At 41.8% G+C, this 144,179-nt stretch overlaps 1 protein-coding gene across 4 annotated transcripts; it reads left to right on the forward strand.

Annotated features, from left to right (window-relative positions):
- The first annotated feature begins 51,939 nt into the window (after positions 1-51,939).
- On the forward strand, positions 51,940-107,511 carry LOC148030284 (uncharacterized). Of its 4 annotated transcripts, XM_087686565.1 has the most exons (3): positions 103,935-104,229; positions 104,341-104,401; positions 104,971-107,510. In XM_087686565.1, exons 2-3 carry the CDS (start codon positions 104,345-104,347, stop codon positions 106,279-106,281), a joined length of 1,368 nt encoding a protein of 455 aa, XP_087542691.1. In that variant the 5' UTR covers positions 103,935-104,229; positions 104,341-104,344; the 3' UTR covers positions 106,282-107,510. The 4 variants fall into 4 exon arrangements, with proteins under 4 accessions (XP_087542693.1, XP_087542690.1, XP_087542691.1 ...); XM_087686567.1 differs by lacking the exons at positions 103,935-104,229; positions 104,341-104,401 and adding an exon at positions 51,940-52,084 and having other exon boundaries at positions 104,971-107,509; XM_087686564.1 differs by lacking the exons at positions 103,935-104,229; positions 104,341-104,401 and adding an exon at positions 52,156-52,470 and having other exon boundaries at positions 104,971-107,511.
- Positions 107,512-144,179: the final 36,668 nt, after the last annotated feature.

Below are 144,179 nucleotides of genomic sequence, written 5' to 3' on the forward strand. Positions count from 1 at the left end.
CTATAATCCTCCCGGATTCTGAACCTATCCCTAAAGATCATGACTCCCCTCCTCCTCTGGTCATTTAGACCAAGCATTTAAAGTGAGTAGTAGGCACAACTCATGCTTTTGTTCCTCTAGTACTACCGATCCCTGCTACATCAAGTAGTACCCTTCCTCCATGCCTCACAGCTCTAAATTTATTTTGGGCACACAGAGAGATGGTATTTTGGACATACCAATTCCCTCTCTACATTGTCTAGTTTCAGGAGATGTTATTCCTTTCCTTTGTAAGACATTCAAATTTCTATAAATATCACAATTATTACAGCTTGTGTTCAGCAACAACTGTATTCTTCTTTTCATGAGGAGATGCAACACTCCAAGGAGGAGTTACATAAGGTTACCACCCTAAGCTTGCCTCAGCTAATGATACTCTTTCCGATCTTTTCAAGTAGATGGAGTCCTAGATTAAGTTGATAAAAGCCCAAAAAATATAAATTTCCTCTTTGGAAGCTCACTTGATTGAAGCAAAGGCTCAAGTAGCTACCACTAATGAGGATAAGAACCATCTTTTTCAGGAGACCCAAGAGCTTAAAGCCTATCATTGGAAAGCGCTTGAAAAATGGAATCTATTGAGCTATAGAGCACTCAATTTGGAGTTATAATGTTCAAGTTATGACAAATCCAAAGATTTGACCACGTGTCCCAAACTTAAGGAAAATTCCCATATTCCCCAATATGGTATTTTATTGCTTTAAGTGTTTCAAGCCAAGAGCTATGGCTACCTCTCATATAGCCATGTGCACTCTCCTACACACAAGTGTAGTGAGCTTACCTTTGAACCTGACGAACTTGCCTCCTCCCATGAATCCACTGATAGGTCCACGATCCAAGATGCGCTTTCAAGCAAGTTTCATCTCCAAAATCCAAGCTTCAAACTCCATAGCCATACACGCAAGAAAGAATAAGAGAAGGAGATAAAGATAAAGATGAAGTGAGGTGAGCCGCCCTAAAGTGGAAGAACGAGCAAGAGCAAGAGCTACGATGGAAGTAGCACAAGCAAGAGAGAGAGAGACTCCAAATGTGGGAAATCCAACAGTCACAATGTGTGATCGGTCTTCCCTCAACCCAAAACTGTTGTGGTAAGCTATCTGGCTAAGCATACTTTTTGGACCCTCTCCTGGATAGTCATATTCATGTGTTCAGCTGACATATCATTCTGGGGAGGGGTGTAAGGGGCAATCAATTGACGCTTAATACCCCACTCATCACAAAACTGCTCAAAGACACATGAGACTACTCACCCCCATTATCTGTCCTTAGGCATTTTAGCCTATGCCTAGATTGATTCTTTGCAAGAGCAAGCTAACACTGAAAGACAAACAAGACATCAAATTTCTCCTTTATGGGATAAGTCCAAACCCTACATGAATAATCATCAATAAATGTGACAAGTACTTCGCACCCCCTAATGACTCACAAGGCATGGGTCCACATATGTCTGAATGCAAAAGGTCCAAAGGTTCACCCATGCATGGAGGGAATACCATACTTTTTATGCAAATTTCTAGTCTATCTACCATATCAACAGTGATCACATGACTCAAATGTGAGTAGTCAAAAGGCAAAAGATACTGCAAAGCACTAAGCATTTTCATTCCCTTAAGTGACATATACCCAAGATGAGTATGCCCCAAAGAGATACATGTGGGATAGAACCCACTGACAAAAAAAAGTATCAGATATAACCAAGTGGTAGAGGCTGCCAAACTTGGCACCTTTTACAAGAACAAGCCTGCCACGAGTTACCTTCCATGCAAAATCGCCAAAGCATATATAATAACCTGCATCATCAAGCTACCCAACAGACATAAGGCTTTAAGTCAGTGTAGGTACATGATGTACATTATGCATAACAAAAGAGCTATCGGAGGAAAAATGTAGAGTGACATCACCAATGCCAACAATAGCAAGAGATCGATCGTCACCTAAGCACAAAACCAAATACACTACAATAGGTATGAAACCACTTACAGTAGGGGGTCACATGAAAAGACACACCTAAATCCAAGAGCCAACACTGTGCATGCATAGACTGAGCCTCTGTAATATTTCCACGCTAATATTTCCACGCAATAAAAGTTAGTTGGTTAGTTCGAAAGTTAGTTAGTCAATTAATAAGTTAGTAAGATTACTAACTAAAGACTAACTAAGGTAAAAACTAACTAATATTAATAATTAATAATTTGTATTTAATTAAAATATATTTTAAAATAAATCGAGAGTCGTAATCCAACATTTTTCTCGGATTGACAAGGACCGTAGCCACCCTTCACGGAAGTTACAATGTGAACGAAACTTATGAGCTATGTTAATTACTAGTATTAATGTGTATAGTTTGGATGGTCAAAAAAAATATTAGATTTTGGGAAAAACTAGCATATTCTAGATATTTTAGATATTATCCTAAAAAGATAGAACTGAAAGTTATTTAAAAGAAAAGACAAGTGATGTTTTAGTTAGTTTTGGAGATTTTATAAAAATAAAAATAAAAAAAAGTGACTGGCAAAATCGTTCACACCGCGATCGCAGTCTACAAGCAATAGACAGCACTTCGAACAGAGAAAAGAATGAGTGAACTGAGAGCTTTCTAACCAAGTGTGTGTCTTGGGGGTTTTACCCCTTGTTTGAAGCCAATGCAACCATCAGATTTATGATCTGAGCATCAGATCACTGAGTCTTCCAATAGCCCCTCCACTCTTGTTCTCAACCTTATCCCCCCTTCTCTCTAATTCATTATAAATATGAGGCATGGGGAGGCACAAGGAGCATAAGGAGACCCCGAAAGGCTGCGAGAGAGAGGTAGAGAGGAGGATACCCCTTCAAGAGATTGTGTGTGTGTGTGAGAGAGAGAGAGAGAGGGAGGGAGAGAAGAGTTACCCCGAGAGGCTACAAGGGAGAGAGAGTTAGATCAATTCCCCTCTATCTCGATCCTCGACTTAGCCATCTTCTCTTACCCTCTCCCATCTCGAATCTATTCTACCTTCTTAATCTCTTGAGCCTACTTGTGGAGGATGGGCTCCAAGCAAAGAATGTCGCATGCAGATGGCAATCCTACAACCACTAACGAAGCTTCGGCCGAAGGCATCACTATCAATCCAACTGCGGTTCGAATCGTAAGTAATGTATTTCTAAATTGATATATGCTTGCTTTGATTCTCGCATGAGATACATTAGGCTCCATGCTATGATGTACGAGAATAGATCATGGGAAGGGATGAGCCTTTTCTCACATATTTGAAAGATGGAGTTTGCAAAGTGCATGTATTAAGGAAAGTTAATTGCACTTAGTTACATATGGCTTATCCATTTTGATAGAGCAATCGATCAGGGGTTATGAATCGCATAACCGTAAAAAGAATGACATTAAGAATTGTGCATATAAGTATTAGGAAAACTTTGCATAGAATTGCTCTTTGATCCCAAGGGGGAGAGCGAATATACGATGGAATTATTATCGCGTCTATTCTTGTATCGTTTGGAAAAAATACAATTATTTTTGTTGGTTGATTGAACAACACCCTAAATGTTTTTCTTTCAGTCAAGTGATTGTTGCATTGTGATTTGGATAAATATTCCAAGGCTTGTGTTGATGGAAAATGCATGGCAGGGGTCTGTAATGACAAGTTTCCATGGGAATAAAGGAATGTTTTCCTAGAAGATGACATTAGGGCTGATTGCCTTGATTATGCTTGATTCTTAATTTGGTTAATTAAGGAAGGATATTTGCACTGATGGATCATCTCCAAGATCGCACTACAGATTACCCCAAGAGGGCACTGCTTGATTCACATCTCGATTTTCAATGGTGAAAAGGCCAACCACGGAAAGTGTGTCTCACTCCTAGGTCGCTTGGGGTTAGTGGACCTCTGGACACCCCTTGCCGAGTCCGAAACGGAGTTATAGACTACCGTGAGCCCAATGTCTAGAGGCGTTGGAAGATCCTATTCTAGATAAAGGATGGAAATTTTGGTGCCATGTGATTTGCACCAGGTACTTCTATTGGACAGAAGGGATCTAATTCTCCTGTACGGGCAGAAGACAAAGATTAACTTGAAGATAAGTTAAGGAACTTGTTTTCAAAAGGACTACTTGTTTTTTTTTTCGTGTCTGTGTTGTAAATTATGCAAATGAACCCTGTGCCCTAAAAGGCTTAATTAATGAAGCTGATTTTTAAATGTCACACATAAATGTGGTAGGACCTAATTAGAAAACTAAAGCTATCAAGGGAAGCAGGTGGACGGAATCCCCGATGGGTCTATCCTACGGTAGGGTGGTCCCAGAGAAATGGGAGGCTTCTCACAAGGATTTATCGCCGGGTTGACTTTAGGTATTGTTAAGTTAGAACCTAATTCATGCAGTTTTAGGGGACCGGAATGGGACTATGCCCTATGGGAAGAGAGGTTGAGTGGCGCATCCCTCTCGTTTTCCATTCTCTTTAAACCAAGTGCAGTATGGATTTGCTTCGAATTGGGTATCTCTGTGTGAAGTAGGATGTCCAAAACCGAACACTAGAATGCTGTTAGAAGACCTTGACAACTAGGAACCCAGATTTCAGGTCGATCCTAGTGGTCGGTCGCAAACGTTCCATTGCGAGGCGGACTCGATAGACCCTAGGCAACAAACCCTGGAACATTCCATGGGAGTGCCGGACGGCGACGCTTAGATTCGTTTCTCGATGGACCACTAAAATTACTTGGATAGCCGATAGGTGGGCACATTATAGCCTCGGTCAGCTCTGCTAGGTACATTCTCCATTATCAAAATTTGGTAGTAGAACAGTAGTGATCAACCCTATTCAGGGTACCACAGGTGGTTAAAGGTTCCATTGGAACAACATTGGAAGAGGTGCAGGGCATCTCCTATTTTTAGGGTATGGACAGAGTTTTTACAAATCAAACAGTAGGTGTATACCAATCTACATGTTATCCTTGAGCCCTAGAGGTGCCCCAAAACCATCTTCTAGTTGCTACATTGGTTTACAAGGGTTTCTTCCACTCAAGCTATTCCTACACGATCAAACAAGGTACTTACAAGTGGTGGACAGGGTGCAAGAAATTATTGTTACCTAAAGATTTAATTACAAAAAAATCTATCATGATCCAAATTAGAAACTACAATGAAGGCATAATTCTAGATAAAGACCCGATACTATCCTGTTAAACCCCAAAAGCTACAAACTTCACGTGGTTGGAGGCGGCCAATCTTGTACATTCTTGACCTTGGCTACCACGAATCTACTGAAATTTCCTCTATTGAAACTATAAACTCTAAATACTCGATTTGCTTCTTGAAGAACGCACACTTCTTCTTCTTAGCATACAGCTTGTGAGCCCGCATTGTCTCAAGAACTATCCGTAATTGTGACTCGTGACTTCCTTCATCCTTGGAATATGTTAAGATACCATCAAAGAATACAAGGACGAAATCATCAAGATAAGGTTTGAATATATATTGCATTAATCTGTTGAAGGTAGCACGAGTGTTTGTTAATCCAAATGACATTATCATAAACTCGTAATGGCCGTACCTTGTGCTAAAAGCAATTTTCGGGATATCTTCTTGCTTGATTATGAAGAAAAATTACAATTTCACGTGCTACCTCATCCAACGTATCTGCACGTCACCAAGATCAAATCCACCAAGATCAAATCCACCTATAGCTAGCATTTTTAGGTGTCCCAAGTAGAACTTGGGCCAAGATCCAACGTATCTGCACGTCACCAAGATCAAATCCACCTATAGCTAGCATTTTTAGGTGTCCCAAGTAGAACTTGGGCCATACAGGGGACCAAGTAGTTCCTAGGTGCGTAAAGGATTTACTAGCCAGAGCCCCATGGTACCCTAACCACCTCCTACTTAATGCGATCCCTGTTGGGAGACCTCTTGCCATCAAAGCCTATGGCCATGCTTCCATGGCGGTAAAAGCATCCCCTCTTGTTATGGGGATTCAACACCTATCCTTGGGGGAGGTATAAGGCTCCTCAATTTTTATATGTTCCAATACTTAATTCAATCAGGATCTAATCTAGAAAATTGCAAACAAAATTGATGACTTCAAGCAGTTATGACTTCAATCAATCATGCAACTTTCAAGTGATGATTAATCTAGTGGCAATCGATACTTGAATTTCACATAATGAACTCTTCCCCATGGAATTTAACTCAAGGTATCTAGATTTTGGGGTCTCTAACTTCCCAGTTTAAGGTTTATTCTTGTAACCAAGTTTATTGGCCTTAAGTCAATTTCTTTAACTTAGAGATATTTCCGGTCTTAAAATCTTCTACCAAAGCTTCTAGATTAAAACTATATCCTTGGCTAGTTTCTTCAAGGTTTCGTTCTTAGTAAATTCATCTTGAATTCACTAGTCTTCTTTTCTATGGGGTTAACATTAAAATTCCTCATGATTTCTCTTGAGTTCTAGGTTTTCATAGTTCCCCTAACCGTTTCTAGCCCCTGTAAGATGTTCTAATAATTTCCCAAGTGAATACTCTAAGATTGCAGTATTTCTCAAAGACTTATCTTATTTCTATTGAATTTCGATAGAAATTTTTAGAAAAACCTTTGGTAAAGGGTTGTTATTGTTGAGAAATGTGCAATCACATCCACCATAGTCTCTTTTGTTTTGAACAAACAAGGCAAAGAAACATACTACAAATAAAGCATTAGACTAGGTCATGTATGCATGGTTTATTAAAACCACAGTTGGTGAATACTATGGTCACTTTCCACCTTTCTCCACCTACCAATACCGCCTACTATAAGCCTATAAAAGGCACTCAGTCCCACACTCATTCAATTAGTCATTATCAGTCAGTTGTACTTGCATTATGCTTGGATAATATTAGTTGTTCTTCTTTGTCAATGCCTTTTCCTCATTATGATTGTCTATTTTCTCATCAGTGATCCTCCATAGCATGCATTCTCAATATTTTAACATGGTATCAGAGCGGATTTCAAGTTAGTGAGTCACTAGGCCACTAATTGAGTCATTCCAATTTGAATTTCTGGTTCCCTCCATTTTTCCATGAATCTCTCACCTACCTCCATAGCTACCCACCTTCAGTGGAGGATCTGAATCTTTCTTGCTGGGTCATTTCAATTCGTACTTTCTTTTGAAGCACTCTTCCCTTGCTCTAGGCGCTCCTCCCCATCACTTCAAAGTCCAACATTACTGAGTCTATGCTCCAGCATTGTGCCTCTAACAGCTTGCAAGCCAGTTTGCACCATCTGTGATTCGTACCATTGATTCTGCCTGCATGCACAATGATGCCGCCCACGACCATAGGGCTATTGAAGCTACACAACCAAGCTATCTCTAGCTCAGAGGGTTTGTAAAATGGTTATGTCTACGTGCTACAATAAGGAAAAAACCAGTCGCTTGTCAAAACCCTAAAGAGGGCAGCCAAGCTATCAAGATTCAAGCTCATCCTTCACTTCCTTCTCTCATTCCTATGGCTCAAATCAAGTCAGTGACTCTCTAACCTGCTCTAGCACTTAGTCTTCAACAAATATTCAAGTTATTTACCAGCAAGGAGGGGAAATCTTAATAAGATTTGCAAGCATTTCAAGAAGATACAAGCACAGTGTCCATTGACACTCGTCTAATGTTTTAGCACTTATGGTATCTAACACAATCAACCTTTGCCCATGATCAAATATGAGTTTTTTTGTGCTACTCCAACATCAAATCAAGGAGGGGAAGACTCGTACTTGCAAGACCTTGAAGATCCCAAGTTCAAAGAGTGTACTAGTCACCAAATCACCTAGTATCTCTTGATACTAATCACCGAGTGCTTCTTGACACTTGTGCTCAACTGAAATTTGAATTTTTTGGAGCTGATTTGCTGTTGACCTTGTAATCTCAACGTGGGCAAGGACTCACTAACATCCCGATTCAATGGTGTTGGATTCCATACATGGCAAACTAGGATCAAACTGATCCTAATGAAGAAAGGTTTGTGGTCAATCACAAGTGGTCAAGAGAAGAAACGAAGGGAAGCTGCATTTTCAATCATATGGGATAAAAATGATGATAAGGCTCAAGCTATTATCAAGCTCAAACTTGATGACAATTATATTCATCATGTTGATGATTGTGAAACCTCTTACGCGACATGGGATCAATTAGAAACCCTGTTTGGAGCTCATTCAAAATCCTCCAAATATGGCTTACTAATTGGATTTTTTAGACTTGACATGCAAAGTAATACCTCACTTGCAACTCATTTGAATTATATGGAAAGCTTGTTGACACAACTTGTAGGAATCAACATGAAGAACGATAAAGACATTTGCATTGGAGTGCTTCTCAAGAGTCTTCCACCTGAGTTTGATAATGTGTCTACCACATTAATCAACATGCCAAAGCCGAAACTTGTGGACATCAAAGCCTCTCTCCTAGAAGAGGAAAATAAGATCAAGAACAAGGGAGAAACAAGCATCCCAAGAGGAGACCAACAACTCCTCTATGTGAAAGGAAAGAAGAGCGTAGTCTGTGACTTTTGTAAGAAAACTAGGCATATTGAGAAATTTTGCTATGCTAAGAAAAGGTCTCAAAGAGCATATTTTGCTACAGTCAAAGAAGATGAAGACAACATTGAAGAAGAAGGAGAAGAAGAACCCCAAGAAAAAAAGGATAGGACTCACTAGTCCCTCTTTTGTAGCTCATATTCTCATAGACTTTTTTAAGTTTAAAATGTAGACTTGCCTAACGTTCCCACCATAAGCTCCTATACTCCTCATGTAATCTCTACACAATACAGCCTCTACACACTTAGTGAGGTCTTCTAACAGCCTTTAGCTTTGTATGGTTGGTTTTTTCCATGTCTACACTTAGCAAGGTTCTACTCACGATAGCCTCTGAATATTTAGTGTCTTTTCTGGTTGTGATTGAGGAGGGGTGTTGAGAAATGTGCAATCACATCCACCATAGCGTCTTTGTTTGGAACAAACAAGGCAAAGAAATAGACTACAAATAATCCTTAGACTAGGTCATGTATGCATGGTTTATTAAAACCACAATTGATGAATACCATGGTCATTTTCCACATTTCTCCACCTACTAATACCACCTACTGTAAGCCTATAAAAGGCACTCATCCCCACACTCATTCAATTAGTCACTTTCATTTAGTTGTACTTGCATTATGCTTGGATAATATTAGTTGTACTTCTTTGTCAATGCCTTTGCCTCATTATGATTGTCTATTTGCTCATCAGTGATCTTCCATAGCATGCATTCTCAATATTTTAACAGTTATCCGTGCCCGTGACTTTGTTAGCGACTCCCGTGCTTGCAACTCCAATTGTTGCTTCCATATTAGTAGGGTTAGTCATGATTTTTTCTTTTGAATTCTTTTTATTTGGGGCCATGACGAAAATATGATTCGTAGTAGAAGAAGAACATGGCAGTAATACTGGTTGGCAAGGGTGTAAGACTCTTGATGATGATGATGATGATGATGATGATGATGATGATGATGATGGTTATTGCAGGATTCAATGATGTTGGCCTCGTGGATGGTTCTTCTTGCCTTGTGGAGAGCAATAATTCTCTCTCTCTAGTAGACGGAATAGGGATGAGAGTAGAGGTATGACTTCTAACTGGATTGATAGAATAGGATAAAGTTCTTCAATGTCTTCTCTTCTCGAATTAGAGTAGAAGAGGATGAGAGACCTTCTGCGTATCCCCTTCCTTGGGTTAAAAATGGAATGATGTCTCTTCGTCTTGCATAATAGAGTCTCCTCCTTCTCGATCAACGTCTTTTCCTTGTCAAGATTGCTCTTGTTCCCCTTTCCTAGTCATCCCCAAGCTCTCAATTTATAGTTTTGCAGGGGGGGAGTAAAAGAGAGGACGCTTACTTTTTAGTGTTTTTTTATGACATCATTGATGACAAAGAGAAAACGCTTTTCTTTTAGCACTTTTGATGGCATCATTGATAACATCAGAGAGGGAGCTCCATTTTTGTAGCACGAAGATAAAAATTTATGAATCTATGGGTGAGCACCATGTGGCGCATCGTCAGGCGACCGTCACTCCAAGGCTTATGACCAAGGTGGTGACCAAGGCATTGACCTTGGCATCTTGGCCTTGGCATACTTGGCAATGAGCTATGAAGGCTTTGTTGGCAGTGTTGGCTATGTGGGAGAAGCTCCCACTAGCTTGTAGGAAAAACTTCATGGGAGGTCACCCATCCTGGCATTGTCGTCACCCAAGTGCACTTAACTGCCAAGTGACTATCCATTAGGCTAGTTCTTTTTGTTGGTCTATACTACAAATATAGTTTTAATAAGCTAGTCTTGGGACTCTTCCAAGTCTTTCTTCCATGAATTGGTATATAATACGTCATTAATAATTATTATTATCTTCATAATGAGAGTCAACCATTTCATAATTAGAGCTTTTTTTTTTATTTGGAATGTATACGCACATTAAAATAAACTGTGATGGGGACATTACAGTAGACATCAAAGATAAGTGTTGCCCTATTTTATGATAGTCTGTGGACTTTATAACAGTCCAAATTTGAAGCTTAACACTCAAATCAAATGCCAAGAGTAAAAGGATCAATGTCAAGCATCAAAACCAAGTGTATAAGTGCTTGTATAGTTGCCCAATGGAGAAGATATGCTATAGGAGATGAAAAACGTGAGCTGCTACCTAAAAAATGGCATGTTCCATGAACGTGATGCTGCACCAATAGGGTGAGGGCTATGGGGAGATACTCCAAGACTTGCTCAAGAAGGATCAAAGAGTGTCTAAGAAGAATGCAATCAATAGTAGGAAGCTCAAACAGAGTGTCCAAGAAGAATGCAATCAATAGTAGGAAGCTCAAACAGAGTGGCTATGGTTGCCAACAAAGAGATGATTGTTGTAGGTATTCGAATGGAAGCTTGACCTGTTTGTGAGCTTACCAAGGCTCCATTGAGTATACTTGAGTGGCTGATGAGAATTATAAAGCTCAGATTTGTTGTAAACATATCCTGTCAGGCTGCGTGAACTGCGCCTGCATCAACAGACTTCTGCCCTGCTACAAATCTTGACTGGGTCATAAACTGCTTGCTCATAGACACTGGATGGTACTTGAAGGTTGTACTATGCTATTGATTTTGTTAGAGCTCATCTATGAGCTATAATAGTGAACTGCATACTTGAAATTAAGTCTAAACTATTGTACACTTGAATGGACAGCATGTACTTTGTCATGATTGACACACATGAACTCTCTAACATGCTTAGAAAGCATCATTGAAGCATAGGTATATGCAAGGACATATGCACTTGTTCTTGAGTCTTGGGGCTGAAATTTGGAGGTCAAAACATTCAAATCTGGGAGCCTTTTACAACCTAAAAACTATCACAAGTCTGCGCGAGCAGCAAGCATTGTCTTTGCCTGAAGCACCACATGACATTGATTGGTCCTTATCAAATGTATGGAAATGTTTGGAGCATTAAAACAAGCATTAAATACTACTAAAAACTAAATTTTGGAGCTAGAAATCAATGTAGTTACATTGTCTTGGCTAGGTACAAACTGTAAATGCAATCTATGACTTGGCTTCTTGAAGACAGAGTGTCTATGGTTGTATATATGGTCATGTATTGACCCCAACACACTAAAGAAAATGTATGAAATGATTTGAAGACATTTTGGAGCTAGATAAAAAAAAATTTACTGAGTATTTGCTAACTGCAACTTGTAGGAAAGATATTTGACACTTGTACTTGATGTGTATGCACTGATCTATGCCCGAATGATCATGTATGGAACCCTATGTGCACTAGCAGATATCTTGGGGGTTTTTGAGCATGTATGAAATGTATACATCTCAGTTTTGGATGTGAATTAGTTGTCGATCACTAATAGTTTACAAATTTTAGGCTGCATGTATGTACCCTGGCAGTAAGGTTACACAACACAATGTTACAACAACTACATGGTATATGTATTGACTGATGTACTTACAGGTTATGCCACATATTGGTGGGTGTTTTTGACATGCTGATGGGCTGAAATACCTTGGCTTTAATAGCAAATTGTTGCAGAAAACTGTCATAAATAGTCAAAGACTGCAGTTGGTCAATGATACTTGTTGGCTTGCAGGTAGTCAACATAGTATGTTACAACATGGCAAATGCACAAGAGGGCAATGACAACATTACCCAGATTGTTGGTGAGAAGTTGGATAACAAGAATTTTACTTTGTGGAAATTTAGAATGAAGAATTTTTTGGTTGGCAGAGGATATTGGGACCTATGTACAGGTGATGAGGTTGTGAACCTAAAGTGTCTGAGAAGAATCCAACTAATGAACAGAAAAGGGCTCATAAACAATGGACAGAGAGAGCACGCAAAGTGCTGCATTGGTTTTCCTTATGTATATTTGATGCTATGGAAATACAAATCACCGGATGTGATTCCTCAAAGGATGCTTGGGACATACTCATGAAGAACTATGGAAATGTTGTTGAGAATCAGCAATCACACTCAAACAGCCTCTTTGTATGGAGTCTCAGGGTCAAGGACATACAGGCTAACTTATCCCATATGCACAATGGTGCCTACTGCAGTTTCCTACTTTCCTATAAAGCATTGTACTTGCTTCCTTTCTTAATGCAATGATAGTACTCTTTTCATTTCAGTAAAGTGTCAATGTCATTGTCCACATACACAAGATTGTGTTTATGAGTCCAAGTCTCAATCTTGGAACCTAATTCACTTGTGTAACAAACAGTGTCCATTCCATCATGAGTCTACACTTCTCTTTCCATCCTCCATAGCTTCCGGTTATGCCATGCTCTAGATCCCGCATTTTTCACATGGTATCAGAGCACAGACGGGCATGGCACTGCTCCTCCAACTCCAGTTTACTCTCATCTAGCTCAGTTTGAGCTCAGTCCAGCTCAGGCCAAGTCTAGGACCTCATCTCCTACTCTTTCTTCTCACTGCCATGCTTGGCAGCCATAGCTACACAGCACATACCCTGCTTTGAACACTTATATCTCCTCATAGAGACCATATCTCTTCACGATTCCTTCTGGGGGAATCTTCCCCAACATAAAGACCTCCTCCTTGGCACCTCACACCTAAGCATTATACACCTTGGAGTTCAGCATTGTCAATCTTCTCTGCTTCTGCTGTGGGTGTCCTCCATAGCCAACAGGACCCAGCTCACTTGGAGCTTCTTGATCTCCCTCCACAGGCAGAATTTCAACACGATTTCTTCTGGAGAAATGTTCCTTGGCTCAAGGCGCAGCTTCTTGTCACTTTAAACACCAACATTGGTGATCTACAGCTCCAGCATTGCAGAAATTCGTTGTCTCTCAGTTAGTGCTTTTTAGCACTTGTGTCTCTCAATCAATTCTTCTGTTGCTCAAATCTAATAAAGTCTGAAGTTGATTTGCTACTGTTCCCGTAAATCTAACATGGGCAAAGACTCTCCAAATGCTCGATTCAAAGGAGTCGGATTCCACACTTGGCAAACCCGCATCAAGCTCATCCTGATGAAGAAGGGTCTCTGGGCCATCACAAATGGCAAAGAGAAGAAACCTCGGGACGCGGACCTTGCAACTACTTGGCAAAAGAATGATGACAGAGCTCAGGCCATTATTAAACTGGAGCTAGACGACAGTTATATTCATCATGTGGATAACTGTGAGACCTCACAGGATACATGGAAAAGACTTGACACCCTGTTTGGTGCACAATCTAAATCATCAAAGTATGGTCTCCTGATTGAGTTCTTCAGGCTTGAAATGAAGTCCAGCACATCACTTGCCACACATCTTAATTACATGGAAGGACTCCTAACCCAACTTGCAGGAATCAACATTAAAATGGATGAAGATGTTTGCATCGGTGTTCTACTTAAGAGCTTGCCTCCTGAATATAATAATGTATCAACAACTTTAATCAACATGCCAAATCCTGAACTTGTTGATATCCAGGCATCACTGTTAGAAGAAGAAAAGAAGCTAAAAACCAAAGAAGAACCAAGTACCTCTAGAGATGAGCATGCATTATATGTTGGCAACAGGTACAAAGGCAAGAAGGATCAGCTCTTCTGTGACTTCTGCAAAAGGACCGGACACACCGAGAAGTTCTGCCACACAAGAAAGAGATCCCAAAAGGCCTATCTAGTCGCAGTCAAAGAAGAAGAAGAAAATGGAGCAAAGGAAGAAGAAGATGAAGATGAAGACCACCAGGATCGGAAGGACAAGACTCATCAGTCCTTGTACTCTCATAATTCTGATAGACTGTTTTAATAGCCTTGTATTTTCCTTGCCCTAATGCTTCCTGCCATAAGCTTTGTAAACTCCTTATGTAACTTGGCATTACAGTCCCTGTACACTTTGTGAGGCTCCTGTTATAGCCTTTGGATGTCCACCATGTTTATGGTACCCACACTTAGCTTTTTCTGCGATAGCCTCTGGTGTTTTGCCATGTCTGTGGTATGCCCACACTTTGCAGGTGGTTCTCATTACAGCCTCTACACACTTTGTGCCTTTCCTAGTTGTGATTGAGGAGGGGTGTTGAGAATCAGCAATCACACTCAAACAGCCTCTTTGTATGGAGTCTCAGGGTCAAGGACATACAGGCTAACTTATCCCATATGCACAATGGTGCCTACTGCAGTTTCCTACTTTCCTATAAAACATTGTACTTGCTTCCTTTCTTAATGCAATGATAGTACTCTTTCATTTCAGTAAAGTGTCAATGTCATTGTCCACATACACAAGATTGTGTTTATGAGTCCAAGTCTCAATCTTGGAACCTAATTCACTTGTGTAACAAACAGTGTCCATTCCATCATGAGTCTACACTTCTCTTTCCATCCTCCATAGCTTCCGGTTATGCCATGCTCTAGATCCCGCATTTTTCACAAATGTAACACATGCACATAAGATTTAACTAATGCAACAATTCAAAAACATGTCTAGGAATGGTAGAAGCATCCAAGCTTATACGATAGAGATAAAGAACATAGCAGACCAATTTGCAAGTATCTGAAGATGATATGATTGTTGTCATTTATGAACTTGGCAAGGAATATAAAGCATTTGATACATCTACTTCTATTAGATCTAAACCCCTTGACTGGGATGAGTTGCTTGCCTTATTGTTGCATGAGGAAGTAAAGCTTGGATTGAACACAGGTTCTAGTATGTCTCAAAGCATAGACACTGTCCTTTATTCTAGCTAGTGTGGTAGAGGTGCCAAAGGCCGTGGCTCTTTTTGAGGTCGTGGAGATACTCAAAACACCTATGGACAACAGCAACAAAGTAATTGGCATGGCACAAATACACAAGGACAACGTCGATCTGGTGGCTTTAGAGGTAGGGGGAGATCACCCCGAGGTAGAGGTGGTGGATCCCGGCAATCAAATCAGTCCAACAAGGACAAGGACTATCATTATTGTGGCAAATATGGGCACATTGCAAAGGATTGTCATAAGAAGCAGACATATATGAAGGCTAAGGGCAGACAACATGGGAATTATGCATCTTCTAGCGGTGCTCATTTTGAGCAGGGTGACAAGTTGTTTGCCATGCAGCATGTGTCCAAGAATGCATCTCGACAAAACAAAGATGAGAGATGGTACATTGACTCTGGGGCTTCTAATCATATGACACCCCATGGAGAGTGGTTTGATGAGTTGGTTGCAGGTTCACATGGTTATGTTTGTACTAGGGATGACACCCAGCATGACATTCAACACACAGGAGTTGTTCCCTTGATGATGCATAATGGAAAGAAAAAGAGTCTACATGATGTATTGCATGTACCCTCAGTAACTAAGAATCTCTTGTCAATGGGACACATGGCCGAACAAAATTTGCAAGTTAGATTCAATAAAGATGGTTGCTTTATTGAAGAATACGGTAATGGCTACAAATTAATTGCTCGAGGAAGAAGGGATGGCTAGATGTTTACATTGGATACGACCATTCCAGAACTTAATCCAGCTATGTTTGCACATGCTGAGATTTGGCATAAGAGGACTCACCATGTTAATGTACAAAAGCTAAAATCTATGCAGCAAAAGGAAGTGGTACTTGGATTGCCCAAATTCAAGTATAATTACTTTAGTCATGTATGTCCTGCATGTCAATTTGGAAAGCGGGCACAATTTCCATTTATGAGACATGTGAAGAATAGCTCAAGACCCTTGCAGTTGATACACTCTGATGTCTGGGGTCCGTCTCATAATGCTTCATTTGGAGATGCTCGTTACTATCTTTATGCTTCATTGATGATTTCAATAGGTACACTTGGCTGTACATATTAAAACATAAAGATGAAGTGTTTGATACATTCAGAGATTTCAAGAAGCGTGATAAAAATGAGTTGGGCTGCTATATCTCTTGTCTTAGGTCAGATGGAGGTGGAGAATATGTCTCTAAAGAGTTTGGTAGATATCTTGCAAAGTACGAGATCACAAGACAACTTACTTGCAGCTATACACCATAGCAAAATGGTGTAGCAAAGAGGAAAAATAGAGTATTGATGGAGTTAGCTAGAGCTATGCTGAATGAAAAGTTTTTGCCTAATGCTTACTGGGCTGAAGTAAAGGTGACTATTGTATATGTGTTGAATAGAACCCCTATAGTAGGGATTCATGATGTAACACCTTATGAGAGGTTGTATGGTCATAAGCCTGACATTAGGCACTTAAAGGTATTTGGCGACATTTCATACATGCATATTCCTAATGAAAAGAGGAATAAATTGGATCCTAAGGTTGTCAAGAGCACGTTTTTGGATTATGCATAGGATAGAAAGGCCTATAAATGCTATGTATCATCTACTCATGAGACGTTGATAAGCAAAGATGTTGTCTTTGACAAGCTAGTCTCTTGGTATGTGAATCTAGTTATAGTGGCTACTAATGGATCAGCCAATACAAGTAATGTTGAAAATACCCCTATAGTTAGTACATCTATGAGTGGTCCGACAGGTGATGTGTTATCTACAATAAGTCCTTGGTCAAGACGGTTGCGGAATCGCACTCCTACATCCACTGACACGGACATGTCAGTGAGGGGGAGATTGGATAAGGGAAAAGAAAAAATGTTTGAGGATGTAACAAGTCCACTTACTGCAAGCTATGAGTTGTCCAGCAATGATAGTTTGGACAGTGAGTTGGGAATTCCTTCTGTTATGATGCCTGGTGCAAGGTAGAATCAATATGTACTGCTTTATCAGAGGCAAGCTCGGAGTGTGACACTATTGAGGAGGTCAAAAAGGGTCAAAAGACCATTTGACAGGTACACATACACTAGATATTCAGCCTATCATTACGCCTATATGACTAAGTTGGCAGGTTTCAAGGAACCCACTAAGTTTGATGAGGCAGTTGCAAACGAGAACTGGTGTGCTACCATGGACGAAGAGTATTCAACCTTGGCTGAAAATGGAACACAGGATTTGGTTGAGTTTCCTGAAGGCAAAGTCCCCATTGGTTGCAAATGGGTGTACAAGGTTAAATGCAAGTCGAATGGGTCATTGGAATGCTATAAGGCCAAGCTGGTCATAAAAGGGTATGCACAGCAGTATGGCCTTGACTATGAGGAGACTTTCAGCCCTATAGCTAAAATGGCAACAATCAAAACATTCATTGCATTGGCAGTAGCTAAAGGCTAGAAGTTATGGCAAATGGATGTAAAAAATGTCTTTCTGAATGGTGACTTACATGAAGAAGTTTATATGGAGTAGCCTAAAGGCTATGTGCATCCGAATTTTCTGACACATGTATGCAAGCTAAAAAAGGCATTATATGGGCTGAAATACGCACCTAGAGCTTGGAATGCTTGAATTAGTAGTTATTTACAGCATCATGGATTTAGATTGGGTGATGCAAATCACAATTTATTTGTGAAGAAGATAGATCATGGTTATGTGTTTCTGGTTGTCTATGTCGATGATTTAATCGTTATTGTGATTGTCCTGAAAAAGAACAAAAAAATCTAAGTGTTCGTAAACTACAAAAATGTTAATATCCATTGCCCTACTACATGGAGCACATGCTCGAGAGAGTAGCAGAAAAAGAAGCCTACAGTTTCCTGGGACCACTTCTTGGGCTATAACCAGGTTCAAATGCACCCTAACAATAGATATAAGATGACATTCGCCAACACAAATGGGGTGTATTTGCTTACATAGTCATGCGATTTGGGGGCTGACTAACACACTTGCCACCTTTCAGCATCTAATGTGTGCCATCTTCAAGGACATTCTTAGGCGAGAACTGGAGGTATTCATTGATGACCTATGCATATACTCTAGTTGGGCAAAACACCTAGATAAGCTTTGCATGGTCTTTGAATGGTGTAAATTGTATAGTCTCTCTTTAAACCCCTTAAAGTGTGAGTTTTGGGTAAAACATGGATGTATCCTAGGGCATGTGGTGTCTAAGAATGGCATTGCCACTGACTTCTCCAAAACCAGGTTTATTATCAACTTGCCACCACCAACAAACTATAAGGGAGTTCAATGCTTCCTAGGACACACACGGTACTATCAGTGCTTCGTCTTGAACAATGCATTGATTGCTAGACCACTTTACAAGTTGTTGATTATATTCGAGTGGACCAAGGAGTGCCAACGTGCTTATGAGGAATCAAAAAAGGCTCTCACTACCACACCAATTCTATGTGCCCTAGATTGGAGCATAGCATTCCACATGCACATTGATACATCAAAGTTTGTTATGGGAGCTATTTTGTGCTAGCCTAGTGAACACAATCTTAACTATCTAGTGAGCTTTGCTAGCTGACAACTCGCAGATATGGAGATGAACTACTCCCCATGATGGAGAGGGAGGCCTAGCCATGGGATTTGTTATAAAGAAGATTTGGCATTATCTTTTGGCTATGCCCTTCACCTTCTTTTGGACCATCAAGCTTTGCTTTATCTTATAAATAAACCTATGATATAGGACACATAGCTAGATGATTGCTTTTGCTTTTAGAGTTTGACTTCTCTATGGTTGTACACAAGGGAAAGCAACATTACATGGTCAATCACATGTCCCACATACCCATAGGAGAACTTGCTGGACAAGGGATTGTAGATGACCTACCCAATGCACACCTATTTAGCATGTCTAGCGAAAAATACTTGTTCAAGGTAGACTTAATGCCATATTGGGCAGATGACATAGTCCATATCTCAGAGCATGGATTACTTGAGAGACTTATCAAAAAGGCTAGGAAAAGTGTCTTATCCTTAAGATTCACCCATATCAGTTAATTACTGGCCAGCTCTATATTTTGGGACATGATGGCTTATTGTGAAGATGCATGTGTGAGCATGAAATGCATGATATGTTGATTGAAGTGCATGCTAGAATCACTAGAGGGCACTTTAGTGAGATACCATAGCCCGCAAGGTGCTACAATCTCAATTGTGGTGGCCCACCCTATTCCGCAATGCTACCAAATTTGTAAAGCATTGTGATAAGTCCCAAAGGACCAAGGTCCTTGTTCATAAAGATAAGATGGAGTTGACTCCAATCATAGCATGAAAAACCTTTGAAAAATGGAGAATTGACTTCATTGGGCTAATGAGTCCCATGGCACAGTACTTCCAGGCCAAGTATATCATAGTAGCCACCATTGACTATCTCACAAAACAAGCCAAAACTCCGAGTCACCGGGAAGAATGATGCTAGGACTATGGCTAAGTTCCTTTGGGAGTAGGTGATCTCATGATTCGGCTACCCCATCGAGCTAGTTAGCGATCAAGGTACACACTCCATTAATGAAGTGATTGCTCACTTGCTATCCACATTCCTGATCATCCATGGGAAATCATCACCTTACTAGCAAATGGTCAGGTGGAATCCACGAACAAAATCCTAGTGAATGTCCTAACTAAAGTGGTATTTGCCTCACGATGCAACGACTGGGATAACAAGCTTATGGTGGCAGTGCTATGGCCCTATAGGATAGCCTACAAGATGGCAGTGGGGTAAAAACCTTTCAAGCTGACCTACAGGACCAAAGTGATCTTGCTAGTAGAGTTTTTCATTCCAAGCTTGAGAGTAGCAGTACAAGAGAGATGGGATGGAAACATGGCATGGACGATCAGAATGCCTAATAGAGGTAGAATGGCTTTCTAAGACCCAGCTCTTAGCTACCAATGTGCTAATTTGTGAAAAAGCATGACACAAGAGTTGGTTTGACAAGCATGTCAAACAACGTGACTTCGAGCAAGGTGACCTTGTGTTGTTGTACACTGTGAAGGGCCATAAGCAAAAAATGAAGTTCAGAGGATTAGGGCCTTTCAAAGTCTGCAACATTAGTCCAATTAGCAATGTGGAGCTCGAGACCTTAGAGGGTGAGAGCATAGGCTTCTTCAATGGTAGTCACCTCAAGAAGTACTATCCTCCAACCCATCCATTGCATGAGTTGCCAATGCTGCAACTGCCTGTCAACATGGGAGTGGCCACTACCACAAAGATTGAGGATATAGATGAGGAAGTAATAGAACTTGCTTACTTGCAAATAACAGTCACTTCTTAAAAAATACACACCTTTGATGTGCTTATCAATGAGGGAGCTGACTATAACATTCTTACCCATGAGCATTGGACTCTCGTTTGTCAACCCCAATTGTATCTTACGAATGCTAAGCTCAACTTGTTTGGGGGGCAGTCCTACCCACTCTGCTGGGAAAGTGCAAAGTAGGCTATCGAGACTGAAAGCCTCCCTACAATCTTCTATGTGTTATCTAACACTAAGGCCACTGGTAGGGAAGCCATTACAATGTTGACTATGACTCACAACATATTCACCTTGTTATTGGTAGTGTTCGTATATAGTGACAGCTTTCAACAAGGGTAGCGTGGCTCCATCTAAGCCCACAGAGCCACCAGTAGGGGAACCTAGTGCAAATTCTAAGGAGGGGAATCGTGACTCATCCCATCCTACTAGGAAAAACCGACTGCAACCCAAAGAAGACATGGCCCAAACCACTAAGCCACAACTCAAATGGGTACCTAAATGACAATCACGGTCACCTAAAAGCCAACTTGTATGGACCCATAATTCCCGAACATCACACCCTAAGCCTAGGAGACAAAGTCGGTGGTATAGAACCAAACAAATGACCAAGTGCCGCGATGGTGGGTCCCTAAAGCCTTGTTGTGTGCTCAAGGCTATTATGTGTTGAGATGGCAAGCTCAACACGTGCGGACATTGATGATGGACCGCCTGGCTAGATGAGTCCACACATCTACACTTAGCATGTTGGTGGTCATTATGATACTCACATGGCCACGAACTTATTACTTATTATATTTAGTTTGTTACACCTACCAACAGCTGGCAAAGATATAGCACCAGTCGATTGGTGTAGTCTGTTATGCACTGTTTGACTTAGTAGGCCACTTTCCTTTATGTTGTATCTTATCTATACTTTGTCTACATTGTATAGTGTGTATGGAAGAAGAAGAAGAAATAAATAAGAAAACGTTTTGGCCTCCATCTCTCTTCTTGTGTTCTTGAGTGAGCTTCCTCTTGTGTACTTGTGTATACTGTGTGTGTTTGGCAAAGCAGCTCAAGCAAGCCCCCCCACCACACGATTCTTGACATGGTATCAGAGTCGCACCACTGAGAGAGGTTGATTTTGAAGGCTGAAGTGAAGGAGAAGAAGCAAGGTTCGAGAAGGCAAGCAATGAGTAAGAAGCTCTCCCATTCTTCCACTCTCTCACTTGGATAGTGCCTGCGAAGGCACCAGAAGCAAGGTAGACTGAAAATCTTAGATTTGGTGTGAGATTTGGTGTTCTTTTTGGCATCTGAGGCTGTTTCAAGCCCCATTTTAGAGCCACAAAGTTGTGGACAATAGTTTCAGGGTACACTATGATTTTGGCTGTATTGACCGAAAGTGGGTGCATAGGTTATAGATTTTGAATCTATAATTTTTGAGGAGTTTGCCAAGAAGCAAACATAAGGTTCATCTACAAATAGGTTGTAGACTACATGTACTATTGAGCAATCAGTGAAAAATGTTGCTCGGTGTATTGATGTGCACTTGTTGTGAAAGGTTGCATAAGACTAGCTTGTTGTGTTGTATCCTTTTTTGTGATAATGGCAGAGAAGAGTGAAAATCCCATTATTGAGAAGCTTGACAAGAAGAACTACCCTTCATGGAAGTTCCGTGTGATAAACTTCCTCATTAGAAAGGGCCTTTATGAGTTTGTTTCAGGTGAAGAAAAGGAGCCAGAGCTTGATATCCCTCCAACTGCAGATGATTTAAAACCATGGAAAGAATGGAATGCAAAAGACAAAAAGGTGATGTACTGGCTATCTACAGTAATTGATAATATGATGTTGGGACATATCAGGAATGCAGAAACTTCACATGCATCTTGGAAAATTTTTTAGAACATGTTTTCAGTAAATACAAAGGCACGGAAGATTCAACTCAAGTAAGAGTTGAATACCTTGAAGAAAGCAAAATGTCTCTCAATGAGTATGTTTTGAAGGTGAGAAGCATTGCAGATGTTGTAGCAGCAATTGATGCAATGCCTAATGATGATTTGGTTTCATCCACTTTGAGTGGCCTTAATAATGAGAAGCCATGGAAATCATTTGTTACTTCAATATACGTACGGAAGCCATTTCCAAATTTTGATGAGCTGATCTCTCTCATGATTATCGAACAGATCAATATGCAAGGTGACTCATCTGAAAAAAATGGTGAGCAAGTCCAAGCATTTTACTCAAGTTCTGCAAGGGGACATGGTAGATCCTCTTTGAGAGGTCATGGTATGGGACGTGCTAGCGATAATTAGCAAAATAGGTTCAATAAAAAATTTGGTGAAATGCAAGTTTCAGGAGGTCGAGGAAACTTTAGAGACAGGGGGAGCTCTAGAGGAAGAGGTGGATGGAAAAATAGAGGTTCTGGAAATTCTGCTATTGTTTGCCATTATTGTGGCAAGACAAGTCATATTGCAGCCCATTGTTATGCTAAGAAGGATGATATTCACAGTGGTAAATTGCAGCAAGGAAACTATGCATCCTCTTCACGACAGAATGAAGACAAAAATAAGCGTATGTTTGTTATGCAGCATATGATGAATGTAGTTACAGAAAAGGGGACATATGATGATGTATGGTATATAGATTTAGGTGGATCTAATCATGTTGCTAGTCATGTTGAATGGTTTGGAGAGATGCAGGACTTACAAAATCCAGGTTATGTGTAGAAGGGTGATGATTCATGCCACCCAATTTCACACATTGGAAAGGTTCCCTTGTCCTTATATGATGGCCAGACAAAGAGTCTAACAGATGTATTACATGTGCCATTAATCACAAAGAATCTAATGTCTGTTGGCCAAATGGTAGAGCAAGGGTTGCAGGTTCGATTCAATGCAAAAGGTTGTTTTGTAGAAGACTTTAATGATAAGTGTAGGTTGGTCGCAAAAGGAAGTAGAGTTGGCCACATGTTGACTTTAAATGTTGGAATTCCTGTAATGGATACTGCTATGTATGCTAAAGGAAAAGGAGTGGTTGCAGACATTGAAATATGGCATAAACGTATTGGACATGCAAATGTGCAAAGGTTGAAATTAATGCAGTCCAAAGGATTGGTTACAGGTTTGCCTTCTTTTAGAGTTGCAGAATTTCATAAAGTCTATGAAGCATGCCAGTTTGGTAAACAGGCGAGACAACCCTTCTCGCATGACAGAGAAGTGAGCAGAAATATACTTGATGTAGTGCATATAGATGTTTGGGAGCCTACACAGAATGTATCTCTTGGTGGTACAAATACATTGTTACACTTATTGATGACTATTCAAGGAGGCTATGGGTATATTTTATGAAGGAAAAGAGTGATGTATTTGAGAACTTCAAATCTTTCAAGGTAGCTATTGAAATAGAAACAGGCTTGAAAGTAAAGTGCTTGAGATCAGATGGAGGGGGAGAGTACCTCTCGAATGATTTTAGTGGCTTCTTGAGGACTCATGGGATAAAGAGGCAATTTACTTACAGGTATACTCCACAACAAAATGGGATTGTAGAAAGAAAAAATAGGCATATTGCAGAAGTTGCACGGGCATTAATGACTGTAAAGAATATGCCAAACATTTTTAGTCTGAAGTTGTCCATATTGTTGTCTATATTATGAATAGAATCCCCACAACTACAATTCATGGGATGACTCCTAAAGAATGCTTTACTAGCAAGAAGCTTGACGTATCACACTTGAAGGTATTTGGATGTGTTGCATATGTTCATGTGCTAGATGAGCTACAGAAGAAGCTTGATCCAAAGGCTGAAAAATGTATTTTTATTGGATACTCTTTAGAGAAAAAAGGGTATCATTGTTATAACCCTGTCATCACATGTGAGTTCAGAGTGAGTGGGGATGTTATTTTTTATGAGATGAACAGTTGGTATGCACCTGCTAGTGATGTATAAGATGATGATAATGATCATGATAACTATGTGCAGAAAGAAAGGCAAGAATCACAGAGTCTTAGTGGACCATAAACATCATCTGGTACCACACCTACAGTGAGCCCTTGGACTGGGAGACTAAGGCATAGCCCCACATCTTTAGGTGTATCTATAAGTGTTGCAGGCAAAGACAAAGGAAAGAAGAAAGTGCTGCATAGTAATGATGCATCTACTAGTCATTTGGGATTTGATGGAGATTCTAGTGGTTCAGAGAGTTTGGATTATGAGCTTCGTATTCCTTTAGTCAGGACACCAGGTGTACAGAGAGCTCATAGTAATGTAAAGGCTCCATTGAGTGATGCAGTGGTACGCAGGTCTAGCAGGGTCAGATACCTTGTTTAAAGATTTGGCTTTGAAGGTTATGCAGCTCACCATTATGTTTATATGGTGAAACTAGTTGAGGATGTTGAGCTCACTTCTTTTGAGGATGGTGTTGGTCATGCTCATTGGGATGCAGTAATGGATTAGAAGATGGCTGCACTAGAAGCCAATAAGACTTGGGATTTTGTACCATTGCCTAAGGGTAAGAAAACTATTGGCTATAAGTGGGTTTACAAAGTCAAGCATAATGCAAATGGTTCAGTTAGCAGGTATAAGGCTAGGCTGGTTGCAAAAGGCTATGCTTAAACATATGGCATAGATTGTGAAGAGACATTCAGTCTAGTTGCTAGGATGGCAACTGTTAGGTGTGTGATTGCCTTGGCAAAAGCCAAAGGTTGGAGTTTGCAGCAAATGGATGTTAAGAATTCCTTCTTGCATGGTGAATTGCAAGAAGAAGTGTATATGGAGCAGCCAATAGGTTATGAGGATTTAGAGCATCCCACATATGTGTGCAGGTTAAAGAAAGCACTCTATGGGCTGAAGTAAGCACCTAGAACATGGTCTGACAAGATTAGAGAGTATCTTGTCAATATTGACTTTTATATTTTTGATGTTGATCACTCACTTTATGTGAGAAGGGGAGATGCAGGTTTGGTCATCATAGTCATCTATGTGGTGGATGACTTGATTATTATAGGAGGTGATAGTGACAATGGGATTGTTGAAGTCAAGGATTTCTTGAAGAAGTTTGAGATGAAGGATTTGGGTGAGCTCAGATACTTTCTTGGTATTGAGGTGATTAGATGTGATGATGGTATATGACTATCCCAAAGGTAGTATGGCTTGGATATGTTATCCAAGTATAGTATGATAGCATGTAAGCCTCTTTCAGTACCATTGGAGTAAAATGTGAAGTTGAGTGCCGACGTTGGGGATGAGATAGAAGACCCTACTATGTTCAGGAGGATAGTAGGGATTCTGATTTACATGACTATCACAAGGCGAGACTTGAGCGATGCTATTGGCCTTGTTAGTAAGTTTATGCAGATGCCTAGAAAGCCTCATTTAGATGCAGTTAGACGTATATTGAGGTATGTGAAGTCCACTTTACATTATGGACTTTTTTATGAGGGAAGTCAGGATGTACAGGTCTTTGGATACACAGATGCAAATTGGGCTGGTAGCATGTCAGACATAAGATCTACTAGTGGATTCATGTTTTCCCTTGGTAGTGAAGTAGTTACATGGAGCAGTAAAAAGCAACCTACAGTTGCTTTATCGAGTACAGAGGCTGAGTATAGAGGTGCTGCTATGGCAGCATGTGAGGTGGTATGGCTACAAAAGTTATTAGGTGATTTGGATGTGCAGGGAGATGGTCCAGTTGTCCTTCATTGTGACAACATGAGCAGCATATAGCTAGCTAGGAATCTAGTGTTCCATGCTAGGACAAAGCACATTGAGGTGCACTACCATTTTGTGAGAGAGAATGTACTTGTAGGAGAGATTGACTTGGTATATGTTAGCACACAAGATTAGATAGCTGACATTTTCACAAAGGCATTGGGTGTAGAGAAGCTTCAAAAGTTCCGAAGCTTACTTGGAGTTGCAGAGATAGAGATTGACTTGGTATATGTCAGCACACAAGATCAGATAGCTGACATTTTCACAAAGGCATTGGGTGTAGAAAAGCTTCAAAAGTTCCGAAGCTTACTTGGAGTTGCAAAGATAGAGTTGAGCTTGAGGGGGAGTGTTGAGATGGCAAGCTCAACACGTGCAGACATTGATGATGAACCGCCTGGCTAGATGAGTCTGCACATCTACACTTAGCATGTTGGTGGTGATTATGATACTCACATAGCCACTGACTTATCACTTATTATGATACTCACATAGCCACTGACTTATCACTTATTATATTTAGTTTGTTACACTTACCTACAACTGGCAAAGATATAGCACCAGTCGATTGGTGTAGTCTGTTATGCATTGTTTGACTTAGTAGGCCACTTTCCTTTATGTTGTATCTTATCTATACTTTGTGTACATTGTATAGTGTATGTGGAAGAAGAAGAAGAAATCAACAAGAAAACGTTTTGACCTCCATCTCTCTTCTTGTGTTCTTGAGTGAGCCTCCTCTTGTGTATGCAGTGTGTGTTTGGTGCAGCATCTCAAGCAAGTTCCCCCACCACATGATTCTTAACATTATGAAGGCAACAATTGGATTTGGTTGCCTAAGATCATAATCAGTCCCATGCATGCCCCTCAGCCATGCCAATGCCAACTCCTAGCCCATCTCCAAAACCTTCTAAGCTACCTAGAACTGAGAAGCTACTTGAACTAAAATCCACCAAACCCATAGAGCCTCAATGAGTCTATTGACCAAAACTACAGCCTGCTACCCCCAAAACCGATGCAACTTGACACTCTTAGTATCCTTGCTATTCCACAAGTAGGAAGTAGTGCAACCTTGAAGCCCCAAGACAAGCCCCTCACACAGAAGTTGCCGATCAGTGTTCTACTGACCAATCCATGCACTAGGTATCAATTGCTGAGTTATCTAGCCCAATCAAACCCCAACCTCTTGTAGGCCTTAGACCCTCTTATGATGAGGGTCAATCTATTCTCACTTTGGCCTCAGATTTAGCCAAGAATATGGAGGATGACTTGGTCACTTGCATTAGACATTTGGATGACATCTTCACTATGCTTGCTAAAAGCTATGAGGAGCAGTTGGACATAGCTCTCCTAGAAGAGCCTTTAGCAATTGATGTACGCATGTTGCCATGCACTTGGGAAGAATCTAAATTCATGTTCATTAAAGTCTCTATGGTAGATGAGGAACTGATTGCCGATTAGATTTCTCAAGAGCAAGCTCATAAGGCTAATGACCTCTTATGGCAAGAGCAAAGTATCTGCCACAAGCCAAGAGCTAGAAGAACTTAAAAAGTTGGCCGACACTAACTCTTCCTTTCCATGTAAAGCATGTAAAGGGTATGATCTTTGTCTCCAATGGGAATAAGAGGGCTGCCCAATTATGACCAATGTCAAAAAGAGGCGTGCCATCAAAACCTCTGAGTATGACCCCACTTATGTAGCTCCTACCTCCTTGAGAATATTGGCCATCAAGATCGACTCTGGTGACTTCCTAACTGATGTCCTAATCTACATTACACATGTAGGCATTCAACCTCACAACATGGATCGACATGCTCACTTGGAGTATAGCCCACACTTCTACGCTTGGCTCATGCAAAAGTAAAGCACTGCAACATACGCTTAATGCCCTTAACCCTTCATCCTCCAATCTTAGGAAGGATTCACATCATTCCCAGGGGGGAGAGGGTAAGGTGGAAAAGAAGACATGTCTTAAAATCTCAACCAAATTTTAAAGGCTAAAAAGACAAATGAAGGTAAACTTATGGTCAATGCAAAATTCAAGAATTTTTGTTGGAATGTGTGGACTACTTGAAGCAAAAGTTTTCATTCTAGACTTAAGCATTTCACCTTTCCATAGCTTACATTCATTATCTACTTATCTTGTCGCAAAGAGTTGTCTCAAGAAAACTGATGGTGAGCTGTGATGTCATGACATGAATCTGCATGGCAGGTCAAGACAAAGGCATAAAGCTTTCATTCATGGAAGAAGAGCAGTCAAAGTAGGGCCTAACAATAGAAATAATGGCCTTTGTTGAGAATAGTGAATGATGCTTGCCCATAAAAGGCTTTATATGAGAGATAGACAAAGATGTATACTCTAGAAAGAGAGGTCCTAAATCCCATATGCACAATGAGGAAGAGGGGTACTATCCAAAAATCTATATAAGCATGTACTTGACACTCATTTCAATGCAATGGAACTATCAGTTTGAGTTACTCAAGATTGTGTTTATGAGTCCAAGCTGATCTATCTTGGAACCTAATTCACTTGAGTTACAATCTCTCATTCTAATAATGTATCGTGTGTTTGATTTGTGTCCACCATAGCTAACTAGCTCTAGATCCGTGTTTTTAAGCATGGTATTAGAGCCATGGCCGAGCTAGGTAGCTAGTGGGCATAGTCTTTCAACATTTCCTTCTCATTTTTTTCTCCCTGTACAAGCCATTCAAGATCCATTGCTATGTAGGAGGTGAAGAAGCTTAAGGAAGTGTTGCACTGCTGTTCAAGAAGATCTATTTGGAGTTCACATTGGAGGCATTGAGGTCCATTATCATTTCCAAATCCTCAAGTTGTCATTTGGGAGAAAAGAGAGAAAGGCTACAACCATTGAAGGCTAGCTTGTGTTCAAAAACAAGCAATAGCCACAAAGGAAGAAGCAACTGGATAGAGACAGAGAAAAGAAAGGAAGATTCAAAGGGTGCTGCTGGCCTTCAGTTCTCCGTGGGAAGGATTGCTCGCTACCTCTGCTGTAACAGGCCATGTTAGCTTTAGCAGTTGTGCAGTGCCTATTCGGATTCGAGTGGAGGATTAAAAATTGCTGAAACAATTGTTTTGAACCTGATCATGTTGTACATCAAGCTTTGTTTTGCCGAACAGGAGTACCTCAAGAACGACTGCTATGCTCAGCGTGTTGGCTTTGGTGCCCCTATCCACATCGCTACCAGAGCAACACAATGACATCAGATCTACCTCTTCCTTCCTTCTCTTCCATAGGCCGCCGAGGGAGAGATTGCAAGAGAAAGCAAAGTAGGGGCAGATTAGCGCGACAGTGCCGAGACAAGGGACTAATTTTTGAGATGTATCTGGAAATTTATGATCTGCAAAGATGGTGAAGTTTACAACTGAAGATCTCCGCAGGATCATGGACAAGAAACATAACATCCGAAATATGTATGTTATTGCACATGTGGATCATGGAAAATCTACCTTAACTGACTCCTTAGTGCCTATTGCTGGTATTATTGTGCAAGAGGTTGCTGGAGATGTCCGTTTGACTAACACTCGCCAAGATGAAGCAGAGCGTGGTATCACAATTAAGTCTACTGGGATCTCTCTGTATTATGAGATGTCTGACCAATCCCTAAAGGATTTCAAGGGAGAAAAGAATGAGAATGATTACTTGATCAATCTAATAGATTCTTCTGGGCACATTGATTTTTCCTCAGGTTACAGCGGCCCTTTGTATCATAAATAGTTTGCTTGCACTTTGCTCAAGAATACATTGTCAAGAGAAAATTCAATGCCATTCCTTTTAGTAAGTCAAAGCCAAAACTCAAAAAAAGTATAATAAAATCATGCATGTATCCCAAGATCTATGAATGTTAAGAAGGGTCTGACAAACCAAGGCAATGTACCCATTTGTATCCATCCCAAACTCACTGAACAAACGGAACCAAGAAGACTGGAGCACAAGAAAAAGCACTAAGCATAAATCAAAAGAACGAAGAACAAGAGCATGAAGAAAAAGAAGTCCAAGAAGACAAAGTAAACCAACTAAGAATGCAAGAATATCAAAGACACCCAAAAGATCGAGAAAAGCAAAGGATACAAAAGAAGCATGAAGAAGATACTTTCTGCTCTGCTACAAACAAAATGTTTTGCAAAAAATTTCCCATAGAGATCTCGAATTCCCTGAGTGAATCTGCTTCCCATAGTGGATGTAAAAACCCTACCAAGATGTAAAGTTTCAAGCCTTAACTTGACTAGGCTGCCAAAGAGCTAGTCTCCTGGTCCATGTTCACATGAAGGGGGGGCAAAAGCCAGCAAGGGTAGAGACTCATCATTTGAGGGGGGGTATTGAGAATAGCAAATGATGCTTGCCCATAAAAGGCTTTGTATGAGAGATAGACAAAGATGTATACGCTAGAAAGAGAGGTCCTAAATCCCATATGCACAATGAGGAAGAGAGGTGCTATCCAAAAAGCTATATAAGCATATACTTGACACTCATTTCAATGTAATGGAACTATCAATTTGAGTTACTCAAGATTGTGTTTATGAGTCCAAGATAATCTATCTTGGAACCTAATTCACTTGAGTTACAATCTCTCATTCTGATAATGTATCATGTGTTTGATTTGTGTCCACCATAGCTAACTAGCTCTAGATCCGTGTTTTTAAACAGCCTTCAACCAGTTTAAGTTTAGGAACATCCTAAACTTGGAAGATGTGGCCATGGAAGAATAGGCTGGAAGCATATTGTCGATCAATGCAACTTGAGCAAGTATGTAGAGAAGATCGGACAATAAGCTGTGGATTACAACAAGTGCATAGAATTCCTACAAACTTTTGATGCTAACAAGAACCACATCATTGTAGCAGTGAGATAAGGAGAAGAAACATGCATGGTCGACAAAGTTGAACTGGACCCAAAAATGGTGAAAAGAGCACTGGGCTTGGTCAACAAAGTTGAGAGGCGGCTTAAAAGAGATGTCTATAGCATGCTAGGAATGGACAAGGCCCTAGTCCACACACCAATGACGAAGTCAGCCTAGCTGATATTCCAGACCCTACTTTGTTCTCCAATCAGAGGTACAACACTTTAATGAGTAGGATTGGAGTGCCATTGCTAGAGAGCCTCACGGTCAAGTCCTTAGATGAAGTGAATTGGAATGACTGTGTGAAGAAAACCATTGAAGCTTCAACAAAAGGCACTAGCCACAGATGTAAGACTAGCAGGCAGGGAGTCCCTAGCTTCCACAGCAGGGAAGGCACAAAAGAAACCATTGGCCAAACCTCAAGCATAGGATTTGGAGGTGTGCTCAGTGCAGTTATCTAGGAGGCTGTTGGAGACTTGAAAAAAACTGAAGGAGTGGAAGAGACTCTAGAGCGCTCCCTTGCCCATGAATCACTAGCTCAATTACCACTATAGATGTAGACTCCAGTCTTCTTCTCCACAAGAAACCTAGGAGATGAAGAAGTAGCAAGGGTGCAAAGAGAAGAAGCTGAGCAAGCTGCAAGAAAGAGAGAAGCATTGCTCCAGACCCAACAACAACAAGAGGTCTCAAGTGAAAGGACTACCAGTAGCGGGCATGGAGAGGAGGGTTCAGCTCTATCAAGCCAAGGAAAAGAAAAGATAAATGTGGAGATTCTACGGAAGAAGGAGACAACAAGAACTAAAGACAAAGACTTAGAAGCTGCAAAGGAGGAGTCAAAGAAGCTGGAGAATGAGCAAAGGAAGCAAGAGGAAGAAAATGAGTGGCTGAAGAAGATTGAAGAACAATCTCGAAAAGCAGAGGAAAGAAAGAGGAAGCAACTAGAGGAGGATGAGAGGTTGAAAAGAGAAGATGATGAGTAGCTAGCCCTAGCCACGAGGATGTCAATTGAGGAGGCCTCTTGCCCTTGAGAGCTAACAAAGAGAAGCCCAAGGGAAGAATGAGGATCAAGCATCGTTGTAGAAGAGAGGGCCCAAGAACCCGTCATGATGGGCAAGGGAAAGGCCCCGTTGTGCTGGACCCACCATCTCCAGCCTTGATTGTCACACCTGCCGCCACTTAAGAGACCTCAGAAGCCAAAGTGGACCAAAGAAACATGGTGGTATGGGTGCAATACTTACTGAGCTCAAAGCAGCTAGGCCCAGTGCCTAGTGGTGGCGGAGCTCCTATGATAGGGACAAAGAGGCCGGCCGCAAGGGATACTGAATCTAGAAAGGACCCAAAGAAGCCCAAAGTAGAAATATCAACGACATCCATGCAACTAGCCTTGCCACCAGTGGTGGCTAATTGTGATGAATATGTACAGGAGCTCCAAGGATAGCTAGAAAATATAAAAGAGGAAAGAAAGGGTGTTATGGCATAGTTGGAGATTGAAAAATAGGCATTCTCTACCTGACACCTCGAGAAGATAAAGTAGATAACTATTTATGATAAGGAGACCTAACCGACCTCAGGTGCAATGAGTGCATTGTGGAGGGATTCACCTCCCACTAGTCGAGTGCATGGATCCTAAATCTAGACCTTGTGCCAACTATAGTAGATTTGGCCATGATGCCATGCATTGCCATTTACGGAGGAGATTACCATACCCACCAGCCATACTACTTAGAAAATAGGCTACCACAATTCAAAAGGGGAGCTTCTTCAACTCTTCCAGGATCTAATGATGCCAAGCCAACTATCCCTAGAATGGACATCAAACCTACGGGCATACCTAGACCACCTGGATCCTTTGTGACCTATCCACCGAGTGATGTTTCAGTACATTATGTCGAGGAGCCAAACAAGGAAGAGGCATACGTAAACCTTACATCTCCTACAATGAAGAGGGTAATTCCATTCTAATGGATTTTAGACCAGTACTAGTGATGGTGTTAGGCCAGGGAAGGGATAGAAGCCTAGGAGGTCAAAATTAAGTGCCAATTGCATGCTAGACTTGTGGCCACCTAGGACACATCTCATCTTACTCTAAGTATCAGTCATCCAATTCTCAAAATCAAACTCTCCAATTCTGGCTCTATCCGAGTGGTCAACTTGGATGGTCCGAGTCTCCGAGGGGTCAAGTCAGACTATCCAAGTCCAAGTGCCCAGTTTTGGGCACCCGAGTGTTTTGGGTTCGACTCGAATGGTTGTTCGAGTTGAACAACCATTCGAGTAGGATGGTTTGAACAGGGTGGACCAAGTCTGGAGACTCGGATGAATGAGGTGTGTGCAAGTTGACAAGTGGTCCGAGTGTCCAAGTCTGGTGACTCCGACAAGGGAAGGGTGTCCAAATGGACGAAAATTGGATGGTTCAATTAGGGTAATCAAACCCTGTGATGCGCGTCTGATTACAATGGTGGGTCATAGAATGAAAAATAAAAATAAAAAATCCTACACACGCCTTGCTAATGATTACAACCAAGTGCTGACACTGATTAACAAGCATCAAACAACATCTAGAACATACCTAGAGGGCCAAAACATGCTAGGGCAAAGATCATCAAGCAAAATCTTCCCTCTCTCTCTCTCTCTCTCTCTCTCTCTCTCTCTCTCTCTCTCTCTCTCTCAAATAAGCAAATGAGCTCTAACCTATTCCTGGCCTATTAAAGCCCTTCTCTACTCAGTTCTAATCTTCCCCCGTTTCTTGCTTTTTATGAATTACACATTAAAGCTCTTTTTCTCTCCCTTTTTCCCTATTTAGCCTATTTACAAGAGTAGAAACCATATTGGTTATAACCTTCTTTTTCTTTTTTTTCTTTATCCTAATTCTTTCGAATCACAACCAAATGCCTACACTAACCCAACCTACTCATCCAGATCCAAAAAATCAAAAAACTTACTTACTAATAAAGAGATCGAATACCTCTTCAAACTCCCTCGCTTCCTACCTATCTATCTCAAGTATCGGTTCAGGAAAACCCTACTTCAATGCTCGATTCAGAGCGCACAAGCACTCAAAGCTTGAATTTGTTGGCCTCGACAATGAAATAAAAATGTGGGAGCTCAAGCTTAAATGCCAAGACCCATTGATCGCTTATTGTTTCAAGCATTTCAAGTCGAATACCAATGGCTACCTCTCACCTAACTATGCACACTCTCAAGCCTATGGGTGTAGTGAGCTTACCTCCATGCTCAATCGAGCTACCTCCTCCCTGAAGTACTCCGATAGCTCCATGATCCAAGTACAAGCTTCAAGAGAGCTTGATCCTCAGGCTCCAAGCTCCATGCTCCATTGCCTCACATGCAAGACAAGAGAAGAGAAGAGAGGAGAAGATGGAGAGCTTCTCCACCACGGTCCCTCACCCTCACATACTCACTCCCTCACACTCTCACACTCCCTCTCTCAAGCACAAGCACAAGCAAGTAAGATCAAGAAGAAGAAGAAAAAGAGGAGAGCTACTTTTGGCCACACACAAGAATAAGCTTCTTCATTTACTTTTTGGCTTATATACTTACCCTTTGGGCACCCACCCATTTTTTTAAATGACTGGCCATTTTAGCCTAGGTCCTCTTTTCTTATTCCCTTCTATTTACATTGTGATTTTACCCATGCCCATCTACTCTTTACAAATTGCATAGGAGGGAGCATGGCGCTCTTTTACAAAGATTTCGGGGCGCCTTTGCATTTTAAAATGCACCTCTTTCATTTTTGCACTTGCCTTGGGTTTTTAAGGTGTCTTTGTGCTTTTGGACTTTTTTTCTCTTATTTCTATTGTCAAGATTCATTTTTCTTCTTTGCCCTGTGTTTTAAAATTTTATTTTGCTTTGTTTTTTTTTTCCTTTCTTGCTCTAGGGTTAAACAAATGGGCTAGTCCTAGTAATCTAAGTCTTTAATTCTATCCTCATTCTTGGGATGCCCATTCTTTTGCCTTCCCTTTCATCTACTCTAGTCCTTGGTTCTGATATTGGGATAGGCTATTGATTACCCACTCTTGCTCTCACCATAATGTATTTATATGCTCCTTCTCTCAGTCCCAATGCTCTATTTGTTTCCTTAAGATGGCCTACTCGTGGAGTGCTGCATAAAGTTGGTTATGTAGTTCCGCCATCTTTCTCCTTGCTTCTTGCTCACCTTGAGCCTTTGCCTCTTGTAACTCCTTAGATAGTTGTTCTCTTTGTTGCTTCAAGCTACTAACTTCTTCCTCAAGGTGTTGCATGTCTTGAGATACGAGAGTGTATTGTGCCTCTAGGGCAATGCGGCTCTTCCTTTCTTCATCATACAAATCTTTTAGACTTTCTTTGCCCTACCTTGTCTTTCAATCCTCTTTTAATGCCATCACCTCCCTAGTTATTATGGTTATCTGCCTTGTTTTTCCTAGCCGATATGTTGCAAAGGCATTCCTTTCTTTTTCCATCTCAGCGAGTGCGTCCTTTCATTCTTCATTCATCTTGTCATGTTGCCTCTAAAGTTCTTTTACTAGCTCATCATACTCTTTTGTGTTGCGCATTGCTAAGGGCACCAAATTAGTAGATACTTCAAGGTGAGATACCTTCAGCCCATGGCATGATTCCGCAACATCAGCTCTGCCTACTACTGGTCTTTTGGTTCTTGCGATGAGCAAGTGGAGCTCCTTCACTTGGTGCAGGTGCAAGCTCTTGCACTTTTCTTACAAGATATTGCACCCAAGCCATGATATTACTTTCATTGATTGTCCCTTCCATGGTTCCTTGCGTTGAAGTGGTTGTTGGGGCCATGACTAGTGGGATTGCATGTAGGAGAGTCTTTCTCCTACCTTCCACCATCGGTCTTTATTTGGCCTCTTCTATAGTATCACTTGTGCTAGACACGACCTCACGTGTGGGGCTCATCATGGCTAACTCCTGAGATTGAGAGGGTTGCTCCACCAATCTTCTAATGGCAAGAGCTATCTACTCTTCGTCCTCTTGTCTCAGTCTTCCTTCCTCTTCCTCTTGTCTCTTTTTGCACTCCTCTTCGAGTTTCTTGGACTCTTCTTCAACCTCAACAATTCGTTGTTTTCTTTGGTGGTGGACTTGGTTCTCTTGATAGGAATTTGTAGTGTGATTCTTCTTCTTTCTCCTTGGCTTGATGGCTCTAAGCCCCGTTGTTCACTAACCGTCCGTTCACTTGAGGTTTCTTGCTTCTACTGGTGAGTGGGGCAGTTGACTTCTCTCTTCTTAGTGGCTTGTTCTACCTCCTCCTCTGCTAAACTCTATTGAATTCTTCCTCCCCTAAATTTCTTGTCGAGAATGAAGTGGGAGGGCTCACTTGAGTGGGAGAGCAATGCTCTTATTGCAACTTTGTGGTACTCTCTAGTAGTGATCATGTGGTCAAGATGAAGACATGTTGCAAGTTTGTGTCTCCGATGATTGAAGATATGGATACACAAGGTGTACTAGGAGGCACAAAGAGCCAAAGGGAAGTGACCTTCACCAACAATTTGGCCATGGATCTAAGTTATGCTGGTACATTATTCTTATTTGCATGTTTCACATCTCAGGATTCTACATCAAATTCTACCACCATTGTAATTAACTTGGCATGTGTTAAAAGTAAATGCATTGTAATTACTTACAATGTTTTGCATACTTAGGCTTTGCAATGTATATTTTTCCTATCAAAGGACAATTGTGGATTCAAGTCCTCTATGTGCCCCATGTGTTAATTGGGGGGCGGGGGCAATGTGAATAGTCATGAATCATCGAGGATATGAAGAGTCATGCCAAAGGCTATATATTTGTATCAAAGGGATGCAATAATACTGATCAACCATGTCTCTTTCTTCTTCATTATTCTCTTTGTGTGTGTGCGTGTGCGTGCGCGTGCGCGTGCGTGTGTGTGTGTGCGTGTGTGTGTGTGTGTGTGTCATTGGGGGGTGAAAATCCCCCCCCAACATTGGCGATCCTACCATATCAATATCTATCCTTGGTTTCAATTCACAGCACTCTCCATGTCCTTTGTCTGTAGCATCTACGTGATTTCTCTTTCAAGACCATGGAGCAACACCCTAGCCTCAATATTTCTCTTTGCATGCAAATAACTGCCAAGGTGATGCTACCATGCGAATGTCCAACCATGTAGTACATAGAAATATACTGGTGATGTGTCAATCCACCAAGAGGTGCTCATGTTAGCCAGTGCTAACCACCTGACAGCATGGCACATGTTGTTTGTGGATGGTTATGACAACAACATGGTGCTTGGTACCACTTGGCTACTGCTCGAGCTCCAATTCTAAGTATGCTAGGTTCTATTTGTCGTTGGCTTGCCGATTGGTTGAGACCTTTTGTGGATGGTTCTGATCATTGCATACATGGCACTTGGTGCTACTTGCTGCTTTGCTGCTCGGGCTCCAAGTGATTAGCCAATTCAAGCTTCCTTGCCTGACCTCTTTAATAAACTTGCTGGTGTGGCAGTTTAGCTAGCTTGCAATTGGAGATGCTTATGGAACATTGTTGAGTTTTAAAGCAATAGAATGAGAAGTTGTAGGAGCATGTTTAGGTTCTAGAAGCTTATGCCCTCCAGTTCTTAGCTGATACAAGGGATAAAGTGAAGCATTTATTGAAGAGCATCATGATTGAGAAGCAATAATCCCTAGTCACCCGTATACAATATGTCATTTTTCCTTTTCTTGTTGCTTCTTCTAGCATAGCCCCAGTCCCACAAGGTCCATCTACTTGCTTGACAATGAAAGAAGGTTGGCAAACATTCTGGTGGTTTGGTTTAACATTATCAGCTAGATGTAAAGTAGTAGCAAATCTCTTAGTAGGATTCGTCGAAAGCACATCAATAGGGGATCTCTAAGCCCAAACAAGAGGAGCAATCTGCAAGGTGATGATTTTGGCCCTTCTTTAGTTGTTTGCAAGCATTCTTAACTGGTGCTTGGTGCGGGGGTGGCTTACTCAGTTTGAGGCTCTGTCATCAAAGTGGCTCCTCCCATGGATTTATGCTCTAGAGGATGAGCGGATGTGCTAGCTTCAAAGGGTGGATCATCTGGAGGAAAGTTAGGCATTACTATGTATTCAATGGAATGATCTACAATGTGACATTTGGCAAGATACTTAACACCTTAAAATCTAGGTAGTTGAATTCTTCTTCTTTAATGTTTTGCAACCTCCATTATGGAATCATATCCACTTATGGCTATAGCACCATCATATGCATTATCATCTGCTACCATCCTTACCTTATCCACCAAACTAGTCATCAAAGGATGGAGAATTGGTTTCCCCATCCATCACTTTCTCCAATTCTAATTCTTGGTCTGGTTCTTGCTATATGATTTCTCCTCTAGGTCTACATGTTTATGTTTCTATTCCCTTAGCAACATGTTAAGTATTATGGGAGCACTAGACCATGCTCAAGAGACTAGACTGGATGTAAGATTTGTTACAAGAATTTTGATTTCAAGAAAATCCCACGTAGGGGCACAAGGTACAATGATAAGGTAACAAGATACATAAATTCCCATAACCCGAGACTGTAGGTATAGACAACAAGACTCGATAGGATATGAAGGATCCAACAACCTAAGACTGTAGGAATAGATACAAGATATTAGAATTACAACATCTCCCTCAATGGGGATGAACAAGATATAAGACAGTACTAGACAAGATCTCATACTACGAGATTACAAGGTGACAAGACAACATGACTATAATGGAAGACAAGACAAGACTAGATACTATGACTAGACAAGAACTAGAACTAGAACTCGAAATTACTTACTTGGAGCTCTCCACTCCTTGAGCTCCCAAGACTGGCATTGGCAAGATTGAGGAGCTTTATGGCGAGCCAACTTTTTATAGGTGTTGGAGGACAACTAAAGCTCTTCTAGGATGTTCCATGATGACATCATCGATGATGCAAGTGACGACATGGGATATCTTTAGAAGGTTCTACGATGACATGGCAAGGGTGGGTTCGCATGCTTGGCTCGAGGATGTCTTGTTAAGGGTGCATTCACATGGGGTGTGGATTCATATGGCATGAGCAAGAATTAATTCGTACACTCGATCATGACATGTCCATGACATCACCCCCTCCTTTAGCAATGAGTTCCACAAGTAGCGGCTTGGTGGTTTGGTCCAAGTTCCATTGGATTCCTCTAGTGAAATCCTTTAACTTTGAGAGGTGCTCTTTGGAGACATTTTGTAGGTTTCCAAGTATGATCATTGATGTCATATCCTTTCCAATAAACATGGTAATCAATCGATCTTGAGAGATCCTCAAGTCTAAGGCATGCTTGACCTCAAATGCTTCATGATCTTCAATCTGGGTAGGTGGTGGGGGATTAGATCTCTCTCCCCTCAATGGTGAGCTATGGTATGGCTTGAGCAAGGAAACATGGAAGAGTGGGTGGATCTTCATGGTGCTAGGGAGTTGGAGTCAATAAGCAATTGGGTTGATCTGGGCTACAATAGTGAAGCACCCAAATCTATGGTAGTCTAGCTTGGTGGAGGGCCTTGTTGTCTGGAGGTTAGGCCTGAGTAACCCTACTTTATCACCAACTTTGTATGCTAGATGTTGGAGACGATGTTGGTCCACATAGTGCTTGTACTGATTCTAAGCCTTTTGGATGTGTTGCTTGAGTTCTTGGTGTATATCTGCTAGAGCGTTGAGCTTTATCAGGAGGTTGCAAATGCTCTTCCAACAACTAGATATGAATTGGGGACCCTAATCTAATAATGTTTTTTGGGAGTCCATGTAATCTCAAAATGTATCTGAGGAAGAGTTTAGTGATAACTGCACTTGTGATGGTCTTGGTTGCGGGGATGAAATGTGCCATTTTTGTGAACCTATCTACCACAATAAGAATAGAGTCATATTTTTTGGATTTGGGAAGAACTATTATGAAATCCATGGATAGAGAAGACCAAGGTTGCATTGGAATGGGCAAGGGTTGCAGGACACCATGAGGTTTTGTGACGAGGTACCTTGGACCTATTGCAACAGGTATCACATGATTTTATGTATTAACTTCTTTCCACATCTAGGGCCACCAAAAATATCTTGAAATAAGCTCTAAGGTCTTATTAACTCCAAAGTGTCTTGGTGCTAGGGTATCATGGCGTTGTTGAAGTACCTAGAGTCTCGACTTTCTTGGAGGGATGTAAAGAAGATCCTTATACTATAAAAACCCATTAGCTCCCTGAAACTCACAAACTTCATTTCCTTTTCCTCTTGATTTTTTCTCTTGACATTGTTGCCCAAATCATCATGCGGTAGGGCTTCCTGGATTAACTGGATCAAGGTAGGGTCATCTTGGTGACACAACTGGAGATGGTTGCTAGCTGGAGGTGCTCTGGCTTGAGTAGTATTGCTCATTGTTGATCAAAAGCTTCTTCTTCCTTCTTAGGATCTTTTGAGAATATTAAGATATCATCCAATTATATAACTATAAAATCATCTAGATGTTGTTGGAAAATATCATTCATCATATGTTGAAACAGTGCATGAGCATTGGTGAGAGTGAATGGCATAATAACATACTCAAAGTGACCATACCTTGTGTGGAAGGCTATCTTTCATTCATCTTCTTCTTTGAACCGTACAATATTGAAAGCCCCTCATAGATCAATTTTTGTGAAGATCTTGGTCTTTCCAAGGTGTTCCAAGAGCTCTAGTATCAATAGCAAAGGGTATCGATTCTTGATTGTTATCTTGTTAAGTCCTCAATAATCCACACACATTCGAAGTGACCCGTCTTTCTTCTTCACGAACAGAATTGGGGCTCCAACATGAGACTTTGAGTGCCTAATGAACCCCTTGACTAAGTTCTCATCAATGTTCTTGTGTAGTTCAGCTTGTTCATTTGGGGATAGCCTGTAAATAGATCCAAAAGGTGGTTGAGCCCCCTCATGGAGTTCTATAGCACTATCATATGGTTGGTGTTTGGGCAAGAGAACTGCATTATTTTTTTCAAAGTTATCTTGGAATTCTTGATACTGGCTTGGTAGCTTGACTAACTCGTCCTTACTAGATTCTTAAGCTAGTATATGATATATCACATAGGTCAGTTCCTGCCTTGCTGTGTTCATAAAGGCTTTGGCTAGTAGATATATCAAATTTCCTTGATTTTCACAATGTATAATATTTTTCTTAACCCAATCAATTTTTGGGTTATGTTTCTTTAGCCAAGGCATCCCAAGGATGATTGGATTTGTGGGACTGGATATGACATTAAAGCATACACGAGATTTGTGATCACCAAGAGTTACCATGAGTGGTTGGGTTTCCTTGGTAATATCTCCAGATGCTAGACGTCTTCCATCCACGACTTCACCTGGTGTAGGATTAGTCTTTTGGACTACTGGAATCTGATATCTATTCACAAAGCCATCATCAATGAAACATGCAGAGGCCTCGAAGTCAACCAAGCTTTGAGGAAAAGGGTCTTTCTTGGTAGGATCATCTAGATCATGACAAGGAAAGTTTCCATGGGTATAGCTGGGATCAAGAGACCCTTTCTTATATCAAGGTCCAGTTGTATGGTCTTATTTACAACTGAACATCATCGTTTTCTTACTCGAGGATGGCTATAGCAAATCTTGGGGTTCTTGCCCTCTTATTTGGGCAATTTAGGGTGATGTGTCCAAGGTTTCCACAATATAGGCATAGATGATTCTCTCTTCATCTTTGGTTTTCTTGTGGGGGGAAGAGCTGAAATTTGGTATTATCTATTTGCATCGGTTTTGGCTTGGTTTCTTCTCTAATTGGGGATGGGTTCGCTTTCTTGCTTCCTCTCAAACAATCTATTATCACACTAGGTGGCTTGCATGATATAATCATTGAGTCTTTTTGCCTCAGGAATAGTGAGCATGAGGTCATTAATGTCATCTCGAAGACCCCATTGAAATTGGTTGATAAAATACTCCTCATGCCAAGTGAGGTCAAATATTGATTGCCTAAATTCAAATGCATAAGTAGAGGCATGGCGGTTACCTTGTCGTAGCTTCTGAAGTTTTGTTTTTGCTACTCGACCAATGTCTACATCTCCAAATATTGAAGTGAGCTCACAAAGAAATACCTCATAGTTATGAATTATTGATATATTCTTTTGCAATATTGGGGCCAACCATGATAAAGCTTGACCACAAAGAAAAGTTCCAATGAATCCCACCTTGGAAGCATCATCTAGATACCTATCCGGTAGCATGCAAATATAGAGCTTTACTTGTTGCAGGCATCCCCTGAACTTCAAATGCGGTCTCCATTGAACTTTTTTGGTATACTAATCTTGGGTTCTATTTTTGGGGGTTGATAAACACGTGGAATCATCTAATCACTTCCTCTATGGCTCTCCAAGTCTTGGATCTAGTATTGCATCTCTTGAAGCATAAGGCCTAAATGCAAAGGGTGTTCTATTTGAAGTTGTGCTTGTTGTTCATTCAAGTCTTGAATTTGTTGTTGGAGGTTTTGAAGGGAGGCCACGATTCTTTCAAGGGTCACCTCCATGGCACTCAATAGGGCTGTCTTGCCAAACTGTTATGGAAGCACTAGATTGTGCTCGAGAGACTAGACTAGATGCAAGATTTGTTACAAGAATTCTCATTTGAAGATAATCCCACATAGGGGCACAAGGTACAAGAATAACTCAACAAGATATGAAAAATCTTATAACGCAGGACCATAGATATAAACAACAAGACTCGATAGGATATGAAGGATCCCACAATTTGGGACCGTAGGTATATATACAAGATATTAGAATTACAATATCTCCCAAGACGGGGATGAACACGATACAAGACTATTAGAATATCAAGCTCTCATTACTCTTCAGTCGGTCTATCTTTATGTGTGTGACCGATATTAGTTGGATATAGCTGTACAGGTGTGTGACATTCAATAAGTCGGTGTAGTCAGTGACTTAACCACAGTTAGTCTTGGTTAGTCATACCCATGTGTGTAAGTCTCTTTCAGTTAGTATTATGGAAGAATAATGGAAGAAGAACAATAATGAGCTTAGGCTTATCTTCCACTCCACTCTGTCTCTCTTCCTCTCTTCTAACATGGTATCAGAGCTTGAACACCTGAAGCTTGAAGGCTTGGCAATGGCCATTTGACATCAAGACATCAGATCTGAAGAAAATGTCATCAAAGGAGATTGTGCCTTTAGCCCGTTTTTTTGCAGAAGCTATATCTTGCTATAAAAATGGTTTTTGGAGAAACGGCCCACTACTCCTTGCCATTTCGATGTGGTCTACAACTTTGCAGAAGAAAGTTTTTTCAAATTCCTCACAGATTTTGAGATATTCAGCATCTGCACAGACCTGTGCAGATTGGATAGTAGGTGATTCCAGGGCACTGGTGGCTTTCATCCTAACAATGTATACGCACTTATTATCATGCATTTGAGCATGATATTGGAGTGTTAAATGCTCAATTTTGGAGCTTATTTGCAGGTTGGAAATAGTGAACTGGTTGCTGTCCTGCATTTGGAAACAATATACCTACAGGGTTGAAGTATCTGTGATGCTTATTTGCTACTAACAAATGCTTGGATCATACTACTTGAGTGGTAGATGCTTTTTGGGATGTTATGAGTGCTAAAGTTCCAAAGTTTGGACTAATTTATTGCTGGTTATACTGGGTATTGATTGGTTATTGTCTGCAAGAAGGATACCTATCATCTTCACTTGACATACATGCAATATATTCTGATCGGTTGGACATGTATCAACTCCTACATAGAGTGGCAAACTGTATGAGATGTTTTGGGGCTGTTTTGAGGTCTGAATACTCTTATTTTAACAGAGAAAGTACTATTGGTTATAGTAGCCGATTGGCTATATTTGGTACTGCTGCTTGCATACAGTACAAACATTGATACTTGTATGGACATAGTTTGTTGCTGGGATGTTTTGCCACTACCATAGAATGTTTTGAACTGATTTGATCTTGGTTTATGCTCAGTTGATTATGTTTTTTTCATTGTCGAAATATAGCTTATAGTAAGCAAGTTGTCAGGAAAATTGTCCTAAATTGCAGGAAACTGCCCTGAATAGCAAGAAACCGGTCCTAAACTGTAGGAAAAGGAGTCAGATACTTACATCTTGTATACATCACTGAATACCTAAGCTGCAACTATGGCAAATGCTCAAGGCACTGAAAATATCACTCAAATTGTGGGAGAAAGGCTAGACAACAAAAATTTTGCTTTATGGAAGTTCCATATGAAGAATTTTTTGGTTGGCAGAGGTTATTGGGACTTATGTACAGGTGATGAGGCTAAACCTGAAATGCATGAAAGGAATCTGACAAATGATTAGAAAAGGGCTCATAAGCTATGGACTGAGAGATCATACAAGGTGTTACATTGGTTTTCCTTATGTATATCAGATGCTATGGTTATACAGATTACTGATTGCAGTTCTCCAAAGGATGCATGGGACATAATTCATGTTATACAGACTACTAGATGCAGTTCTCCAAAGGATGCATGGGACATACTCACGAAGAATTATGGAAATGTAACACATGCAAGAAAGATTCAGCTAAAGCAACAATTCAATAACATGTCTAGGAATGGCAAAAGCATTCAGGCCTACACTACACAGATCAAGAACATAGTGGATCATCTTGCCACCATTGGATCTTCAATGTTTGAGGATGATATGATTGCAGTGACATTGAATGGACTTGGCAAAGAGTATAAAGCATTTGATACATCTATTTCTGTGAGAGCTAAATCCCCTGATTGGGATGAGCTGATTGCTTTGCTGCTGCATTGTCAAGATTGTGGGAGAGAAGGAAGGAGTCTCACTTGTAGCTTTCTTGCTTGCACAATGGGGGAATACACACAGAGGTGGAGGCTGAAAACAGTTTTCCTCTTCTTAGTTGTGTAAGCCAAAAGAACTCTAGTACAAAGAAATAGAAGAACCCTATAGATGGGTCTCAAACCAAACTCAACTAACTAAGGTGGCATACTAACTGAGCCACGAACTAGAGTAGATAAGGATAGCTATCATGTAGCTATTATTCATGGGCGGTGTACCAACCGCATCTGCAACTGACAAGTCGGTGACATAAATACACAACGGTCACCCTGGCGTATCACGAGTGGAGCTCGATATCTCAACATGCATGAGGAAGTTAAGCTTGGGCTAAATATAGGTTCTAGTATGTCTCAAAGCATAGACACTGTTCTTTACTCTAGCTAGCGTGGCAGAGGCGGCATAGGCCGTGGCTCTTTTCGAGGTCAAGGAGACACTCGAAACACTTATGGACAACATCAGCAGAATGCATGGCATGGTACAAATACACAGGGCCAACGTGGATCTGGTAGCTTTAGAGGCAGGGGGAGATCACCCCATGGTAGAGGTGGTGGATCTGGTTCATGGGAATCAAATGATCAGTCAAACAGAGATAAGGACTGTCATTACTGCAGCAGATATGGACACATTGCAAAGGATTGTTACAAGAAGCAGGGAGATATGAAGGCAAAGGGCAAACATTATGGGCACTATGCATCTTCTAGCGATGCTCATGATGAGCAGGTTGACAGGTTGTTTGCCATGCAACATGTGTCTAAGAATGCATCTAGGCAGAACAAAGATGAGAGATGGTACATTGATTTAGGGGCTTCAAATCATATGACACCCCATGGAGAATGGTTTGATGAGATGGTTGCAGGTTATGGCATGAGTGGATTGGCCATGTGAATGTACAAAAGCTGAAATCTATACAGCAAAAGGAGATTGTGCTTGGAATGCCTAAGTTCAAGTATCATGACTTTGGACATGTATGTGATGCATGTCAGTTTGGAAAGCAAGCACGCTTTTCATTTATGAGACATGTACGTAATAGCTCACCACCCTTGCAGTTGGTACATTCAGATGTATGGGGTCTATGTCATAATGCTTCATTTGGTGGTGCTCGTTACTATGTATCCTTCATTGATGATTTCAGCACTTGGCTTTACATATTAAAACATAAGGGTGTTGTGTTTGATGCATTCAAGGACTTCAAGAAGCATACTGAAAATGAGTTGAGCTATAAAATTTAATGTCTTAGATCAGATGGAGTGGAGAATATGTCTCTAATTACCTTGATAGGTACCTTGCTAAAGATGGGATCAGAAGACAGTTAACTTGCAGCTATATACACCGTAGCAAAATGGTGTAGCAGAAAGGAAAAATAGGGTACTGATGGAATCGGAAAGAGCTATGCTGAATGAGAAGAGTTTGACAAATGGTTACTGGGCTGAAGCAGTAGTGACTGTTGTCTATGTGCTGAATAGAACCCCTACAGCAGGGATTCATGATGCAACTCCATATGAGAGGTTGTATGGTCATAAGCCTGACATTTCACACTTGAAGGTATTTGGTAGCATTGCATATGTGCATGTTCCTAATGAAAAGAGGAGGAAATTGGATGCTAAAGCTGTTAAGAGTGTGTTCCTTGGTTATGCACAAGACCAGAAAGCTTACAAGTGTTATGTACCATCTACAGATGAGACATTGATGAGCTGAGATATTGTTTTTGATGAGCTGGGATCGTGGTATGGTAATCTTGTTGCAATGGCTACTGATGGATAAGCTAGCACTAGTAATGCTGAAAATACACCTACAATGAGTACATCTATGAGTGGTCCTATAGGTGATGGGTCACCTATAGTAAGTCCTTGGTCAGGATGCTTGTAGAGTCGTACTTTTACATCCACTGGCACGGATATGTCAGTAAGGGGGAGATTGGATAAGGGAAAAGAAAAGATGCTTGATGTGACACGTCCACTTACAGCAGGTTATGAGTCATCTAGCAGTGATAGCTTGGATAGTGAGTTAGGCATTCCATCTATTATGATGCCTGGAGCAAAGTAGAGTCGTTATGTATCGCCTCATAAGAGGCAAGCTCAGAATGAGCCATAAATACAGAGATCTGATAGAGTTAGAAAACCAATTGATAGGTTTACATACACTAGTTATTTAGCCCACCATTATGCATATATGGCTAGTGTGACAGGTTACAAAGAACCTATAAAGTTTGATGATGCAGTTACAGATGATAACTGGTGTGCTGCCATGGATGAGAAGTATGCAGCCCTGACTGAAAATGAGACATGGGAATTGGTTGAGTTACCTGAAGGAAAAGTCCCCATTGGCTGCAAATGGGTGTACAAGGTTAAGTGCAAGTCAGATGGTTTGTTAGAACGCTATAAGGCTAGGCTAGTTGCAAAAGGGTCTGCACAGCAATATGGCCTTGACTATGAGGAGACTTTCAGTCCAGTGGCTAAAATGGCAACAGTCAGAATTGTCATTGCTTTGGCAACATGCAAAGGTTGGAATTATGACAGATGGATGTCAAGAATGCTTTCTTGAACGGTGATTTGGTTGAGGAAGTATATATGGAGCAGCCTGAAGGCTATGTTCACCCATACTTTCCTACATATGTATGTAAGCTGAAAAAGGCTTTATATGGACTGAAACAGGCACCTAGAGCATGGAATGATCGGATCAGCAGTTATTTATAGCAACATGGATTTAGATTGGGTGATGTAGATCACAGTCTGTTCATGAAGAAGGCAGATCATGGATATGTGTTTCTAGTGGTTTATGTAGATAACCTTATCATAATTGGAGATAATGAAGAGGGCACTGCTGAAATTAAATCATGTTTACAGGCTGAATTCAGAGTCAAAGATGTTGGTGAGCTAAAGCATTTTCTTGGAATTGAGGTAGTCTCTACACCTCAAGGTATATGGCTGCTACAGAAGCAGTATGCTCATGACATGTTACAAAAGTATGGTATGGCTGAATGCAAGCCTATGGAGACACCTCTTGATTAGAATGCCAAGCTATAGATTGATGTTGGGAATGACATAGAGAATGTGACGATGTATCAACAGATGGTGGGCAGCTTAATATACTTGTTCTGACTTATATTATGTAGTGGGGCTGATTAGTCAGTTCATGTAGAAGCCTCACAAACCACGTTTAGATGCAGTCAGGAGGATCATGAGATATGTAAAGGGTACTACAGATTATGGGTTGTTTTATGCATATGGAAAATCTCTTGACTTGACAGGGTTTACTGATGCTGATTGCGCTAGTTGTGCCTATGACAGGAGGTCAACCAGTGGTTATGCATTTGGATTGGAAAATAGTATGATTAGTTGGTAGAGTAAGAAATAGCCTACTGTTGAATTGTCTAGTATAGAAGGGTACAGAGGAGCTGCCTTAGCGGCTTGCAAAGTAGTTTGGTTAATGAAACTGCTGAAAGACTGGGAATATTGCTGGAAAGTAGAGTTAGATTGCATTGTGATAACCTCAGCAGTGTTATGTTGGCTAGCAATCCTGTCTACCATGCTAGGTCCAAACATATTGAGGTTCACTACCATTTCATTAGAGAAATGGTTCTTACAGGGTAGATTGACTTGATTCATGTGAAGACTGAAGACCAAGTAGCAGACATATTTACCAAGTCTCTTGGTAAAGAAAAGTTCATATACTTCAGACAACTACTTGGAGTTTATTAGATGGTTTGAGCTTGAGGGGAAGTGTTAGAATATCAAGCTCTCATTACTCTTCAGTCAGTCTATCTTTATGTGTGTGACCGACATTAGTTGGATATAGTTGTACACGTGTGTGATATTCAATAAGTCGGTGTAGTTAGTGACTTAACCACTGTTAGTCTTGGTTAATCATACCTATGTCTATAAGTCTCTTTCAGTTAGTATGATGGAAGAATAATGGAAGAAGTACAACAATGAGCTCAGGCTCATCTTCTGCTCCACTCTGTCTCTCTCCCTCTCTTCCAACAAAGACAGTACTAGACAAGATCTCGTACTATGAGATTACAAGGTGACAAGACAACACGAGTATAATGGAAGACAAGACAAGACTAGATACCATGATGACTAGAGAACTGGAACTCGCAGTTACTTACTTGAAGGTCTCGACTCCTTGAGCTCCCAAGATTGCCATTGGCAAGATTGAGGAGCTCTATGGCAAACCCCTCCTTTTATAGGTGTTGGAGGGTGGCTAAAGATCTTGTAGAATGTTCCATTATGACATCATCGATGATGTAGTTGATGACATAGCACATCTTCTAGAAGATTTTATAATGACATAGCAAGGGTAGCTTCTCATGGTTAGCTCGAGGATGTCTTGTTAAGGGTGTGTTCTCATGGGGTGTGGATTCATATAGCATGAGCAAGAACTAATCCGTACATGATCGTGGCATGTCCGTGGCATCAAGGTTCCCTTAGGCTGGACAAAAATTAGCCTTTGAGTGTAGAATGAGCTTGCTATGGACAATCAAGGTGACATCGATGAGTGACTCTAGTTGGTGCTCGTTGTCAGTGGTGGTGATTACATCAAGTCATGGATGGAAACAAAAAACGGCTTGTAGAATCCTGTTTATGAGAAGCGTTGCTAAGTTTGAGTCTACCGATGTGCGCCATGTGTTGGGTGCTAGATAATAGATGGACCAAATGCTAAGAAGTCAAGAAGTGCATCTGGAAGAGTCAAGAGTCAAGTCTGGAGTTGTGTATTTTATCATCTACCGATTGAATAGAATATATTCATGTATTCTAATGTATTCTAATGTATCAATGACAATGATGATGTTATATTTTGAGATCAAGAATGAAATGCAATGAGTTTTGTGTTCTGAATAATGTCTTTGATTTACATGCTTTCTGTTTCTTTGTGTAATGAAGTAATGAATTGTCAGTATGCAATTCCTTGTCTCGAGTTCGAGTATTGTGGTGTTTTATCTTTGATAAGTGTATTCAAACCTGATTACAATCAACTCAATCTCATAAAGGTTGTGCACTCAAGCACAATACTTAGCCACCACTTGACCACTTTATGAGTTGTAGCAAAGAAAAAAATAACCTCACCACAAAGGGGAAATAGTTTGTGGTCTTGCTTATGAAGGTCACTTTTTGGGGAAATAATTACTTGTTTTGACCCATGTTGCATGTTTAGTAAAGGTTATGAATACAACCTACTCAATGGTGCTAGAACAATTATTCAAAGAAGTCTATGTGCTAAAAAAATTTGAATTAATGGAAATTCAAAACTAACAATTAGGTCAACATTATCTATGCATGCATAGTTTAAAATTTTAGAGTTGTAGATTCAAACCTCCTTTAAGTTTTATCTTTCTTATTCCTAAAAAGTTTCAATTTCCCCCTAAACTAACATTTTGGAAGGGGTTTGACTTCAATTTTTCACCACCTTTAGAAAAGAATAAAACAAGCTATCTAGAACAAATAAGATATACTATGAAAACAAATTGCTATTGATAAAATGTAAGATTTTGTCAATAAGAATTACAAAAAATTCAAGCAAACACTAGAACATTTACAATGGTTGCTATTTTAAGTTGTTTATTCTTGTATCTCCATATTTTTGGCCTTTGTTTCTATTTTTCTTATGTCATCCTAGTTTACTTCAACATCTAAGTTTACTAGGGTATCCTAGTTACTCATAGACATGTGGATGGTCAAGATCTTCTCAAAAGCAATGCCATGATTGATTCCCACACTCCCCAATCTTTAACACTCATACCATATAGTTGTGAGGATTGATTTATGTCAAATCACATGCCATAGCAGAGCATGAACCACGACCATATCCATCCATGCATCCCTTGAAGGATGACACATGTGAGATTCCTAGTCCACATGTTTGTGTGAGATTGGTTCCATCTCTCGCCCTTCCTCACCTAGTTGCCTAGCCCTTTGCTTTGAGTCTGCTTTGCCCCAGCAGTTTGTGTTAGTTGCTCCCATTACACCTCCATGCACTACTACTCCCACTTGCAAGGCATATCATTGGAGCGTAGGTATAGTGCTACGATGTCCTTAGCCTTCAAATGAGGAGCCCTAGCTACACACACACACACACACACACACACACACACACACACACACACACACACACACACACACACACACACACACACACACACACACACACACACACACACACACACACACACACACACACACACACACACACACACACACACACACACACACACACACACACACACACACACACACACACACACACACACACACACACACACACACAGAGAGAGAGAGAGAGAGAGAGAGAGAGAGAGAGAGAGAGAGAGAGAGAGAGAGAGAGAGAGAGAGAGAGAGAGAGAGAGAGAGAGAGAGAGAGAGAGAGAGAGAGAGAGAGAGAGAGAGAGGTTAACCATGTAATCAACGTTTAGATGGTTCTTCTAAACTCAATTATATATACGCATAGTTTATCCTTGAGTAATCCTCTAAGTTAACCCATGGGCTATTATCAATATCCAGGTACTAATATGCGTGACCATTGAATGGAGAAAATAATTATTCAAGTGAGAGTTAGGATGATTAAAATAACCAATGTTAAAACTTCATGGTAGTAGAAGAGAAAATGAGTAACAATCATCGACTGAAGAGCGGAGGGGAAGTCTATTCTCATGGTTGCATTCTTACAATATTAGAAGCTTGCACATGTGTGTCACTTTCTATGAATGTTTGATGCAAGGACACTAGCAATTGAGGCAAGAGATACCTTTTCTGCCAACGAATCAATGATGATAACATTGGTAGAATGCTCATAGCATCGCCTTATCTTCACCCCACTCCTCTCACTTGCTTGGGGTGCAGCACTATGCCAATAGGGACCCTGCACTCCATTTGTTTTAGGTGCGACCCATCCCTTAATATGTGTAGCACATAGGTTGGAATCATAGAAGAAAAGGAGGGTGGATGTGAAGGGCCCCTTGGGTACAAAGGGGTGGCAAGAAGGGACGGGCAACGAAGTGGGACAAAAAGGGAAACCCTACCTGTTGTCTCTCTCTCTCTTTCTTCCGCGCCCTCCTTCTCTCTCTTTTGTTCTGTCCGTCTTCGAGCGTTGCATCTGGGGAGTCCGGACACAACAGCGCCATCACAATTCCTCCTTTAAAATATAAAACAAGAGGTCAGGACCAGGTTTTTCTCTCCCTCCCTCTCTCTCTCTCTCTCTCTCTCCCTCTTCTCTCACACCCCCTCTCCGTCTCTGTCTCTCCTATCTCTGTGCTGCTTCTCTGCTATCCATCCCAATCTCTGCCTCTCTCTCTCTCTCTCTCTCTCTCTCTCTCTCTCTCTCATAGAAAGGATCTTCATGGCCCTTCCGCAAAGTGCTCTTTGCTGGATCCAGCCTCGATGTGATATACCCTGTTTTTTTTTTCTCCTTTCTGCACAGAGGCAATGTATAGAGTACGCGCATCAGTCGATCAAATTTTCATCGAATCTTTCTTAAGAACTGTTGTAAGGGGAATGTGTATATGTTCAGAACAAAATTTTCAGGGAAAACGCATATACACGGTAACTATCTTACCCGCAGAAGTCAGTTCAATGTGACAAGTCACACTGACCTTTGCATCACGACATTGCCTCAGCCATTCTAATACCTATCTGAGGAAGAGGAGATTTTATAACCCTGTCACCTCTCGCCAAGTTTGACGTTCAATCCAACCACTGTCGCCAAATATATTTAGTTTGATAAGTTCGTCGATCCATTTCATGTATGTATGTGTTTCAGTTGGGGCTCTCTGGATCGCTTACCGAGTGCATGGCTGTTATGAGTACATGGAGATGCCCCTTCGATTTTGATCCCTTCAGAAGATCATACTGAAAGACATAGACCTGTACATTAGCGTTTTCTCGTTGTTGATGTTTCAGGCTAGATCTGATCTATATATGCCGGATTGAATAATTGTATAATAATAGGACGGTGTCTTGCAAATACATGTATGCACACAGACGCCCACATGTGTATCTGCGTGTGGGCATGTGTACATACATGTGTGTATGTACACATGCCCACACGAGGATACACGTACATGTATGCACACTTATAAGTACACATGTTCACACGTGGATACTTGCAGATACGTACACACACATGAACCTAGATATATGGACACACACAGGTATGTCTGAACTCCTAGTGTACATGTCTCACACACATAGGTATGTGCCAAAGATGTGGACGTGCATATACATGGGATGCATACACATGGGTGTCTCATAGTAACTTAGGTTATATTTACAATGGCCTAGACAAGGAATACAATAATGTATGGCTTATATGGCACATGTGTGCTACATTTTATACTAATCAAGACTTTACACCTCGAGATCTCCAAGAAGGCACATGGGTTTATCTTAAAGTCCCAAAGGATTCCCATTCTGAAACTATTAGTAAATGCCATAAGTTATCTTCAAGATACTTTGACCCCTTGTAAATTACAAGAAGATAGGTAGTATGTCTTTGAATTTACCTCTAGATAGTTAATTTCACTTGGTGTTTCACATAAATTGTTTGAAAGAACAATTGGAATAAGGTAAATTGATTGTCTCGATTGAGGAAGTTACATGATTGGAAGATATTGGTCATTGCATTCCACTTGAACATGGAACAATTCTTGATTGTAGGACTAAATGATCTTGTTGGAGAAAAATTGATCGGAGATGGAAGTAAATGGATAGTTGATTCTAAGAGTCATTTTTGTATTTTTTGCCTAAGGATATTGTTGAGGACAACAATCATTAATAAGGGGGGAGGTCTTACATTTTTGGACGATTGGATAATGGTTATTAAAGTGATCTAATTGAAACCTCTTAGGGTTATTAAAGTGACCTAATCAAAACACACTCAGGATAGTTTAGGGTTGGGATAATTGGGTTGTATTTATAGGACTCAAGGCCATATAATGCATATCATTGTGAGTCCAATATATGCACACATTGGGATGGTGTGGGTTGGTGGTATGGCCATGTTTTTATTAATCCCAAGGCATCCCATCCCAAAGCAGGCAAAAGGTGCTTGTTCGTTGTCTAGTGACCTATTAAGACTATAAAGGTGATGGTCATTTTACCAAGGGAGCCCAAAGGGTCACCCTAGAGAGGCCAAGGTATTGGACAAAGAGTGCTTGTTGGGTGTCCCGTGGCCTACCAAGATGTGCAAAGGTGAATGAAACCACTTTGAACTTTTTTTTTTTGGAAGTAATTGGTGATGTCCTATTAAGTATCTGTGCCTTCGGGGAAAATGAGAAGGGATGGTTAGCTCCAATACACCATAAAACAAACAAGCTATCCCAACCACTTGGTAGGTCAGTGAAGAAAAAAAGTATAGGCAGATATGTAGGGAAGTTGCCAAAGAGATTGCCATGTGAACTGCTACAAATATGGTGGATCCAAAGTCGACCACTCTTTGATCAAGACTTTGACTAAAAAGTGATAAATGCACATAGATGTATATTTACAAGAATAGAATATCAATTCATGGGGTAATGCAAAGAGCAATGTAGTATATCGTACTTATGCAAAATGTGATGCAATGGTGCCATTGGACAGTGTCCTCATATAGGCATTGTTTGTTTGTGTGTCCTTTTACAATCATAATCATCTTGTTAGTACAGATAATGATATAATGTACGAAAATAATATGTTTGAAAAAATAATCAAAATCTTGGAAACACCAAGAGAAGACTACCACCCCCTCTCACCATTGGATGATGAAAGGAGAAGTAAGACACCCTCTCTTCCTAAGATATTGATGTTGATGGGGGAAAGGAGAAGCACCCAAAGAAGAAGCACCCATAGAAGAAGAGTGAATTGGATATCTAGGTGGAAACTTGTGATATGAAAGGAGAAGTAAGTACACCCTCTCTATCGAAGATGTTGATATTGATGGGGGAAAGAAGAAGCACCCAAAGAAGAAGAGTGAATTGCATGTCGAGGTGGAAACTTGTGAAATGAATGGCCTCTAAGGTCATCTCAAGGAAGGCAAGAACTTGGCCTCGGGAGAAGACTCCTAATTGGTCTAGAGTGTAAAACCCCATCAAGGAAGGGCAACCAAGGTGAGGAGTTCCAAATGATTCGAGTCTTCACTCCACTCAACAAGTATAAAACAAGCAGCTTGGGAGTGCAATGTGTTGGGTTTTGAGATGGTACCACTATCAAAATGTAGGCATACTAAAGATGTAGGGAAGTCAGAGTAGAAATGTGTAACCGAAGAGAGAAGCTAGACTAGACCATGGCTTGCAAAAATCAATTGATATGTAGGTGGTAGGTGTGTTAGTGCGGTCAATGTTGCGGACATTTTAGTCAATAGATTGCTCCATGGGAAATTGATGGGGACTCATCAGGTCTATCCTCAAGGAAGGCAAGGAGTACGTGAGGACTGAAGTCAATAGGAGTGGTAGTAGACTAATTAGATAACCCCTTGGGTGTAGTGGGGGCAAATGGTCCAACTGCCATGTGGAGCAGTGGGTCTACCTTGCTACGTTGGAGTGAAGGGTGCTCGCTTGATGTGCTGGAGGTCCTAAGTGGAGAAGAGAGTCAGATTTTGCCAGCCTGATTTTAATCTTGGAGGGGAGTTACTTGGCTCCTTACTATCCTACTCAGTCTTAGTATTGTTCTTTCATCCACCTTGCTTCACCTTCTAGGAAGTCAATGTTCCCTTTGAATATTGAGGTTTCTTATGAAATTGATCAAGCAACTGAGCATGACATAGTAGTTGACACTCAAACTCATAGATGGCGGGTAATTGGGGCTGGGAGATGATTTATTGGATAAAATTGAAATATCTCTGTAGCAATTTATTCATGAACAAAGTGACTTGATTATCAGTTGACTTGGGTAAGCCAATGGTGGCAAATTCAGTGAGCAATCAGTGATACTCAGTCAATTTGATAGTCAAATCATTGTTACACTTATTGTGTTTCTTTGAAGTTTTGGTGTGAATGCTCCCTTATCAACGGGCACTTTTTTACCTTCTAGTTAGAGAAAGGTTTTTCCCTTGTGTGAACCCCATCAATGGGTGTGGTACTTAGTACCTTAGGGATTGTACATTCATATCATTCTCACATAGTGGATGTAACCTTCTAGCACTCTCTTCCCTATCGTTGTTCACTTGTTCGTTGTGAGTGAGTTGAATCCTAACCTAACAGTGGTATTAGAGCTATATCTCTTCTCAGCCGTCGCCGCTGCCACCATTGCTGCCATTGCTGCCATTGAGCATCATGCTTGGCTCATATATTGGTTGCTGTTCCAGCTGTCTGTCTGCTCAGCCTGCATATAATTCAAACAGTTTGCCCTGTTCAAACAGATGTGTACAAGTCTCTAGCTCTCCCGACAGCCTGCCCCAGAAATCGCCAGGTCAGAACTGTTCGTTTCAGCCCTCGATAGGAAGTGCACGTCTTGGCTCTCCCATGCCTGCAGCCGACAGTCTTGCTTTGTGTGCTGATAGCCTGTGTTAATCACGTCAGGTCCAGCCTGCACTAACAGCCTCGAAATCTGCCCAAACAGCTTGTGCTTCCTAATCTCGCCTGTACCTACCATGTCACATTGTGCTTGATACCCCATTTCACAAGTTCTCTACCTGCAAATGCCTTGATAGCTTGCGCTAGCTGATTTCCCGTCCCTACCACGTCACACTTAGTTTGATAGTTCCTCCTCCAAGTAGATAGCCTACACACGTGTTCTGCCAAACAAATTCAGCCCGATAGGTCTCCAATTGACATTAATCTTTAAAAAACTAATTAACTTTTGATGTTATCAGGTCCTTGTTCCCACCAACACCAGACCAATTATACCTTTTTCATTGACATTTGAGGACATTGAAGCCTTTTTAGGTGCAAATTCTTCTTCGCCATCATCAATTTTGCGAATCAATTTTGCGAAAAATTGTAAGTTTTTTGGCCTTTTCCTTGCTTTATTTTTGTGCTGCCCTTGCATTTGTACTTTGGACAGCAGCTGGTCACAAATGCCAGCAATTTGCAGCAATGAGTGGTAGGGCAAAATGATTTGCTCAATATGTTTGGGGACTTCGATAAATCGGAAGGCACTAATTATCCCATGTGGGTATACATGGAGCATGTCTTAGTTGCCAAGCAGCTTTGGGGTTATGTATGTGGTTTAGAGGTTAGGCATGTAGGCTTGGCTACACAAAATGCTACAAGTTCACCTAGCTCATCCGTTGCCATTGTTGGATTCTCCACTCCAATCCATGTTGTACCTTCCACTATAGATCAATTGAGATGGGATGTGCATGATGCGCAAGTTGATACTTTGATTGCATTCTTGTGTAAAAGATGGGTCATCCCACAAATTCGGTTGTGCACAACGACCAAGGAGGCTCGAGATAGCTTGCTTCGTTGTATCGGGTGTGCAATGAGGCTCATGTAGCCTATTTGCACAAACAGCTTGAGATGGAGCACATGACAAAGGATCATTCAATGGATGCATACAATACACGTGTAAAGGACATAACAAATTAGCTTGCAAATACTAATGAAATAATTATTGATGCCTCTCAGTCTTGGTTGGCCTATGAAACCAACCTTCCTTCCATGGAGGGGTGGTAATGACTTGATTATAATTTAATTACAATGAGTAATAATTAATGAAATGTTGAAATACAAACATTTATCAATCAATTTGAGACATCAGACACCATGTTGGCCCCAAAATTGGTGCTCCTTTCAGTGTTTCTTTATTTTTAATTGTAACTGAATTCGAATACAATGGAAGACCTTTAATCCCCTTTGCAATCCAAAAGCCCCTTGTTGTCAACAATGAGTAGCGAGTCTTCAAATTGATTTGCCCCTTGATTTACTTGGTGATTGGCCTTCATCGCTCCTTGGGAAATGAAATTTGCTCCAGATTCGAATGTTGGCTAGTCCCTCCATTGAATCTTGCTGAGAATTAATTCTTGGCCCTAAAAATTCAAGTCTTGAGGCTTCAATCTCTTGGCACACTCCGTGAGGTTGTTGTCAAACCCTAAATTTTGTTGTAACTTAGGGGTTTACAGCTGAGAAAAATGCGATTTCTCAACCTTTAGGGAATAAAATGTTAAGATTTTTGGAGCAAGATTGGGAAATGGCTGGATAATGGGAGAGAATGCTGAATAGAGAGAAAATTCAGACTTTCATCGCAAGAAAATGAAAGAAATCAAATGTTGCCTTGTCTAGACAGCCATGAAAGCTCTCTCCATTGATGGAATATACCGAATATGATGTTTGTCTGGTTGAAATAGTCCTCAAACTGTTGTCACCTATTGTAGTAGTCTTTTCAAGTCATGTCACCAGCTCTCTGAGGGTCTCTTGCTAGTTGGAAATGACTTGTCAATTGTTGTAGTAGCTATGGCAACCTTCTCTTTGTCTCTCTCAACTTTTTTAAGGTTGAATTGACTCTCTCTCTCTTCCCAGCCTAAAAAATGTCTTTCTCGAATCCCACTTGCATCGCAAGTTTTGCTAAGTGGCAACCTTCCAAACTCAAAATTTCAGCATTATCTGCATAAAATTCTGAAAATTAATTTAATAATTAATTTAGTGTCCAAAAAACTAGTCTAACCAACCATTAGTTAAATTTGCTAGCCCAATTCATCTCTTAAGTGTTCGCAAGTTTTCTTTAGCCCTCGGATTGGCATTAAGTATCATTGTATGCCAAATCCCTAGTATCACCAACTGTCACTTGGCTAATAAAATATCTTAGGCCAATTTTTGGTACCAGATACCTCCTAATATCTATGCAACATTACATAAGATAACTTTTGCCTTTGACGTCCCACTGATTTTTTAGAGTCCTTGGCTCATAAATATGAAATAATCTTAGTTGCACTTTACATGTGCAATACGTACTTAAAACATTTGATTAAAAGTTAATTCAAATGTTAAGTAGAGTAAACAAAATTTCATATCCTTGTGAGAGCCTACATGATACATATTAGAGTTTTGCCACTAGACTTCACTTACTTGCAAAAGGAGATGTTGAGGTATAGACATTTGATGCGTTGGTGTAATTGTTATTGTGAGAAGAGCAATCATGGGTGAATCGCTCTAACATAAGTATGGAAAATCAAGCATTTGCAGCCAACCATAGGGACAAAGGGAAGTCATGGCAGCCCTTAAACTCAAAGGGTAAAGGCAAAACAACTTCTTCCATGATACAAGAAAAGAATGGCAATTCAAAAGAGGAATCAATCGGGCAAGAGTGCTGCTAAAAATTCAGCAAGTGCGAGGGATATAACAACACATCTAGCAAGTTCGGACATTTGTAAATCTTATGCTTTTGTTGTGCATTGCTCATATAATTCTTCCTCACATGCACATGGTTTATTAGTTGTTGGAAACAACACATGGTATATTGTTAGTGGAGCGTCCAAGCACATAAGATCCTTTTGTGACTTGTTTATATCATACACAAATATACAAAAGGAGGGATTAGTTGTATGTGCAAATAATGTTTCGTATGCAATTCAAGGCATTGGACAGATTCCCATTGGAGAGCATCAGAGGATGCATTATAGGTTGACACTACCATTGTGGATGACACTGAGTTATAGCATGCTTAGTTTGGTCATCTTAATTATGGCAATTATAGGTTGACACTACCATTGTGGATGACATTGAGTTATGGCATGCTTAGTTTGGTCATCTTAATTATGGTAATTTTCTTTGCTTGAGAAGCAAAAATATGGTGCTTGAACTCCCTCCATTGAAAGCACCTACTCATAATGTATGTGAGAGTTGTGTACTTAGCAAAATGCATTATGCTTCGTTTCCCAAGGGTGGATCTATGCATGCTGACTAGAAATTACTGCTTGTGCATAGTGATGTTTGTGGATCCATGTATATAAAATCCATTGAAGGATACTTGTACTTTGTTGCCTTCATTGATGACATGACTCGTCATTTTTAGATATGCTTTGAGGTACAAAGCAGAAGTTTTTGCATGCTTTAAAACCTTCTTGGCCTTGGTTGGAAATGGTAGTGGATGCAAGCTTATTACACCTTGTATAGATCGAGGGGGGGAATACATGTCATGAGAGTTTGACTTCTTTTTGGCTTAGAGGGGGATTACACACATCAATGTACTACACCTTACACACCTTATCAAAACAATGTGGTTGAAAGAAAGAATAGCAAATGGCACGTTGTATACTTTTCCACAATAAGCTATCCCCAAGTTTTGGCTTGATTCTATTATGTGTGCAATGTATGTATTGAATTGTAGCCTTGCTAAAGCATTGGCTGAATGTTGTCAGAAGTTGCGGATCTAGAGCATGGCAGATGCTATGGCGGGTGGAAGATGAAGACCAAGCTCATGATGACATAGACAAGCAGAGACAAGCTGTTACACAAGTGAATTAGGTTCCAAGATGGCAGCTTGGACTCATAAACACAATCTTGTGTAGGACTGACAAAGACAAGACACTTAATTGAAAGTACAAAGCATCATGACATTGTATTCATTTCATATGAAAGTGATAGCCAAGTACAATGCTTTATAGAAATTGGGTTGTTCCACTCTCCTCACTGTGCATATGGGATTCAAGACAACTCTTCCTGGAGCATACATCATTTGTCATTTCTCAACAAATGTATACCTTATGAGGCTTGGAATACCAGGAAACGAGTGGTGTCACATATTCATGTCGTGGTTGTTTGGCATATGCTTTGGTGCCACAACCACGAAGACATAAATTGCAAGACAAGGCTATCAAATGCATTTTTATTGGTACAGTGCAGATGCCAGAAAGTAAAGGGTTCAACTTGTACCAATCCTGTACGAATAATATTTTTGTTAGTAGAGATGTGCTATTCGTTGAACATCTTGGTCAACAATTCAAGGATTGTAAAACTCAGCCCAATGTGGGGTCTATGGACATGTTTGACAGTTTGTTGCTGCTGTTTCAGCAAAGTGCACCTGATTTTGGTCAATTTCAGCAACCTATTGAGGGTTTACTGCAGTAAATCCAGCAGCAAACGCATGCTAAACAATAGCTTGATTTTTAGCTCATTGATCAAGGCATAGCTGATGATGAAGTGATTTATGAGAGGGTTGCTATTTGAAAATAGTCCCTAGATGGCTATTAGATACATTACGGGATAGCAAAGAGTTCATTCCACTTCTCGATAGAACTAGAGCAGCCACTTGCCATGCATAGGGTAACTTGGTCGCGTAAACACTTGTATTAGTTACTACATGCAATGAGGAGCCTCTCTCTTTACATGATGTTTTAGAAGACGAACATTGGATGGTAGCTATGCAGCTAGAAATGTACTCTATTCATAAAAATGGCACATGGGAGTTATGTGACTTGCTTGTTGGCAAGCATACTATAGTCACAAAGTGGATTTACAAGTTAAAACATAGATTTGATGGTAGCATTGATCACTACAAGGTACGCCTTATTGCCAAAGGATGCCCAACAACATGGGATTGACTATGATGAGACGTTTGCACCCACTAAACATATGGCTACCATTTGCAATGTCATTGCTTTGGCTGCCATCTTGATTGGCATGTTCATTAGTTGGATGCGAAGATTGCTTTTTTGAATGGTGATCTTCATGAGGAGGTTTATGTCACACAACCTTTTGGATTTGTTAAAAAAGGCTCAGAAAGCAAAGTGTGCAAGTTGCATAAGGCTCTTGGCTTCAATAATTCACACATTGAAAGTACGCTTTATGTCTGCAAAGATGGGGATAACGTCTTGATTCTCATTCTTTATGTGGATGATATGCTATTGAATGGACCTCATGAGACACATATTTCAGCCTTGAAAGATGAATTGAAGCATGCTTTTGATGTGATAGATCTTGGCCACTCGCACTACTATCTTGGTATACAATTGATTGCAGTTGTGGGGGGAATTATTTTGTGACAGTCTAAGTATATTAGACAACTCCTTGAGTGTTTTTAAAAAGATTGTAAGCCTATCACTATCCAGCTGAGACAAGCCATAGGTTAATACTTGAGGATGTAGAAGATTCATTTGATGCTTCTCTTTATTAGCAGACTGTTGGCTATCTATTGTATTTGTATAATACATGGCCAGATATTCAATTTGGGGTTTCTTAGTTGGCTCACTTAATGCACAACCCTAGTACTACACATTGGCAAGTAGTTAAACACGTCTTTTGTTATCTCAAAGGCACTCAGACATTGAGCATTTTGTAAATTCTAAAGGCACTTTTCTTTGCTTGCATGCATTCACAAACAGTGATTGGGCTGGTTTTTTGACACATGGGTGTCCACTAGTGGTAATTGTTTTATGGTTGGTGATTTATGTCTTTCTTGGCTAAGCAAGAAGCAGTCTACAATAGCCACATCTAGTTGTGAGGCTGAATATAGGGTAGCATTTATAGCTACTTTGGAATGTATATGGCTCAATCGCCTTTTGGTTGATCTTAGTGTGGGACATCAGTCACCCAATCCTATCTATACTGTTAGCCTGAGTGTTATGGTAGTCGCGAGAAACCCAGTTTTCATGCTTGCACTAAGCAGATTGAGGTGCATTATCATTATGTTAGAGAGAGGCTCCATGTAGGAGAGATTGACTTGGTTTATGTCCCTACATAGGACAACTTGGTAGACATGTTTACAAAAGCTCTCTCTAGAGAGAAGCTTGTAGCCTTTCGCAAGGCTCTAGGCTTGATATCATTTGGGGATTGATATGTCTATCCCCTATATATGTTTATAGCATTCACTCGAGGGGATCTTGTTGCACTTCTCGTGTTTCTCTTAAGTTCTAGTGTGAACTCTCCCTTATTCACAGGCACTTTTTACCTTTAATTGAAGTAGGGTTTTTTTCTTGTCTAGAACACCTATCAGTGGGTGTGGTAGTTAGTACCTTAGGGATTATACTTTCATATCGTTCTCACATAGTGGATGTGACCTTTCAATACTCTCTTATCTCCTGTTGTTCACTTGTTCACTTGAGTGTGTGTTACTGAATCTTAACCTAGTAATCATCCCTCTCAATGATTTTGAACTCTTGGAGCTCATGGTTAAGGTTGATACATTAGGTACGATTGCAAGCTTCATAATGGTAAACTAGATATGCCCAATGGTTCTATGCAAAGTCGAAGTGTCAGAGTTGAGAGTGAAATTGAGGCATAAGACCTTAGATCATCTCGACTATAGATATGGTATTTTTGCGCTTCCAAGAGTGAACTATCTCATATGAGAATGAGTAGCGGGGGTTAGGCTTGGGTTTTTACCCTTGAACAAGTTTCCATAAGCCTTGGGAATCTATGAGGTTTCGTTTGTGCAAGTCCTGGGTGAAAAATCAAGGGCCAATTGGCTCGAATTGATTGCTGATTATTGCTATAGTAAAGAGGCTTTTTGAAATAGCAAAGGAGTCAATAATGGCATAGGCACATGGAAATAGATTTATTACATGGACATGGGAATAGACTTATTACATGGACATGCCTAACACCAATTGTTGTTTGAGGGCAAATGCAAGATCTCCCCATGGTTAAGATAAAATAGTTTAACTGAAGTTTGGCTGCCACATCAGAGAAGTGATTACCATGGTAAGCTTTTTAGGCCCATAGCAGGTCATGTACAAGGCCTATGATATACCTCGCCTATGAGGCTTTTAAGATCAACCATAGTAGAGGCAAAAAGTCTAATTGTAGTAAATAAATAGATAGAGTTTGTGCACGTGAATCTCAGCTTGTACTCATTCCATTAGCAATCAAGTCTAAGAAATACTGAAAGGGGTGCCGGTTTTAGGGCCAATAGGGGGTGTTCAATGTTTGAGATTATTAAGGTAATTTGTGCATTTCAAGTTATATTTATTTGCTGATTGCTGTAGTTAAGTGCTTAATTAGGGAATTGCTGCCCTTTCCGAGGTGGAAGGCTGGTTTCATGGTTCCATTCTTGGAATATCACTCAATCCCTTGATTTGGTGGGCTTGAGGCACCTGATTGTAGGCCAAAGCTTTGTGCTAGTGCTGGTTTTTGCTCTCAGCTGAGAAATTACAGCAATATGTCTTTATATAGTGAGATGCAATCAAGGCATTAGACCGAAGGATGTGTCTATTGTCATGCATGTTGGACTTATGAATGCTCCTGCCACTTTCAATCGGATGATGGATCGCATTTTTAGGCCATATAGAGAATTTGTAGGCACTTTCTTTGATGACATGATTGCCTATTCAAAGAACGAGGCAGAGCATAGAAGACACTTGGATATTGTGTTCAATGAACTATGTGAGTATAGACTGGTTATCAATGACAAGAAAAGTGAATTCTTTTTGCATGAAATCCACTTTTTGGGGCATTGTATGGACTGATGGTATTTGCATGGACCCTGCAAAGGTTGAGACAATATAATTATGGCCACCTTTGAGAAATGTGCATGAGATTGCAACTTCTTGGGTTTACATTCTTAGTACAGGAAGTATGTATGCGGATTTGCTGAAATTGCATGTCCATTGCATGCTTTGCAGAAGAAGGATGTGCCATTTAGATAGACGGTAGTCACGGCAGTGGAAATTTCAACATTTGAAAAGTTAAAGGAAAAGATGACTTCAAATCTTGTGCTTGTATTGCCCGATCTAAGGAAGTCATTTGTAGCTTAGTGTGATGCATGTGGTAAGAGCATTGGGACTGTTTTTATGCAGGATGACCAAGTTGTGGCTTATAAGAGCCAAATTCTCCACGATGCAGAAAAGAATTTGCAGGTTTATGAGAAAGAGCTCTTAGCTGTAATTCATGCACCGTCTACATGGAAACATTATTTGTTGGGGAATGATTTTACAGGGCAGATAGATCATCAGACTTTGAGGTACTTTTTGACGTAGACAAAGCTGTTTGAAAAGCATATGAGATGGGTAAATTTTCTCTCTATGTTTTATTTTCAGATTGTACATATTGATGATAAAAAGAATGTTGTGGCTGATGTATTGTCACATAAACCACAGATTTCAGCTATCAACATGGTTTATTATACTGAGTTGGATACCATGAAAGAACAATATGTTGTTGATTCAAACTTTATTGATCTTTATGATTAGCTTTGCAATGGCTAGAGGCATGGGCACTTTGTGCTAAGAGATGGATTTCTGATGGTGCATGGACGATTGTGTGCCATAAAGTAGTTAAGGCCCATAGTTATCACTGAAAGTCATGCTCCTCCATATGCTGGACATAGAGGTATTGATGCCACAGTCAAGGCAATTGAGCATTTCTTTTATTGGCCAGCTTTGAGGCATGATGTTGTTAGCAGTCATGTTTGTCATGCCTTGTCATCTCTTGCCTGTGAGCCTTAGTCTAACTCAGACGAGGACTTTAGGAGCTCTGACTTGTCTATCACTTGTTTTGACGGAGAAGATAGCTCATTTTAGAGCACTCAGTTTATTGCATTTCAGTGCATTTTCTCCTCCAGTTGGGATTTTATGTGCATTTCCCGGGGCAGTTTCTGCATTCTTCAGCCAGCCTCAGCTGCCGGACATTGTCCACCCTTTTCGGGATTTTTTTGAGCATTCATGGCATTTTTACCAGCATTAAATGCTGGTCAGATTAGCATTAAATGCTGGTCGGACATATTTATGGCCTCAAATTTCAGGTCGGCCAGTTTTTGGGTTTTTTGGCTATTTATAGCCATTTTCCACTTCGCAGTCATTTGTATTATCATCTTCCCTCCTTCTTTGGCAGGTGCACACTCCGACTCCGTCATCTTTCTCCGTCTTCGGTGCTGGCGTCATCATCAGCCTGATCTGGTGCCCTCACTGGCGGTTCGGGCTGCGTGCAGGGACTGATCAGTCCACAGTTTTGTATTCAGCATTCATTATAGTCAGTGCAGATTTTCTTCCTTCATTTTCTGCTTTCTCTCTCTCTCTCTCCCTCTGTGTTCGTTTTTCTTCTTCCGTTGCGCACTCTCACAGATGTAAAATAGTTTGTCAGGATATGCATCATATATCACAAGGTAAGGCATGATAGGCAAAAGATGCCAGGTTTATTACAGCCCTTGTCTATTCCAGATAGGCCTTGGCAGAGCATTGCAATGGACTTTATTTTGAAGTTTCCTAGGGCACCTATAGAGAATGATGGGATATGGACTATCATTTGCAGGTTTACCAAACAAGCCCATTTCATTGCGGTGAGGAAAAAAATAAAGGCTGATTATATGGCATGATTGTTTTTGCAGCACATCTTTAAGTATCATGTTATGCCAAAATTGATCATTAGTGATCAAGACCCTCGGATGACTAATTTATTTTGAAAGGGGTTGTTTGAGAATATGGGTACCATGCTAAAATTCTCTTCATTCTGTCATGTGCATATAGATTTTTAGTCTGAGGAAGCAAATTCTATAGTGTTAGAGCTTTTGAGGTGTCATATTTCTGACCACAAGACATAGTGGAACTAGTATTTGCCCTTGGTTGAGTTTGCTTACAACAACACAATACATAGTTTCATTAGCAAAGCTCCATTTGAGGTGGTTGAGGGTGGCAAGAAGATACCACCTATCTTGCAAACTAAGGATAAGATCTTTGAGACTGACCATCATGTGGAAAACTTGGATGCAGTCTATGCAAAGATAAAAGTATGCACTTCAGAGATCACAAGAAAAGCAAAAGAGGGCAGCTAATTGTCATAGACGTGCTTTGTAGTTTGCAGAGGGCGATTATATATTATTGCGCTTTGAAAAGACAAGGTTGAAAAAGATGAAAGGTAGAGAAAGATTACATCCGAAGACTAGAGTTGAGTATGAGATACTATGGGCCCTTTTAGCCATTTTAGGAGTCGAAGAGGATTAGTGATATGACATATTGGTTGAAATTACCTCCACATTGGTGGATATACAATGCCTTTCATGTCAGTTTGTTGAGGCCTGTTCATGGTGATGCGTCAAAGGATATGTTTGTTGAATTTCAGCATGAGGTTGAGGAGGTGGATGTTATGAGAGCACTTGATTATACTTGAGAGACTAAACTAGATGCAAGATTTGTTACAAGAATTTGATTACAAGATAATCTCACGTAGGGGCATAAGGTACAATGATAACTTAACAAGATATGGAAAATCCCACAACTTGGGACCGTAGGTATGGATAGAAGATATCAGAATTACAAGATCTCCCTTAATGGGGATAAACAAGATACAAGATAGTATTAGACAAGGTCTTGTACGGTGAGATTACAAGGTGATGAGACAATAGGAGTATAATGGAAGACGAGACAAGACTAGATACCATGACTAAACAAGAACTGGAACTGGAACTCGAAGTTACTTACTTGGAGGTCTCGACTCCTTGAGCTACCAAGACTGGCATTGGCAAGATTGAGGAGTTCTATGGCGAGTCTCTGCTTTTATAGGTATTGGAGGGCGGTTAAAGCTCTTCTAGAATGTGCAATGATGACATCATTGGTGATGCAGGCGACGACATGGCATATCTTTTAGAAGGTTCTATGATGACATGGCAAGGGTGGGTTCGCATGGGGTATGGATTCATATGGCACGAGCAAGAATAATCCATACACTTGATCATGACATGTTCGTGACATCACCCCCCTCCTCTAGCGACGAGTTCCACAAGGAACGGCTTGGTGGTTTGGTCCAAGTTTCGTTGGATTCCTCCTGTGAAACTCTTTAACTTCGAGAGGTGCTCTTTGGAGATATTATGCAGGTTCCCAAGTGCGATCATTGATGTCATATCCTTTCCAGTGAACAAGGTATTTCAATCGACCTCGGGAGATCCTCGAGTCTAAGACATGCTCAACCTCAAATTCTTCATGATTTTCAATCTGAACAAGTAGTGGGTGATTAGATCTCTCCCTCCTCAGTGGTGAGCTATGGTATGGCTCGAGCAAGGAAACATGGAAGACTAGGTGGATCTTCATGGTGCTAGGGAGTTGGAGTCGATAAGTAATTGGGTTGATTTGGGCTACGATAGTGAAGGGCCTAAATCTTTGGTGGTCTAGCTTGGTGAAGGGCCTTGTTGTCTTTGGAGGTTATGCCTGAGTAACCATATTTTACCACCGACTTTGTATGTAGGATGTTGGAGATGATGCTGGTCTGCATATTACTTGTATTGATTTTGAGCCTTTAGGACTTGTTACTCGAGTTCTTGGTGTATATCTGCTAGGTGTTGGGCTTTATCTCGCATGCCGGGTTCTTTACTTGATTGGAGAGATGTACATTCATCCTTGGATGTTGGCCATAGTTTGCAAAGAAAGGAGTTTACTTGGTAGATGCATAGATACTATTATTATAAGCAAACTTTGCAAAGGGAAAGAGCTCAAACTAATCATTCTGATGGTAGTTGAGGGTGCAGTGGAGATATTGTTCTAAGACTTGATTTATCCATTCTGTTTGACCATTAGTCTGTGGATGATTGGCTATGGATAACTTAACTTGGACTCCAAGGAGGTTGCAAAGGCTCTTTCAAAAACTAGATATGAATTGGGGACCCCGATCATTGATGATGTCATCTCGGAGTCCATGTATCTGGAAATGTATTTGAAGAAAAGTCTAGCGGTAATTGTGCCGGTGATGGTCTTGGTGGTAGGGATGAAATGTGCCATTTTTGTGAACCTATCTACCACAACAAGAATAGAGTCATATTTGTTTGATTTGGAAAGATTTGTTATGAAATCCATGGATAAAGAAGACTAGGATCTTGTTGGGAATAAAGTCCCTCGTGCCTTTTAATGTGCTTGGGTGTGAACACACCCTTAGCACTTGTACTTACACATATATATCTATCTAAAAACCTAAAGTGACACACTCGTCATTGTACCCAAAAATCGTTTTCACTCTCTCCACTACTCTGCTTTCTCTCACTCTCACTCTCTTTGTTGCTAACAGCCACTGAGTGTCTCGATCCTCGCGCTCCCCATCACTACAAACTGGTATTAGAGTGGGCAAGAGATAGCTCAGGTGTGCACGCGTCTCAAGAGAGTCGACAAGCGTGTGTAGGCTTAGCAGCAGGCGCACGTTAGAGTCAGTAGTCGAGTGCCTGATGGAGGCAATTGACCAGTGGGCAGGTACAGTGGTTGCGTGTAGGGAGCGACTAGGCTGCTGCACGAACAAAGATTGGTGACGAGCTGGTGACGAGCTAGCGACGGGGCAGGCGACGAATGGCAAGCGACCAAGGACCAAGGCGGTGGACGGGATGGGTTGCGACTAGCGATCCGATGGGATAGGCTGCAACGTGCTCGACAGGACAGGTCATCCACGACTAGAGGTGGGTCGTTGTCAATGTTTTGCCATCAACGTATTTTTTTCATTTTCTGAAAAAAAAAGGAGGGAGTTTTCTTCACTTTCCCTACCGAACGTTCGCGTGTATAAGCACAGAATAGAAATCTGTGTACATTTTCTCTTGGAAAATTGGGGCTTTTCTTGGATCTAGGGACCTTAACGTAGAACTGGACAATCTGACTCAAAAATTGCAATATCGGTGCACATTTGCACGGGAATTTCAGGTATTTTCATGTTTTAGTGAAATTTTTTCAATTTCACTAAAATTTGTGCACACTGGACCTGAGAAATTTGGGGATTTGTCCAGATTTAGTGCGAACAAGACACAACAGTGATATCTGTCTCAGAAATTGCAGGAATTTGTGACATTTTGCCTCTGACATTTGGGGCTTTTCATGTATACGCAAAAATTGGGTTGAAACTTACCCAATTTCTCGATATTGATGCACATTGGATCTCATGCAATTTGGGGCTTTTGCAGTTAGGGCAAAATTTATGTGCCATTTGGTCATTTTATGTACATGCGGGTTTAATTCCATACAATTTGGACACCTAGCACTTGAAAAATTTGGGGATTTTATTGAATTTGCTCTATTTTGGCAAACTTGGTATGTTCTATGCATGCCAAAGAGAGTGCAGATGGATGGTTAATGCTTTGAGCACAAAATTTTGGGGCTTTTGACCGTGCGTGTCAAATTTTATGCCCATGGGTACATGTACAACAGAAATTGCAGCTAAAATTTGGGATTTCTCATGTAATGTGATGCATTTGCCCTTGGAACAGCTGTAATCAGTTGTGGAATGCTGTAGCACATGGTCTGGTGCTTCTGAAAATTTACTTATAGATCTGAAATTTCTACTTCTTCGTGGTCATTTATTGCTGGTTGGTACTTGTTTGTACCTTGGTCACTTGTGTGACAGTTTGGGCCTGCATTTGCTGAAATTTTTGGTTACATTTGGGCTGAAAATCATGGCTGGTAGTGGTAATCTCATGCACATAAAGAAGCTTGAAGGACCACATAACTTTGCAGTTTGACAAAAATAGTGCTACAATATCCTGGTCCAAAAGAAGCATGCAAAGCCGATTAAGACAAAAGGGGCAAAACCTGCAGATATGGAATAGGATGATTGGGATGAGTTAAACGAGCTTGCACGCTCAACCATTGAGCTATTGATTTCTGATGCCTTGCTGTTTAACATTGAAGGTTTGGATTCTGCATATGCTATTTGGACTCGATTGGAAGAACTATATGCACAGAAGAGTGCCGCAAGCAAAGTGTATTGGCTGAAAAAGCTTATGGATTTGAGTATGAAAGAGGGTACAACAATGTCTACTCACTTGAGTGAGTTTAACTCCATTTTCTAGCCAGCTGGTTGCCTTGAAGTTCTTGATTGATGAAGAATTTAAAACTACGTTCTTGCTCTGCACTCTTTGAGAGAGTTGGGATACATTCAAGACTGCTACGAGCAATTCTTATGCGATTCTTTTGTATGATGATGTAGAGAATGCTCTATTCATGGAAGAAATGAATCGGCAGAACAATGCATCTAGTAAGTCTTCCAGTGCTTTGCATACTAGGGGTAGATCACAACAGAAAGGCAAATATGATAGCAAGGGACACAGTAAATCTCGTGGCAAAGATGTTGAATGCCATCATTGTGGCAAGAAGGGTCACTTTAAACGTGACTACTACAAATGAAAGAAAGAGAAAGGAAAGGGCAAGAAGACAGATGATAGCAAGGAAGAGAAGAAAGAGAGTCAACCTAAGAAGAGCAGTGCCAAAATTGAAGAGGTGAATGTAGTCACTCATGACAGTGACAGTGGAAATGACGTACTCTTTGTCTCTTCACACTTTAGTACACATGCTTTACTTGCAGATACAAATGATGACATGTATACTTGGATTCTCGATTCAGGTGCTTCCTTTCATGTCACCCCTCATCGTAAGTGGTTCTTTGACTATACAGGGGGTCGACATGGTGTTGTCTATCTTGGGGACAACTATGCATGTGACATTGCAGGTATTGGTAGTGTGCAGTTGCAGTTTCTGCATGGTTCTGTCTTCATACTTTAGCATGTACAGCATGTACCTCAGCTCAAGAAGAGCTTGATTAGCATAGGGTAACTAGATGATGATGGTTTTCATACCACCTTTGGTGATGGGAAATGGAAGATATGTAAGGAACCTAGGGTTATTGCCAGAGGTTGCAAGAGTGATACTTTGTATCCACTTCATGTATCTAGTGTGCGTGACCATGTTGTTGCCATGACCGAGCAGCCAAGTGTTTCTTTGTGGCATGGCCGGGTGGGATACATGAGTTAGACGGGAATGAAAGTGCTTTCTCGTTTGGGTTACTTGCCTTGTCTTTGTTATGCTGATTTTGAGCATTGTGATCATTGTTTATGGTAAACATGCACAAACGTCTCATAAAAAGTCTCTTTCGTTGAAATCTTCTCCTCTAGAGTTAGTACATTCTGATGTATGCCAGATGCTAGGGTTACCTTTAGGGGGAAATAAATATTTTGTCACCTTTGTCGATGATGCTACACGGAGGGTATGGGTTTACCCTATTCGTAGCAAGGATGAAGTGCTTGATAAGTTTAAAAAATTCTTGGCATTGGCTAAAAATTAGACAGACAAGACACTTAAGTGTCTTCGTTCTGACAATGGTGGGGAATATTTGTTCAAGGCTTTTCAGGCATTTTGTGATAGCAAAGGGATAAAGAGGGAGCTCATTGCCCCTCATAATCCACCCCAAAATGGAGTTGCAGAGCGTATGAATTGGACCATACAGGATAAGGCCCGTACGATGCTGTCTCGTGCTGCATTAGCCCATGGTTTTTGGGCAGAGGTTGTTATGACAGCCGTACACTTGATTAATCAGTCACCAAATAGGTCTTGGGGGGGGGGGCAAGCCACCTTCATATGCTCACCTGAAAGTGTTTGGCTGCGAGGCTTTTGTGCACATTCATAAAGAAAAACGCAGCAAACTTGAGCCAAAGTCTTGTAAATGCATTTTTCTGGGATATGGTGACGAGGGTGAAATGGGGTATAGATTATGGGATCTTGAGAAAAGGAAAATAGTACATAGTAATGATGTTATATTCTGGGAAGATCGCATGCATAAACAGTCCGAAAAGACTAAGGAGGTTCGTAGGGTTGTATTCCGGGAAGAAATACCTTTTGGACAGCAAAATGTGCAAACTGTACATCAGCAAATACATGTTGTAAACGAACTTGTAAATGCAGAAAATAATGCTGGAAATGATCAGCCAGCTATTGCCCATGATAATGAGCCACTACATGTGCAGGAACATCCAGCACAGTAAGATGTTAATGCTGATTTGCAAGCTGAAATGCCAGGACAGCATGCTGAAAATGGAAATTTGCAGGAACAGCGAGCAAACAATGATCATTGGGTTAGGAGATCGTCTAGGGCTACTAGAAGGGTCTATGGAAAAAGGGAAAGAGAAGATGGTATGTAAACTCAAAAGGAGTTTGTATGGGCTGAAACAAGCACCAAGAGAATGGTATCATAAGTTTGATGCATTCATGTAATCTCAAGGTTTCCATAGAAGTCAAGTGGATCACTGCTTGTACACTAAGAAGGCAGCAGATGGCAGCATGATTATCTTGGTTCTGTATGTTGATGACATGCTGATTGTTGGCAGGGATACTCATGCCTTGGACTCACTGAAGCAAAGTTTTCATGGCAGCTTTGACATGAAGGATCTTGGTGATGCAAATCACATTCTTGGCATGCGAATACTCAGAGATAGATTAAAAGGATTGCTCTATCTATCTCAAAAGGAGTATATCTCCAAGGTTTTGTAGCGTTTTAATATGGAGGGGGGGAAAACAATTTGCATTCCATTACCTCCATATGTGAAACTCAATGCAGAGGACAACCCTGCATCTGATGATGAGAAGGCTGAAATGGCCAAGATACCATATGCTTCAACTGTTGGCAGTTTGATGTATGCTATGGTTGCTACACGTCCCGACATTGCCTTTGCAGTGGAAGTAGTTAGCAGATACATGGCAAATCCTGGTAAAAAGCATTGGGAAACATTGAAAGGTATTATGAGATACCTCAAAGGTACAAAGGAGCTGTGCATCTGCTTTGGAAAGCAGAAGGTATCTATTGTTGGCTTTATGGATGCAGACTATGCTGGTCATGTAGATTGCAGAACGTCCACTTCTGGGTATGTGTTTACCTTCACAGGAGGAGCAGTCTCTTGGATCTCTAGGCTACAAAAGTGTATTGCATTGTCTACTATAGAGACAGAGTATGTGGCTGCCACTGAGGCATGCAAGGAGGCTTTATGGCTTTCACATCTAGTGGGAGAGCTTGGCATTATGGAGTTACCTGTTCTCCATTGTGATAGTCAAAGTGCTATCATGCTAGCACGGAATCTCGTCTTTCATGCGAAGACAAAGCACATATAGGTGAAGTACCATGTCGTTAGAGATGTACTTGATAGCAAGACCATTGAGCTTGTCAAAGTGCATATAGATGATAATTCTGCAGACCTTCTCACAAAGGGTCTTCCAGCAGAGCGGTTTGCTCATTGCTGACAGATGATGGGAGTGGATAGATATATGTATTTCAGCTTTGTACATACCTAGACTTAGTTGATTCTTTTCTCCTCTTAAGGCACATTGCCTTTAAGTAGGAGGTTGTTGGGAATAAAGGCCCTCGTGCCTTTTAATGTGCTCGGGTGTAAATACACCCTTAGTACTTGTACTTACACATATATATCTATCTAAAAACCTAAAGTAGTAAACTCTTCATTGTATCCAAAAATCATGTTCACTCTCCACTACTCTGCTCTCTCTCGCTCTCATTCTCTGTGGTGCTAACAACCACTGAGTGTCTCGATCCTCGCGCTCCCCGTCACTACAGGTCGTATTGGAATGGGTAAGGGTTGCAGGAGGCCATGTGATTTGTGACGAGGTACCTTGGATCTGTAGCAGGTATCACATGATTTTATACATTCCTTAACTTCTTTTCACATCTGGGGCTACCAAAATCTCTTGAAATAAGTTCTAGGGTCTTATTAACTCCAAAGTGTCTTGCTGCTGGGGTATCATGGTGTTATTATAGTACTTGGCGTTTCAAATTTCCTAGAGGGATGTAAAGTAGATCCTTATAGTATAACAATCCATTAGTTTCCTAAAACTCAGAAACTTCATTTCCTTTTCCCTTTTGCTTTTTCTCTTGACATTGTTTTTCAAATCGTCATGCAGCAGGGCTTCATGGATTAACTGGACCAAGGTAGGGTTGTCTTGGTGACAACTGGAGATGGTTGTTAGCTGGAGGTGCTCTGGCTTGAGTAGTATTGCTTGTTGTTGATCAAAAGCTTCTTCTCCCTTCTTAGGTGCCAGGTAAGATCTTCTTGATAAAGCATCTGATTGGCATTGTTGGCATCCTGGGGGATAGGTGACGACAAAGTCAAACCTAGATAAGAAGTTACTCTAGCAAGATTGTCTTGGATTGAGGATGCGGGTTGTCATAAAGTATTTTAGATTTTTGTGATTTGTATAGACGATAACTTTATGGGCTGTACTCTCTAGATGATGATTCCAGGTATCAAAGGCATCTACAATGGCCAGTTGTTTGTCTTGGATCTCATAGTTTATCTTTGGAGGGAGAACTTCCTTGAGTGGAATGCTACTCGATGCATATGACCATTATCTCCATGTACAAGATGGCTCCTAAGGCATAGTTTGATGCATGGGTCTCCAAGAAAAAGGGCTTGGTATGATCTGGGTTTACTAGGATTGGGGCAATGGTGAAAGCAATCTTTAGGGTCTGGAAGGCCTTTTCGGCTTCTGGGGTCCATGAGAACTTTGAGTTTCCTGTGAGTCTAGTGAGTAGTGTGACTATCTTTGAGCAATCCTTGATAAATATCCTATAGAAGTTGGCAAAGCCAAGAAAACATTGGACATCACGGATACTTGTGGGTGTCGGCCAGTCAAGAATAGTCTTGATCTTCTTGGGGTCTATGAAGATTCTTCTCTAGGAGACATTGTACCCCAATAATTCCACTTCTGTCTAATGGAAAAAACACTTCTCAAGTATTGGATATAGTCCTTTTTCTTTGAGCTTTTCCAAAACTAATTTTACATGGTGCTCATGCTCCTTTGGATCTTTTGAGAATATCAAGATATCATCCAAGTATATAAGTACAAAATCATCTAGATGCTCTTGGAAAATATCATTCATCATATGTTGAAACAATGCATGAGTATTGGCGAGACCGAATGGCATAACAACATACTTGAAGTGACCATACCTTGTGTAGACAGTTGTTTTCCATTCGTTTCCTTTTTTGATCGGTATAAGATTGTAAGTCCCTCGTAGATCAATCTTTGTGAAGATCTTGGCTTTTCCAAGGCGTTCCAAGAGCTTCGGTATCAATGGCAAAGGGTATCAATTCTTGACTGTTATCTTGTTGAGTCCTTGATAATCCACACACACTCGAAGTGATTTGTCTTTCTTCTTAATGAATAGAATTGGGGCTCTAGCAAGAGACTTCAAGTGACTAATGAACCCCTTGGCTAAGTTCTCATTGATGTTCTTATGTAGTGCAGCTAGTTCGTCAAGGGATAGCCTGTAGATGGGTCCAAAAGGTGGTTGAGCCTCCTCATGGAGTTCTATAGCATAATCATATGGTCTGTATTCGGGCAAGATATCTGCATTTTTTTTTCAAAGACATCTTGGAATTCTTGATATTGGCTTGTGGTAGCTTGATTGACTCATCCTTACTAGAATCTTGAGTTGGTATATGATATATCATGTAGGTTGATTTCTGCCTTGCAATGTGCATAAAGGCTTTGGCTCCTAGATATACCTACTTTTCTTGATTTTCATGATGTGTAATCTTTTACTTAACCCCATCAATTTCTGGATTGTGTTTCTTTAGCCAAGGCATCCCAAGGATGATTGGATTTGTGGGACTGGATATGACATTAAAGCATATACAAGATTTGTGATTGCGAAGAGTTACCATGAGTGGTTGGGTTTCCTTGGTAATATCTCCAGAAGTTAGGGTCTTCCATCCACGACTTCAACTGTTGTAGGATTGGTCATTTGGAGTACTGGAATGTAGTATCTATTCACAAAGCTATCATCAATGAAACATGCGGAGGTCCCGGAGTCGACTAGGGCTTTGAGGGAAAGGGTCTTTCTCGATAGGATCATCTAGACTGTGACAATGAAAGTTTCCATGGGTGTGGTTGGGATTAAGAGACCCTTTCTTATATCAAGGTCCGGTTGTATGGGCTCATTTATAACCGGACATTCTCGTTTTCTTGCTTGAGAATGGTTGTAATAACTCTTGGGGTTCTTGCTCTTTGATTTGGGCAATTTAGGGCGATGTGTTTAGGGTTTCCACAATATAGGCATAGATGATTTTCTCTTCGTCTTTGCTTTTCTTATGGGGTCAAGGACTAGAATTTGGTATTATCTATTTGCATCGGTTCGAGCTTCTTCTCTGATTGGGGCTAGGTTCCATTGGCGAGGCCTTAATTTTTATCGCTTTTCTTACTTCCTCTCAAACAATCTATTATCACATTGAATGGCTTGCATGATATAATCGTCGAGTGTTTTTGCCTCAAGCATAGTGAGCATGAGGTCCTTGATGTCATCTCGAAGATCCCATTTGAATTGGCTGATAAAATACTCCTAATGCCAAGTGAGGTCACAGATAAATTGCCTAAGTTCGGATGCATAAGTAGAGAGACAGGGCAATTACCTTGTCGTAGCTTCCCAAGTTTCGTTTTTGCTACTCGACTAGTGTTTGTATCTCTAAATGTTGAAGTGAGCTCGGAAAGAAATGCCTCATAGTTATGAAGTACTGGCATATTCATTCCCATGATTGGGGCCAAATATGATAAAGTTTGACCACAAAGCAAAGTTCCAATAAATCCCACCTTGGAAGTTTTGGATACCTATCCAGTTGCATGCGGATATAGAGCTTTACTTGTTGCAGGAATCCCCTGAACTTTGGATGGTCACCATTGAATTTCTCTAGCATGCTGATCTTGGGTTATCTTGTAGGGGGTTGATAAACATGTGGAATCATCTGATCACTTCCTTTGTTATTCAGTAAGTCTCGGATCTGGTCTTGCATCTCTTGAAGCGCAGGGCCTAGATGCATAGGGTGTTCTATTTGAAGTCTTGAATTTGTTGTTGGAGGTTTTGAAGGGAGGCCACGATTTCTTTTAAGGGTCGCCTCCATGGTGTTGAGTAGGACTAGAAAGTAGTCTTGCCAAACTGTTATGGGAGCACTAGATTGTGCTCAAGAGACTAGACTAGATGTAAGGTTTGTTACAAGAATTCTGATTACAAGATAATCCCACATAGAGACACGAGGTATAATGATAACAAGATACGGAAAATCCCACAATCCGGGACCGTAGGTATAGACAACATGACTCGATAGAATATGAAGGATTCTACAACCCGGGATTGTAGGTATGGATAACTTAACAAGATATGAAAAATTCCACAACCCGGGAGTGTAGGTTTAGATAACGGGACTTGATAGGATATGAAGGATCCCACAACCCGGGACCGTAGGTATGGATAACTTAACAAGATATGAAAAAGTCCACAACTTGGGACTGTAGGTATAGACAACAGGACTCGATAGGATATGAAGGATCCCATAACTTGGGACTGTAGGTATAGATACAAGATATCAGAATTAACCACAACTTGGGACTGTAGGTATGGATACAAGATATCAGAATTAAAATATCTCCCTTAACGAGGATGAACAAGATACAAGACAGTACTAGACAATGTCTTATACTACAAGATTACAAGGTGATGAGACAACATGAGTATAATGGAAGACAAGACAAGACTAGAACTAGAGCTGGAACTCGAGGTTGCTTACGTGGAGGTCATGACTCCTTGACTTCCCAAGACTGGCATAATTGGCAAGATTAAGGAGCTCTATGGCGAGCCCCTCCTTTTATAGGTGTTGGAGGTGTCAGAGTGCAGCGGTGCGGAAGCGTAGGACTGAGAGAGAGAGAACGCAGAGAGAGAAGGGAGAGAAAGAGACAGTGTACAATGAAGATCTGCTGTATAAAGAATGCTGAATACAAAGATATACACGGGCGCAGTGCGCTGGACTGCGTGTCTCCACCTCGACGATGCGACCTGCTGTCCACCTCGAAGTCTGCTGCAATCTGCACTGTCTGCTGTCTGAAATCTGTGAACAGAGACAGAAATCTGCACGGCACCGGTCTGTAATCTGCGACAGAGAAGAGTGGGTAGACTGCTGAAGTCGTCGACAATAAATAGGCGAAAAACCACCTAGAACGGGGCGCCAGAAATAGGGTGCAGCCTGGTAAAAACGGCTGCAGGCAGTCGGACTGCCACGTGGCAGTCCGACTGCACAGTCCGACTGCAGCTGCTGGTCCGACTGCTGCTGCTGACTGTGCAGCTGCCTAAACAGGCTATGATCTCTAACACCCCCTCTCAAAGCCTGGACAGGGCAGAAGCCTGAGGGATCGGGAATGTTGCCGAAGTAGAGCCTGAGGAAGCGCCTTCGTAAACAAATCCGCAAGATTATCCTCCGTCTTGCAATACTCCACAGTGATGGTCTCATCCAGAAGCTTTTCTCGGATGAAATGGTACTGAATCTCAATGTGCTTCGTCCGGGCATGAAAAATAGGGTTCCTCGCCAAGGCAATGCAACTCTCATTGTCACATCGCAGCAATGTAGGACGAGTCTGGGGGCACCCAAGCTCCTCCAACAATCTCCGAAGCCACACAACCTCGCATGTGGTGGAAGACGCGGCCCGATACTCCGCCTCAGTAGACGAAAGGGCTACCGTGGGCTGCTTTTTGCTACTCCATGAAATAACACCTGCACCCAAAGTAAAGCAGTAACCTGTTGTAGACCGCCTGTGGTCCACGTCACCGGCCCAATCCGAGTCGCTCCAACCTGCAAGTACAAGATCTGACCCATCTGTCCCTGCAGGGTAATGAATCCCCAAATCAGACGTCCCCCTCAGATACCGAAGTATCCTCTGAGCAGCCTGCCAATGCACCGTCTTAGGTTCACTCATGAACCCTGCCAAGAGCCCAACAGCAAAACATAGATCAACCCTCGTGTTGAGAAGCCAAATCAAAGACCCTATCAACTGTCGATAGCGGGAAGCATCCGCCAAAGGAGAAGCTGAGTGGGAAGTGGCCTTCCAGTTCGGATCCATAGGAGTAGAGAGGGCCCGACAATCTTCCATCTCAAAAGACACCAAGAGCTCCTGTACATATCTCTGTTGGGAGAGAAAAATCCCCCTCTGAGACTGATAAATCTCATGGCCTAAAAAGAAATGAAGTAGCCCCAAATCCGTCATCTCGAACGTCCGATGTAAAGCTGACTTTGTCTCCTGGACCTGCTGTGCATCATCACCTGTGACAATCAAATCATCAACATATAATACAAACAGCACACAACCATCCTCGGAAGTGTGAACATACAGCTGCGGATCGGCCTTGGACCGCCGATATCCCAACTGAGACTGGAGGAACGAATCAATCTTCTCGTTCCAAGCTCGCGGGGCCTGCTTGAGGCCATACAGGGCCTTCTTCAACCTGTAGACTTTCCCATCTGAAGAACCAAAGCCAGGAGGCTGCTCAACGTAGATCTCCTCCTTCAAATCACCATTCAGGAAGGCCGACTTCACATCCAGCTGATAAACAGGCCATCTCCTATGGCCAGCCAAAGCAAGAACAGCTCTAATGGTTGCCATACGAGCTGTAGGGGCAAAGGTGTCATGATAGTCAATCCCTGGGCGCTGGGCAAAACCCTTAGCAACAAGGCGAGCCTTGTGCTTATCCAAAGTACCATCACTGAGATATTTGGTCTTGAAGACCCACTTGACTCCAATCACCTTCTTCTTCGGGGGGCGTGGCACAAGTGACCAAGTGCCATTCCTCTCAATAGCCTCCAACTCAGCTTCCATAGCTTTCTTCCATGGGGCGGACTGTAAAGCCTCCTTCACGGAGGTGGGCTCTCGATCCTGCAGAACACGGGACATCAAACAATAATTGGAGCAAACAAGCTCCGAAGAATGCGCCTGGTGCCTCCGTGACCGCCGCGGACCATCCTGCGGTCCCCACTCCTCAGGAACCCCCTCGATCCCTGAATCACGGAGTGTGTCACGGGCCCAGCGAGGAGGAGGCCGAACCTCCCCTCGTCGTTCTCCATCAGTAGAAGACTCTGGAATGTCCACCGGGGGTAACTCCTCAGAAGGGTCCGGTGGAACAGTAGACTCTGTGTCAGAAACAGAATCATAACCAAACGGCATAGGCTCCAGTGGAACTGTAGAAGGAGCCAAACTCTCCCCTGGATCTCCAAGAACGGGGTGCTCCTCACCCGTTGAAGAAGCCGGAACCTCCACAAACCGCACATCACGGCTAGTATATACATCCCGCTTGACGGGATCATACAGTCGGTAGCCTTGGGACTGGGAGCTGTAGCCAACAAATACCTGTTTTCGGGAAGCCGCTTCAAATTTATCACGGTGAGCCTTGGGAATGTGAACATAGGCATCACACCCAAAAACCCGAAAGTAAGAAACATCTGGTTTCGTCCCAAAATAAGCCTCAAATGGAGTCATCCCTTCCACGGCCGAAGTAGGGGATCGATTAAGAATGTGGACTGCAGTAGCCACAGCCTCGGCCCACAGAACCTGGGGGGTTTGTCGGTGCTCCATCATGGTGCGCGCCATCTCGATCACACTGCGGTTCTTCCGTTCTAGAATACCATTTTCTTGAGGAGTATTGGTATTGGCAAACTCCTGGTGAATTCCTCTATCTGCACAAAACCGAGCAAATTCATTAGACACAAATTCACCTCCCTTGTCGGATCGCAAGGTCTTCAACTTCCGGCCTGATCGGTTCTCCTCAAAGAGAAGCCAATCCTTGAAGTGCGAGAAAGCTTCTGACTTTAGTGCCAAAAAGTAGGCCCATGTCATCCTGCTGTAGTCATCCACGATCAGCATGAAGTACTAGCTCCCACGCAGGGACTCATTCCTCATAGGGCCACATAGATCCGTAGATACTAACTCCATCGGTGAAGTAGACCGCCGCGAAGCGGTGTGGGGAATGGCATCCCTATGCTGCTTCCCCCGTATGCAAGATACACATGGCTGCTGGCTCACCACTATATCCGGCAACCCTCGAACAAGCTGTCCGCGTGACGCCCTCCGAAGATAGTCATAGTTCAGGTGACCAAACCTAGCATGCCATAATTCAGACTGTGACTGTGAGGTAAGAAGAAGAGTAGAGAGAGCAGTGGAAGACTTCAGTTTGTAAATGCCGTTCTCCTCATATCCAGATGATAGAACCTTCCTCGATTCACGATCAAGGACTCGCACTGTAGAACTATCAAACTCCACCAAAAGACCAAGGGAGCAAATCTTATGGACTGAAAGGAGATGGTACCCTAATCCTGGTACATGTAAAACCTCTGAGGTATGGGTGCCACCTCGTCCATCCGGAATAAGCTGCATCTTACCCCGACCTGCAATAGAAACTGAAGAGCTGTCTCCAATGAGAACCTCCCCACGCGAAGGTCGCAGCTGGGCAACACCATCTGATGAAGGAGTCATGTGCCATGAGGCACCACTATCAATAATCCACTCTCGAGATTGGGGAGCCGCCATCGCAGCATCAGAAGCATTCGGTGAAGCGTCCTCAATGACAACTAAATGTAGAAATGCAGCTGATGAGGGTGCAGCCACCACTCCAGAATCCTTGGTTTCCTTCTTCTTGGTGTCCTTCGAGTCTTTGTCAGGGCAATCCTTCTTCCAATGGCCAGTCTTTCCACAAATATGGCATGTGGAGTCTTTGTCCTTGTCCTTCTCCTTGTCCTTCTTGGACTTGTTATCCCCCTTCTTCTTCTTTTGGTCCTTCCCCTTCTTCTGAGAGGCTTGACCTGTCAATGCCTCCGACTTGGAAGCATTCTGTCCCTTCAACTGTTCCTCTTGGTCCAAGACCATAGGAACCAACTCTTCCCACGGAAGAGTAGACTCTCGCCCCAAAGCAATAAGGGCAGAGTAAAATGTACCAAATCGTGGCGGCAACTGGGACAAAAGTGTGATCGCCATGTCTTCGGAGGAAATCGGCTTCCCCGCATTCTGAACCTGCATCTGTAGCTGCCTTAGCTTGTTAATGTGTTCCCTTAGCGAAGAAGACTTATTGACGGACAAAGTCCGCATCTGGACCTCCAAAGAAACCCTCTTCATCAGGGTCATCCGATTGTACATTTGATTAAGCTCTAGCCATATCTCACGAGCCACCGTCAAGTGCTCGATGTGAGCGATCACGGCTGTAGTGCATGATAGAAAGAGAAAGGATCGAATCCGGGCATTCAGTTTGTCCCAATGAGACTGGGCCCTGGCCAACTCCGCACGAGCATCGGAAGAGAGTTTGGACTCATCTCTTACCAAAGGCCGGTCAATATCCTCCTGTACCAACTCCGCCAAATCATAGGACTCAAGGATGGCCAACATCATAACACGCCAAATGCGGTAGTTGTCGCCGTCAAGCTTCTGATCTGTAGGAAGAGCCATTTCATCATTAACAAAGAATGAGGATTTGGCATACCTGTTAGAGTATTTGAAGTAGTACCAATATCATCATCGTCTTCTATGAAATCGGGCATTTCTTCATGGTCTTCATCTTCAGTCGCTCCCAAGTAGTTGATGTGAACAATTGGCTTTTTGGATTTGACAATTCACCGCTAGATGTCTAGGTTGGTGGTACTTATAGTAGACTATGGATTTGGCTTTGGAAACATTATTGGTAATAGCTGGGAGTTTAGGAATGTTGGGATTTGGCTGGAAAGATGGCTTAGGATTTGGATTTATGTTTGATGGTAAAGCAGGGGGTCATATCCAAGATTTTCGGAAAGAAGATGGAACAAAGCGATTTTGATTAAATCTTCGAAACTTAGAATTGAATTGCTTCCCAAGTTACCATTAGTTGGGAATTGTTATGGTCGCTTCTCTCGTTCTCAAATTTTGTCTTCAGCATCATGGGCTAAAGAAATTGCATCCTCGAGGGTTGGCTTGAACATATTTACCTCCATATAGAAGTGACCAAGCAAAAGCAAAACCTGCACTTTTAGGTTGAAAACTCAAACTTTCTCCGCGTCAAACAGCAGTAAACAGCAGCAAATCCACCACCTGTACTCCTTTCCTGTGCGCCCACACTCGTTTCAGCCTTGTTCCAAGGCGCAGCCCTCCTGTCTGCCCTTAAACGCAAAAAACGCAAATTTGTGTCTCGATGGAAACTCCTCTTCAGGTTGATTCTGCGCTCAGTCAGCCCTCAAACACTGCTCTGATACCATGTCAGAGTGCAGCGGTGCGGAAGCGTAGGACTGAGAGAGAGAGAACGCAGAGAGAGAAGGGAGAGAAAGAGACAGTGTACAATGAAGATCTGCTGTATAAAGAATGCTGAATACAAAGATATACACGGGCGCAGTGCGCTGGACTGCGTGTCTCCACCTCGACGATGCGACCTGCTGTCCACCTCGAAGTCTGCTGCAGTCTGCACTGTCTGCTGTCTGAAATCTGTGAACAGAGACAAAAATCTGCACGGCACCGGTCTGTAATCTGCGACAGAGAAGAGTGGGTAGACTGCTGAAGTCGTCGACAATAAATAGGCGAAAAACCACCTAGAACGGGGCGCCAGAAATAGGGCGCAGCCTGGTAAAAACGGCTGCAGGCAGTCGGACTGCCACGTGGCAGTCCGACTGCACAGTCCGACTGCAGCTGCTGGTCCGACTGCTGCTGCTGACTGTGCAGCTGCCTAAACAGGCTATGATCTCTAACAGGAGGGTGGCTAAAAATCTTCTAGAATGTTCCATGATGACATCATGGATGATGCAGGCCATGACATGGCATACCTTCTAGAAGGTTCTATGATGACATGACAAGGATAGGTTCGCATGGTTGGCTCGAGGATTTCCTATTAAGGGTGCGTTTGCATGGGGTGTGGATTCATATGGCATGAGTAAGAATTAATCCTTACACTTGATCATGGCATGACCGTGACACTGGATGAGATTTTGGTACTTGAGCAGATTTTGACACATAAGGAAAGAAAGGTCAAAGGTAAAGTTTCTAGGAGATACTTGGTGAAATTTTCGAATTATTTACCAATGGATGCCAATTGGATGGAAGAGGATGACTTGGTAGACCATTCTCAGTTGTTACAGTGTTACCGAGATGCCTTTCAGTTAGAGCCGACTTTAGTTTCAGGCTCATTTAGGTTCAATAGAGCAGGAGTCTCAAGTATTGCCTGATGCTCAAGGGGGAGGTAGCACTTCCACTCCGCTAGTTATGGACAGCTCTCATATGTAGTGGATCTCAGATGTATTTAGCATGCATCCAAGGTATTGTGCTGACAGTATGTTTGCGATGAGGTTACTACTTAGTGTACTAGTCACTGTGAGATGTATGCAGATCAGTATGAGTTTGACTTGGACACTGGAACTATACTTTTGTATCAGCTTATGATCAATTTGAAATGAATTTTGCCTCAATTTTGAGACAAAAATTATGGTAAGTTTCAGCTTAGTTTTTGATCAATTTGGGAACCATTTATGGTTACTTTTGGGATCGATTTTTGCATTGATTACTAGTTAGTTTTTGCAATGAGTTTGTGATTGGTTTGGGGTCACATTTGCAGTAGTTTGTGATTAGTTCCCAGATCAGCAGTGATCATTTTATGATCAAACTATGCTTAGTTTTCAATGGTTTACAGTTGATTCCATGGACAACAATGTGTTAGTAAATGTCATTGATAGTTTCAACCATGCTTTATGTTGAACTAATGCTTTTCTATGGTCGATAGTCAAAACAATTGAGAAACATGAGTTATGGATGTATCCAATGAGTTTCTAGCAATAATTCTAGACTGATTTTCAATTTTATGTTATGTATATGTTGGTTGGAAATTTTCTACAGGTTTGGGGCATGTAGTATGGTTGGACAATAGTGACTAATGTTGTGACTATGATACCTTATGGAAATTTCAGTGTAGTATGATTTTCCTTTGACACAATGCAATGCAATCGAGAATGATTGTAGGGATTTCAAGGGAGAGGTTTATTACGAGGACATGAAATTTGGAGATGCTTTAATCTTGCTGATAACATTTGATAAAGCTGATAACATTTGATTAAGTTATTAATCAAATGTGCAAGGTTGTTTAGGACATGTGATACACATGGTAGTTATTTCATGGTAAGAAGCCAAGGACCCCGAGGATGCAATGGGTAAGGCAAAAGTTGTGATAAGTTATGCCAGTTGAGCTTTGGGGGTGGGTTAGTGTCAGTTTTGACCTTGGGACAGTTATTTGGCCAATAAGTATCGGTAGTGACACTAGGGACTAGCATTAATTAATTAATCAATGCCACTCTAAGGGTCAACAGAGGTTGGGGACCACTTCAAGTTGCAAATGGCCTAGCCAATTTAATTATGGATGGGGTACATTTAATTTTGGGCAAGTCAGAAAGATCAAAATTAATTTTCAGGACTATTTAATTCTAAAAATTAATTAAATGGTTGGATAATGTGAGAAATGGGTTTAGAAGGCTCCCGCTTGGCAAAAATGCTCATACAAACTAAGAAAACGGTTTTGGGGGATTGAGTCTCAGCCATTTAGTTAGTTTACAACTTGGGGGAGATGCAGGGAGTCACTTTTCAGGGGCTGGCAACAACATTGCTGATTAGGTGACAACATTTTGGAGGTGCTTGGTAGTGATTGCATTAAATGCAGGCTAGAGCAGACAGAAGATAGAATTTAGGGTTTTCTTGTGAAGAAATCAGATTTCTCTCTCATCTTGGCTTTCTCTCACCTTCTCCTTGTTGAGAGTCATTCATTGTGCCACGTTAGCAATGCCGCGTGGCAGGAGTCGGACTGTCCCCGACTGCAGTCAGTTGCATTTAATGCAGTCGACTTGATTATTTTGGGTTATTTTGAGGCTAATTTCAAAGAAATGGTGAAGGAGAACTTGCGTCAGTCTTTGTTCAAGACTCCGTATCCTTTGCAAGGATTGCCCTTTCTGAATGGTTTTTTGACGATAGACCCCAAGAGCGATAGCTATACCATGTTACCTCCCCAACTTGGGCAGTGGGCCTTTACTCCTGGGGGAACAGAGTTTCAGCCTTTTTAATGCTGAGTTTCCAGCACTCTTGTACATTGTATCTGACAGATTTCAGCCTGGTGGTGACGGAGATTACTCTCGTGGCTGACGGAGATCGAGATCCTCAAGGTGGAGAGATACGCAGATATTTTCTCTGCACGTGTGTATAATTCTGCAGCCTTATACAACATTCTTCATTGCAGATTTTCTGTGTTTCACTGTCTCTTTCTCTCTCTCACTTCTCTCTCTGTTCACTTTGTCACTATCATTCGCTTCTGCATTGCTTCACTTTGACATAGTATCAGAGCATTGAAGGACTGACCTAGGGTGGATCTATCTGAAGAGGAGTTTTCAGCGCAACACAAGGCTGTGTTTTTAGTGTTCAAGTGCGAGTAGGTGGGTTGCACATTAGAATAAGGCTGAGGAAAGCATGGGCGTGCGAGAAAAGAGAAGATTTGCTGAAGCTGCTGCTATTTTTTTTTACTGTTAGAGAAGGAAAAAGGCTGCGTTTTTGGCCTTCAAGTGCAGATTCTACCTTTTCATTGCCTCTGGCGAGTGAAGAAAGAACGGGACGAGCGAACCTCACAGCCCTAGCAGGCTGTATTTTCACAGTCAGAGGAGGCTGTTTTTTTTGTGTTTTGTGCAGGCATTGTAGGTAAAGATGTCTTCTAAGGCCGACAAATTTTCAAGCGATCATGGACCGGAAGGTGTCCGTTCTACTGGCTCTTCCTTCAGATCAAATGCTCGATGGTGAGAACTACCGTATCTGGCGGGTTATGATGCTTGCCATATTGGAGTCATATGATTTGGTAGAGCTTATTACGAAGGCTATCAACTGTCCTTCTTCGCGAGACAAGTCCAAACTCTTTTCCAGTGAGAAGGCGGAGTTGGCAAAGGCTCAGACACACTGGGATAAACTCAATGCACGCATTTGCTCGTTTTTATTTCTCTCATGTACTATAATTGTTATCTATCACATAGAGCATTTGACAGTGGCTAGGGAGATATGACTAGAGTTGGATCAGATGTATAATCGGATGACCGTTATGAAGCGTGTGTCTTTGGAAGTGCAAATGAGGACTATGAGTGTCAACAAGTCATCATCCATGCGGGAGCATATCAACAAGCTAAGGCAGCTTTAGATGCAAGTCCAAAACGCAGGGAAGGTGATCACTTCTGAAGACATGGCGACAACTCTTCTTTCACAGTTACCGCCTCACTTCAGTGGTTTTTATTCCACGTTGATTGCTTCAGGGCGGTTTGAGACTTTTCGGTGGGAAGAGTTGGTTCCTATGGTCTTGGACCAAGAGGAGCAAGTGAAAGGAACCAATGCTTCGAAGTTTGAAGCTTTGGTTGGTCAATCTTCTCACAAGAAGGGGAAGGACCAAAGAAGAAGGAAGAAAAATCTAAGGACAAAGACAAGGAGTCTATTTGCTACATTTGTGGAAAAACAGGTCACTAAAAGAAGGATTGCCTTGACAAGGAGAAAAAGGAGAAAGAGAAGGAGAAATCTTCAAAGGATTCCGGAGCGGTGGCTACTCCCTCATCAACTGCTTTCCTCCATTTGGAGGTGGTTGAGAATTCGACTATTTTGGCTTCTGATGCTGCATTGAGTGCTCCATTTACTTGGGAATGGATTGTTGATAGTGGTGCCTTTAGGCACATGACTCCTTATTCAACAGGCGTTACTCATTTGTGGCCTTCTCATGGTCAGATTCTTATTGGAGATAGTTTGTCTATTTCTATTCAGGGATGTGGCAACATGCATCTTATTCTAGATGGGTGTGGTGGTGCCCATGCTTCTGAGGTACTCTATATGCCGACATTGGGGTATCATCTTCTCTCGGGACACAAGATTTGTGCACTCGACCTCTTGGTCGAATTTGATGTGGATTCTTTTCGGATTCTTGATTGAGGATGGAGAGTGGTTCTTTCTTCAGGTTATGAGGAAAATGGAGTCTACAAGTTGCGGTCTTCTTCTGCCTTGACTTCTCTTCTTATTACCTCTCAAACACAGTCCGAGCTTTGGCATACTTAGTTTGGTCACCTCAATTATGAATACCTTCGGAAGGCGTCTAAGGACCAGTTTGTTTGAGGTTTGCCAAATATTGTGGTGAGTAAGCAGCCTTGTGTATCCTGCATATGTGGGAAGCAAACTTGTGATGTTGTTCCCAGTAAAGCTTCGAGACGGTCTTCAGCACCCTTGGAGCTTGTTTCCATTGATCTTTGTGGACCAATGAGGACGGAATCCCTTCGAGGGAGTTTGTATTTCATTCTCATTGTAGATGATTAGAGTAGGATGACATGGGCCTATTTCTTAAAGCTGAAGTCAAAGGCTTTCTCCAACTTCAAGGATTGGTTGCTCTTTGAGGAGAATTGATCAGGGCAGAAGCTGAAGACCTTACGATCTGATAAGGAAGGAGAATTTGTTTCTAATGAGTTTACCCGGTTTTGTGCAGATCATGGCATACACCAGGAGTTTGCCAATACAAACACCCCTCAGGAGAATGGCATTTTGGAGCAAAAGAATCGCAGTGTGATCGAGATGGTTCGTACTATAATGGAGCATCGTCAGACACCTCAGTGTCTATGGACTGAGGTTGTGGCTACTTCAGTTCACATTCTTAATCATTCTCCTACTTCCGTTGTTGATATGACACCTTTTGAGGCGTACTTTGGATCCAAGCTTGATGTTTCTTATTTCAGGGTTTTTGGGTGTGATGCTTATGTTCACATCCCGAAGATACAGTGTGACGAATTTGAAGCGGCTTCCAGAAGACGTGTTTGTGGGCTATAGCTTGTAATCTCAAGGCTACCGATTGTATGATCTTGTTAAGTGGGATGTCTACACGAGCCATGATGTTCGGTTCGTGGAGGTTCCAACCCCAGAGGGGGGTGAGGATCACCTTGTACTTGGAGAACCCTGTACTTGGAGATCCAGGTGGTAGTTGGGCCCCAGCGATTGTTCCTCTTAAGCCTGTGTCTCTTGAGGATTCTTCTTTGGATGAGGAGCCTACTACCCAGCCACTGGATTCACCGATTGGTCCCCCATTGCAGGTGGACCTTCCAGAAACTTAAGTAGATGGAGAGCATTGAGGCGAGATTCGGCCTCCTTCTCGTTGTGCGCATGACATGCTCCGAGATTTAGGGATTGAGGGGGTCCCTAAGGAGTGGCAATTGTAGGATGGACCGCGGAGGTCACGGCGGCACTAGGCACATACTATGGAGCTTGTTTGCTCTGACTACTGTTTGATGTCCCGTATTATGTAGGATAGAGAGCCTACATCAATGAAAGAGGCTTTACAATCTAAAGGCGATGGAAGCCGAGTTGGAGGCTATTGAGCGGAATGGCACTTGGTCTGTTGTGCCTTGTCCCTCTCATAAGAAGGTGATTGGTGTCAAATGGGTCTTCAAGACCAAGTACCATAGTGATGGCTCTTTGGACAAGCACAAGGCTCGCCTTGTTGCTAAAGGTTTTGCACAGTGCCCAGGTGTTGATTTCCATGATACTTTTGTCCCCACTGCTCGCATGGCGACTATTGGTGCTATTCTTGCCTTGGCTGGTCATAGGAGATGACCTGTTTTTCAGTTGGATGTGAAGTCGGCCTTCTTGAATGGTGATTAGAAGGACGAGATCTATGTAGAGCAGCCTCTTGGCTTCAGCTCCTCCGATGGGAAGGTCTAAAGGTTGAAGAATGCCTTGTATGGCTTGAAGTAGGCTCCGCGTGCTTGGAACGAGAAGATTGATTTGCTTCTCTAGGCCAAGTTGGGATATTGGCACTCTAGGGCCGATCTGCAACTTTACGTGCACACTTCCGAGGGTGGTCGTGTGTTGTTTGTTTTGTATGTTGATGACTTGATTGTTACAGGTGATCATGCCCAGAAGGTCGAAGAGACAAAGGCAGCCCTACATTAGAAGTTCGAGATGATGGATTTAGGACTTTTCCATTTCTTTTTGGGCCACGAGATTTATCAGTCTCAGAGAGGGATTTTCATCTCTCAGTAGAGATATGTACAGGAGCTCTTGGTGACTTTTGAGATGGAGGATTGTTGGTCCATTTCTACTCTTATGGATCAGAAGTGGAAGGCCACTTCACATGCATATTCTCCTTTGGCAGATGCTACTCGCTACCGTCAGCTGATTGGATCATTGATTTGGCTTCTCAACACACGGGTTGATCTATGTTTTGTTGTAGGTCTTTTGGCTGGGTTCATGAGGACACCTTAGCAGGTGCATTGGCAGGCTGCTTTGAGGATACTTTGGTTTTTGAGGGGGACCTCCGATCTCGGGATTTCTTATCCAGCAGATACAGGTGCTTCTGATCTTGTTCTTGTAGGTTGGAGTGGTTCAGATTGGGTTGGCGATGTGGATCACAGGCGGTCTACTGTAGGTTATTGTTTCACCTTGGGTGCTGGTGCTATCTCTTCGAGTAGCAAGAAGCAGTCCATGGTAGCCCTATCTTTGATTGAGACAAAGTATCGGGCTACGTCTTCTACCACATGTGAGACTGTGTCCTTCAGCGGTTGTTGGAGGAGCTTGGCTGTCCCCAGACACGTCCTACTATTTTGCGGTGCGACAGTGAGAGTTGCATTGCCTTGGCACGGAATCCTGTATTCCATGCCCGGACGAAGCACATAGAGACCCAGTATCCTTCATCAGGGAGAAGCATTTGGATGCGACCATTGATGTGGAATACTGTAAGACTGAAGACTATCTTGCAAATCTGTTTACGAAGGCACTTACCCAGGCTTTACTTCATTGACATTCTAGGTCCCTTCATCTGTTGCCTTGTCTAGGATTTGAGAGGGGGTGTTGAGAGTCATTCCCTATGCCACGTCAACAGTGCCACGTGGCAGCAGTCGGATTGTCCGGCCGACCGGCTGCATTTAATGCAACCGACCTGATTATTTCAGGTTATTTTCAGGCTATTATTTTCAGCCTTTTTAAGGTTGAGTTTCCAACACTTTTGTACATTGTATTTGACAGATTTCAGCCTACTGGTGATGGAGATTACTCTCGGGGCTGATGGAGATTGAAATCCTCAAGGTGGAGACATACGCAGATATTTTCTCTGCACCTGTGTATAATTCTGCAACCTTATACAACATTCTTCACTGCAGATTTTTTGCGTTTCACTCTCTTTTTTTCTCTCTCTCTCTCTTCTCTCTCTGTTCCCTCTTTGTCACGGTCATTCGCTTCTGCATTGCTTCACTCTGACACTCCAACACATTCTCAAGAAATCTCAACATTTCTTAGCCATTTTGATTAGATCTCATCCAGATTTGGTGGACATTAGAGAGATCTCAACTATAAACTCTAATTTTTGCACAAAATTAGGGTTTGATAGCCACCTTGGGATCCGTGCCAATTGGTGAAGACATCTTACATTGAATCCAGCACTTGAAATTTGTGTAGTTGTTAGGGAATTCAGATGCCAGCCCATTCATTGTAAATTGGGGCAGCATTTGGTGAGTTGGTGGTTCCATTTGTGTAAGTTTTGGGTGAAAAATCAAGGGGGGGCAATCGGCCCGAATCGATTGCTGATTGTTGCTACAACAAAGAGGCTTTTTGGAACAACAAAGGAGATTGTGTATCTGAACTTGTACTCATTCCATTAGCAATCAAGTTAAAGAAATACTGAAAGGGGTGCTAGTTTTGGGGCCAACAGGGTGTCCAATGTGCGAGATTATTAAGGTAATTTGTGCATTTCAATCTATATTTGTTTCTGATTGCTATAGGTAAGTGCTTAATTAGGGAATTACCGCCCTTTCCAAGAAGGAAGGCTGGTTTTAGAGTCTTCAATGTTTGGCATGCTTCCGAAGGTAGCTGCTAAAGCCTAATTTTTGCTATAAATTATGGTTTACAGTAGACAAAATTGAAATTCCTCAGCTTTCAAGGGTCCAAATGCTGAGATCTTTGAAGCAAGGTTGTGAAATGGTTAGGGAATGAGAAAGAATGTTGAGGAGAGAAAATTCAGCATTTTGTCGTGAGAGAAATGATTGAAAATCAGTCAAATGCAGCTATTGCCTTGTCTCAACAGCAATAAATGCTGCAGCTTGCACTTCGAGACCCAAAAATTTGCTGACAGCTTCACCTTGGGGTGGTCGTGAGTTGTCTAGGATCTCATGTAGCTGTTGGTTGCTCCAAATTTGCAAACGCTTGTTGGTAATGGTGGAAACTCAGCTCACGATCGCTGCTCCAACTCCTCATGATGTGTTTCCAGCAAGAACGAGTATTCTCTCTCTCTCTCTCTCTCTAAGCCTTCGTTTTTGCTCTCCCACCCTTCCCTACGTTTTTCCTAGTGTCCCTTTTAAAAAGTTAACAAGTGGCAAGCTTTCCAAATAATTTTCAAGCATTATCAACATTCTTATATTAAATTTCAGTCTAAAATGACTGAAAATTAATATAATAATTATTTTGGTGCCTAGAACAATAGTCACACACCAGCTAGTAATTAAATTGGATAGGCCACTTCATCTTCGGAGTATCCTTGTACCATTTTTGACCATCAAATTGGGATTAAGTACTATTAAATGCCACATCTCTAATGCCACCAATTAAAACTTGTCGCCAAATAAATGACTTAGGCCAATAATTAGCACTAGATACCACCTAGTATCTGTGCAATTCCCTTGGGTTTCGCTAATTGTAATTTTTGCCTTTGACATCTCCGCTAATTCCCTTGGGTTTCAGACTTATTAATTTGCACTAACCTTAGTTGCACCTCACATGTGGAACATTTAATTAAACATATGATTAAAAATTAATCCATATGTTAAGTGAGGCTTGCAAAAGTACATGTCCTCGTGATAGCCCGGCCTCTTAAAATCCTTGTAATCGTCCTCGATTGCATTGTTAAATGCAATAAAAGCAAAGTACTGCACTGAAATTTCCACAAGGCATCATAGTCAACACAACATTGCGTAATCATTCTATATGCCTAGGACAGGTTGAAAATTTCTAGTCAACATAACATTTTTTTTTTTCAAGTAAAATGTGGCTGATTATATTACTCAAAAAGTTGATTACAACAGAGTGCTCATGCTCAACAGACTAGCTGGAGTTGAAGCAAAGTCACCAGTACATCATGTATACAAGTCTCTCAAGGCAGTCTAGGGGGGATGGGGGTAAGAAGCCATGGGGGGGGGGGGGGGGGTATATCGCCAAATGGGGCTGTCTGCCTGCATCACAAAGAACAGACCCTGGCCGCCCCAGGTACGTATGAAGTGATCACGGAGCTCCTGACGAGCTCTGGACTCGCCCTGCACTTGATCCCATCGGCCGCGGAGGGAATGGATGATGGAGGTCCATAGCTCTGCTAAGGTTGCATGTGCTGAAAGTCTCTCTCCGCCGAAAGCCACCTGGCATCGCGTCTTCCAAATATGCCATCCAGTAAGACTCCCTATGATCTCCCATACCTCCGAGCGGTCTGCTGTGGGCTCCAGTACTTGGCGAATGGGTAGAGCCTCCAGACCGACCACTGCGCATGACCCTGCCTCGATTATGAATATCGTGTCTTGCATCTCGGCCTCATACAAAAGGTGACGGCCCTGGCTGACTGCTTGCCAACAGAAAGCTTCCCATGAGATACACCCAAGGCTAGGTGCTATACGTCGAAGGATACAGCATGCTCCTCTCCACACGAGCTGCGCCTCCTCACAAGGCCAAAGGCAGTGCTTTGGGGTTTCCAGAGGTTGCTGTGTGCAGCGCTTACAACCTCCCTCCTGCATTTGGGCAAGCCAGCTTCCCACCGCCAAGCCTCCATGTGCCACCAGCCATAAAAAATACGACACCCTCCTTAGCCTCTAGCTATCCCATAGGCGGTGCCAGAAGGTCCGTCGGAAGGGCTCTGTGATGCTGTGCTCTGCCTAGTGCTTGCTGCGTGACGGTGCCCAGCCCATATCCTCCTGCATCAGTACATGTCTGCCAATCTTGGCAGTGTACTCTAGGAACCTGGGTGGCTTTTTGGTGACTGCAGAGGCCGGCCATAGCCACTCTCCTAGATCCCACTCCAGCTCATCAAGTGGTCTGCCCTCCCAGATCCAAAGGCGCCACTCCTTGAGCTCCTTCCAGAAAACATAGGGGTCCAGTCGCCAAGTCTTCCCCTGAAGACCCACCACCCGAATCCTCCTCCACGAAAGGGTGGCCATCCCCTCATCCTGATGCCCTTTGTCAAGGGCCAGATGTCCCCCCTCCTGAACAGCGAAGAAGGTCCCCTGTGGGGTGCCACCCACTCTACCTGCCACCTGAAGGGGGGTGCCTGCTGGAGAGAACCTAGCTGCCCATACCTCCCTGGGTTCTATCGGCTCTCGTATCGGGGGGGCAAGCCACTCCGAAGGTATTGCTGCGTCTATCTCTCTTCTCCTCAACTCCACTCCTCTCGAGCAACCTGATACTAGCTGCAGCACCTCCTTCTCCGCCATCCTGTACACCTCCCGCCATGTCCTGATGGAACGAGCTGGGCCGGCCTCCCACCCAGTCCACTGGATGTGGGGGCGCTCACCTAACTATGCCCCTTCCCGATCTTTGACCTGGAGGTTCCAGATCACCGGCTGAAGGTCTATTTCCTCCTGGCAACCTGGGGGGCTCTGGATTAGGGCCTTACGGAGGCCCTGCCACACGCGGAGTAGGCTGCGAAGGAAAGGTTTTTTGGGGGGGGTGATTTGGGCTGATGTGAAGATCCATCTCAGGGATGGCTTTCACTCACCGCCAAGCCTCAGTTTACAATCCTCAAGGCCCTCTTGCAGTAAGACCTTCCAGGTCTGCCCGCCTGGTGTGAGACCGCGGACAACTAGCTTCCCAAGAGCGCCATACTCTGATACTCTAGGTCTATGATCCCAAGCTCTCCCTCTGATCGATGTCGTATAATGGTTGCCCACGCCACCTTGGCCATGGAGTCCCTGGAGCCATCAGACCCAGAATAAAGGAAATTCCGCACTAGGCGGCGAAGCTGCCCTACGCACGATGAGGAGAAGCACCACCACAAGGTGGTGTACCAGGCCGTCGCTAGGACCTGGTTAACCACTAGGACTCCATTGGCTAGTGAGAGGCGAATCGTGCTCTAGTAGGTCAGTTTCCTCCGAATAGAATCAAGGACAGGAAGAAACTACTAGGCAGGAGTGATGTCGAGTCCCACCTGGAACCCTAGGTATCGGACGGTCTGCCCTTTGCTCACCCATCTAAATCCCAGGTGGACGCCCCACTCTGTGCTGGAGTCCGGGTCTGTGAGGAAACCAACCGACTTTCGCCAATTGATTTTCGCTCCCGCTGCAACGCAGAACACGTCAAGAGCCAGCCTCATTCTCTCCAGCATCACCTCATCGTCCTCTATGTAGAGACCTGTGTCATCTGCGTACTCTGAGTCTAACAACTCAGTCTCCTCTCTCACTGGAAGTTGAAGGCCGCGTAATCCACTCACACGTGACCTGAGGAAGTGAGACATCGCCTCTGCGAAGAGTAGGAACAGGTATGGGGCCAGGGGACAGCCTTGTCGAACCAATCTCTCCAACCGAAACTCCTCCCCTCGCCTTCCACCTATGAGAACCCTGCTGGTGGCTGATCTGTACAAGCCGGAGACCCCGCAAATCCAAGCGTGGGGGAATCCCAACTTCACCATGGTGCCCTCTAGGAAATCCTAGTCCACCCTGTCATAAGCTTTCTCGAAATCCAAGAGTAATACTGCTAGTCTCTGCCCACTCTGCTAAGCCCACTCTGTTGCCTCAAAGAATGTGAATACATTGTCTAGGATGCTCCTATCCTGGACAAAGCTTGTCTGTGTGTCATGAATGATATCTGGAAGCACAGGGCGTAATCGCCTACCAATCATCTTTGCCAGTGCCTTATAGACCACTGACAATAAAGTGATCGGTCTCCACTGGGAGAGCTCCAACCGGTCTCCCCCTTTGGGGAGAAGACTAATAAGGTCTGTCGAGAGATTCCTTGGCATTTGTCCTGAGGTGAAGATCTCCTGGAAAGCCCTCAGTAGGGGGTCCTTCACCACTTCCCAATAGATAGTGAAGAAAGCCTTAGAGAGGCCATCCTCTCCCCGGCATTTCTGCCCATCCTGTGTATGGAAAGCCTCCTCTAGTTCCTTCTCTGTGAAGGGGGCTAGGAGGGAGTGTCCTATCTCCTTTGTGACGAGGGATGGGATGTGATCCCATACCTGCTGTTTGCATCTCTGTCCTCTAGCTGAAGCTGTCTCTTGCTAGAAAAGGTGTGTGTAATAGTCGGTGGCAATCTCCATTACCTCATCAGGGCTAGAACGGGTCCTCCCATACTGATCTCGCAGGCTACGTATCTGCTCTCTTGCGGTGCGGGGCTGGTGCACCTGGAAGAACTCCTTGCACATCGTGTCCCCCTTCCGCACCCAAAAGGCTGTTGAGGTGCAGAAAGAGAACTCCGAGCACCTGTCCTCTAGGCCAGCAATGGCTGCACGCACGCGCACCTCCTGTGCGTGGAGGGTGGGATCCCTTGGTGTCTCCTGTAATAATCTCTGCGTAGCTGCAAGGTCCTGCCGGAATGCTTTCTCCTCCTCCCAACATTGTTGCCTTGCCTGTATGGCTGTCTCTTGGGAGATTCTACTTGACTCGGCTAGGATCTCTGCAACCTCCTCTACTATCAAATCCCTCCTGTCCCACTCTCTGGTCCAAATCTACTCTATTTGTCTCGACACCTCCTCCCTCGTATAGATCGAGTCAGGGATCTAACAGGATCGTGTATCTAGGGCGGATGCTGGGGGGTCAAGTGCCAAGAGAACCGGGCAGCGGATAACGTGGTGCCTGCCAACTGCTCAATCTGGCCTCCACGAGAGCCTCCCCACTCTCCCACATAAAACCTGTCCAACCACTCCAGCAGGGCTCCACCTAGCCGCCTGTATCCCCAGGAGAAGTCCAACGACCTGTCCCTCCTGTGGAAGGCAGGGTCTTTCCAGGCATCACGTGCTCTGACTGCGAGCAAAGAGACCTCCCATGCCTCCTGATCCTCCCCAGCCATGCCCTGGTAGTTTCTTCCTCTGTCCTGCTGGTCCTCCAAAGCCTCCAGGTTGTTGAAGTCTCCTCCAACAATCCAGGAGTCCACCTTTGGGAGTCCAGTTGCAATCTCCACCCAGAACCTGTTGCGTACCCTAACCTCCGTAGGGGCATAGACATTGAGGACTCCAATACATGAGTTCCCAATATCCAGTCTGATCCATAGAACCCTTCCTGCCACTATCGTCCCGTGGTCTCATACACAAGTGGTGAGACTCGGGCCAATAGAGGTGCATACGTCTCCACTCCTGCCGTGGGCACCTATGGCGTGCTCCCAGTAAGTGTGCGAGCTGCCCGGAAGTACCTTCCCAACCCACAGAGCCTGGGCGAGGGTGAGCTTATGCTCTTGCAGAAGCAAGATGTCGATCCGTACGGCAAGGCAAACTGCAACTCTTGTCGAACAATCAACTTCCTGGAGCCATGTGCCCCATTGTAGTGGACACTTTTCACATTTTAGGATGCAAGATGTAAGCTTATGGGGAGACCTGTGACTGACCAAACAGACATCTGTTCGTTGTGGATGCTGCAGATGAGGAGGAGAGACTGTGAGGCATGCAAGTGCGCTTTGCCGTCGGTCTGGATGGTGAACTCCAGTCCCCCATGGTGGCCCTTAGCTGGACCATAGGGGTGATAGATGCTCCAGGTGGCACTATCAATGCATCTATCAGCCATGTTGAAAATTGCGACTCAGTACACTGGTAGAAGCGGGCTGCTTGTGCCGGGGGCCACTTGATCACGTCCCTCGGAGCTCTCCATTGTGGAGGGGCTCGAAAGATAATGCTCAAGTGTGGGACCTCGGCGCCAGCCCACCAGTTGATGCCCATCATGTAACCTGGCCACTGTTGTGCAAACAATGCTAACCCTTCATCACCTATCCACTGGGAGATGTGATCCGCCACCTGACTCTTCAACTCCTCCTCAATCTATGTAGTCGTCCACTTCTCTGAGTAAGATGACTGAAGAAAAAAGGCGTAGTTTGGTCCATCCGGTGGTGCTAGTAGGTGAACCAGTAGGTGAACCTTGCTCCTCCTTGACTTACGAACCACGAAGATCCCCATCTCTAGAGGCAGTGGGAACTCTCTGCGCTTCGCAACTCGCAGGTAGGACCATGGGCCACTGCGGAAGAACTCTTGTGGCAACAACTGTGCTTGTCTCAGGAAAGTGTGGCGGGTGGTAGGGGTGGATGAGCTGGTGGCTGTGTGGGAGGGGGAAGACTGCTGGTGCGCGGAGGAGGTAGGTGTGTGTGGCTCATCACCTCCTGTGGGAGGTGGGGTTGTGGGTCTTGGGGGGGCTCACCTGACCTGGGTGCGGGTCAGGGGGGTGCTCAGTAGGGGGGGTAATGGGGGGGGGGGAAGAGGATCGAGGGATGGTGGGATGGCTAGAGATGCATGGTGGATGTGGGGAGGGGGTGGTGGCCCTAGCAAGGTGGGGCTGTGGGCCAAGGTTAGTGGGGGGAGGGGGGGCATGGGATGTTGGGGGGGGGGGTTTTGGGTAAGGGGCCTGTGGGCACTCAGGCGAGGCAGTCTGTGGCACGGGTGGAGAATGTGGGGGATTGCGGTCTTGTCGGGTGGGGCGGACAGGGGGGGTTTGTGGAGTGCTCTGCCGAGAGGGGGACGCTCGCCTACCAACACCCTGCTGACGAGGCTAGGTCTGAGGAGCTGACACTGCCCCCCCTTGTCGTCTCCCTCTCTGTCGTCTCTGGACCCGTGTGAAACCACCAGTGTCCACCTGCGGACCTGTGGGCGGAGCCGCCTTGGCTCTGAAACGCGTACAAACTGTTGCCTGATGCCAAAGTCGTGACAGCGCAGGCACTGCCCTGGTTGCCCAGTCACAATGACATGTTGCCTAAAGGAGTGCTCGCCTGCCTCAATCTCTAGGAACTGTGGGATATTCTTGACCTCTTTCATTGCCACCGTACCTTTGGGACTCCTGCTTCTGTCACTGTATCTGTGAAAGACGCGGGAAGGATAGTGCTGAAGAGTTGTCCAAAGTCTTCCACTGATTGGCGATACTCAATCGCCAGGCTGGGGAAAAGAAGGGTGACCAGGTGCCGAAGAAACCTATTGTGGAGTGCAAATGCCTCCACAGTAAAGCCACTGTACCAAGGGACCATGCATATGATCCCCTTCGTGGATACATATGGTGAACTGGCGAGTAGCTCGCGAGCTGCGTCTGCCGAGCTGAGCCGGACCATGAAGATCCCTTGGCCCAATAGGACCGCCTCCATGATCTGCGCTGTGCCGATGCGCAGCGTGGAGTGAAGCAAGTCCCGAAGCTGGGCCTTGGCTAGGGAATGTCCTACTGACCATAAATCGCTATTTCCATTAGCTCCAGCTCTTTAGCTCGGACGGCTAAGAGCTGCTCCTCAGAGAGGACTACGTGTAAGGTGTTTGACTAGGGGGCACTCGCTGAGTGCGCCGGCGTCTGACCATAGGTTTCCATTGCGCGTCCCTTCTGGGAGAACCTACCTATCACGTTGCTGTGCTACTGGATGAGGAGTTGCTGCATGGGGGAGGGAGCAACTGGAGGGGGGATTTATCGATGGTAAAGGGGGAGATTTCTGTTTTCGATGGCGGTGGTGTGATAGCTTGACAAAGGGCTAGGTCTCCCGGCAAGACAGTACGCAGGGGGCGGGGGATTGGAGGGGAGGAAAAGATAGGCGGAGGGGGGGGGGGGGGGCTGGGACGGGCGGGACAAGTGCAGGGGGGGTAGGTGGGCACAGGCAGAGGGGGCAGGGCGGGCGCAGGGGGAGGCAGGGCGGGCGCAGGCGGCGCGAGGGCACAGGCGGTGGCGCAGGGAGTTGGGGATGGAGGCCTTGGCGAAGGCGAAGAGGATGGGGTATAGGTGATGATGAGGGGAGTGGTGATGGTCCCGTCGATGGCGAGGGGGGGTGACGCAAGTGATGGCGCTGTTCTGGTGGGGCACAACGATCAGACGGGGCGGGTGGGTTAGCTCGCGCGACGTGACGGGTAGGAGAGCTCGCGTTTTTTTCACTCACCCCAAAACTTGGGTTTTTTAGCCAACATAACATAACATAAGACTCGCAAAGAATCTTAAAAAATTGCCAAATTATCATGCGATGGATCCATTAATCATAAGCTCAATTAATTTGACAGAACTAAACCATATTATGGCGTAAACCATGACTGAAACATCAATGGCATCATAACATATGTTGCTATCCATAAAATCAGCTGAATACCACTGAAAATTAATGACCATATGTCACGAAGGCGTAAAATTTTATTGCTTTGCTTAGCATTTCATTGAAAGTCAATCAAATGTGCTAATGTGACTTGCACGTGTGAGGTGCAAGTTAATTGTTTTATTGTGTGGGACCCAAGACCCCAGGATATCAGTTGGTGCCAAAGGCAAAAGTTGTAATTAGGTATTAATTAATTAATCAATGCCAGTCTAAAGGTCAATAACTACTCAGAGATACTTGGAAGACAAATTTGCCTAGCCAATTTAATTATTGGCTCTGGTGAAATTGATTTTCTGAGCACCAGAATGATTATTAAATCAATAGCTGGATAATGTTGCAAGATGGGATTCGAAGGTTGCCACTTAGTAAAACTTGCTTATGTAAGTGGAGAAAACGTTTTTAGGCATGGTGGAAGTCTATTGTAGCCATTGTGAGAGAAAAGAATGTTAGAGAGCAAGGAGATATTGCTGATGTGATTTCCAACCATTAGGGATCAGTCTTACAACATGTGATAGTAATTTGGAGTCCTCTAAGAGCAGGTGACAACAGCCCAAAGTCCTTTTGGTGTGACAGCATATATGAGGGGGCAATAGTCTTTCTGGTGGTCCTAAGCTATAGGTAACAACTTTTACTATTGTTTGAGCAGGGCAGTAGTAGCTTTTTAGCGTTTCTGGCAATGAAACTCTGAAATTTCTCTCTCTATAGCATTCTCTCTCATTTCCTAGTTATCTCTCAAGTTATCTCAGCATTTTCTAGCAGTTTGAGCAATTAGAGTAAGAGATTTTAGTCAGTCTTTGCTGTAAATCCTAATTTATAGCAGAAATTAGGGTTTGATAGCCACCTTGGGATGCATGCTCAAAATTTAGGGCCTAGGACTCGAATTCAGCAGTTGAAATTGAGGAATTTCAAGGAGATTCAGGAGGCCAGCTAGCCAATATGAGATTTGGGGCTGAATTTGTCTCTCTTGGAGCAGGGTGAAGGCCAATGCCCAAGCAAACCAAGGGGTAAATTGGTTTGGAGGCTTGCTAGTCAATTTTGACCAGCAAGAGACACTTGGAGTAGCGGAGGAGATTAGAGGATCTCAGTTGTACTCCTTCCATTTGCAGTATAAGATAAATAAATAGTGAAAGGGACGCCAATTTTGGGGCCACCAACCGTATGTCCAATGTCTAAGATTAAAGTGGTAAAGTGTGCATTTTCGATTTACGTCAATTTTATGCTTGCTGTAATTAGTCCTTAATTAGGTTATTTACCACCCTATTCGAGAAGGAAGGCTGGTTTTACTATACATTGAAAACCAGCATTCAATAATCAGCCCCTGATGATCATTATTTGATGCAAATGTATAGTTTCAGAGTTGCAAAAATAAACCATACCATATGCATACCAAACATAGTGTCTAGGACAATGAATAGTGATCTCCTAGCAAATATGCTGTCAGCCATAGTACCTTGAATGTACACTAAATACATTTAAGATCCACTACATTTAGAGCTGTCTAGCATTGAGGATTGGAGGCGCTAGCTCCCTCACGAGCATTAGGTAATATTTTGAACCTCTGTTATGTTGAACTTGACTAAGCCCGATCTAACGTTGGCTCTAATTGGAAAGCATCAAGGTAAAGCTGCAATAATTGAGGATGGTCTGTCAACTCATCCTCCTCCATCCATTTGGCATCCATTGGTGAATAGTTCTGAAACTTCACCAAGTACTGTTTGGAAACCTTACCTCTGATCTTCTGCTCTTTGTGCTCCAAAATTTTCTTTGGTACGAGTATCTCATCAAGCTCTTCAACCTCAGGTTGAATTTTAGTGAATACATCCTCTGGCACATCATGATGAAAAGACCTAAGCAAGCTCACATGAAAGGCATTGTGTATCTAGCAGTGTGGAGGCAATTTCAACCTATGACATGTATCACTGATCCTCTCCAACACTTGAAATGGCCCCTAGTATTGGATACTCAACTTTGGATGTAATCTCTCTTTGCCCTTCATCAATGTAGCAACACATAATCGTTCTCTACAAAGTGCAAAGCAAGCCTATGACGATAAGCTGCTTTCTTTTGTTTATCTAGTGATCTTTGAAGCGTATACTTAACCTTTTGATAAGCTGCATCCATGCTCTCCATATAGCGATTAGCCTCAAAGGTTGTACATTTTATGTGTAAAATAAGGGGTAGTTTCTTACCACCCTCTACCACCTCAAAAGGAGTCTTACCAATGGAACTATGCACCGTGTTATTGTATGCAAACTCAACTAATGGTGAATACTATTTCCATTGCGCTTTGTGGCATGATACATAACACTTTAAAGGTTCTAAAAAACTATGGAGTTAGCCTCCTTAGATTGACCATCAGTTTGTGGATGAAAGAATGAAGAGAATTTCAGCATTGTGCCCATATTTTCAAACATTCCTTTTCAAAACAACTCGTCATTTGTGGGTCATGATCACTAATGATTGACTTTGGCATACCATAGTACTTAAATACATGCTGCATAAAAGGCGTGCCATATGATTAGCATTTATCTTTTTCCTTACTGGAATGAAGTGGGCCTACTTATTGGACTTGCATATGATAGTCCATATTCCATTGTTCCTTGTAGATGTATGTGGAAGCTTAAATGTAAAATCCATATCAATGCTTTGCCTAGGCCTATCAAGAATAGGCAAGGACTGCGATAAACCAGGCATATTTTTCCTATCATACTTGACTTTCTAGCATACTATGCACGTCCTAGCAAACTGCCCAACATCATGCCTCAAAGTTGGCCAATAAAAAAAGTGCTCAACTGCCTTAACTGTGGCATCAATACCTCTATGATCCGCATGAGGAGGAGCATGACTCTCAGTCATCATCTTGGCCCTCAACTGCTTTGTGACACAATCGTCCATGCATCATCAGAAAGCCGTCTTGAAGTACAAAGTGATCATGCCTCTGGTGCTGTAACATTCAACAAGTTGAACGGCTTTCGGCCTCAGGTATCCACGGCCATGTGGGTTGAGTGAGAGGCTTTCTTTTAAGGTAGATTCCTTCTATGATTTCAGCTGGCCTCATTATTGGCGAGGTGGCTGCCCTGTGCATGGATATTGTTTACTGCACCCCTGTTGTGCCCCTCTTGATGATCCCCTTCATTTGTTCCTGTGGTTTTGGTGCTTGATAGTTTTCAGAGTCATGTAGTAGGATGTTCTGATAGCTTGATGGCTTCATGTGAGTAGTTACCATTCTCTTTGGTTGGCCTGAAGGCCTGATGCAAATATTTCCATACATTAATATACACTTATGTGAGAGAGAGAGAGAGAGAGAGAGAGAGAGAGAGAGAGAGAGAATATTAATCTAGTGCCTTTAAATAGGCAAAGTATACCTTTATTTAAGCCCTCAAAGGGAAGCTCACAACCGTCTCCTAATTTCAGCAACCTTGAGAGAGAATCAAAGATCACACTTAATCTAGTGCCTTTAGATAGGCAAGGTATACATCTGTTTGAGTGCTTAAGGGGCAGTTCACAGCTCACACGTCCATCTCCTAGCTAGGGGGATGCACCCTTATATTCGCTCCACCTCCTTGAGCTTTCAGAGTGCTGATAAAACTAAGACATGTTGACTCATATCAATGACGGCAAGACAGATCAAAGCTTGCAACTATGTTTCAGGGATGAAGGTAGTAACAACCTAATGTTGGATTCCTAGGGCTAATGATATTGACACTACCCTTGCCTCTCAAAGTGTATACTGCTTAATCAGAAAATATTCTCTTGGTGGCTTTGTGTAGTGACATGGAGATTAGGATTCCAGTTTCACATGGATCTTCAGTGGCCTTCGTTACAAGCTGGGTATACAACTATTCTACAAGTTTCTGGGACTATATAGTAATGAGAAGTTTTACATGATTGTTACATGTGCTTGGGATTTCTCTATGACTTGATCCGTCAGGTGCAAGTGTTTGACATGCTTATCTTCACACATGGGTGTTCATACATATTCCTCAGCCATTGTCCAGTGGAGGTCCTAGTTGATAGTACTTGGCGTTGAGCCTCTTCTTCAGCAGAGGCACGTTTAGGTGGAGGGGGATATATGGAAACCATATAAGACAGTTTCTTGAGGGTCTGACATTGTTTTTGCATATTTATTTATCTTTGCAGCTTTTCTGCTGCTGAAGTTATGTTTGTGCATGTCACATATCAAGCTTACGATTCAACTGTACAATCTTAAAGCTTTTATAGTCTAATGTTGTTCGTGACCCTAAACCTTCCAGTTTAAGCAGTCAAATAGATTCTTCAGTGAATCACACTGTTATTTTGATATTGCATGGATAGATAGAATAAGGCAATTGCAGTAGTTTTTATGTGAGCATAATATCAGAATGATTTTTTTCCAATTATGTTGGCTGATGTTTTTCCAGAGCACTGCATCAGAAAATGTGAAAACTATGATTATAAAGGGGCAATCTGAAAAATTTGAAGAGACTTCTGCAAAGTTGCTGATGGCTCCTCCTGATACACTGGAAGCTCCTCCTGATCAAGTTCAGCCTGTCTCCACCTCTGGTCCAATGGAGGATCCTCATCTTGAGAGCCAGCAGAACTTTATGCACGAGTCTCAAGGCACTGCTTTACAGATTTCAAGTGTTTGCAGCTCGGAGTCCTTGGATAATCCTCCTCAGGAAAACCAGCAACAACAAGTGCTACAGATGGGTTCCCACTCTCAGGAACCCACTTCCCTTCCCATGACAGAAGAGGTAATCCAGATGACAGCTTGTGAGCAAACAGTTTTGCCATCTTCTGGTACTTTTGAACATATGGCTCTTTCCCCACCACAAAACCAAGGGGACAATCCGGCAGCAACTGTTTTGGCACTTGCTGCTGCCAATGGCAGTTCTCAGAACATGGTGACAGTCATGGAAGGCACAGTTTCACTACTTGGGCACTTAGAAACACATCCTAAGGGAGAGAGGACTGCAGACAAATGCATAGTGAGGAGAAAAAGAAGATCAATATCCCAGGATGTGGATGGTCATGATGGAGATGGTTCTAATGAAAAACAATGTATCACACGATGGAAAGATGCATGGATATCTCAACTGATTCATACAAGAGGGGGTATGCAGCATATTTTCTCGTGTCCCAAAAAACGTCGGAGGCTGGACCTCTGGCAGGAGGTGACAAACACACTGGTTAGAACCTGTGCTGGTTTTGACAAGGATACAGAAGCTTGTAGGAAAAAGTGGCGGCGAATTTACAAAGAGTATAAGGATGATAAACTTTCAAAGAATTCTGGTATGGATGGATTGGAAAGGTGCAGATTCTACAATTTGATAGATGCTTACTTTGGGGACAGAGTCAATGGTGTGTGCACCAAGGGCCTAACAGATGATGTTGACTGTAGCAGACAGTCAGCAGCGACTCCTATAGATGATGGAGTGCAGCCAATGAATGTCACTGGGCCTAATACCATTACGCATTCACCTGCAGTTTTCATCCCTCAGATAATTGAGAAAGCCTGCATGATTGAAAATATTGAAAAGACTTCCATAAATAGGGACCATCATAAACTGGAGAATCCACCTCCAGGGTCAATACATTCACTGCTGTGTGAATTAGTTAGCATAGGAAAGGAGATGCTACAGATTACAAAGGATTCTGAGAAGGAAAAGCTCGATGTACTTCATTCATTGAAGGACACACTTGGCGAAATTGCCAAGAAATTGAAAACATGACTTTTCGAATTATTACAGACATCACTGCAGATAACACTTAAGAATTGTATAATCATGAGGATCATGGTCTCAACAACACTGCTGATGCAGTCTGCTGCCATTTCCATGCTTTGGATGGGGATATTTAGTTGTTTATTCATTTAGTGTTTCTAATGTTGGACTGGAACAGGCATATATCCACATGCAAATCTTGTGATGTCTTTTAAAAAAAACTTAGGTTAGAACAGGTATTACACAGTCCATACAGCAGTGCTTCTAAATCTGAACTATCGAGTGTACCATATATTAGTGAGTTATTGCACAAGGCTAGGTTTTCTTTACGGCTTGCCCGAAGCAATCATGTACCATCTCTTGTGATAATGCGCAGTGGGTGACACCAGGTGAATGTAGATGAGCATGCTATTGCAAGAAGCTGATTCTAGACACAAAACAAGGTGATGTGTCAGAAAGGACCTGCCTTAAGGGATTGCTCTTGTTGAGGGAATGGTTGGGCAATGAAAAGTCCAAACATGTTCAATGCTGGAGGTGACTGGCTTCCAGTGAACACTGTGTAAGTTGCAGAGTGGTCTGAACATGGGCAGAGGCAGACACCTGCATGGATATCTTTCAAGGGCAAGTTTGTGCATATATGGCCTGAGGAGGTGAAATAATGATGATTACACATTGAGTGATGGATGCTCAACCCCTGCCCAAAGTGTGGCATGCACTTTTTGGGAAAGGATATGGACAAAAGCATGATACATTTACATACCAAAAGGTCGCACTTTGCAAAAAGGTGAAAAGTAATGAACATGAAATTCTTTGATTGGTTGCACATGGCAAAAAGTGCACCCTTGCCTATCACTTTGTAAAGTGGGCAGGGAGTTGAGCAGTTCAATAGGCACACAAGTCACCTCCTTTCCAATGTGTAAAGGAGAGCAGATGCTCAACCCACGAATAAACACGTTGATTCATTAACAAATTGCAAAGTGGGCGCGCACCACTTGGTACCTAACTGACCTAAATCGTCTCAAGGTCTCACAGCTGGATATCCTTGGTGTTGTGCAATGAGGTTTTGAAGGTTGGAAGAGTACGCACAGTTGTAGGGCTGTTTAATGTTAAGAGTCCCCACAAATAGTAGAATACTTGTGCCAATGATATGTCAATTGCATATCTTTGATATAATTTGTGATTGTAAATTGTAAGCTGTAGCTTGTATTGGATCAACATTGGATGACCATCTTTTGTTTTGAAGCTTTGAAATTGTTGCAAAAGGCTGAGTTGCACAAGTTGGTATTTAGTGCCTCCTTCAATTGAAGTATGAGTGTGCCCATCAAAGTAGTATTTGCATTAGATTGTCTATGTGTGCTTGCAAATTGAAAGACTAATAATCTATTGCGTCAAAGTGGCTGCTCGTCTCTCAATTTTCATGAAATATCGAGGTCTAGTGTCACGTAAATTGTTAACTTGGAAAAAGACACCTTCAAACTTTTGGAGAAAAGGATTTTAAATACTTAAAATGTAGAATTATTGAGGCTACAATATGATTAAAAGAACCTACAAAAACCATGGAAAAACTTGCAAATCCTCCAGGGTGAAGGTCTTATATTGGCTCAAAATGTTTTCCATGAATACTCTTTTCATAGGTCCAAATTAGAGTATAGTCGAAGTGTGCCTCAAGGTGAGAAACAAGACAAAATTAAGCACATATTCTCCATTTTGGAGTGTCAAACTCTTTGAAAGTGGAGACTTGCATTGATCAACGAATTCCCTTTGGAGAATAGCTCCTTAAAAGGCATGCATGTGGCCACATTAGTTTTCGTTTCATGAGAGAGAGTTGTATATCAAAGGAATTTAATGAGTTGATAATTTGTTTGTCATTGAACTTTAGAATATTCTTTTAGTGATTTAATACGAGAGCACTTGAGATTCATGATGTGATGTTTTGTTTTGCTAATGCCATAGGTACGTATAGTTACTTGCATGTGTGAAATTGTAGTTACATGTCATCCTTGCTTGTGTAGCATGAAAGACACATCAACATTTACTTTACACATTGTTCATATTTCTGTAACCAAGGTTATCACAAATATACATATCACATATATGCCTTGTGCATATAATATATACATGATTGCTATGTAATTATGGCAATAAGCATCTTGACTGTGATGAGTTTGAGATTGAGATGTCAAGGATACTAAAGCCAAAAGTGTGGCCAATGTTAGATATGCTTGATGCCCCACCCTTGTAAGGTGCCATCGATGATCAATGCTACTCAAAGCTGTAAGACTTCCATTATGAGAAGGTATGTCTAAGCAAGCATTGGTTGGGTATTGACTTCTATGCTAGATGAAGTCTATGTGATTGGATGGCAAAAATGTGACCTTTGTGGATCTAGCCTTTGGGTTAGATATAGTTAAGTTGGTAGTAACTCGAGGTACATTACATTGAGTTGTGGGGTGTGAGTTATTAGGGTCCTTTATTTTGGGGTTGGGGGGACGTGAAAGCGGCCTCTAGCTGGGCGTCTTAGCAGCGCTAGCACTCCCCTTGATAAGGGTTTGAGGCAAACATCCCTAGCTCAACAGTAAAGAAAATATTCTCTAGCTAATTAGGGAAGGTTCATAATATGGTTGGATAGGCCGATCAAACTATCTTCTTAGGCTATAAAAGAAAGACCCTTCCAAAGCCATCATCACTCTATCTTTCACCTAGTTAAGAGTTTTTCTAACTAGCCTCAAGCTCTTTGCTTATCATTTTTCTAGATCGCCATCTAAGCTTTATATTGGAAGCGCATGAGTGAATATAACTATTTTTGTATTTTTTCTAACTAGCCTCAAGCTCTTTGCTTATCATTTTTCTAGATCGCCATCTAAGCTTTATATTGGAAGCGCATGAGTGAATATAGCTATTTTTGTATCAGTTTGTTTGGAATTATAGAAGTTTCTATTCTTATCATATTTACTGTGTACTTTGTATTCCATGCTCTAATTCTATTCATTGTGCCGTTTAAGTTCTTCTAGCCAAATGGATCATCTAAGGATTTGATTAATTTCTTAACTAACTCCTAAAAGAAGAAGAACCCACCTTACTAATTGTTCATTCTCCTTTAACTTTGGGGGCACATTGACATTAAATAACACTATCTTTTACTTTTCTCTACTCCATTTTCTTTCATATTAAATACTTTCATATGAAACATTTGATTAAGATCATAAAAGTTAAGTTTTAGAGTTTTGAGCGTGTCTTTTAAATTTATATTTCTCAACATTTTGTGCATATAAGATTTGCATGAGAAATGGGGATTTTAGAAAGCAGCAAATAAAGTACTAATAGAATATGAGGGGATATTTTCTTAATGAAAAATGATAAATTAACAATAGATTATTAAAGAGAGACAATCATACACAATGCAAGAAAGGTATGAATGTGAGGGATAGAACATGAAAATGTCTATAACGAATGGCCTTTAAGTAAAAAAATAAAAAAAAGAAGACTACCCTAAGACATATAGGTTTAAAAGCTTACTTAGGATACCCTAGAGGTAGGCCTAATTGGTAGATAGCTATCCCCTATATGATTGTACTTGATAAGATATGTAGTTAATGGAATAAAATGTTTCTACAAGTACTTGGTGTAAGGGGAATGTAGGTATGGTGCTCTATACACAAGTTGACAATAACTTGGATAGGAGAGAGATTGCTAAACTAGTGATCATAGACCTTATAAGAGAAAAAAGGGAATGGCAATCCTAGTCTGATCACTAACTTAAGGATAAGAACCATAGATAGCTGGGGGACTTTACACAAGCAGCTATAAAACTAGAAGCACAATTCTTATGACAAAATAGAAGAACAAATCCTTATGACTCCAATAAAGAAATAAACAACTCATTAAAATGCTATACCTTTGGAAAGCTAATTTCTTAGGCCAAGTATGGATTGCTTAAAAGTCTCTATCTACCCTTATAAATTAAACACAAGGCTTGGAAAATAGTTCTTTAAAGACAACTTATGACCTTCCCAAAAAGGTTAGTTGGAATTAATAAGTAAGGCAAGTGTTTGTTCAATTATGCCTAAACAATGATGCTTCTTGGGTTGAATAACACCTAGTGCTTGTTAAAAAGGTTTACGGTCTAAGAATGGAGATTTGTATTATGGAGTTGTATTGTTAGGAGCATAATAAATGCCTTGAAAGGATTATTTTCTATGCAGTGGGTTGGTTGTTTCTTAATTTACGTGTTGAGAAATAAAGCATAGGATAAGTCATATCCTATGTATTCACAAATAAAGTAGACAATGTGTGTGAAGTCCAAAAAGATCAAACTGTATCTATCACTCTTGCCATTCCTCCTTTTGTTGTGCATCCTTTTCAATTCTTTTCATTTGGTATCAAAGCGAGAGTGTGGGATCGAAAGCTTGGATTAAGGAGCATGTCAAATCGAGGTCTACATTGAGTTGAGAGCTTGTTGTCTGCCATTAAATCTAGTACTAATCTTCGACTAATCCGCCCAAAATAGGTGCATTGAATTGTTGAGCCATTAGAGCTCTAATTTTGCATTGGTGCTTGCTTTTTACTGTATTTGGAAGCCAAAGGAGGCTGGAAATGATATATGACAGTAAAAAATGACGGCTGCTACAATATATTATCCACTTTTATGTTGAGAATCATGGACCTAGAACTAGATGAGCTATGGTGGACGCAAATCGAATACACGATACATGATAAAGAGAAGAGATTGCAACTCAAGTGAATTAGGTTCCAATATAGATTAGCTTGGGCTCATAAACACAATCTTGAGTGACTCAAACTGAAAGTACCATTACCATTGAAAAAAGTGTCAACCAAGTACATGCCTTTATAGCTTTTTGGATAGTACCAGTATTCCTCACCGTGCTTATGGGATTTTGAACATCTCTCCCTAGAGTCTTCTAGAGCACACATCTTTGTCATATCTCTCATACAAAGCCACTTATGGGCAAGCATCATTTGCTATTCTCAACACCACCCCTCAAATGATGAGTCTCTACCCTTGCTGGCTTTTTGCCCCCCTGCATATGCAAACATGGACTAGGATACTAGCTCTTTGGCAGCCTAGTCAAGTTAAGGCTTGAAACTTTACATTTTTGGTATTAGTAGGGACCTTTGTTACATTCACTATGGGAAGCAGATTCACTACAGGAAATAGAGAAAACTGAGGGAATATTCCTTGTTGTCAGTTTAGTGGTGGAGATTTCTTTATCTTCTTCATACTTCTTTGGCATCCTTTGCTTTTCTCGATCTCCTCGGTCTTTGTTGGTCTTGGTCTTATGCTCTTCATCTTTGACTTGACAAGTTCTCTTTGACATACATGATTTGTGGGATTTATTTGGCTTGATGGATAGGCAATAACTGAAAAGGTTTGACATGGCAATGGATTTTGGAGAAGTGTAGATGTGAATAAGTGTGGAAGAGAGAGGATGAGCTGGTGTGAATGGGCTTTAAGGATTTAATCTTAGCCTTTATGAAAAAAGTATCCTTGTCTAGGCAGCGACTATTTGTTGAATGTCCGCTTCAGGCACAACCAGGCCAGAGTCATCTGCATTTGCTGATATTCGGAACCAACCATTATCATTTGACTTGTTCATCTGCATATATTTAATAAGAGCATGGTATTCTTCCTTGAGGCACTGCGTCCATGCCTGGCCATCGCATGGACCAGCTCGCGTGGTCAGGAGAGGGATCTGCGTGTCCTCTCTCTTTCTCTTTCTCTGTTGTGCTTCTCCAAGCCTGACAAGTGTTGGTGGTGGGTATTATAGATGAGGTTATAAAGAAATCATATTGTGAGGATGGTTTCCCAAGGATTTGCTATTCTCAATACGTTAAGCTTTTTTTAAAAGGCTTATTCTAAGGGTTAATTAACCCCCAAAGTTATCCCCTTTCACACTATCTAAGTAATGAATTGGTTCAACTATATGTATTCACACTTGGAGATCTCTGAACTAGTTATTTGGAAGCTCTATGTTTACACCGCAAGGAGGATTGAACCATATATTTTGCAAACTAGTTCACTCGTTCTGTGTTCACACTACAGAAAGTGAACTAGCTTGGTTTAAGACTTAAAGGTCAATTTTGTGCCGTTTTCATGTGTCGATTCAAAGGGAAAAAATTGTAGAAAAATTTTAGGAAAATTACTATGGGTTGGACCTTGTTTGGGATTTCATCCTTGGTATGGTAAACTACAAAAAGTAGCAAGAAAATTAGTCAATTTTAGACTCGTTTTTTAATGCGTTTTCGGTTATATAGGCATTGTTTGAGCCATGTTTTCATTGGTTCTTGCTAGATAGCTAATGTTTGATATATGGGCATGATGTGTAGCTACATGTGATAGTAGTTGGACCACATGTACGACACTTATTGCAATGGAACTCAATTTATATGCATTTTCTTAGGGATTTTGAAAGCTTTATGGTCCTCGTTTTGACTGGTCAATACTCGGTTTTGTTCACATGCTTGGATACTGATTTGGCATATTACATATAATTGATTTTTTTGAGTTTGCAGATGTTATAATGTCAAAAAATACATAGATTATGCAAATTGTGGGTGACAAATTGACTAAGGACAACTACAGTGTGTGGTCCTACCGTATGGAGAATTTTCTGATTGAGAAGAGGTCTTTAGGACCCTATTATAGGTGAAGATACAAGTCTAGAACTACAAATGTTATGATCTTGTCAATAAAGAGGTTCACATAAGCAGGGATGTGAGATTCAATGAGTACGAGTCTTGGTATCGATCGAAAACTGTAGTTGACATGGATGTCTATGAGAGTAGTGATGATGATGGCTATGTAAAGAAAATTCTAGCAAATAATGGTCAAAGAAATCATCATGTTGAGGATATGTCCATGCAAAAGGTTATGCTAAAATGTATGATTTGGATTATGAAGAGACATTTAGTCTAGTGGCTAAGATGACTATAGTGAGAATGGTTATTGCATTGGCTTCTATCTATAGCTAGAAATTATACCAAATGGATGTAAAGAATACTTTCTTTAATGGTACATTAGAGGAAGAGGTATACATGGATCGGCCAAAAGGGTATGCTCACTATAAATATATACATCATATATGCAAATTGAGGAAGGCATTGTATGGATTGAAGCAAGCACCGAGAGCTTGGTGTGAGAGGATTGGTAAATTCTTATGCAACATGGGATTTTAGCAAAGCATGATTGATTATTCACTTTATGTTAGACATAAGAAGATGGAATGGTTGTTGGGATCATCTATGTCGATGATCTCATCATTACATGTACTCTAGAGAGAGAGATTGCTGAAGTAAAGCATGGGTTGCACAAGGACTTTGACATTAAGATCCTTGGCTTATTGAGGTACTTTCTTGGCATTGAGGTGATTGATACTGCACATGGAGTTTGGCTAGTAACAAAGACAATACTCATTAGATATGTTAGAGAAGTATGGAATGACATGATGTAAGTTATTGAATACACCTTAGGATCAAAACATTAAGATGGTGGATGATGGACAATACGTGGAAAATGTCACTAATATGTTTAGGAAGATATGGTTGGTAGCCTAATTTACCTAACAATTACTAGACCTAACTTGAGTTACTCATTGGGAGTCATTATTCAGTTTATGTAGAAACCATGCAAGTCACATTTGGATGCAGTGTGGATAATCTTAGAAGTCGTGCAAGTTAGCAGCATGGAGACTTCTCTTCATGCATATCTTGGTATTCTTCTATAGAAGTATATTTGCAATAGTAGCTTGTTGATATATTCTCCATATGTAATAGAGCTATGAATGACATGCTCATATATAGGAAATTGGAGAAGGGGGTGTTGCAAACTTTGCAATTGGAATGTAGGGATTAGGTGGACTCGAAGGAGGAGTAGCTCATGTATAAGGATCACTAGATTGAGGAGTAATGGAATGGGGAGGTGTACTAGAGATGTCCTATCTTCCTTGACTACCTAAAGGTGGATTCTCCTCCAGTGAGAAGGCATTATACAAAAAATACTTGAAGAAAAAAAGGTGCAAGAGACATAAGGATTGAGATCCTTGGTAAGTAATTTCACATGTATTCTTTAGAATATGTTTCACTTTTATATCTTCTTCTAAAGAGACGATGGTTAATTGTAGGAAAGTGATACCACTGGTGCATTTATTCTCGTAATTCATTCATCAGGAAGGAGTCAGTGTGAAGCCATAGTTTCTAAAATGTTTTGATGATATTGATTAGCCATACTTTAGCCTTACAATGATACTATTTGTGGATAATAGCATAAAGAAGATGCAATGTAAGCCACCTTACTCCTTTATATATCCATCAATATTTGAAGAAAATCCCATGGATACCATCCTCTTCAAACACATGCTTTTTTTGTTGGGGGTAAAGGCGCCTCTGCCTAGCCGCCCGTGTATTACTACACTGACAGTCACTGCCATTGCACACTATAGGTGGCGGGCGCCCATCACTGTCACTTTATTCTTTATTCTTTTAGTGACATTTTGAATAAAGGAAGGCCTGGTCACACATTGTGACTGTTGGAGTTCCCATTTCTAGTCCCTTCCTTTCTTGCTCTTGCTCTCCTGCCATAGCTCTCGAGTCCAACCTTCGATCAGTCGCTCCCTTTTAATTGGTATTAGAGCTTTTCTTTCCGACTCTTGAGCTTGGTTCGTGGCATTCTCAGCATCCCATAGACTCCCTACTTGCATTGGGTCTCCTTCCTGGCAGCCATATCCGACTCCTTCGAGCTCCCATCACTCCCCGGCTTCTCGAGCACCTTCCCGGCATTGTTGGGCACCTTCAGGGCATTATATCAATTCTTCAGAGTTTACTTCAATTCTCAGGTCTCACAAGCTGTAAACAAGTTGTGGGCAGCCATAGCTCACACTTCTTGGAGCTTCCTTCACCTGGATCTTGCTTCCACCCTATCAAGGCTTGCTGAGGCTTGGTGTAGGCCTTCTTTGGCCCTCATTTGTGCCCCCTTTGGGCCCCATTGTTGACATGTGGGACAATAGACCCCCCAGCTAGCTCACATTTTTTTGCGCCTATTTCAAAATCTGGCCCAAAAATCACTCTTTTTGTCATATCTTGGGCATTCGGAACCTGATTCAGGCAAGGTAAGATAAGTTGGGGTTTTGCCATGGTTCGGACGCGATGGTGATGTCAGATTTACCAAATTTTGATGACAGAATCTTTTACAACAGATTTGAGGTCTGAAACATCATGTATTTGTATGCCTATGCTTGTTTGGGCATGACTACATAACCGGTTTGATGCCTATTGCATCCCGATTGATTGGGGGATTGAAGCTACATGTAATGCTATGATTTTGTCCTAATTTTGGGGCTGGAAATACACAGTTTATAGCATAAATGCATGCTGAATACTCTTGGTCTGAAACTATCTTTCATGCTTTGACATATGCCTATTGGTTCCGGATATATGTCTTGGGTTATGCTATGATGTATTGATCATCGAGAGACGACTTTGAGCTTGTCATTGAATCCGGATGCTTTTGGAAGCTTGAGCTTATTTCAGCCCGCACTTATTGTCATTGGTATATGCTTTAACAGTGATGCTTCTTGGGTTTATGCATACCCGTTGTCTACGGCTTGATGGTCCTGTCACGGTTGATTACACTATGCATACGTTGAGCTTGAGTGCTCATTGAAGCTCCACCTTGGATGCATTTTGGATTATCTGGACTAGTCTTGGATGTTACTTGGCTTGTCAGAGTTTAGATTGGGATGTATTTGATGTCTTACATGCTTACAGATGCTACATACGGATGCTCTACTGCCTATATGTTTGGGATGTACTATTGATGTATTGTCTTGGACTTATGTCATTAGCACTGTGTCTTTCCTTGGCTTGAGCTCTTGAGCTCATACATACGGCTTTTGTGCCAGTGGGAGCATTCTTCAATGCTTATCAGACATTGAGCAGGCGGTACTTTTATGCATTGAGCTGTTACATGCTATTGAGCAGTACAGACACTTGAGACTTTGGGACTTCTTACCTTTTAGGATGATACATCATATGTCTTGGTTCATTGTATGCTTATGAGCTAAGTTTCAATTTGGATCTGGATCTTTGTGAACTAACACCTACTTGTGTCAAGTTTTGGTAGTGGCAGGAACACTTTGCCACATTGCCTGGGGGGTGTGCCTACTCACTGGCAGATGTTTGTATGACATACTTGGATGTTGGATTCATACTTATCGACCATCATATGCTTATGCTATGCCCGCCGGCTTTGGTCTTGGCAGTATTTGATTGCCTTGGGATCCGATTTCGGCACTGTTAGCTTTCTTTTACTGAAATCTGAAATTTATTACAGCAAGCATATATGTATGGATTGGCATGGATTTTTCATGCTGAAACACTCTAAAATGATGTACTTTCACTAGTACTTGGTGGGCAACAGCTTTGATTCCACTTTCTTCGCCATTTTTCCTCGATTTTGGTGATTTTTTGGCCATTTTCTACAGTAAACAAGAAGCAGTTTTGAACTGTCTACAGTCTTCCAGCCTACATTATGGTGAGTTTTGATCATGCTATTTTCAACATCACTAAGCTTGATGGTACGAATTACTCTTATTGGAAGAGCTAGATTTGGCAGGTGTTGGTGCAGAAATCGTAGATCAAACCTTTGAGGTTAAGCAAGCATCCGCATGCAACTATGCCAGATGAGGAATGGCTTGAGCTTGATGAGTTATGCAAGTCCACTATTGTATTGTCTCTCATAGAACAGGTTCACTATAATGTCTTTGAGGAAGAACAGAGTGCATGGAAGTTGTGGGAAAAGATAAAAAATCTCTATGACAAGAAAAGTCCATCGAGTCAGATGTATTGGCTGAAGCGGCTTATTGGTTCTACGCATGAAGGAGAATGTGACTATGTCTGCTTACTTGAGCCAGTTCCATGCTATACTCAAGAACTTGACTTCACAGGACATCACTTTTGCAGAGGATGTCACTCCTCTTTTCTTGCTTGGTACTCTTAATGAGTCATGGGATGTATTCCGCACTGCATTATGCGCCTCTACTACTACCTTGAAATTACCTGATGTTGAGAGTGCTCTTTTGCAGGAAGAGGTTAACCGTAAGAATTTGGATGCCTCTCATGTGTCCCATGCTATGACAGTTAGAGGCAGGAATGATGGATATGGAAAGCATGGCAGTGGCAGTGGCAGTGGCCGTGGACGGGATTCTAAAAAATCTCAGTCCAAGACTCATGGGAAGTCAAATAGCAAATCCCGTGGCAGGAATGCAGATGTTACTTGTCACCATTGTAGGAAAAAGGGCCATATTAGGCCACAATGCCATGAATTGCGCAATGAAAGGCGCAAAGATAGGGGGAAAGACAAAGTGCAGGATAAGTCTTCTGATCGCACCATAGTGCCTGCAAAGTCCAATTTTAAAATTGAAGAGATCAATATTATGCAACTTGAGGATGTTGATGATGATGATTATATCCTTGCAGCTTCTTCTAGTGCTTCGCAGATGACAAAGATACACTCTATGTATGCTTAGTGTTGGCTCTTGGACTCAGGTGCATCCTTTCATGTGACACCTTGCCGAGAGTGGTTTCATTCATACCGTACTGTTTCGGGTACTGTGCGCTTGGGTGATGACAGCTCTCCTGATATTGTGGGCATTGGTGATGTTAGACTGCAGTTTCCTTCTGGCAACAGTTTTGTTATGTAGGATGTACGTCATGTACCTTTGACACGCAGTCTCATGTCAGCTGGACAGCTTGATGATGCAGGTTATCATGTAACTTTTGGAGACTCTGCATGGAAGATCGCTCGTGGCAGACGTGATTGCGAGAGGTGCCAAGGCTGGCAGTCTCTACCTCTTGATTGTATCAGCTTCTTCCCTTGATCATGTTTTGTCTGTGGGTTCTATCCCACATGTATCTCTTTGGCATGCCCGTTTGGGCCATATGTCTTTGAAGGGAATGAAAATTCTTTCTGGTTTGCAGTACTTACTGCCCCTTGATTATGCATGTTTTGATTCATATGAGCATTGTCTTTATGGCAGGCAGACTAGGTCTACGCATAAGAAGTCTAGTAGGCCACGCATGAGTGAGCCCTTGGCATTGGTACATTCGGATGTCTGCGGGCCCATGCCTTGTCAGTCTATGGGTGGTGCAAAGTATTTTATTACGTTCATATATGATTTTTCACGAAAAGTTTGGGCTTATCCCATTAAGCTGAAATCCGATGTCTTGGCTATGTTTCAGAGATGGCTTGCATTGGTTGAGAACTAGTCTGGGTATAGGCTAAAATGCCTAAGGACAGATAATGGGGGTGAGTATGTCTCACGTGATTTTGAGCAGTTATGTGATGAGAGGGGTATTAAGCACCAGTTGATTGCCCCCTACACCCCCCCCAGAATGGTTTGGCTGAGCAGATGAATAGAACCATCCAGGAGTGTGTACGCAGTATACTTAGCCATGTAGGCCTACCACAGAGCTTTTGGGCTGAGGCAGTTAGTATAGCTGTGCATGTCATAAACAGATCACCTTCTAATGGTTTGGATTTCCAGGTTTAAGAGGAGGTATGGACTGGAAAACCCCCCTCTTATGCGCATCTCCATGTCTTTGGATGTGAGGCATTTTGCTATGTGCCCAGGGACAAGAGAAGTAAGCTGGATCCCAAGAGTGTTAAATGCATTTTCCTTGGTTATGGGGATGTAGGTGAGATGGGTTATCGTCTCTGGGATCCGCAGGCGCGGACAGTCATCCACAGTCATGATGTAGTCTTCCATGAAGACAAGATATATAGGCAGCCTGAGAGAGTTGTTGAGATTCGCAAGGTCATATTTTAGGAGGAGCTGAGAGCTCTCGCACAGCCAGTTGGTCAGCCTACAGTTGCAGTAGATGCTCATGGTCAAGGCGTTGGACAGGCAGCTCGGCAGGCAGCAGAGCCTGCAGTGAGACGGTCTACTAGAGACAGACGTCCACCAGATAGATTTCAGCCCTCGATGCATTATGTCTTGGTTACACATGCAGGAGAGCCTTTCACTTATGATGAGGCTATGCGCATGGGTGACAGTCACTCTTGGGAGAGGGCTATGCAGTCTGAGATAGACTCCCTGCATAAGCATGACACTTGGGATTTGGTTTCCTTGCCTACGGGCAAGAAGGCTTTGCCATGCAAGTGGGTGTACAAGCTGAAAAGTACCCCTTGACACCCCAAGCTGGCATACAAGGCTAGATTGGTAGCAAAGGGCTTTAAGCAGGAGCATGGTATGGACTTTGATGAGATCTTTTCTCGTGGTTAAGATGACCACCCTGCACTTAGTCTTGGCTTTGGTTGCTCAGCTTGACTTGGATTTATACCAGATGGATATCAAGATAGCTTTCTTACATGGGGACTTGCATTATGAGATTTATATGAAGCAGCCTAAGGGCTTTGCAGAACTTGGCAGGGAGCACCTAGTGTGCAAATTGAAGAAAAGTCTTTATGGCTTGAAACAGGCACCTAGGGAGTGGTATCATAAGTTTGATGCCTTTATACAGTCACAGGGCTATAGCCGGAGTGCTATGGATCTGTCTTTACAGAAGAAAGCTCGTTATGGTTCTTTATTGATTTTGATACTCTATGTGGATGATATGTTGATAGCAGGGAAAGATCATGATGAGCTAGATGCTCTTAAGGCTTAGCTCAAGAAGAGCTTTGAGATGAAAGATCTGGGACAGGCCGCTCACATACTTGGTATGCGCATTACATGCGACAGGCATCAGGGACTCCTCTACTTGTCATAGAGGGAGTATATTCATAAAGTCCTTGAGCGCTTTCGCATACAGGACGTAAAGCCTATTGGATATCCATTGCCTTCTTATGTGAAAGTATCATAGACTGATTGTCCGTAGACAGAAGAGCAGAAGGCCGAGATGGCCAAGGTTCCACAATGGGCAATCTTATGTATGCCATGATAGCCACTCGTCCAGATATTGCCTTTGCAGTTGGTGTTGTGGCACGCTATATGACTACACCTGGCAAGAAGCATTGGGATGTCGTGAAGGGTATCATGAGGTACCTGAAGGGCATTGAAGATATGTGCATATGCTATGGCAACGAGGATACAGGAGTCGTGGGGTACACTGATTCTGATTATGCAGGATATACAGATAATAGGAAGTCCACTTCCGGCTATGTATTCACCTATGCTCGAGGTGCTATTTCTTGGATGTCCAGGGTGCAGAAATGCAAGGCCCTTTCTACTACAGAGATCAAGTATGTTGCAGCCATCACTGAGGCTTGCAAGGAGGCCATTTGGTTGGGTCGTTTAGTTGATGACCTTGGTATTGATGCTATTCCTACACTACATTTAGATTCTATGAGTGCTATTCAGTTAGCCAAGAATCCGGTCTTCCATGCAAAGACGAAACAAATTGAGGTGAGGTATCACTTTATACGTGGGGTCGTTGAGGACAAGTCTGTTGATCTTGTCAAGATCTCGACTGACCAGAATCCTGCAGATCTGCTTACGAAAAGCCTCTCTACACAGTGCTTTGCCTTTCTCAGGAGGTTGATGGGCGTGGGATGAGATGACGTCTTTCCTCATCCTGTTGTACATGTGTACATGTTGTACTGTCTTTTTTCTTTTTCTTTTCACTACTTACTGGGGCAGATTCACCTTTAAGTGGGAGGTTGTTGGGGGTAAAGGCGCCTCTGCCTAGCCGCCCGTGTATTACTACACTGACAGTCAACCGCCACTGCACACTGCAAGTGGCGGGCGCCAGTCACCGTCACTTTATTCTTTATTCTTTTAGTGATAGTTTGAATAAAGGAAGGCCCGGTCACACATTGTGACTATTGGAGTTCCCATTTCTAGTGTCTCCCTTTCTTGCTCTTGCTCTCCCGCCATAGCTCTCGAGTCCAACCTTCGATCCGTCGCTCCCTTTTCATTTTTTTTAATTGAGAGAAATCCTACAAATATCATCATCTTGGAATACATGCTTTCTTGTTTGACTAGGCTAGTAGGTTTTCACAAAGGAGTCTAAGAGTTTGTTAGAGAACACCCATTTCACTCTCTAGTAGTAGTGGAGCTAGATTGATATTTAATGTTTGCAATAAATATGTTCATCTGCTTTATGCATAGTAGTTTACTAACTTGTAAATACATTTATGGATTTAGTATTTTTTTGAAGTAAGTTCATGTAGTATAATGTGAAATATATTAGTATATTTTAATTTTTTATTGTTAAAGTTTGGAGTGTAAAATGAAGAATTCGCAAAAGAAATAATAGCTATAAGTAATGAAGCGATACAAAGCTATATTTTATGGAGATTATGAAGCAATTTCTTGTAATGGTCTATTGTAAATAGATGCATAACTTCAATCCACATGTAAGCCTAGCCTAATCGAATGAGGAAGAGAGGGACAAAGAGAAAGAGAGAGAAGAATGCATAAGTATAAATGGATGTGTTTGTGGTTTGCCCATGTGTGCATAATTGAAGAACTAACACATCACAATGGAATTATAAAATATGTGCTAAAAAGGGAGAGAGGGGGGATGTGAATGTATATGTAGTACAATATTGCTTATGTATGCATAATTGAATCACCAACATTGTGATAATATTATCAAATATAAGCATATAAGCTTAATCTAGTGATGTTAAGCAGAGAGAACTACTAATGCATTGTTAGAGAGAGAGAGAGAGAGAGAGAGAGAGGAATGTGTAAGTGTAAGTGTATCTGGTTTTGCTCATGTGTGCACAATTGAAATACTAATACATCATGATGTAATTGTAATATATATGCAAATAATTAAGAGATGGGGATGTGAATGTATATGTGAGTGTGATATTGCTTGTATATGTGTAATTCAGCTACTAACATTGTGGTAATATTATTTAAAAAAATCACATGAGCTTATTGTAGTGATGTAAACAAGTTGAGAGAACTACTAATGTGTTGTTAGAGAGAGAGAGAGAGAGAGAGAGAGAGAGAGAGAGAGAGAGAGAGAGAGAGAGAGAGAGAGAGAGAGAGAGAGAGAGAGAGAGAGAGAGAGAGAGGATTGATTGTGGTTCTAACTATGTGAAATAAAACTAGAGGTTGCTAAAAAAAGCTCACTCAAAATCTCATGCCAAAAGCTCTGGCACACACTTAGATGCCGAGGTGAGCTTGAAGTATCATGGATAGGAGATCCCCTAGTGGTTATGCATTCTCATTTGGTTCAACCATGGTAAGTTGGAGTAAGAAGCAATATAGAGTTGCTCTATCTAGCACAGAAGTGGAGTATAGAGGTATTGCATTGGTAACATTTAAGCAAATATAAATGAGATTGTTACTATGTGATATGGGGATAGAGATAGATAGTGGAGTTATCATGTATTGTGATAACATGCAAGGATGAAGCATATTTAACCTAGTCTACCATGCAAGGATGAAGCATATTGAAGTGCACTATCACTATATCAGAGAGAAGGTTATAAATGGAGAGATAGGCTTAGTACATGTCAAAACCAATGACCAAGTCACATATATCTTTACCAAAGCATTAGGTAAATATAAGTTTGAGTATTTTAGGAGTACACTTGGGATATTGTATTTGTAAGCTCATTCTAAGCTTGAGGGGTAGTGTTGAGAGTTAAAGCATAGGATAAGTCATATCTTATGTATACACAAATAAAGTAGAGGGTGGGTGTGAAGAGTCTTAAAAGGTCATAAGGTATCTATCACTTTAGAGGATACTTGTGGTGTATTGGTTGAGAATGAAGGAAGAAGAATAATGAAGATGAGGAGGAAGAAAAACTCGTGAGCCTCCATATCTCTTACCATTCCTCCTTTCATTGTGCATCCTTTTCTATTTCTTTCATTATGATCTTGCCAACTAAAAGAGATGTCTCTCAATGAGAAGCCTTCACTTATCTTGAAGATTACGGAGATGAACTAGATGAGATATTATATTGCATTATATTCTCTCAAGTTTCTTTGCTTTCCCATCAGACATGGTGATGTTGTTGCTCTAGGTGATGTAGTTGGGTCAAGGTGGTGAGTTGAATAAAGCTCTTTAGAGGTTTAGATGATACATGTAGTATAAGGTCTCTAAGGAAGAAATTATTTTCTCTACAGTAGTAGGGGAATTAGTGAGGATCTAGTCACAATCTCTCATTGTCCACTTATGAGAGAGAGAGAGAGAGAGAGAGAGAGAGAGAGAGAGAGAGAGAGAGAGAGAGAGAGAGAGAGAGAGAGAGAGAGAGAGAGAGAGAGAGAGAGAGAGAGAGACTCCGTGAGCTTGATGTGATGTGTGTTGGAAGACCATATTCTAGATAGGGATGCCCAACATGATGTGTATCAAAAGACCTTATTTTAAATATGGATACAATCTTGGTGTAGGGCTAAGTATATTGCAAACTAGAGATATGTGCCTTAGAGAGAGCATTGTACAAATATTGTCTTAACAAAATTACTATCAAAGGAATGTTTAACTGGTTTCTAAATACGTACTTAAAGAATGTGCAAAGGAACCCTATGTAGAAGCTTTAATTAAGAAATTTATTTTAACATGTCAAATAATGTGGTAGCTTGCCGTACTACCTAGAAACCCAAAGAATGTCTTGGGGTGTGTTTTGTGGAAAATGGTGGGTTCATTCTTCCTAATGATGGGTAAACCTAATTACTTGGGTAGCCTTCATGATTGTGATAGTTTGGATGATATAATAGGATGAAAAAACATTTGAACAACTTGTTTTACGGGAATATTGTAGGAGAGTATTGGTCCTTGAGGTTGTTGAAATAGTGGCCACTCTCTGTGAACCAAGTGCAAATTGACCTTAGTTTGTGATAATACCTTCAGGCCACAAGGGTACAATGTTTCTAGAACCAAAATGCTTAGGTTGACAATGTATTGTTTGACAGATAAGGTCCAAGTCACACCCTATTGGAAGGTAATTCAAAAATTAAATGGTTACTATGAGAACTACCAATGGATCAACAATCCTCTTAGATCAAGTTTGCCACATGAAGGAGTCATTTTAAATGTGTTTATTAGAGAAAAGTGTTACCAAAAATGATGCTTCCAATAGTATACTAATGTTATTAAATTTACAAGTATATTCGAGAATATAAATTTGTTAATAGATGAAAATATATTGAAATCAACTTATCCATGCAAGCCTAGTTGAATTATAAATTTGTCATAAAAAAATGCATGTGATTAGCATCATAAAGAGATGCTAATCACAAGCTAGATTATAAAGTAAACTACTATCAAGTGCATTTAACCTTAAGTATTGTTAATGCATTATTTTTAAATTTGTATTTTTTGGATTGAGAAAATCCAATATCTTAAGGTTTCACCAAATAGAGAAGTAAAATTTTTGTTTAAGATACGACTCATATAAGAGTGTTATTTACATAACATGATTCTATCGTATTAAACATACAAAAAAAAACTATAACATTTTACAAATCTCTAAATAAAAGTATGGATTACCAATATTTCTTATAGAAAATCATCTTATGTTCATAAACTTGGTTGAGAGGAAGGAATTTGGGGCCACTTGAATAATGTTCTCAAAATTTTCATATAATTTCTATTGTTGTGTCCATATAATGTAACCTATGAATATACTAAGTAAGGTATTTGGTCTTGATTAGAGGGTGAATGTTGCATATGAAAGTAAACAAGGTCATTTTTTTTGCCCAAAACTCTGAATAATTTTTCAACATTTCATAGTTTTTCTTATTGTAATTGTTAGTCATAAACTTATCTCACTTATACATTTGCACTTTCTAATTTTGCATTGCGATGTTTTTTTCTTCCTCACCTTTCAAAAAAAAAAAAAACACACACACACACACATGCACGCACGCACATGCACACGCACATGCACACATGCACGTGCACGCACACGCACATGCACACACACGCACGCATGCACATAGACACACATTAGAAGTAGAGATTAGGCACCAATGGAGGCATTAGGAAAGGGCACCTTTGTGAGAGTTACAAGGACAATGATATGTGGAGGAGGGCCATCTAAGGCATCACTATCAATGAGAAGGAGAAAAGATGGACCTGGCGAGAAGTCATGCTGGAATGAAGACTCTTCTTCTCTTAATTATTCTAATTTAGTCTGGTAGAATACAAATCTCCAAAACTTGATGTTGTAGGTTTGAATCCCATAGGGCACTCTGGCCTATGATATCCAACTAGGGAACAATGTTTCAACCTAGTAGCATTGGACTTGATAATCCCCCATTGATAGGCATTCATGTCCCATCCTTCTCTTAAGGTGAATATTTATCCATTTTTACTAAGTTTCAATGAAAACTTAATTAATAGAATTTTTAGAGACCCTAATGAGCATTGATGTAGGGTCACCTTGTTGAATTTATTGTTTACATATCTTAGTTCTCATTATAGAAAGTGAGATTTCTTAGTTGTGTCTATAAAAGTTGTAATGGTCCATAACAAGTAGTATGTTGCTTGAACTTTTTCAAATTATTAAGTGTAGCTTAGAACAATTAAATATTGTTTATATAGGCCTCTTAGCCATGATCATCATGCTACCCACTTTCTAAAGAATCTTAGATTTTATTGAGAGGTAAAGATTGCTTATGTATGTTCTTGAACAAGTGAATTGGGCCATGAGCAAGTTATCATTATATAGGGTTTTTCCTATATTGTTATATTTTTATTGATTTTTTTTTTGGTCCCATACAATTTATAATGAGCCATGGGCAAGCTATTATGCTATCTAGTTTTTGTTAGAAGTATGGGCAACGAAGTTTTGTTTGTGTATTGCATGTCTTATAGTTTATAAAGAGCTAGAAACAAACTGTTATGCTTGTTGAGAAATAGACAAATGATGTATGTTCAAAGAAGAGATGTCCTGAATCCCATATGCACAGTGAGGAGAGTGGAACAACCCAACTTCTACAAAGCATTGTATTTGACTATCACTTTCATAATGATGAATACAATATCATGATGCTTTCCTCTTTCAATTAGTGTCAGTGTTAGTCCAATACACAAGATTGACAGGTGACTGGAACATGATGCATAGGTTAAAGGATAGATCTCATGGTGGTGATTGCATGCTAACTATGGAGCAAGATGCATGGCACAATCTGAAGCTATCACATGTCTCATAAGACTTGACATTACTTCTCCAAGAAGAATCCAAGGTTGGATAATAAGCACTATGGGGACACATGGAGGGCTATAGGTTAGATAGTTTCATTCAAACATGAATGCATGGTGGATGTGTGGTGGTGCAAAGTTTAGATTGCTAATATTTGAGATAGCTTTAGATTATTTTCCAATTCTATTGCCGTTTAGAGTAGTTCTCAAAACATCAAATACCTCCCCATCCCGTCTAGATTCAATGTATTATTTTTCCAAGGCAAGAAGTTCATCACATCCCCAAGTAATGTCTAGAAGTCTTCTAGGGACCTAGTGGCCTCCCAAAGTTTAAATGGATGAAATGCCTTCAAAGACATCCAAATGACATGGTAGAGCTATTGTAACGTGCCATCCAAGCTTTTCTTGGTGGTATGTTCTTAGTAGCCCATCAAGAGATGTCCTAGGAAGTGCCATATGGAATTTTTGATTGACCGGGGAGAAGCAATTACCAAGAATTCTGAGAAATCGAGAAGAGTCTTGATTCCATAAGGAAATATGATAGAAGGGACAGAGGAATTGAATTCAAAAGCTCACCGAGTATCCTCCTTGTCTTCTTGATGAGAAATTCCCATGCTCGCACTTCTCTTGCCCCACTCCCTCTTGCTCTATACTCCTGAGAAGGGCCTCTCCTCTCTTGCTCCAACTACTCTCAACGGCTCCCCATGCCTCGTATTTTTTATAGCTAAATTGGAGAAGAAGGGTTGTGGCTAAGAAGAAGAGCTCTTTATGGAAGGGATCTTGGCAAAATCAGCAATCTGAAGCTTCCAAGATGCAATCTGATGGTTTTGTTGGCTCTGAAAGGGGGGTAAAATCCCAGGACACTTGGTCAAAATTCTTTCAGATCACTCTTTCTTCTCCCCATTGAGAGTGTTGTTTACTACTTGTAAACTATGATCGCAATACGCCCGATTTTGCCGATCCTTTTTTTTTGCATGACACCCTATTCTAGAAGTTTCCATAGCTTTTTAGGATATTTACAATAAATAATATCAAAAATATTAAAATATGCTAGTTTTGTAAAAAAAATCTAGTATTTTTGGACCATCCATACTATAGACACTGAGACTAATGACTAATATGGCTCATAACTCTTGTTCACGTGGTAACTTCTGTGATGAGTGGCTATATTCCTTGTTAATTTGAGTGGGTTACGATCCTCAGGTCTTTTTACTCAAGATCTTCTCTATTTAATGATTTTATAGTTCTTCAAGTCCATGCTACGAGAAGTCCAGATGATTTTAAATCAAAGTCAGGATATCCCATCATCTCCCCCTTAGAGAAATTGAGATGTCCTCATCTTGAATGAAACTAGGGATATTGGTTACATAGTGATTCATGGTCAATCCAACTGGCATCCTCTTCAGGGTAGTCTTTCCCTTGGATGAGATATTCTCTAAGGGTTTTGCTTCTTAGAGGCTTCTCTCGCATGTTAAGTATCTTTTTTGGTTGAACTTTGAGGACTCCCTAACTTGGCATTACAATTTGTTGGTCGTTAAGTATATGGTCTGGGTTAGGGACATATGCTTTCCATAGATTGACATAAAATACATTATGTACTTTCAAGCTATTAGGGAGCTCCATCTTGTAGACATTTGGTCCTAGACACTTTAGCACCTTATATGGCCCACAATACCTGGGACTTAGCTTCTTCAATTCCCCCAAAGATAAGAAACTTTTCCTTGGGTGAACTCGTAAGAAAACCATGTCACCTTCTTTGAAGATGTGTTCTTGCCTTCGTTGATCCCGACATATGCCTTCTGTCAATCATTGGCGGCTTGAATATCTTGCCTTATAGTTTTTCCTTGCTAATCCATTTCTTCCAACATTTGCCTAGCAGTGAGCTGCCTATATTTGGTACTGCTACTTGCATATAATACAAACATTGATACTTGTATGGACATAGTTTGTTGTTGGGATGTTTTGTCACTACCATATATCAGATGCTATGGTTATATAGATTATTAGATGCGTCTGCATGGGACATACTCATGAAGATACCTTCCCATCTAAAGGTGAGTTAGGAAGATTGTCTTCAATAAAATGATGAGAGGGCCAAGATGGCCAAGATCCTATATGTATCTAAAGTGGGTAGCTTGATGTATGCCATGACAGCCACTAGACGTATACCATTTGTAGTGAAAGTTGTGGCTCATTATATGGCAACACTTGGCCAACAGTATTGGGATGCCATTAATGGTATCATGAGATATCTTAAGGGCATTACATATATGTGCATTTGTTGTGGTTTCCAAGATACAAGAGTCATAGGCTACACAAACTCTAATTATGCAAGACATACAAATAATAGGAAGTCCATCTTTGGTTATGTTTTCATATTTGCTAAAGGCATTGTTTCTTGTATGTCAAGGGTACAAAAGTGTATGGCCTTGTCTACTATGAAGGCTTAGTGTTAACCCCAACACGAAGAAAGCAAAAGGAAATAATAAAGACACAGGGCAAAGGTGGAAAAAATGTAGCCCGACTGAAGAAAGAAGAGGAGAAAAGGCCAAAAGTGCAAGGGCAACCTTAAAAGTCCAAGGTAAATGCAAAAGGGGAAAGGTGCATTTTAAAGTACAAAGGTGCGCCCTGAAATCTTGTAAAAGAGTGCCAGGCTCTCACCCGTGCAATTTGTAAATGTAGACAGGCGGTGGAAAGAAAGCTAGGAAGATAGAAGGACAATGGGAAAAAGGGCCTAGGCTACGGTCAGCCATGTAAAAAATGGGAAAAGGGGATGACTGCCCAAAAGGGATTTAGGGTTTTGTATATAAAGTTGAAAAGTGAATGAGAAGCTCATTCTTGTGTGTGGCCAAAAGTAGCTCTCCTCTTCTTCTCCTTCTTCTTATTCTTGCTTTCTTGAGCTTGTGCTTGAGAGAGGGAGTGTGAGAGTGTGAGGGAGTGAGTGTGTGAGGGTGAGGGACCGTGGGGTGGAGAAGCTCTCCATCTTCTCCTCTCTTCTTCTCTTCTCTTCTCTTCTCTTTTCTTGCTCGTGATGATGGAGCTTGCTTGAAGCTTGCACTTGGATCGTGGAGCTACCGGAGTGCGCAAGAGAGGAGATAACTCAAATGGCATGGAGGTAAGCTCACTACACCCATAGATATGGATGGCGCGTCGGCTATGTGAGAGGTAGCCATTAGTGCTCGGCTTGGAACGCTTGAAACAATAAGCGGTCCATGGGTCTTGCCATTTGAGCGAAGGCTCCCATATTTTGGTTTTGTTGTTGCTGGGACACACGGATTCAAGCCTTGAGTGCTTGCCCGCTCCACATCGAGCATTGAAGTAGGGTTTTCCCCGAACCGGTGCTTGAGATAGGTAGGAAGTGAGGGGGTTGAAGATGGTATTTGATCTCCTTGGCAAGTAGGTTTTTTGCTTTTTTGAGGTTTATGTTGTGAGATGGAGTAGTGTAGGTATTTACTTTGTGATTTGGATGCATTAGAGTAGTAGGAGAAAACAAAGAAAAACAAAGAAAATAAGCATTAGGGTTTCTGCTGTCAAAACAGGGAAAGAGGGTTTGATTTGCTTGCCGATTTGTACTTTGGAGGTTATTTGCTATTCCAGGGGTATAGAATCCTTCATTCATGTCTATTCTTGGATTTTGGAAGTTTGTGTGACCCCTCAAGACCAAAATCATAAAAAACGAAGCATTATTCGTCAAATCTGCAAAAACTGCGCCCCATTCGGCCTATCAGAGTGACGGCCGTTCTGGGCCAAACCCCAGAATTGGCCCCCACTTCCATTTGGCCCTCGGCCCAAAAACTCTTTCGGCCCGACTGGCTCACTCGGCCCATTTGGCCCACTTGGCCCACTTGGCCCACTTGGCCCTCGACCCACACCCATTCGGCTCTTAACCCCAACCCTCAGCTCGGCCCACTCGGCCCTCGGCCCACTCGGCCCTCGGCCCACACCCATTCGGCCCTCGGCCCACTCGGCCCTCGGCCCTCGGCCGGCCAAATTTGGGACTCGGCCCAAAAACTGCAATTTTTCCAGGATTCCATTTTGGTCGGAAACTGAGTTGCCACCACCAAAATAGACGCCAGAAATTGTATAGAGCCAAAGGCACATCATAGATCTATCACTAGGCTAAAATCCACAACAAATAGTTCAAAAATTAGCTACTAGAGGTCCTCCCAATCATGCATGGTATTTACCGTAATAGCCCTTCGCGCTGGGAGGGATTGCCCCCGCCGGACCCTCGCAGAGCGGGCTTTGCCCCCTCTGCACCTCCCCCGGTAGGCTGGAGAGAAAACCCGTGCCGCAACAGGTCCTTCGGATTAGGCCCTAGTGTAGTAATGGCTCTACACAAGCATAGATCTTCACTTGCAAAGCAGCAAACAGAAGCCCATACCCAAACAAAGACAAATAGAGACCCTAGAACCTCAACGGGCCAATCTAGCCATCAAGGGAAAAAAGGCCACACCACAAGAACACATGTACATTGTGTTCAAACTACATCTAGTAGAAGCAGAATGCAACATCATCAAGCTATCAATGCGAGGATGACTTGACATGACAGTCCTGAGGATAGATGTACCTTGAGCAGCACTGCACAGACGACCTAAGACCTCAGTAGAGAATCCACGTCTGACTGTGCAGTTAGAGACTCAAAGGCATGTATCAGAAGGCTTGAAGCTGTAAACCAAGACCCGGAAGATGAAGACATAGTGCCACCTTCTTATCTTAGGGTCAAACTCACTGCAAAAAGAGAGTATAGTGTTGATGCTCTTATTGATGAAGGAGAAAATTTCAATATCTTGACTTACAAAGCATGGACTCTACTAGGTCAACTAGAGCTCAAACCGACTAATGTAACTCTTAATCCTTACGGGGAACACCCACAAGCACTTCTAGGGAAGTGCAGAATCCTTGTAACTATTGAAATAGAAAGCTTGCCAGTCCTGTTCTATGTTCCTCCAAATAGCAAGAATTGTGGAAAGGAAATCCTCCTAGGAAGGCCCTTCAAAAAGACAACGAAGTGTGAAGCTGACTATATAGCACAGAGGATACATCTAACACTACCAGGTATGAGGATAATTACGACTTTTAGCAAGGGTGACCTCACCAAACCTCGAAGGAAGGGCAAGGAGCATTCTGACATACCAAGCAAGCCTAGTAATGAGAGCAAGGAGTTGTTGAAAGAGTTGATACAAGCGTAGGTTGAACAGAGAGAACCAATGAGTGAGGCCATACTTGAAACAAAAAGGTTAGGAGACAAGGCCAAGGATAGGGTTTGGACTTACAAATATCGTAGAAGACCACGAAAGAAGCCTAAGCCTTATACACGAAGGTATCGATGGAGAGCTAGCACAACGCCACGATGGATATCCAAGGCGTTGCTTCATGCTCAAGGGTATTATGCAAGAAACGGATGGATTTGGGTACCAAAACCCCCTGCTAAACCACCTCTATCAAAAGCCCAAATTACGTCAAAAGCAAAGAGGTGGAGGAAACCTAAACGAAAATCCAAGTTTCGAACCAAAAATATTGGAGTGATTGAGCCCCTCACGATTGAAATCAAGAAACCAAACATGACCTATCAAAAATTAGATCCTCAACCTAGCGTGCTTAGCAAGCAGATATCAGAGGTAACTGTCGAGCGTGCACAAGGTCCACTAGTGCCCAAGGAGCCTTTGACTTCCCAAGAGGATAATGAGCACCACAAGCACAACATTGCTCATGATAAGGCTGATTGCTCAACAAAGCTAATGACAGAATTTTCTAACAATCACGAGCAAATTCTCCAGTCAGTGCCAAGCCCACGTAGGAGTCCCAAATCTCCTACATCCTCTTCACCTAAATGGACATGGGAAGCACGGCAGCAGCAGCCTCGTGCCGCTGCTCAACTTGCACAAGTGAATGCACAAAGGGCAACAAAAGACATGACCACTTCTGATCTACCTAAGGACTTGACACCGCAGTCTACCAATGGTAGCCAGTCCACTGAACTAGCCACCACTACTTCCAATCAGGGATCACAGCAGTCACAACCTTTGGCCGTGACAACACCCATTGCGGAACATGTCCTTAGCAATTCAGCTTTGTAAGAGATGTCACAACAAACATCCTTGACACCTCCAATACTTCCAAAGCACCTAAAGCCTAGGCTTGAGGATAAATCTCTTGAAGACTTGGCCAAAGAAATGGTGCATCTGACCAATGAACCAGAGATGAAGTGCATGGTGAAGCTTGATCACAAGCTGACAGCCATCACACGTGCATACGTCCATATGGACATCGGAAGGCCAACATCGGAGCACACAAAGCTCATAGCTGAACCACTGACTTGGTATGAGCAGCAACATGTTTGTTTCTGCTATGCAGCTATTATTGAAGAAGTCATGAAGGACATCCCAAAAGCCACAGCTAGAGAATTGCGCTTGATACCCTCATTTTATATATAGCTCTATGTGAGACAAACAAGGAAAAGCTTGAAGCAATCAAATGAAAAGGGAAAGGACAAGGTACCTTTGCACAAAATTGGTACTTCAACCAAAGTTTAGCAGCCAAAATTGGCCATCGACTAATGACACTTGCTGAGTAAAGGAAACCCCTTGGACATCAATACATGATTCCACGTACGTTGCCTCGACCTCATTGAGAGTGTTGGCAACTGCCCATGATGTCCAACTTTCTACCACTGTCCAAAAACATCCCTTGTATGATAAAGTACTTCTTAAAGAAGATCTATAGGTGGCTAGTAGGCTAGGAGCAGGGAGCATGGTACTTGATGTAAGCGCATGTCTTTTGCCTCACTCAAGACTCTGCAATCCTAGATCTCTATACTTCCCATCAATACAACCCTGACTTCTTCAATTGGTTTCTTCCAAGCCTATATGACAAAAACCCTAAATTGTCTCATGGTTCTACACTAGAGTCACCCAAACCTCCAAAGCAAGAGAACAACAGCTCTAAACACAACACTCACCTTGATAAGAAGCAATGGAGACAAGTTCTAATAGATAAGTACAAAAATCTAGAGCAAATAACTAACCAGGAGCAACTGTCAATGCAATCGAATGCGGGGCTGAACAAAGGAGAATTAGCTAGACAGCTAGACTCTCCAAAAAGAGAGGTAGTTGAACCCTTGCAACCTAGCAAGGCTGTTCAACCTAGTGAGGCCATAGCAAAATCCCATGACGACATGCCACAGAAAGAGAATGCTAAGGCCCAACCAAGCACATCAACAACTAACCTAGTTCAGGATCCTGAGTCCTTAAAGGATACATCTCTAGTGCCCAAGAGAAAGAGAAGAAAACAATGAAAACAACGACAATTGCAAGCTACTGCAGATGACAAGAAGATTGGGACCAAGAGACCTGAAGAGATATGAACAAAGCGTGTGGTTCATCCATAGATAAACCCATTGCCATCTCTCCTAACAGCAGTGAAATCTCAGACACATCCATGTGTTCTGATAAATCAAAGCAACAATTACCATCAACTGTTGCTTGTGACACTCAATCCACCGATAGAGAAACTCGCATTGATCAATCAAGAGTGGATACAACACTCTCACAACAGGATGCTAAGACCACGCCAGTCACATCCGAGGAGAACCATGACACAACTACCATAAAGCCTCATGAGAAACATGAAAACCTCGAAGGCATAAGAAATCCTGGCATTGATCAATCTTGCTCATCTAGGCCTGAGCCCCCAGCTATGCTAAAGCCTAAGGAAACCCTTAGAACTTTGCATGAGATAGCAACCGAGCAAGCCCTCATAGAACATAGAGATGTAGCAGAGTGCTTGACCGAGTGGGACACAAAACTAAAATTATTTGCACGTGTCTATGTTCATGCAGACATGGGCACATTCCCTAGGGAGCAGCTTGAGGAATATTTACCTTATCCGCTATGGTGGGAAGAGCAAGAATATCTTGACAGATATTATGACAAGATCTTACATGAACGCATGCGACTCATCTCTGACGAGGAGGCTGACAAACTACGCTTAACCGTGACATTTAACGAAATGCTCTGCCAGTCAAATCGCTTAGAGATAGAGCAACTAAAGTGACAATCAAAGGGTAGAAGACAATTTGAAAAACGTTGGTTTGAAAACCGCGCTACAATGGCCGAACTTGGAGCCCAAATCATGACAGTCTCAGAGGAGCGACTGGCCAAATGGCGGTCCCAAAGAGACCCGACCTATGTGGCACCAACTTCATTTCGAGTTCTAGCTACAGTTCAAGGTATGGACCTAGCTGGAACTAGTCTAGAGAGCCCTTTGATTGATAAAGTTATCACTGAGGAGGAGCTACATGTTTCCAGTAGACTCGGACAAGGCACCATGCTACTCGATGTTGCCAAATATTTATTATTGCTAAGTAGGCTACCATAGAAGCTAGATATGTGTGCCACACTCGAGTACAAACCTGAGTTCTACAATTGGTTTTTATCCTCACGGAGTGCATGGTTTCATGAACATGTACATAAATAAACAATGTGTTTTGTGACTGTGTAAATAATACCAAAAGAAGCAAAGGCCAACACACCCCATGAGCAATGATGACCAAGTGCAGGTGATACGCATCAAGTCAAAACAAAGGGATTCAGGTTGGTGATGTCTTTTTAGCTGGACATTTTCATTATGGTTGAAGCATGTGACTTGCATGTACTCTCATGCCTTTCCAAGTGAATGCAAAATGACACAGGTCAATGCCTAGAAGCATTTAATATCCAAGTCACCACAAGTCCACCAACCCCACAAAGAACCATTATGGAGGAAGTGACAGGAATACCAAGAAACAAAAGCCATGACGGAAGTGCCACTAGATGAGAACCCAAGGACACCTCTGCAGAAAGCACATATTGCAACTGACCATGGCCAAAGCATAATCATCGGTTACCTCCTCCTTCTTGGCCAAACTCTATGTTCGGGCAGGAGCCACGCTCTCAACAAGGGCGAACGTCTCTTCATCATCCAGGATTCAATTCGCAATATGCTCTGCCCTTGTCCATGCACAGCTCACTCCAAGTGCTACCTCAATTGTTCGATGTCTCACATGTTACAAAGAGGTTTGCAAAATCTCAAGTGTATCTCTTCATCTCAACAATAGTTCCTCTAGCATCAAGGCTGATGACACAATCATCTCTGTAATATCCATTCTTCGTAGCCTTTGGATCCTAACATTTCTCAATCCAAATGAAACGCTAACAGCCTCAATGTATGGCATTGATTGTATTCATTTTTTCCACCAAAAAAAAAAAGAAAAAAAAGAGAAAAAAGAAAGAAAAAAGCACACATGATCATAGCACTGCACCTAGGGGTCCTCAAGTTAGGTACGTCCAGTGACCTTGGTCGGCTAGCTTCGTCCCTAATCCCCTAGCCCTTTGTACATCCCCCATAATTGTTCAGGGCACATCAAGGGCAGGATATACCTAGGAAGCTCGCCTCACCTATGGTTAGACCTGTCACCCTGAACCACTTGCACAATTCTTTTGCACTCCATCTCAATGCCATAACAATCAACAGTCGTAAGCAAGGCATGAAACACAATGGAAAAGTACACCATACTTTTCAAGCACTACAAGTAGCCACTAGCTACCAAAAGCTAAGACATCAAGGAGCTCAATTATGCTACATTGCCTTGACAAGACCATAACGATGTCTCAAGCAATCTTCAAGTGCACTCTCCATCTTCATCGACAAATTTTTCCATCAACTTAGCCCCTTGCTTCCTGACCCATTGCTATACAAGGAACCAGGCCGATAGTCTTCTAACTAAGTAATACCTAAATACACACGTGTACTCACTTAATGTTCACACTATAACCTATACATGGTTTGGGCCCTCAAGTGCAGGACAATACTCCAGGCTTGATTAGAGTTCGACCTGTCTCCCAAACTAATCAAAATATGTCTTGTGCACGATAAAAAGACTAGCACTACCCCTTAGGGAGAGACCACATGAGAGATTTTCCAATTGCAGGTATTAAAGACTCCAATGAAAGCGCCGTCAGCTCTACATCAACACTCAACTTTGAACTCTTGTCCTTTACTTCATCATGCAAGACCACCAGAGAATCATCACGAGCAGAATCCACCATGAGCATCCCAAGAACACCAACACCTGTGCCAGCTATGAGTGACCATTCCCAACAAAGAGTAGTCCTATCACCACCTACAACAATCATATCACCAGCCAATCAGAACAACAAAGTGCCCCCAACGACCTTCATCTGCACCAACATCAGAACTCCTCCAAGGCAAACCCCAATAGTCCCTTCCACCCACTTCTTCGATGCAAGCTCCGCATGCTACCTTCAATGAAGAGTGCCATGGGACTGGCACTCGTCTAGGAGGGGGGTAATGTTAACCCCAACACGAAGAAAGCAAAAGGAAATAAAAAAGACGCAGGGCAAAGGTGAAAAAAAGGTAGCCCGACTGAAGAAAGAAGAGGAGAAAAGGCCAAAAGCTCAAGGGCAACCTTAAAAGTCCAAGGCAAATGCAAAAGGGGAAAGGTGCATTTTAAAGTACAAAGGCGCACCCTGAAATCTTGTAAAAGAGTGCCAAGATCTCACCCATGCAATTTGTAAATGTAGATAGGCGATGGAAAGGAAGCTAGGAAGATAGAAGGACAATGGGAAAAAGGGCCTAGGCTACGGCCAGCCATGTAAAAAATGGGAAAAGGGGACGACCGCCCAAAAGGGATTTAGAGTTTTACATATAAAGTTGAAAAGTGAATGAGAAGCTCATTCTTGTGTGTGGCCAAAAGTAGCTCTCCTCTTCTTCTCCTTCTTCTTGTTCTTGCTTGCTTGAGCTTGTGCTTGAGAGAGGGAGTGTGAGAGTGTGAGGAAGTGAGTGTGTGAGGGTGAGGGACCGTGGGGTGGAGAAGCTCTACATCTTCTGCTCTCTTCTTCTCTTCTCTTCTCTTCTCTTTTCTTGCTTGCGATGATGGATCTTGGAGCGTGGAGCTTGAGGATGGAGTTTGCTTGAAGCTTGCACTTGGATCGTGGAGCTACCGGAGTGCGCGGGAGGAGGTAACTCGAACGGCATGGAGGTAAGCTCACTACACTCGTAGATATGGATGGCGCGTCGGCTACGTGAGAGGTAACCATTAGTGCTCTGCTTGGAACGCTTGAAACAATAAGCGGTCCGTGGGTCTTGGCAGTTGAGTGAAGGCTCCCACACTTAGTATATTGTATCCACACAACTAAGGCTTGCAAGTAGGTGTTATGTTTAAGATGTCTAGTTGCATATCGTGGTATGACTATGAATCCTACATTGCACTAGAACTCTATGAGTACCATTCAATTGACACATAATCCATCTTTCATGTGAAGACCAAGCACATTGAGGTTTGTTATCACTTCATCAAAGAGGTGATCAAGGACAAGTAGGTAGAGATTTTCAAGATCTCTATAAATGAGAATCTTATAGATATGCTCTAGTAAAATTCTCCCAATTGAACACTATGACTTTCTTAGGAAGTTGATGGGCATAAGATGAGATGTCATCTATTCCTCATCCTATTGTATTTATATGTATACATTGTACTTTGTCACTTTTTCTTATTCTCTTCTCTCTCCGACACATTTTCGTTTAAGTGGGAGATTGTTTGGAGTTAAAATCCACATGTGCCTATATACTTGTACACTGCAGGTGGTGACTGCCCATCAATGTCACTTTATTCTTTATTCTCTCTATGATAATAGAATAAGAAAATGCAGGTCACATATTGTGACTGTTGAAGTTCCGACACACCATCTTGTTCTCTCTTGCTTGAACCTCAAGAACTCTTACTTCCACTTGTGGTCTCACTCTTGCTCCACCTTTCAACAAAGGTTATGCACAAATTGATGGGATTAGTTGTGAGTAGGCATTTTCTCGAGTAATAAATATAGCAACTGTTGGAGCTGTCATTATAGTGGCTATAGGAAAATTTTGAATCTTGTATCAAATTGATGTAAAGAATGCATTTTGTTTATGGTGAGTTGTGAGAAGTGTACATGGAGCAACCATAGGGTCATGAGAGCATGGATCACCTCGATTAGGTACATAGGCTACACAAAGCCTTGTATGGGTTCAAACATGCATCCAAAGAATGGCATGAAAAGATATCATAGTATCCTGTCTCTATTGATTTTCATGTTGGAAATGCACACCACTCACTTTATGGGTGTCAGAGTGATAGAGGCATTGATGTTATTACCTTGTATGCGGATGATTTAAACATTGAGGTGATAATGTGCAAGAGGTAGAGCATATGAAGAGTCCTCTCGAGAAAAATTTTGACATGAAAGATTTAGGAGAGCTAAAGTACTTTCTTAGCATTGAGGTGATAAGAATAGCTAAGGGGATATGGCTCTCATAAAGACAATACATCTGTATGATATGGCAATCTCAGTACTATTGGATCGAAACGTTAAGCTAAGTGCTGATGTGGGTGAGATATAGGAGGATCCCACAATGTACAGGAAGATGGTGGGAAGTTTGATCTTCACCACTATCAACAAAAACTGTAACTACATCATTGGCTTGGAGAGTTACTTTATGTAGGTTCCTTATAAGCCTTGTTTGCATAGTGTGAGGCATACCTTATAGTACCTTAAGGCTACATTCAATTGTGGTATCCTTTATGAGGCTTACTTGGTGGTTTGGTTATTTAGTTACACTGATGCATTGCAAATTCAGTAGGAAGTATATCTGACATGAAGTCCATTCATGGCTATTTATTTCTCTTTGGGAGTGGGGTTATGACTTGGAGCAATGAGAAATAGCCCGCAATTGCATTATCAAGTACAGAGGTAGAGTACAAGGGTGTTGTGGACCTAGTGTTTCATACACACATGAAACGCATTGAGACTCATTACCATTTCACCAAAGAGTGGATCTTGGCAACTAAGATTGATCTCATATATGTCAGCACAAAAGAGCAACTTGCAGATATTTTCGCAAAGGCCCTAGGAGAAAAAAAGCTTTAATGTTTTGGAAGCTTACTTGGAGTACAAGTCATAGAGTTGAGCTTCAAAAATAGCATTAAGGTGTCGAGCTCAACCCAAGCTAACACTCAAATATCTAGATGACCATTTTGCATTAGTATCATTGACGTTGTTGATACATGCATCAACATATCATTCTGGTGATACTTTATAGTTGGATATCAATTAGTTCACCTACCCAAGTTATGGGATATCTATTTAGTAATATTTCTAGTAAGCATGATCACACTACAGACCACTTGTATATTATGTATGTTGTACTCTCTCTTATTCTTGATGGACTATTATAGTGGAGAAGAAGAATAAGAATGACTAGGGTTTCACATCTCTATCTTGCATGCACTTCTATGTGCATTGTGTGACTTGCAAAAGCTCAAGCTCTCTCTCTCTCTCTCTCCCCCCCATCTTTTCAAGAGGTACTTAACTATGAACAAATGGGATACTAACTCAATAATCATTGTCCACAACCCAAGGTATTCAAAGATGGCATAGTTAAGGTTGAGGAGAACACCATGATAAGTTTTGACTCTGATGTAGATGAAAGTAGTGATTTTGACCCATAAGTTCTACAACCAACCCAATCTACTAAGTCCAAGACCAAACTTCTAGTCCATTTTAGGCAAAAAAACTTAAAATGCACCACTCACAACAAGTTAGAAATTCAAAGCTAGAAGAAACCACAAAATCTTTCCCCACAATTCAAAAAGTTCAAAAAGAGTGATCGAGTAGTTGTATTGGTTGGTGTGAAGCACAAAGACATATCTAATGAGCCCATTGAGAGGAAATAGCAAAGGTCAAGGAAGTGAACATTACAGCACATGGGGAATTCCCTAAGCCTATGCACATTACTAAACTCTATGCAAAGGATGAGGAACAATTAATTAACTTGCTATAAGAATACCAAGTTGTTTTTGCCTAGAATTACTCTGTGATTGTAAGGGTGTACCACCACAAGTCCTCATCCACACAATTCCTCTTAAGGATGATACCAAGCCTTACCCTACCATATGAATCCTCAATACATCCATCGTATCAAAGAAAAAATTGATTACAAAAGGTGGGATTCATTTATGAAATTAAGCATACCAATTGGTATCATTGAATGTTTTGGTGCTAAAAAGTAATGGAAAATTTTGTGTATGCATCAATTACATATAATAAAATAGGTAGCAAGAAAAAAAAGTCTATAGTTTCTTAGATGGGTTTTTAGCACACATGTCCACCTAGATGATAGACAAAAAAATACATTTGCCACCAAATGGGGGTTGTTCGCTTATGTCCTCATACCATTTGGGTCGACTAATGCTCTAGTAATTTTCCAAATGCTCATGTGCACTATCTTTAAGGACATGCTATGAAATTGGCTCGAAGTGTTCACAGATGACCTATGTGTCCATTGTAACTCAGAAGAGCAACTTGCTAAACTCCACCTAGTCTTTGAGAGATGTAGGAAAGCAGCTTGCTAAACTCCACCAAGTCTTTGAGAGATAAATTGTAATTGGAGAAATTGTTATGCTAGCGGTGTGAGCATACTATGGATTTCCCTGTGAGCTTCACTAGTCAACAGCTCATTGATATTGAAGACTAAGAGGGAGGGCTTAGCAATGGTTTATGCTAAAAGAAAATTTGGCATTATCTCCTTTCTAAGCCTTTCACATTCTTTATTGACCATTAAGCATTGTTATACCTTGTAAATAATCCTTGTATCATGGGACACATTGCTAGATGGCTCTTGCCATTATTGGATTTTGATTGTTCCGTTGTTGTGTGCAAAGTAAGACCCGACCTTAAAATTTGATCATTGGTCAATTATATCACCTAGTGCACGACTATCTCCTTCAATGGTGTGTTTAAGAGCATGAAATTGAGGATGTGTTACCAAAGGCACATTGTAGTATTGTCGAATGACACTTTAATGTGAATATCGCATCAGGAAAAGTGTTTTAATCCCAATTGCAATGGCCCAAACTCATTAAGTACATGGCCATATTTGTCAAGCACTATGATGAGTACCAAAAAACAAAGTTACCCATCCAAAAGAATAAGATGGAACTCACATTGGTGATTGCCCATCAATCTTTTGAGAAGGAGGCTAGAGACTTCATTCAACCCATTAGCCTAGCCAAACAATATTTGCAAGCTTGATGCATCATTGTAGCTACATATTATATGATTAAATGGATTGATGCTAGAGCAACCCATAAAAACGATGCAAAAACCATTGCGCAATTTCTTTGGGAGCAAGTCATATCATGTTTTGGTTGTCCCATCAAAATTTTTAGCAACCAAGGGACACACTTCCTTAATAAAGTGATTCAGCACTTTCTATCTACATTCTTGGCCATCCATAGAAAGTCCAATCCTTAACTATCCCTAATAAGTGAATTGCTAAGTATAAGCCATGAACAAAGTTCTCATCAATGTCTTGACCAAAAATATCTCAATATTTTGTTCAAACTAGGATCATAAGCTCATGGCAATATTGTGGGCCTATTGGACAATTTACAAGACACAAGACAAACCCCATTTCTAACTTACATGTGGCATGGATGCCATTTTGCTCATTGATTTGTTAATCCTTAGTCTGTGCATTGATAAGTAGGAATGGTCAGAAGGCACTAAAGCATGGCAACATTGCCTAGAAGAGATTGAGTGTTTAACCAAAACACACATACTAGCAACTTATGTCCTACTTGCTAAAAAAACCTAACATAAGGCTTGATTTGACAAGCATGTTGAGCAACGATCCTTCAACAAGGGGAATCTTGTGTTGCTTTACTTGATTAAAGGTCATAAGAAAAGTTGAAACTCCAAGTCCTCAAACCTTTTCATGTTTGTGTGATTAGCAAGATAGGGAATGTTCAGCTAGAAATCCTAGATGGCCAACCCATCGACCACTTTAATGGTAGAAAAATAAAGAAATACTACCCACCTAGACATCCTTCCCATGAACCACCCGTGGAAAATGACAATAGTCCTCTGTTGCATATAGAACAGGCTTTTATGAACAATTTGAGCAACAACAGCACCACACTCCTACACCATACTTTTGACCAAATCCATCAAGAAGTGATTATAAATGCTTGAGTCATTACCATTAATTGGCAACTTAGAAATTGAATATGATCCCTTTGTTTTGGTAGCCTACCTCCACTTATACCTTACAACAACTAAATCATGACTAATGCACTCATTGATGAGGAGCCATATTATAATATTTTTCCTTGTTGGTAAGTAAAAATTGATAGAGTCATCATTAAGATTGAGAACCTCCCACTCCTCTTCTATGTTATTTCAAAATCTAAGGGAAGTGGCACTAAGATTCTTTTGGGATGAATATTCAAGTTCTTAACTAATTGCAATGTTAACTAAGTTAGTAAATGAATTCATCTATAATTAGCAAATGCATGAGTGATTATTAACTTTAGCTCCAAAGAGATGCAATCTAAGCCAACGAGCTACCCACACTATATCTACTAGCCAAGCCCCCATAGAGCCTTAATGCATCACTCCTCCTCAAGAAAAAGGTTCACATATGCCTTCTATTCTGTTGATCACCTCATCTCCACCTACAGTTAGCAAATGCATGAGTGATTACTACATTTAGCTTTCAAGAGATGCAATCTAAGCTAATCACCTACCCACACTATATCTGCTATAGCCAAGGCCCCATAGAGCCTTCATACATCACTGCTCCTCAAGAAAAAGGTTCACATATGCCTTCTACTCTATTGATCACCTCATCTCCACCTATTGATTACCTAATTAGATTAACATTTGAATCCTCTAAACTAGCTATAGCTATCACTGACATAAGCTCAATTTTTGCCAAGTTAACCCCACAAGAGGATATCCTTTCCAACTTATACCAATGTCCCCTATCGAATGTGTGAACACCAACCCTCTTTGCCACCTACATTGAAGAAACCATGACAATGTTGTTAAATCTAGAAAATGGTTGAAGACTTATCCATCGCCAAAAAATCAGATTCATAATTCTTTTTGCATCTTGATTCCACACTTGGCACATTTTCCACTATTTGCAATGATAAATTTCAAACTGGTCAACATAGTTATGCTCATGCTCAGTTCCTAGTGGCACCCCATGCAAGGAGCAAGAACATATGTTTCGCAAAAGCATGTCTATACAAGACTAGCTAGCTCAAGAGACCGTAAACTAGTAATTAGAAGCTTTCCAGATACTTCCCTCATTCATAGAGGCAACAATTCTTAAGGAGCTTTTCACAATATCATGTCTTATATTTGTGAGTTGTGGATTCGGGACCCGATGCCCTAGATGCTCTAATTGAAGTGGAGTACAACCCCGATCACTACGATTGGTGGATTTGAAAACCCTTTTCTATTATATATAAATTTATAAAATCAATCTCCTTTGTAAATAATAATAAAACTACCCACACACAGTATGACCTACTCTCCCTAGCTAAGAAGCTTGATCCAATTTTGCAAGGGAAAGGAAGGCAAAACTTGATTGCCAAGACTAGACCTCAAGGACCAAGAGACCAACTCCAAAAGACTAGAAATTCAAGCCTTCAAAGACCTTTAAGAATCCAAGAACAACCGAGAAATTGAGAACTTAGCTACAAACAAGTAACCATTAATTGTGATATAAAGGTAAAAAGATGGGAAAGGCTTTGGATTCTAGGCTATGTAGATTCCATTTTTCAATACTGGTAAGAAAAGTAACAAATGTGTAATATAAATTTCTATTTAAAAATTCTTACAAAAATCCCTGGATTTTCCTTGCCTTCAAACCTAACACAAAAATCTTATTTTCTACTTACA

The sequence above is a fragment of the Lygodium microphyllum genome, chromosome 10 (genome assembly GCF_053477565.2).
Source record: "Lygodium microphyllum isolate KBCC chromosome 10, Lygodium_microphyllum_v1.1.10, whole genome shotgun sequence".
Lineage (NCBI taxonomy): Eukaryota > Viridiplantae > Streptophyta > Polypodiopsida > Schizaeales > Lygodiaceae > Lygodium > Lygodium microphyllum.

Coding starts and splice junctions, on each gene's coding strand:
- LOC148030284 (XM_087686564.1), top strand. CDS start 52,354: ATGTATAGAGTACGCGCATCAGTCGATCAAATTTTCATCGAATCTTTC. Junction 52,471..104,970: donor AGGGAAAACGCATATACACG/GTAACTATCTTA, acceptor ATGTTTTTCCAG/AGCACTGCATCAGAAAATGT.